The following is a 123360-nucleotide window of genomic DNA, read 5'->3' as shown; positions in this document are numbered from 1 at the left end:
AAAAACTAGTTTCTTCTTTTCTTATTTAAAACAATGCTCTAAGTATGGACTTAAACTTAATTTTCTTATTTAAAATAATGCTCTAAGTATGGACTTCAACAAGGTATTTTACCTAAAATATAAGGTTAAGTTAAATACCAATAAAAAGATAGACAAATAAGATCAATGTATAAGATCAATTTATCAAAATTAACCTTATTTTTAATGAAAAAATGATCTTTGTAACACAACTAGAAAAAAATAATGATAATTACACATAAAATTAATGTAAGACCAGAGCCAACTAGTTGATATTTAAACACTTAGCAATGCAATCTCTTAATAAACTCCCCAACAATAGTAAAGATTACGGATTCAATATCCATAAAAACTTACAACATAGTGTAAAATTAACAAATTTCTTAAATTAATAAAATCAACCAATCAAAATTTAATTAAAACTAAACAATTAACATAAACACTGAAGAAAAGTCAGACATGAAACAGTTATTAAAATTTATTTTTTACAAAAGGTTACCCGTTTACCCGTTTTGGCTCATTACAATTTAAAAAATGTGTAGCATCTATTTTTTGAAGTCTCAAAACTGTAACCAAACTGGACTATACCAGGAAAAATATCTTTGACTACTTCAGTAACAAAAACTCTCAAACAATTGTTGCGAATATCACTTAGAACTTTACTTGCTCTGATGATCAGAGCATATCCTACATAAAGACATCTATATGAGTTTTCTGAAGAATTGCAGACAACTGTTGAGCACACAAAAACTGCACAATATTTAATAACATTTTTCAATTGCACACACTATCAAAACTCAGACATTGTACAACATTTTAGAGTTATAAAATCAATTAAGAATAGTGAAATTTACAGCCTGGAATCAACAATAATTGAAGAACAAAGGCCTAAGTTAAATACTCAAATTACATCAAATGGTTATACAAGTATTTACTTATTAGCATATCTTTATTTAGGGATCAGGCCAAAATCTCAAAGAATAAATTTTGCTCAAAATGTTATTTTTGCACAAATCTTCTATTTTATACAGATGACACTTTTGGATGACAAAAAATTCCAATCCTGCAAAGCTAAATTTAAAAACAAGCTTTACCAAATCAATATTTTTATTATATGTTATGGTTTTAAGAGAACAAATAGAGAGATCTCAACTACTGGAGGAGAAATCTTGAATTTATTCTTTCAATATTTTATTTTACAAACTAAGTTTCGGTCAAAGACCTCGTCAGTGCTTAAATAAATCTAATAAATATATGTGACAGTCATGGAAAATACCTTTTAAACAATTAAATTAAAATAAAATCAAATTTTTACTCAAAATTTTTACTTAAGAAACTAAAGAAATCAAATATTTATATCAAGACTGAGTTTAAGGTAAATTTTAAATTTTAGTTAAGTTTTAAAACCAATATAACAACAACAATAATAATAATAATAATAATAGCTGTATTTAGCTTTCTTTTTCTTCTTTTTCACTGACGAGGTCTTTGACCGAAACTTAGTTTGTAAAATAAACTTTTAAAAGAATAAATTTATCAATATTAGTATCTAAATTCAGGTTCAATTGGAAACAAAAATGAACAACCAAAACTGGATTTTATATTTGGACTAATTTGTTTATAGCAAATACCTAAAGCAGTTTAAGCCAAGTCTTGTTCTACGTCAACCAGTTATAGAATTAAAATTATTTGAAAACCTTGTAGTGTGTGAATGAACAGAGCTAGAAAGTGTAAATCTATTGTGTACTACATCAAAATCTGTTAAAGTATTGTGCAAAAACTTTCAACTTTGTTATTTATAATATCATTTAATTTCAGCAGATCAGTTTTTTTAAACAGAAGGTTTGTTGTGGTCAGGACAGGCACATAACAAACAAAACTAATTATTCTTTTTTGCGTTCAAATATCTATTTTAAGCAACGGTCAGCAGCACCACCTTAAGCAGATATATAATACTGCATGTGTGGATAAAACTAACTATAATATATTTTAAGTGTAACTTTTTCAAAATAATACCTTAGTTTTGACAAATATACCAAATCCTAGACAATTTTGATTTGAAAGAACTCAAATGTTTCTCTAATTCAGCTTATCCACACCCAAGTATATCAAACAGAGTTGCCTAATGTTTTTGGCAAATTTTCTCCAGGTTTTCAAAATTTCTTCCAGGTTTTTTAAATTACACGTTTTAGAGTCTATTTTTAGTTTCAAATTAAGTTTAATGCAAAAAACGTATCAAATAGTATAACAACATTGAAAATATATCTGAAAGCTTCTTTAAATGTGTTTTTTATTAAAAAAAATTGATGATGACAATTTTTTTTTATCTATACCTTAGACTTTTTGTTTCAAATCAAAATACTTAACACTTAAAAGTTGTTTAAAATTTCAGATTTTTTCAGGTTAATTAGTTACTTTTGTTCAAAATTCCAGGTTTTTTTTTTTGCCTAAATTGTCAAATTCCAGGTCTCTCCAGCATTTCAGGTTTTTTGGCAACTCTGTTTATACTATAACTCTGCTCAATAAGAAAACAATTCACAACATTTGTAGTTTTATTAAAAACAAAATTTTGTTTTTGAATAGTTAATAAAAAGTTTGTTAGCATGCTAACGCTACCATTTATAAACTTTAACCAATTCCTTATTAATAACTTTATTCAAATAATCAGGTTATCAAGTTGTCATAATCAAAATGATCACTGTGTTGGTAGCCTAGGCAGGCATCATCAGCAAACAATCTCATATTAAACTCAGTAGAAGAAAAAATATCATTAACATAATACAAGAAATAACAAAGGACCCAAACAAGAAACTTTCAGTAATCCAAAATTCACAATTTCAATCTCAGACTTAACATTATTCATAACAGTTGATTGGCTTTAATCTTTCAAAAACTAGCTTATAAGTAAATCTAAGGTTAAGCCTTTTAAATTATAATATTTAAGTTTTGTTATAAAAATTTAATAATTAACCATTTAAAACTTTTGCTAAATCCAAAAATACAGAGCAATTTATCAACTTTTTCTCATTAGCCTCATTTAATTCAATAGCAACCTTATTTACAGCTATACAGATTCATTTGCACTATTTTCCCTAAACTCATACTGTTTCTCATGAAATTTTGTAAAAATAAGAAGCCACCAAAGCTTTTTTTTAAACAGTAAATAAAACTTTATATGATCTAACATATTTGCTTAACTTTAACAAAATTACTGGTGAAAAAAAAGGTAAATAGTCCTGTGTTCTTGGATTTTGCTACAGCTTTTAATACTGTTAATCATAAAATTTTAATATCAAAACTTAAATGTTATAATATAAAATGCTAAATGTTAAATTCTATTGAAAGTTATTTAAAAGATAGAAGTCAGTCTACTGTTATAAATAATGTTGTTTATTGTGTATATAAATGACATATTTTCAGTTACAAATATTAAATTCAGATTGTTTGCAGATGATGCTTGTCTGAGTTATCAACATTGTGATTATGACCATTTAATGCTGTTATAAATATGGAGCTGAGGAAAATTGATGAATGGCTTTGTAAAAACATATTGTTTATCAAATATTTAAAGACAAAGTTTTTGTTGTTTAATAGAACTGAAAAAAGAGTGAACTCAGTGTTAAGGTAAATGGTTTTGTGATTTAGCAGAAAGAAAATATTAAATACATAGGTGTGGCATTAGACGACAAGTTGAATTGGAAGGTACATTTAAAGTACTTTAAAACTTTTGAGAAGTTGTGTTATGATGTCAAAATTGAGATATTATTTGGATGTGAGTATTTTGAAAATAGTGTATTAGTTTGTTCTACCCGCATACCCAGTATTGTATATCTGCTTGGGGTAATGCTGCTGGTTCTCATTAAAAGCCAATTGTTAGTATGCAAAAAAGAATTGTAAGATATGTTTGTCACGTGCCTGCACTGACTCCAACAAATTCATTGTTTGTGAAAACTGGTATGCTGAAGTTAATTGAGATGTTTAATTTTGAAGTTTGTAAGTTGATGCTGAGTACTTTGAGAGGATTTGAGGTTGACCACAGTTAGACTCCAGTAAGTAAGGTTCATACACACAATACAAGATATTAAAAAAACAATAATTTTGAAGTTGAAAGACCTAGAACAGGGCTTGACCTAAACTCCTTTAGGTATTTGGGTCCTAAGTTGTGGTTTGGTCAGGGTTGCCAAATTTTCTTTAGGTTTTCAAAATTTCTTCCAGGTTTTTTAAATTACACACTTTAGGGTCTATTTTTAGTTTAGAATTATCTTTAAGGGTTGAATAGTATAACAATAATAAAAATATATCTTAAAGCTTCTTTAAATGTGTTTTTTGATAAAAAAATTTATGATGACAACATTTTATTATCAATACAACAGATTTTTTGTGTCAAGTCAAAATTTTACTACTTAACATGTAAAAGTTATTCAAAATTTCAAGTTTTTCCTGGCTTTTTAGTCTAAATTATCAAGTTCCAAGTTTTTCCGGGATTCCAGTTTTTTTTTGCAACCCTGTCTAGTGTTCCAGAATTTTTTAAAAACCTATAAAAAGATCAGTTTAATTAGAGTTACAAAAAACTTTTTGTTGAGCCAGTATACTGAGTAGGTTTGGAGTGCTTTGGCTGAGTAAGTTGTGTTCCATGCAGATGTTGCTTAATTGCTTTTGGTAGGTACTTGTTATCTGTTTATCTTAATATATGTATGTTCAGTATTGTGTATGTTTATTTTGATTTATAGTTGGCTGGTTTTGGTCTGTTGATGAGTGATGGGGAAAGATGTTTATATGGATGTGCATGATTGTTTGTTTGCTGTTTTCCAGTTTTGTTGTAATTTATTTGTTAGCTGTATATTAATTAAAATATAGTTTAATTCCCGCCCAACGTAATTGTGGAAGATGCCATACCTACCCATGATTTAAGTAATGTAGTATACATATTTAAATGTCAGTGCAGAAATGACTACGTAGGTCGTACATCTCAACGTTTCCACATTAGGGGAGAGCAGAATGTCACAAAAAGCTAAAAAGTTTTACTTTTTATGACAACTTTAAGCCAAAAGGTGAACAATCATCCCATCCATGAACACTTCCTCAATAACCCTAGTTGTGTAGAGAACTACCTATAAAGTAGATTCAAAGTTCAATCCGAAGCAAGAAACTCTTACCATCTCTTAGTTCTAGAATTGCTGTTTATAAGAACTTGCAAGCCAAAAATTTGTAGACAACAAGATTTCTACAATTTAAAACTTTATAAATAGCAGGTTTTTAGTATTATTATTGTAATTTTTTGTGGTTTTTTGTAATGTACTTTTTAATTTAGTTTCACGTAAATTTCGATTACCTTAAACATTTTTATTTTAACAATTTTGTCTTATAAATAACTTTAAATCTGTAAAGTATAACTTTACTCTAATTTAACCTTTTAACCAGACTTTTACACTTAACTCTTTATGACATAACTACTTCTAGCTAGACATTTCAAAATCTTCGTATATAACTAAATATACACTAAATTCTCATCAGTTTTTAGCAAGCTTATTCTGAAAATCCTCTAAATTAAATAAAATATTTTTTTTTTAAGAGTGACTTGTGTTTAAATTTTTTAGTTAAAACCAGTACCAAAACCAAACTGTACATTAATTACTACTGCATAACTTAATTATTTGTTCTTACTTTTATAAGACTAAAATTTATTCTACAAACACAAGTTTCAGAAACTACATTTTTTCTTTATAGTTTTTTTTTATTTTTGAGTATTATTTTGACAAAATTGTTACTTAATAGGTTTTAAAATAGTTATTTATGCTAATTTATTCATTATAATAAGAGTTTAAATTATTTTTTTAACAACTGATTTTGAGTTCACTCTGGTGGCAATGACATGGTTTCCACTGATCAAGCTGAAAAAATTTCCTGACTTTTCCTGACTTTTTACCAAAATTTTCCTGACTTTTCTAAATCAAACTCTTAAATTAAACTTATTATAAAATACATAATCTAACACATGAAGCTATATAAAATTTTCAATCTATTTTTAATACAGGTTAAAAACAACAGATTTTTGCTGAATTCTATCATCAAACTTCCAGTACATCACTTAAACCATCTCTGTATGATTGATGTTTGTAATGAACAGCTCTATCAGCAAAATTCTTGTATTAAAATCTTATAAACACAGATTGTCTGAAAAAAGACACAATCTTTTAGCATTTCCTAGCATAAATGTATCTAGATATACAAACAACATATAAGGAAATTTTACAATTAAAACCTTGAATTAATAACGAACTTTAATAACTAAAATCTTAAAACAATAACAAATTTTTACAGTTGAAACCTTAAAACAATAAAGAACACAATTTTTTAGAATTTCCTAGCATAAATCATAAATCATAAATAACTAAATAAACAAAGCGACATATAAGGAACTTTTACAACTTAAACCTTAAATCAATAAGGAACTTTCACAACTCAAACCTTAAAACAATAACAACAAGAAGAAAAACTAGTAGGAACCTTCTTTATCTTGCTAGAAGGTTTCAATAAGAAAAAGGTTGGAAATATGCATGGTCCTCAAGTGGCACAATTTTGTTAAGAAAAGATGAGAAGTCAAAAGTGAATGTTATCAACTCTGTTGAAGATATTTAAAAACTGCAGAACTAACAATAAGCTAATTGTTTATTATTTAAATATATTAAAAACTATTATATGTTTAAGCGACTTCTTTTAAACTTAAGTTAGATAGATTAGTTGATTTAGAATCTGTTTGTAGTGTATGTCAAAAAGATTTTGAACCTCCAAAAACTAATTCTATTTGTTGTGATAGTTGTGAAAAATGGTTCTATTTAAGTTGTTGTGGAATATCTAAACATGAGTTTAATTTTTAGGTTAAAAATGAAGATCCTTTTTATTGTATAGACTGTGTAAATAACCTAGGACTAATTAATGTTGGAATGATGATTTCTGCAAATCTTGTTTTAAAAAACTCTCTAATTTAGATGATTGTTTGTTTTGTGAAGGCTGCTTTAAATGGATACATCTTAAATGTTCAAAAGTATCAACTAAAAAGTTTGCAGAAATGTGCAAAAATGATTTACCCTTGTTTGTGAAACCTGTGAGCTAAAAATGTCTGTGTGTTTTAAATGTAAGTTGTTTTGTAAAAACTTTAAAAATTGTTTAACCTGTTTTATATGCTTCCAAAAATGTCATGTTGAGTGTGCTTCTGAAAATAAAATGAAACTAAGCCTATACAAACAAGGTGATTACAAATTTTATTGTGATATATGTAAGGAGTCTGTTTTTCCCTTTCAGAATGTTAACAACTTTGATTTTGATTGTTTTTATGAATCTGTTAAACCTAGTGTTTCTGAAATTAAGATTGAGAGTTACTTAGATCTGTATAGTGTGAAATTTAACAAGAAAAATTGTATTAGTATTGTCTTTATGAATATAAGAAGCTTGAATGCAAATCTATATAAAATTGAGGAATTTTTGAGTGTAACTGAGGGGTTGCCTGATGTGATTTGTGTGTGTGAAACATGGCTAACAAATCTGAGACCTTTTGTAAGTAAGTTGTATGGATATGATTTTGTAAATAAATTGTCTAATAGTAATTAATCTGGTGGTGTTGCATTTTTTATTAGAGCTTGCCACTCTTATGAGGTTGTAGAAGGTGTGTCTTTTGAGCAGTGTGATGTAGATGATTTGTGGATCTCTATTAAACTTGAAAACAATAAATCTTTTGTAGTTGGTAATGTATATAGACATCCAAGCACTGCATTTGATAATTTTAAAGAAAATTTCCCTAAAGTTTTAGACCTACTAAATGAAAAGAATAAATATTATATAATTGGTGGTGATATAAATATAAACTTGTTTAATAGAGATCAGTGTACTTTTGACTAATTGGATTGTATTTCTAGTGCTGGTGCTTTGCAATTTGTTGATTTGCAAACTAGGCATTCTGCTGATTATTTGTCTAGTTCTTTGATTGATCATGTTTATTCTAGTTTTGATTGTGAAAAGCTAAATGTCAATGTTGTGGATTATGATATATCTGATCATATGCCTGTTATCTGTGAAATTGAATGCAAAAAGTTTAAAAATGAGTATTGTGATCTGAGGTCCTTTCAGGACTTCAGTAAGTTTGAAGTTAGAGCTTTTCTGAATGATTTGAGTGCGAAATTGAGAGGCATGAACCTGTGTGCTGAAAATTGTGAAGATGTTAACAAATGTTGGAATGAGTTTGAGAGTATTTTTAGTGGGACAGTATTTGATCATGCTCCTGTCAAAATATTAAGTAAAAAAGAACAAAAACTAAAAGCTAAACCGTGGATAAAAAAAGGTATAATAATCTCAATTAACTTTAAAAACTTAATGTTTAAATTTGCCATTAAAGATAAAACAAAAAAAAATTCTGTTTGTTTTAAAAAATATCGAAATATATTAAACAGAGTAATAGAATGTTCCAAGAGACTTTATTATAAACAACTAGTTAAAAAGAATAAACAAAATAGTAAACAATTATGGAAAATTGTGAATAATATTGTTTCCACTAAATCTACATCTAGTTGTAAAATTAAAGGTGTGCTTGATGAGTGTGGTGAAATTGTGAATGACCCAAAATGTGTAGGCAATCTAATGAATAAAAATTTTGTAAATATTGCTGACAATTTGTTAAAAAAGAGAAAAGATGTTGTTGATGAAAAGAATGATGAGTATTTATCTGATTCAGTTAAAAATGATTTTGTCTTTAATAAAATTTCTGATAGTGAGATTCTGAATTATATTAAAACTTTAAATCCAAATAAAAGTGTGCGTTCTGATGTCCCTAATATTCGTTTTGTGAAGCTCAGTGCAAAAATAATTTCTCCTTATCTTTCTAAATTGTATAAAAAATGTGTTAAGTATGGTGTGTTTCCTGAATCGCTTAAATTTGCTGAGGTAATCCCTATTTATAAATCTGGTAAAAAAAATGACATTAATAACTACAGACCTATTTCTCTTTTATCCTCATTTTCGAAAAATTTTGAGTTTTTAGTGTGTGAGAGATTGAAAAAAATCTTTTTTTTTAATGAGGTGCTACATGAAAAACAGTTTGGGTTTAGAGAGAATAGTACGACTGAACTAGCTGTGAATCAGATTGTTGATGAGTTAATTGATTCTGGTGAGAGAAAATTAATAAATTGCTCTGTATTTTTGGATTTGGCTAAAGCATTTAACACGGTTAATCACAAAATTCTAATATCTAAACTTAAAAATTATTATATAAAAGGTTCAATGTTAAATTCACTTAAAGATTATTTAAAAGATAGAAGTCAATCAACGGTCATAAATAATGTTGTGTCTGAGCGTGAAATTGTGAATGTTGGAATACCACAAGGTTCTTGTTTGGGTCCTTTGTTGTTTGTTGTGTATATTAACGATATTTTACCTCTCTGAGATAAATATAAGATTGTTTGCTGATGATGCCTGCTAGAGCTACCAACATAGTGATCATGAGTATTTAAATGAAATTATTAATAAGGAGTTGGTTAAAGTTTATAAATGATTGCATGCTAATAAACTTTTTATTAATTATTCAAAAACTAAATTTTTGCTTTTCAATAAAACTTCAAAAAATTGTGAATTTAGTGTCAAGGTTAATGGTTTTCTTATTGTGCATAGTGATAGTATAAAATACTTAGGTGTGGTTTTGGATGATAAGCTGAATTGGAAGAAACATTTGAGTTCTCTGAAATCGAAATTGTCTAGGAGTTGTTATTTTTTGTCAAAATTGAGATATTATTTGGACACATTTACACTTAAAATGATATATTATAGTTTGTTTTATTTGCATATCCAATATTGTATATCTGTTTTGGGTAGTGCTGCTGACTATTACTTAAAACCAATTGTTTGTATGCAAAAAGAGTGATCGGTATGTTTGTCCAGAGCCTGCCTTGACCACAACAAACCCTTTGTTTAAAAAAACTGGTGTGCTAAAATTTAAGGATGTGTATAAATTGCAAATTTGTAAGTTGATGCGTAATACTATAACAGGGTTTGATGTAGAACACAATAGATTTACACTTGCTAGCTCTGTTCACACTCAATAAAAGATTTTCAAAGAAAATGAATTATATAACTGAAAGACCTAGAACGAGACTTAGCCTAAACTGCTTTAGGTATTTGGGTCCCAAGTTTTGGTTAAGTGTCCCTGAAACTTTTAAAAACTTAAAAAAAGAGCCTTTTAAATTTAGATATAAAAACTTTTTGTTGAATAACTACATGGAGTAGATCTAGAGTGCTTCTACATGTATGTTTTGTTTATGTTGAAATTTGATTTATGTTATTTGGGCATCAGATTGTAATGTGTGGGTCTTTATTTTATGAATGTCCTGGTAATGAAAGAGTGATTGTTATAAATTATTGTAATAAATTTTGTTTATTGCTGAGTTATTTTACTTGTTTTAATTTTGTTATTGCGTTAGATTTAAGATAGTTCACTTTATTTATGTTTTTTATTAGAAATTAGATGTAAAAGTATAAATTTGATACAAAATTTTTATTTATTTTTAATTAATTATTTTTAAAATTTTAGTTTTTTTTCTTTTAGTTTTTTTATTTGTTTATTATTTATTTTTATTTTATTTATTTATTTTTTTTTTTTTGAGTTTTGTACAAAGTTAATAATAACAAATTTTTAAAACTCTTATTATTTATTGACATTATTGTTGATATATATGTATAATCAAGAAACAAGAAATGCAAAAAACAAGAATGCCCGGTAAATGGAAGTTGCTTAATGGAAAATATTATATATAAAGCTACATTCATAACTGAAAACCAGACCAAGTTTTATGTTGGCTCGACTGGACTATTGTTCAAGAATCGCTACACAAAGCACAAGTACAGCTTCAAACACGAAAAACATAAAAACACACAACTTTATCGCAGTACATTTGGAAACTAAAAAATAACAAAGTTAATTTTGAAATTCAGTGGGAAATATTAAAAAGAACAAAAAATAAATATAGTTTAAAAAACGGATGTAAATTGTGTAATGCAGAAAAAATTGAAATTTTAAAAGTTAATAAATCAAAATCTCTAAACAAAAGAAACGAATTACAAACTGGCTGCATACATTATCGTAAACAATTTATCTAAAAACTATGTTAATAATTTTGTCTAAAATCAACTATCTATTATTACGTAATACCTAATTTTGTATAATTTTATTGCTGTACTTACAAGTATGCTTTTCATTGAATAAAACTTAGCTGAAGACGCGTATTAAACGCAGAAACAGCTGTCCCAAGCAAAAGTTTATTTTGTGTATTTTAATTTTATAATTTGCACCTACAAAAAGTGGAGAGCCTCTCTCACCATCAACAGACTTCAAAAAAAAGTAAGAAGTTTCTCGCTTTTTCAATTAAGCTGAGTCTCTAAAGTTTTAAAGATGATTAAAAGTATACACGACTTAAGACCTATAAACTTCAATTATTCATTAAAGAGCATACCAATAAGTAGTAGTAATAAAGAGTTCAAAATTTAAATGTACAAAAAAGTAGATAAACTGATAACTAAAATGAGATGGAAAGCATTCCATTTAAGGGATGAAAACACAGAAGCTAAAGTTTCAGATTATGACCGCTTATTTCCAACAAAAAAACGAGCTCCCGAGGATAAACTTCTAACAAATTTTGAAAACGACCTTTACGAGTTAATAAATAATTTAAAATTCCAAAAATACCAAAACTCTTTTACCCGCAAACTTAACAAAGACTTAAAGGAAATAAAGTTCACCAAAAAAGTTTTTGTTTTTGCAGATAAATCTCACAGCCTATACAAAATTAGTCGGGATAAGTATAAGAAATTAATTACAGAAAACATCACATCTACATACAAAAAATCGGAAAAAAGTCTCATCAAAAAAATTAATAATGAAGCAAAGGAAATAATTGTGAAAAACAAAATAAAAGGTAAAATTCCCAAACTTTCTCAACAACAATGTTACATTACTTTAAAAGATCATAAACCAAACTTCCCAACTAAACTAAGTTGTAGAATAATTAATCCGGCAAAAACTTTTATTTGCAAACCTGCAAAAACAAACTTAGATAAGATCAACAATTTTATAAGAACAAAAAGTAGTTTAATACAATGGAAAAATACTTATGAGGTATTGAACTGGTTTAATAACTTAAGCAATAAATCAACTTCAAGGTTTATCAAATTTGATATAGTGAGCTTTTATCCAGCAATCTCAGCAACAATTTTGGAAAACTCCTTCAAATTTGCTGCAGGCCTAACTAAAATCACGGAAAATGAAAAAGAGCTAATCAGACATTGCTGTAAATCAGTACTGTTCCACAAGGGTGGACCATGGTCGAAAAAGCATAACAAGAACAGCTTTGATGTACCAATGGGAAGCTTTCATGGAGCAGAAGTTTGCAAACTGGTTGGCCTATATATTTTAGATATATTGAAGAAGGAAAAGATTTTTAGAGATGGTAACTTTGGAATATACCGTGACGATGGTTTAGCAGTGGTGGACATTCTACCGGGACCAGATATGGAGAGAAAAGTCAAACATCTAAGAAAAGTCTTTAAAAACATTGGTTTTGATGTAACCATTGAAGCCAATCTGTTTGTAACAGACTTCTTAGATGTTACTTTAGATCTTCAAAATGAAAGTCATAAGCCGTATGGAAAACCAAATGCGCATACGGTTTATGTGAATAGCAAGTCAAACCATCCAGAGCATGTGCTAAAACACATACCAGTGGCAGTGAATAACCACCTCCAGAAGATTTCTAGCAGTCAAAGCATTTTTAAGGAAACAACCCAAAAATACCAGGAAGCTATAAGAGAAAGTGGGTACAATCACAAGTTAGCCTATAGCCACAAAAGCGAGAAGGGTAAGAACAAGAAAAGAAGGAGAAGAAATATTCTATATTTTAACGCTCCATTCTGCAAAAGTGTAGCAACACGGGTTGTGAAGCGCTTCCTAGAGATTGTGGACAATAACTTTACTGAAAACCATCCATATTGTAAAGTTTTTAACAGGAAGACACTAAAAGTGTCCTACTCATGCATGCCAAACATGAAACAACTTATAATGGCACACAATCAAAAGATGTTAGACACGCAGGACAAAGAAAGGCAAATGTGTGACTGCAAAAAACAAGAATGCCCGGTAAATGGAAGTTGCTTAATGGAAAATATTATATATAAAGCTACAGTCATAACTGAAAACCAGACCAAGTTTTATGTTGGCTCGACTGGACTATTGTTCAAGAATCGCTACACAAAGCACAAGTACAGCTTCAAACACAAAAAACATAAAAACACGACAACTTTATTGCAGTACATTTGGAAACTAAAAAATAAGAAAGTTTATTTTAAAATTCAGTGGGAAATATTAACAAGAACGAAAAATAAATATTGTTTAAAAAACAGATGTAAATTGTGTAATGCAGAAAAAATCAAAATATTAAAAGTTAATAAATCAGAATCTCTAAACAAAAGAAACGAATTACAAACTGGCTGCATACATTATCGTAAACAATTTATCTAAAAACTATGTTAATAATTTTGTCTAAAATCAACTATCTATTATTACGTAATACCTAATTTTGTATAATTTTATTGCTGTACTTACAAGTTTGCTTTTCATTGAATAAAACTTGACTGAAGACGCGTATTAAACGCAGAAACAGCTGTCCCAAGCAAAAGTTTATTTTGTGTATTTTAATTTTATGTTTTTATATATACATTATTTTCAATACAAATAATTTTTTTTCCTACTTACAGTATTTCTTTATTATAGTTGGTTTTTTATTATTTTTAGAACTAAATATTTTTAATTATGTATTTGTTTATTTGAGTTTGCAACAGCTGATTGTGAGTTCACACTGGTGGCAGTGATCACATGATTGGATTGTTGGTGTGTTTTTTGTTGTAGCGTTGGCAAATACTTACTTGGGGATTTGAGCTTCATGATTTTCCCACACTTTGTGGTTTTTAGTGTTGAGATTTTAACCTTGTGAGTGTTTGCTAAATGACGTGTCACCAAAGGTTTTTTTCAATAAAGGGTTAGGATTAGTTTTTATTTCAGTTAGTTAAATTTTTTTTTTATTACGTAGACATTTTTAGCTTTAATTTTATATAAAAGATTTTTTTTCTTAGTAAATTTAAAGATAGGGCAGGTGGAATAACATGTGATGAGCTCAAACTCACTTGCTTGACCTTCAGAAAACGTTTATCGTTGCAGAGGGGAGAGTGAGTATTTTCTGATGTTTATCTACCTTAAAAAAAAACACTTAATATTTTGTTAGCAAACAATTAAACCTATATTTTTGAACAGTTATCTATATGATAGATTTTTTGTGTGAATTACTATTGAAAATGTTAAAATTGTTGAAAATTCCAGGTTTTTCCAGGTTTTTTGTTCAAAATTTCTCAAATTCCAAGTTTTTCCAGGTTATTTTTGACTAAATTGTCAAATTCCAGGTTTTTCAAGGTTTCCAGGTAAAGTGGCAACCCTGTTACTATGTATTTATATAGCTTGTTTAAAACATAGTATTGGTTTTTTTTAGCCTAAAATCATGGTTAAATAAGACATCAAATGTATTTTAATTTCAGCTTGATATTGGTGCTCACCTAAAGTTAAGCATAACCTAAATTTTTTCTATTGTAGAAAAAAATTTAAAAGCTTAATTAGACAAAACTTTCTACAATAAGTAAACTTATTGTGGAGTAAATTATTATAGCTTATATGTTACACCTTGTGTAGTTTCTAAATACATATTAAAATAAAAATTCTTTTAAGGGGCATTACCAAAAAAAAAATTACTTAATAGTCTGCTGGTTGCAGTAGTACTGCTGAAGTCTAATTGACTTTAATTTTTATTAAACTTGTTTTTTAATTAAAAGAAGGTCTTGTAAATAATTTCATTAAAATTAAGATACTCAGATACATTTTTTTCGCGTCAGCTGCCTGTCTACGGCATTTCTGATTGACTAGTATTTTAGTTATTTCTATTTTAAGTTTAATTTTAAGCAATCAAATTTAAATTTTTGGTTTATATTTTAAACATTTGGGTAAGTTGAGTTAATAGTAAGAGTATATATTAAAAATTTTAGGTGAGATGGGTTAGGGATAAGGGTATAGATGTTCTTAATATACTTTTGTATTATTTATTTACCTCAATTGCATAATGTCATGAATAAAAAAATTTAAAACCTTACATCTGCAGCCGACCCTATTTTGCTAGTGTATGCTGGAGCGCTTTTTCGTCCGTTCGTTAACAATCATTATTCATGAGCAATTGATAACTTTTTTTTTTAATATCTTCGGCTTCTTTTTATTTTCTGAAATATTACAATTTCAACTATTTATTAGTTAACACCGGAATTGGCAGTTTTTTGTTAACGGTGGAACAATTTTCTTAAAAAAAGGTTGCTCGCGAGCTGACCGAGCTGGATAATAAAAAAGTCTCCCACGGGTTGCAGTTTGTTAAAATAAATGTAGTAATCAAAAAAATTAAGCAATAATAGAACTTTTTTGATTAGTAATCATTAGTACAAGAACCTAATTGTAAATTTTTACACACAAAACCATTGTTTTTGTTTTAAAATGTAAGTTTTAAGCTAAATTGTACATCATGGGTCGCAAGCTATTGCTTTGCGCACTGTAGTTTTCCAAACCCTGAGTTAACACATTCTTATGTTAAACAAACTTGCATATATTTAACACGCTAAATAAATTTTTTATAAAGTTTTATTAAATATTGTACATGGTAATAACTTAATCACTTTTAAAAATTTATAACTTACAAAAGGGGTTGGTAAACTGCAGCACGCAAAGCATAAATCTGCAGCCAGTGGTGTACTTACATATTTTTATTTATTCAAATAATATTGAATAAATATTTATATACGGTTAGGCTATATAGTTAATAATGACTTACTTTTGCTTATTTCATTAAATCTTATTTTGTAAACAGTACTTTACTATTTGTTATAAGTTATTAAATTTTTTCAACAAATGTTTGCTGACATTTTTTTAGCGAGCACCTTACCTTTTATAGAAAAGTTTAAGTTTGATTACGATTTATTTAAGTTTTATACTTTATGGTTACTGACCCTGGACTTATAACATAGTTTTGATTGACTTTGTTTTATATCCGATTGAATCAAAAACTTTCTTGTAAAAAAATACAAGAAAAATGCATTTTTACTCATTTATTTAAAGTTTTAAATGGTATTAAAACATAAAAAATATTTAAATAAACTTTTTTGTTAATATTATTGATGTTTTTTAATTTAGTGTCATTTAACTTTATTTAAAGATTTTATCACACGAAAATTTTAAAGATTTTTATTGTACATATTTTATTTATACTTTTTAAATTTCGGTTAATATTTTTAAAACGAAAATCGGAAAAAATATTTTCTAATTTAAACAACTTTTTATTCCAGAAATAGTATAATAAATAATAAGTTAAAATATTGTCGCATTATATTTTAATTTTACATTACCTTAAAAAAAAAACGTTAAGCTTTTAAGTAAAAGCAAATTTTAATTTATGCTAAGAATTTTGGACCCCTTATGGCGGTTACATGACTATTCAAATTCCGACGACTAAAATTCTTAAAAAATATTTAAAAGACTTTATCTCATACAAGAATGTATTTTTAAAACAATTAAAAGTACGTTTGTAGGTCTTATGAATACCTTCAGGAATTTTTTTATTTTTTGCAAAATTTTAAACATTTGTTAGGATATTTAAAAATTACTCGAAATAATTATATTTTTAAGCTTATTTTAGCGATATCTCTATAAATACTTAACGTTTTTCAATAACAAAAAAAAATGCCTGTAGATATTAAGTTAAACCTATATACAAATATTTTATTTCATAGGTATATACATGACTTTTTTAGTAAAGGTCTTTTAATTTTTTTGATGAATTTGAATTGTCGAAACTTGAATTGTCCGAATTTGAATTGTCGTGCACCCCCTTAAAGCTAGTTAATGACTTTGAAAAAATAAACTACTGAGGTATAAATTTTTTACAAAGATTTTCATATGCAAACATATAACTCATGTTAATAAAATAATCCCGTCAAGGAAACAAAAAAGTTGGAGATATTTAATAAACTAAAGATAATTCTTGCTAATTTTTAAAATTTAAAGTAAGGCAACCCTGTTATATAAATATTGGGTTTCAAAAGTAATCTTAATTGGTATGCAAATAAAGAACATTAATATTAATATTGTTTTTTTAAAGTTTACTAAAAAAGATCTTAACGAAACAAGTTTATAAGAATAATCAATAATAACAACAGTTTTGCACAGTATTTTTTTATCCAACTGACAGACGTCTCTTTGAGTTAAATAGATTATATAGGTCCACGGAGTTCTGAGAAGAAAAATGATATGAATATTTGTATATACTAAGTACAAGCTATTAATGATCTTCCGGATCCTATTATTTGATACTAACCTGGATTCAGCCGGATACTAATCTAGGGTGCACGACTGTTCAAATTCTAAAGAAAAATTGAAAGGGCCAGAAATAAAAAAGTAATGAATGTTTATCAAAAAAAATAAAATGTAAGTCATATTAATATCTACTGGAAATTTTTATCTTTTTGCAAAACATTAAAAAAAATTTTGAATTACGGCTAAATAAAGTAAAAAACTTACTTATTTTTAGTAATTTTGAAATATGTTGAAAAATAATTAATATTTTGCAAAAAGAAAAAAATGGCTTGTAGATATAAATAAGATCCACTTATTTTTTTTTTTCCAAATTTATATTACTTATTGAGATAGTCTTTTAAATATTTTTACAAGAACTTGAACTGTCGTGTAACCATTAACTTGGTAGAACACTAGTTCTGGCAAATTAACAAAAAGCACTTATGCATACAAGTGTTCATAACTTTAGGGTTCAGACTGTTATTTCTATTGATAATGAAACTGGCACTAGTTATTATGGAGTTTATGATAAAAAGCAATAAAACAGTTTTTCGGCATACTTGGGGAAAATTTTGAGCTTGTTGTACAAAAAATTGAGAGTTTAAAATAAATTTATTCGGATCCGTCCTGATCTTGATTTGAAAATATGATCCTGATCCGGTCAATTCAGATTAAATCCAATAAAAATATCCGATTGTAGTTAGGTCCTAATTTGTCAAATGTTTCTAAATTTTAAAATAAATCCGTGTCCTAACATCTGCTAGTGAAGCCATATTATGAATGGATTAATAACTAAAAGTAACTGAAATAAATGTTAATTATAAGTGTAAAACAGTTTAGTTTAGTTAAGTTGATAAGCATTAACTAATAAGTTTAAATTGTAGCATTACGGAAATATATATTATACTTGTTATTTAAACATACCAAAAAACATACTAATATATTTGAACCTATTAAGTTAGGAATAATATAAAGCAGTTTTAATATTAAGAAAAGTTAACATAAAACTACAATGAATGTTAAAAATAAAATCTACTGACGTTAAATGTTTCAAAAAGTAACTAAAGCAAAAAAAAAAGTAGTTTAGTAATATAATTTCTTGATAATACCTGCGTCATATTAAAATGACCGAAAATTTACAAAAAATTATGAATAAATATAAATAGTTTAAGTTTGTACAATTTGTTTTTAAAAAACGCATTTGAAAAGTTATAGATAAATAAAGATTTTACAATTAATCTGAGTATAAAATAGCAAAGTGAATAATATAAATAATAGTACATGAAACATTGATAAAAAAACTAAAATTATAGTAGCACAAAAAGTAATTGTAATCTTTGTAATTCTAACTTAAATAATAACAGCGATGGTAATGATAACACTAAAAATACAAATAATAATCATGGTTGCCACAGATCAAGCTGAGAAAAATTTCCTGACTTAAAACTAAAATTTTCTTGACTTTTATAAATCTAAACTCTTGTTAAACTTATTCTAAAATACATAATCAAACACTTCAAACCAGTGGCGTCGCGTGATATTTTTCTTCGGTGGTGCAGAAAAAAAAACTGAGTTTAAGGTGATCGATTTGCCCCTGCTCGAGTTGCTTCTGCTCGAGTTTCCTCTTCTCGAGTTGCTTCTGCTCCAGTTGCCTCTGCTCCAGTTGCTTCTTCTCGAGTTGCTTCTGCTCGAATTGCTTCTTCTCGAGTTGCTTCTTCTCGAGTTGCCTCTTCTCGAGTTGCTTCTTCTCGAGCTGCTTTTGCTCGAGTTGCCTCTGCTTGAATCGCCTGTTCTCTGCTTAGATTTGTTTTCATTTTTTGTTTACAATAACTTGTGGAATGATACTTAAACCTGTACTGTTTCAGGGAATTTTCAACTTAGCTTACTTACCGCAAGATACTGATTTTGCGGTAATTCTTGAATAAATTTTGCTGTTTTGAGTTCATTTGCGGCAGTCAGCTAAGAGCTTGCGGCAGTGAAGTGAGCAAAATGATCGTTTTCTAAATTGGAGTTTTATAAGAGATTATCTTCTAAAAAATAACGAAAACATTATAGATACTTAATTTTTTCTTACAAAACTTTAAGGTGGTGCAATTGCGGCAGTGCAACACCCCACGCGACGCCCCTGCTTCAAACTATACAAATCTTCCAATCTTATTATTATACAGGTTAAAACAACAGTTTTTTTGATGAATTCAATCATCTAACTTCCATTTCATCACTTGAACCATCTGTTTATTATTATTGTAAGTTTATTGTCGTACGAAGGACCCAGGCATCAAAACCTAGGCCACTTATACAGAAAGACATACAACAAAAATAAACCAAAATTGTACATTAAAAATGAAAAAAAAACTGAGTTTAAGTAATTAAATTTTAAAATTAACATAAAAACACAAGAATTATAACACAAAATTTATAATTCCGGTGCTTCAGAAAAGAGAACAACAATATCCCACTTCAACTTCACCCGAACAAATGGTTTCACTCCAAAAGTTTTGCTGTTTATGATTGATGTATTTGCAATAAACAGCAAAACACTTGTATTTTCTAACTTGATACACTTCTAGTTTGTATGCATACATATAATTTTTAACTCTTCTACTGGATGTAATAGTTTCTCATTTCATACTGTTTTCAAGCAGAGCTTTGTTAATACTTAATCTAGTTCGACCTCAGCCTGGCCATTGTGCAACAAAAAAAATGGTTGCAACAACTTTCCGAGAGAAGATTTGGCAGTAAACTTTAATATTTCAAAAAAAAAACTGGTCCAAACAATCTTCCTTTTGCTTGAAACTGTTGAACTTTAATGCATTCACTGGACAATTTATTAAACTTCTCAACTGTTCGATGCTAGTATTACCTTCAGAGTTGGAGCACATTTTTTTACTATGTTTAGGAGTGCACGATGTTTGCAAAACGTTTAACAAAAATTGTGACTCCTAATTTTTTTAAGGCAATGCGGATTTAGGCATGACATATTTTTTACAAGTGTACTTCCAGTAGCCATTCTGCTCCGGAGATTTTCAATCGCTTTTATAACAAATATAAAAAATATTTTTGCTTAATTTAAGACTTTTTGTTCCTAAAATAGGTCTTTTTTCCTCAAATTTGCAAGCAAATTGGTTGCAGCACAACCAAGATCAAGGGCAGGTTTTGGGAAGCTTGATCATGTAATTAAACCTTGAATAACTGGTTAAGCTGAGGTTCGTAACTATCACGTCTTTCATAATAATGTACAGCAATTTGATTACTAAGCACGAAATTTTCTCATGCATAAAGGCAACAACAGGCTGGGTACTCTAGTACAATGTCAAAAAAGGCTGCATAAGAGATATCACATTACTAAAGAAATGCAAGAAAATTTTTATGGAAGTGTTCTTGCCACAGACCATCAATACTAAACAGCATAAAAAACTGCTTGTTCATGTAGGATAGTTGTTCAATATGCTAATAGAAAAAATTTGCAGATTTATAAAGGATATTTTATTAATTTATACCAGATGAAGGCATTGGAAGTTAAATAATTTTGTAAATTTCTAGGAAAATTTTGCAATAGTAGTCTGGCTTTAAAGGCTTGGGAAAATAAGGAATTTTGTAAATTAATCTGACAAAATCTGACCTTCTTTCTTAATTTTGTCAAGTTTCCTGACTTTTTTTTTCAAAAACCTACATTTTTTCCTGACTTTTGTCGTTTTTATTAGTTTTTCCTGACTGTGTGGCACCCTGAATAATATGGGTGGGTGTCAGAATGACACCGCGACAAAATGACACGGTGCGTCACTTTGGCACGGTGCGTCACTTTGACACGGAGGGTCACTTTGACACGGCGAAAAAATGACACGGTGCGTCACTTTGGCACAGCGACAAAATGACACGGTGGGTCACTCTGGCACGGTGCGTCACTTTGGCACAGAGGGTCACTTTGACACGGCGACAAAATGACACGGTGCGTCACTTTGGCACAGCGACAAAATGACACGGTGCGTCACCTTGGCACGGTGCGTCACTTTGGCACGGAGGGTCACTTTGGCACGGCGACAAAATGACACGATGCGTCACTTTGGCACAGCGACTAAATGACACGGTGCGTCACTTTGGCACAGAGGGTCACTTTGACACAGCGACAAAACGACACGGTGCGTCACTTTGGCACGCAGGGTCACTTTGGCACAGCGACAAAACGACACGGTGCGTCACTTTGGCACGGAGGGTCACTTTGGCACAGCGGCAAAATGACACGGTTCGTCACTTTGGCACAGCGACAAAATGACACGATACGTCACTTTGACACAGCGACAAAATGACACGTTGCGTCACTATAGCATGGATAAACAAACTTATAAGCAAAACTAAACTTTTTCAGTAATATAACTTTCAATTGTAAAACTTTGATAGTAATTAGTTAAACAAAAGATTTATTATATTTTTTCCAAACTATAGTAGCTTGATACATTTGAAACTATATATGATACAATGCTTTAAAATTCAAGTCCAAGTATAAAAACAAAATTATTCTTAAGTTTTATTTTTTACGTTTCACAACTTTTCATATTTATGTAATGAATAAAATTTAGTATTTTTTGTTAAACGTTTAATTAATTATTACCAGGAATTGTTATAAATAATAACTAAGATTTAATTTTATGCAGTGTTATTTGGTTGTAAGAATAAGTCATGCGTGTTTTAACTCTAGTTTTTGAAAATACAGAGTTTAGCTGCTTTTGTAGTATCTAGCCAGTTATATTAAATATGTTTAATATTTTAACCTTGTAGTTTGTTTAAACATAAAAGTTTTATTATTACTATTTTTTAAACGACAAAAGGTTATCGCTCGAAAAGTTATACCAAAGAACATTTCAGTTATCAAGTCGTAAATCACATGCTTTAACAATCTATTACGTGCAGTTAAAAATAAATTTTTTTAAAGTTAAGTCCTAAATTTCCAAAAACATACAAAAAAATATTCAATAAAAGTTAATAACTTAGGATGTTTACTTAAAACTCTGTATTGAAAATGTATAACAAACTTGTCTAAAAGCATATAATTAAAATAAACGGTCCTGGAGCCTAAATTTTTGAAAAAGTTAAAAATAGTATTATGAATAGTTGAGAGAAAATTAAGAGTCTGATGCAACCATTCATGCGCATTTATAAATTTATCACTTTTAAGAAAATTAAGCACTAGAGGTTATACAACTTGAGTCCTAATAAATCAAAATTAGTTGTTCTTAAAAATAGTGTATTAAATGTTAAGTTTATCGTCAATTTAGTTAATTCTAATAAAGTTAATACTTCAAGTCTTTTTAATTTTTACAAAACTTTGTAGCCTAAAATATAAAAAATTAAACTTAGAGTATGACAGATATTATAGTATTTTTTTGCATTTAAGGAATTAAATAGCATTTATACTATTAGTTTTAGTATTATAATAGTAAGAAAAATTGTACTTTGTTAAAGCAAGTCTACAATAGTCTATTAAAGTGTGTAATAGTGGTTTATTGAGTTTTATTTAAAGAGATGCTTGATGTAGGGAATTTTTTTGCTAAAAAAAATAATTTATTTGCGGTTATTTGTACTTATACTTTTATCTATGCAGTTTTAGTGTTAGGTGCACAATTTTATTTGCGAAAGAGCATTATACTTCTACTTCTAAGTGCACGATATATGTTGCAACTAACAAAAGTCGCATAGAGGCGTAAAATTTCGATCTTTTAAGTCAAGTGCACAATGATTTTTTGAAGATGTTGCTACTAACGTAAATCGTCAGGAAACGCAGTATTTTAGTTCAAAATTGTCAGCTATTAAGTCGTCAAAAGAGCGCAAGTCAAAATCGAAAAATAAGAACCGCATTAGAATTTAGAAAATTACAACAGCAGAAAAGTTGTTTTCGATAACGTTTGAGTTTTAGTTTATAAAACAAATTATCCTCTGTGTTAACACCTACTAGTTTATTGTTTTGATATGCTGAATGATTGATCTAAAATATAGATTGTATTTTTTAAATCAGAATGTTGCTGAAGTTTAAAAAATAGGTTTATATGAGTTTTTATCTTTTTAGTCGTAAAATGGCAAGTCATTTTTTAATTTTTATTACTCGTATCAAGTTCTAGTACAAAACTGTGTTTAAGTTTTTCCATTCGAAAGAAATCAAAAATAAATTCCCTTTAACTTTGGCAGTCGTATTTTGTTAAAAAAGTTGCTGCTTTTGCATCTTTGTGAACTTTGTTTGATACAAATAATTATTTGTCGTTTATTAAGCTCAGCTTTCAAGCACACCTTACACCTTGCTACTGCTTAAAAATGAGTATGTTGTTTATAAGTACAACGGTGGACAATAGAAGGTATAAACATTACGTGTTTCACTTTATTTTATGAAGTCACAATCAAAAATTACTGCGGTCTTTGTTTTTAAAGTTAATCGATGTTATTGTTGCTGATTCTACAAAACCGGTTAGAAGACAGGAAACCGAAAAGTTTCCTAGAAAAACAAGATCGTTGTCCATACCAGTGAAGATTGAAGTTTCACAACAAATCGTTCCCTCCCTTATTAACCACCGTGTCACTTTGTCGCTGTGCTAAAGTGACCCTCCGTGCCAAAGTGACGCACCGTGTCGTTTTGTCGCTGTGCCAAAGTGACCCTCCGTGTCAAAGTGACGCACCGTGTCGTTTTGTAGCTGTGCCAAAGTGACGCACCGTGTCGTTTTGTCGCTGTGCCAAAGTGACCCTCCGTGTCAAAGTGACGCACCGTGTCGTTTTGTCGCTGTGCCAAAGTGACGCACCGTGTCATCTTGTCGCTGTGTCAAAGTGACCCTCTGTGCCAAAGTGACGCACCGTGTCATTTTGTCGCTGTGCCAAAGTGACGCACCGTGTCATTTTGTCGCCGTGTCAAAGTGACCCTCTGTGCCAAAGTGACGCACCGTGCCAGAGTGACCCACCGTGTCATTTTGTCGCTGTGCCAAAGTGACGCATCGTGTCATTTTGTCGCCGTGTCAAAGTGACCCTCCGTGCCAAACTGACGCACCGTGCCAAGGTGACGCACCGTGTCATTTTGTCACTGTGCCAAAGTGACGCACCGTGTCTATTTGACGACCGTGTCATTTTGTCGCTGTGTCATTCTGACCCGCTCCCGAATAATATAGACCTATAACTAAAAGTATTAGTTGAAGCACAAGTAAAAGTACAAACAAAACTGTGCCAAATAACTTATTTTCTAATAACAGTAGTAATAATAAGGAAGATAAGTCTGATTCTCAACTAAAACAATGAAATTATAAGTTGTAATTGTGGGAAATCAAAAAAAAAGTAAATTGCCTGTTAAAAAGGTTACTGCATGATAAAAATATTGTATATTAGGTGTACGTAAATTGTAATATTAATAATAAAACTTTTCAAATTATTGATTGAATTTGTATGGAATCGAGACAGGAAGCCATCTAAAAGACAGGTAAAAGTAGATAGAAATTCATTATGTCATGTTTTGGTGTATAAACTTGCAACTATAATTGAAAGCCTGTATTTACGTCACAAGTAAGCTGTCCTTTTCTTTGCGCATAAAAGGTGAAATAGATTATTGTTTACTGCAGGCTTAAATTGACACATAGTTGCTTGTGTTGTTACTTTGTTTATTATTATAACAGTTATATTATCATATTATTAAAATAAATTTTATTCGACGATTGTTACTTTAGCTAACACTGTTTCTCCAAAAAAATCTTTATCCCTAAATAATAAATACAAATAAAGAAAGTTTATATGCAGTTGTAAAAACATCTTATTTTATATTATGCATCTAAATTATGCAAAAAAATGTCATTAGGTTTAAACTTTAAACTATCAACATTAATCTAAGTAACACATTTTTATATGAAAAATAAAGCACTAAAAAAATCCATTAATTTCACAAATTTAAAAACAAGAAATAAAAACTTCAGAACACTTTTCTCAAAAGTATTAAATATTCTTGGTGTGTAACAAAAATATTTTTTTTTTATAAATCACACAGTGTTAATTATTGAGGTTTCAATTTTAGCATGAAATTTAATATAAAATGCAAAGGTAACATTAAATGTCAAAAACAATTTTAATTATTACAATCAAATTAAAGGCTGTTTAGAAAAGTAGTTCTTTAAAAGACTTCTAAAAAGTATTTCAAATGGGATCGCCACTTAAACTGTACAGTTTCTACTATAAATGATCATCAAAACTAAATTTTATATCATCCCATTAAGCTATCTTCATTTATACGCTGTTTTGATATAAAAATCTAAACAGTATATAGAAGAACTTAATTTCATTCATTTAGCATGTACTAATCGATTATTTTAAATACGTATATATCCTTTGTCCTTTTTATAAAGCTCATTCGTCTTTGAGATTAGCAGCATTTTTCAGTATGATGTCAATCACTCCCGGATGTGATTTTAGAACTTTCTGCAAATCTTGCATTTTTATAGTAAACACTTCCGCGTTTGTTTGAGCCTTCAATGAAGCAGGTCTTCGCATCTGAGTAATTTAAAACACTTATACTAAGCTATAACTTTTAATTTATTTTAGAAATAGTTCAATCCCATCTGTCCTAACAATAATGAAATACTAAAATTTTACTAAAAGAAAGAAGAATAAAACCAAAATTTTAAACGAAGATAAACTTCTGCTTCCATAGTAAAAAACTGAAATATAAAAAATTGCAATTCTAGTAAACCTTGTAGAGAACACTCAGCGGCATGTATGTGTCACCAGTAGTTAGCGACCTGACGACTGTCATGACTTTTCCTTGTTTTTCTACGACATCTACATATCCGCTTTTGATGACCAACATCTCAGATCTGCAATCCCCCTGTCAAAAATTAAAATCAAATAAGCGACTAATGTAAACTAAGCGGTGGTACAAAGAAACAAACATTAAAGTACCAGTCTTAGTGGAGCCATTATAGGTATAACTTAACAAGTGGACTTAATCATAGTGGAGGGGTTTTACGTAAAATTCTTACCTAACTTTCGTTACTTGAAAACTTAAATTTGAAGTGTAACTTTGGAATTTAAGTTGTCATGTAACTGGCGCATACATATTAAATAGTTTACTTTCAGAGTGCCTAGCTCAATCAATTTTCAATTTTTGAAATAACTTTAATTATAGCAACACTGATACACTCACTCTGTGTTACTTTAATTTTACAGATAAATATACTCATTTCTTTTCAAATAACCCCTGAATGCGTCAATCGAATAGTTTTAAATTTACAATATCTTTTTTTTGTATAAAAACCAGTGGCTTTTTTAGAAAAAAATTCAAAATTGAGTTGTTTATTCAAAAAAAATCGATTCCCAACCTTATTTTTAGACTTCAGGATATTTTTAAAGTATTTGTAGTGAAAAATGCTGCTATTTTGCAAACATTACCTCAATTAAAAATAATTAGGGGTATAAGGGGTAATCTTAATTTTACAAGTCGATCATATTTTGTAGAGTTTTATCAGACCTATCAGACACTTTTAACCGCTTAACAAAATTCAAAGTTACTTTTAAGATACAAGCAATCAAAGTTGGTGACCTCCATAGGTTCTTATAGAAGGTGCAAACCAAAAACGCGAAAAAAAAAACTATTTCACTATAAATTTATCTTCTCCTTAACTTTTAAACTAATCTTCTTCAAATGTTGACAGTAAGTCCATAACTAATATTTAAATCGATAGAATGCATTAAATTGTTTAATAATGAAAAATAAAAAGTTTATTAAATAAAAATTACCTATACTTTGTTTTTTCGTTTTTTTTATTTTGTATATTTTAAAAATCGCAACATTCAAAATCATTTAATCTACAAAACGAGTGTTTACTAAAAATTTGAGGTCTCTAGATTGAAAAATGAAGGAGAAAATAGATTTTTAGTAAAATTTTAAATTTACGAGAGAATTGACAGTGAAAAATTGCGGTCCATACGTTTGTTTTGGAAACTTAAAAAAAAACGTCGATATCTCAAATATTGATTTTAAAAAAATCTATAAAAACTGACGTGTAGTTTATACCTTAAATTTCATATAAGAGCCAATCTAAATGTTTAAAAAATAAATAAAAAATGTTGGACCCTCCGATGCCATAAACAGTGATCAAACTAAATACTTATTTCAAAAAAAATCACAATGTAAAAATCTACTAAAAACATTTTTAAAACTATTTCTAAACACTAAGCAAAAATACATGTTGCCAGTTTTTGGAAAAAGAAGAAGATTTAGTCTGATACGTAGAATACCTGTAGTGGTCATTAATTACTCAAACTATTCTTTTAAAGTTTGAAGCTTTTAGTTATACATTTTTATAAAAAAACAAAACTACTGGATAAACACTTTTTGCCAAATTATTATCATTTTAAAAGTATCGAGGGTGAGAGTAAGTTTGATAAGCTTTTTACTAAAACTTTTTGTAAAAATAAATAAATCTTAAGCCAAAACTTTTCAAATTCTTGTTTACAGTTAATTTAAAACCGAGATCTAATTATACTATCTCTACTTTTTTGAAAACTAGATAAGCTTATTGATACGAAAAACTCAAAACTGCTTTCGGTTATTATCGGGCGTAAAACAAAGTTGTTGATCTGTGTGTATATTTTACTAGTTAATTATTTTCAAATTAAACGAAATTTTTGCAAAATAAACTTGGATAACACACTTTGGAGCAGATGAGATCGTCGGGATTGTAGTTATTAGGTATCATTATCATGCACATGTGACGGAGGAAGTTATTTGGACATCCCTTGAATATGTCGATGTTGTCCACCAAATCTCCAACTACTTGCTCGTGAATATCCAACCGGAGACTGGTTAAATTCACGCTTGTTTATTAGCTGTTTTCTTTTTTAACTATTTATTATATAAATAACAACTGTGTAAATAAAGATCTTTGCTTGAGACTTTAGTTTTTAGCAGGTTTTAACAATTTTGAAATAAATTATTTATAATTTTATATATAAGATGTAACGTAAGGCGTTAAATCCTGGAGATCCTGATAAGCTAAGCTATTCGGAATATATACCACATGTGTTTTTGTGTTAAAACTGTATTCCGACTAACGGCATTTCACTGCTCTGTTCTTAAATTTATTTGAGAGCAGTGAAACGCCGTCAGTCGGAATAAAGTTTTAACACAAAAACATCTGTGGTAGTTTTCTATAGATAGTTTTCATACAAATTTAAAACGATAAAAAATCTTAATGATAAGCTTGAAACCATAAAAAATTCACTGTCTTTAACCATAGTCTAAGTACCCTCAGAAATCGTAGTTGACCTAAACTTTTAAGAATTTAAGAATTGACTAGATAAAAAATGTTTTTGACAAGTTTATCAAAAAACATGGTTTATTTGCAACTTAATTTATCTACAACCTCCTATATAAACATTAATAAGTATAACAAACCTGAAAGGCAGATCTGAGAACAAGTTCATGAGATCGATTCCTCTCTGGCGACTCCAAGTGAATTCGTAATACTTGACTACTGCGCGCCTCAGTTTTCCGCTGAAATTCAAACTCTTCATGCACTTCTTCACTGACTGTTAAAAGTAAAATAAACTTCTACTCCAAAAGGCATGCGTATATTTGTAGTAGAGTATTGACCTATTTTCAGCATAGTGTCGCTTTAAATGCTGCATTAAATTAACAGCAGTACCTAATAGTTTTTAAAATACCTATTATATATTATCAAAATATTTTGAACAATATATAATATTTAGCAGTATAAAATAAAACTGTAATATTTCTTTTGCTGGATTAATCTACCAATTAACTCAAATTACTTTTCTTAACTCTTTTAGTAGAAAATGACCTTCTATCCTAAAAAGTACAATTTTTAAATTTGTAAATTAAATATTCTTTCAAATGTCAAACTAATAATAAAAAAATATTTTAAATGTGCAACAAGCTTTATCTATCAGTAATACTGAGTTTTTAATAAATGCAAATGGAAGGCGTGTGCATAATAAATGCTCTAGAAGAAATTTTAAAAAATATTAGAAGACTTGAATAAGAAATTAGATACATACCTTTACTTTTTCTTTAAAGCCAACTCTGAGGTTTTCATCATTAGCAAGAGTAGCAGCTATCATACCTAACACATAACCAAGTGCTATCTTCCCAAGTAACATAACAAAACAAGATATCAACATTTCACCTGTGATAAAAAAAAATTGACATAAGCTTGTAATATACTTTCTGCTACTTAATAACAAAAAGTAACAGAAAGAAAATAGAGATTTTTCATTTATGTGTTTTAACTTTTTGTACAGAATACTGCTTTGTTGGAAAAACAAAAGCTTTAGTTACAGCTTAACAAATTTATAATAAATAAAATATTATTTACTTGTTAATTCATTGGGAAGGATAAAAAACATTGGTTAAAATTAAACAATATTAAAGAGATATAACGTACCGTACATAAACTGCTGGAGATCTAGACTAACAAGGACTATCAAAATACTAAAACAATTAAATTCAAAACGTAAATAAACTGTTTAAATACACATTATTTTAATGTAACTTTAATACATTTTTTTATATGTTGTTATATAGAAAGACTTTATAGACTGTTTAAGTTTGATATTCTTTTAATACAGGAGATTCGTTTTGTTAAAATAAAGTATTTACGGAGAAAATGTATATTTAAACATCACAAAACATTTTGACCAACTCTCTAATTGTCAAGAAGGTTTAAAATGTTTTTTTTTCTTTAATGAACCAAATACTTACTTCTATATGTATTTAAAAATACAACCTCTTTCAATAGGGTGTATGTCTCCATAACCAGTACTCGTAAGAGTGGCAGTAGCCCAGTAGATGCTGTCCATCCAAGACCTTAGTGAGTGGGAATATATCATATTGTTTGAATAATCTGTAATTTTGTTATAACTCATAACTTTTGAATGCTTAAAAATCTATGATTTGTTTAATTTTTAAGTAAAAAGGAGTTGAGTATAAAATACATTGACTTAAGTTATTATTATTGAAAATTATCAATATTAATTTATATGGTACAGTGCTTATTCACTTATACGGACACGTTGGGCAAGATTTTTCTGTAAACATGTCCGGATAACCAAAATTCCGGATAAGTACAAAAATCAATTTTTTCCTATAATACTATTACTGCTGCATATAATACAATGCATAGTAAAAGTGTTATGGTAAAAACAAATACATAATGGTTGTTAGTAATATTTAATAAAATGACAAATAATAAAGGCTAAATTTAAGGTTAATTAATTTATTTTCTCAAAGGTAGAAAAACATCAGTCTTACTAACCCTCTGCAACTATATACGTTTTTTGAGGGTCAAGCAAGTAAAATTTATCATTTGCAATTCCACCCGCCCTAACTTTTAATTAAAAAAAAATATTAATTTTTGTTTATGAGAAAATATAAATTAAATATATCTTTAAAAACAAAAAATAATGTAAAACTATCTCTTTAAATGTAAAAGAAAACTTAAAAAAAAAAAGAAAAAAAACAGACATAAAAAAAAACGATAAACTTTGACTAAGTTTAAAATCAATTTAACAGAAACTTATTACTACTAACAAACTATTTTTTATTGGAAGTTTTACTAAAATAAGAAAGAATTGACGTTTGTTTTTTAGTTTTTTCAGCAGAAAACTGATGGAATTTAAAAAATTTTGAAACTTTTTGAATGAATTTTTGTGTTTAATATTAAATTTTTTTTGAATTTTTTTCTGACCGAAACTGTCCGGATAAGTGAGCCTCCGGATAAGTGAAGTCCGGATAAGTGAATAAGCACTATATTATTATTCATATTTTGCCAGTATTATTATTTTTCAAACAAAAACCTTTAGTTATTGTAAAAAGTGTGACTTCACAACAGATAATGTTTACCTGTTACGTTAGAAATTGATGTCCATGACTGACTTTTGCACACATTCTGCTTGCAAGCGTTAAAATACCAAACACTAGCAGTTGTGTTGATTAGAAAGCTTAAATACACCGCAAATTTGAACATGCGAACCCAAATAACTCTGTAGCCATTAATATTATAATAAAACTTTGGTTTCAGATAAAAAAAATGTTAATCATTGTATAAGTTTCAAAAGCTAATGACCTTCATTTAACATTAAGTTATATTTATTATTTAGCACTCAAAATAATTAGTTTAAATTTATTTTAATAAAAAATAAATAATTGTATATATATTTTTTTTAAGTAAACAATTTACATTGGGAAACCATGAAAACTTTAAGGAGTTTCACCCACAGTAAATTAATAAATTTTAATACAAATATTTAGTAAGTAAGACAAACTTGTAATGAGTGTCTTCTTCCCATTTTCTGAACAAAGTAACAATCCTGATAAATCTCAAGACTCTGTTAAATCTGACTCCTGAAAAATAGTTGGTTATCTCAAAGCAAAAAAAAAAAACTAAGGAACCTTTATTTCTGTAAGTATTTTGTTGTTTGTAGATAATGAATTTAAGCAAGATAAACTATTAATTATAATAAAATTTACTTATGTAAATGTAGTAAAAAAAACTGTTACCAATTGTTATCTCTACGTATATACTTAATTTAATTAATATCAAAAGTACTTTATAAAAATCTACAGATATAAGTTATTTTTTACAGTTTATAAAAAAAGTCTATAAATTTTAGTAAGACATATTAAGTATTAGTTGTGAAATACAAAATAAATTCTTCAATTTTTCTTAAAACAACTGTTTTTATACGAAAATATCGTATTGACTGATGACGTTTCGCTGCTCATAAAATATGAACAACTAATATTCTCTGTGTAAAATTTCTAATGTCTGACTCTGCAGAGCTGTTCATATTACATGAGAAAGTCAATAAAGTATTTGCATACAAAGCAGTTTTTTTAGTTTTCTGGTTGTTTGGATTTCTAGAGTTTAACGTTATATCTTATTCTTTCAACTAACTTTCAAAAAATAAAAATCAAAAATATTAATATTTAAGTGCATGCAAATTCTACTTTTTAACTACGTTAAATTAGTTTAAAACTTTGCATTTCATTAATTGAAATAATTAAATTAAAATTTAAACAAAAAAAAAACAAACATTCATACAAAATCTGTCTCAAAAACAAAAGTAACAATGGTAAGCAAAATCTAATACAAACAAATAGAACACGCTGATATAATTTCAATGATTCAGTCTTGTGATGAAGTTGTTTGAATACAAGAATATAACAACTTAGCTTACAACTTGACACATTTATTAATGGCTTTTAACCGAATAACTCTTATAGAACCTTGCTCTCCAAATATATTTCAACCAAAACCTGCCAACAAGTTCCATTTCAGCGCAGTTCCGACGGAAGAAGGTAGAAATTGGATAACCATCCCCAAGGGAGCGGAAGAGCAGACGTCAAGGTAGAACAGCAAGTAGGAGGAGTAGTACCTCTTCCTGATTCTGTCCACGTTCCGCACCACTGCTTGCTGGTCGTCAAAATAACTCAAGTGGAACGTGACGAGCATATCGGAAAGAAACCTGTGTGGCGTCATTTACAACGGTTGTTGTAAATTTTCAAAACATGAGCGATAGAGGAAACTAAAAATAGTTAACTATAGGAAAATATGTTGAGCTTTTATTATTTTGAACAGTTCTTTTAAAAAATCTATAGTTCATAATAATTCAACAACTAAGTATTTTTTATACTATATGAAATGTGCAAAATAAAAGCCTGCAAAATAAAAAAAATATTTACAATAAATTTTATTTTTGTAAAAAAATCAAAAAACTATTAAGAAAAAACATGTTTTACTAAAATAACTAGCAAGATGCCATACTTATAAATTGTATCAATTAGTATAGACAATAATGAATTTAACAATAACTTACCAGAAGTCTATAATATAGCCCATAATGTACAAAACACGACTGTGACTTGAAAAACAAGCCTGGTACACGGCAAAATTTACGGAAAACAGAGCAAAAATGACTGTGATGTACTTGTACAGTTTCATGTACTTAGAGCTGTGATCCAAACCCTTGAAAATTTTAGAGCTTAGAACGAAATAATTGTTCAAAGATTTACAATTGAAATAAACTCTTTATTTTAATTGTTAATAAGTACTATATATATATATAAACGTATGTTCATTAAAAGTTTCCAAGGTTTAAATATGGTAGTACAGTCACCTCTCGCGAATCTACGCACATTGGGTCCACAGCAAAAGTACGTAACTAAACGAGAGGTAACAAATACACCTACTATACTAGCTGTTTTCTTATAATACATTAAAAAAAACATTTAAGGACTTCTATTTACAAAAAAAGTTTTCATTTACGTTGTAAATAATTTGATATTTTTCAATTGTTAAAGTGTATAAAAAGTATTTTTTCTACTTTGTTCTTTGTCCACCTAAGATTAATGTATTGAATGGTATTATAGAGATAGATTATATTCTAATACTATGCAGGATAAGTTCAATCTTAGGTGGACAAGGAACAAACTAGCAAAAGATAAGAGATTTATTGAGTTGAAATGAAACTTTATGCCATAAATATTGTGAGGAACTGAGCATTGTACCTTGTTTGATTTAAAGATAAAAAGGGCACAAAGACACCTAAAATATAAAAAGCAAAGCCATATAGTTCAATTGGTTCCTTATGGAAGTTACAATCTATAAATGCAAAATATTTATTTAAATTTTCATGAAATATTCCTATTATTATTGCTGCCAAAAAAAAATGAATTCTTTAAAAACCTAAAAAGATTTTTCAAATTATTATTTGTTGTATTTTTGAGTATTCTAAAATGCGTAACTAAACGATTGCGTACAGTGACAGAAAATGTAATTTAATTTTTTGAAAAAATCAGAACATGTAAATACTATTAATGTAGAAGCAAGATATATTTAAACTAAAAGTTAATTAATACAAAAATAATTATGACGTTTATGGAAATAATTTAGATAACAATTGCTCTTTAGAGAAATTAAGGCTGATCTTGTATATCAAAAAATAAATGTTTTATCAAATATATTATTTTTCTTTACTTACCTTGTCACGTGCACATGAAACAAAACAAAAAATCACAGCAAGTTTTTTTTTGTGATGTTTTATAACTATAAGCAATTTTTTTACTAATGTCGCAATAATTTGTTTCTCAAATTTTTGACTATCTCCATTTTAATTTTTATCTGCTAGATTGTCAAACTTCATCAATATACTTTCAGTTAAGTTAGTTGTTACAGAGTTTAATTTTATTACTTCAAAATTTCAACACAGCATAATGTAGCGGTAAATACTTGCTATATTAATAGTCTTTTAGCAAAACCTCTTATACATGAATGTTCTAATGAAATTAGAAAATTACAAAAACTAAACACATCTTTAATGAAAATGTTATTTTACAGTCACATCTCGCGAATCTACGCATTTGTATGGTTACGCATTTTAGAATTCTCAAAAACAAAATAATAATTTGAAATTTTTCTAATACTGTATGTTTATTGTACGTATTAAGTTAACAACATATTTAATTTTTTAACATAAGTAAAATTTTAGAAATCTTAATTTTTCAATTTTATTTCTTATTAATTGTCATTTAATGTTATTTTTCTGTTTGAACTATTCTTTTGTACTTCTTCACAGCAAACATTGAAATTTTTCGCACGTAGCCTTCAATTCTTCGTAGTGCTCTCCTGCACCAGCTACGGATTTGGATTTAACCTAATAGTCTTCCCAACTGTTTAATGATACTTTTAATGAACAGTTACGAAAACTGTTTAACGATAATTTTTCAATCATTCTAACAGCGTTGCCAAAGAATTGTGTGAAATTTTTTCAGGGTTTCTGAACTTCTACGAGGTTTAACAAACAAAAAAGTTGTAGGTCAATTTTTAGTACAAATTTGCTTTAAATTAAAAAAAAACGGTTTTATGTAGTATAAAAACATTGGAAAACTACTGTAAAGCTAATTTGAATGTGTTCTTTATGAGATTTTTTTAATTGTGCAATTTTTTTAATTTTTTTATCTTTATAATAGATTTTTCGTAGCTATCATGAACTTTGTTATTTTATATGTACAAATAGTTTGAAATTCCGTGTATTTTAGGCTTTTTATAGATTTTGGTTCGAAATTCCAGGTTTCTTTTCAAAACTTCTCAAATTCGAGGTTTTTCCACCTTTTTTTTTACCTCAATTGTCAAGTTTTAGGTTTTTCCGGAATTCAAGATTTTATTTTCAACCCTTTTCTAAGATTTAGTTTTATTATTGTCGGTGGGTGATCGGAATAAACGTCTACATAATTAATTTAACTGTTTGGTATCTTGTTTGGGTAAAATGTTATTTTTGTCATCAGTTTAGACCAAGGGTCGACAAACTGCGGCCTGCGCGGTACTTTTTAGCTAAAAATAGAACTAAAAAAAAACTAGTTTATGTGATAAACAAAACTACAATTAGGATCTTAGTTAACTAATTACTCATTATTAGTTTTCTGCTATTGCATATTTTATCAAAGTTAACGTTGAAAATAGTTATTATATAATTTTACTACAATAAATTTTAAATAACTGTGACGTGCGGAAGACTTTTTCTTATACAGTGAGGTCAACAAGCAACTTTCTTAAGTAAAACTGGCCCGCTACTTATAAAAGGTTGCTGACCCCTGTTTAAGACCAAAGACATATATTTCAAAAGCTACGTTTTTATTTTATTTCCAATATTTTTTGTACATTGGTTATTTTTTCATAAGTACCACAACTTCTTAATAACCTACTACTTTATCAGAATAATTTATTTTTCATTTCAATAAAATCATATAAACATACTAACATGTCAATTATGTCCAGATCTAACAATTCTAGTGAAAAAAATGAAACTTTTCAAATAAACGAACGTAAGTTTTGGGAGTTTATAAACATCCGACTAAATACCTTTGTACAAAACTTGAAAAAAAAGATAAAAACTAAGACTTTCTAATTTCAATTTATTAAAATAATTTGATATTTTTTATAACAAATCTTTTATTTATGTCTCTATTTTATTCTTTTTTTATTGTAAAGTAACTTCGTTTAACAAGTTTACATATACTTTTTAAATAAATATATAACAAATAATAAAGAAATATAAAGAAAAGAAAGGCAGCAACCCTGCCTTTATAATCAAAACATGTATTTTAAAAGAACAAAAACCGCTAAATAATAACAAAAAAAATAACAACAAAATAAATCCAAAAACAAGAACAAACAAAGCAAAAATAAGTTAATTTGTACATAAGTTGTTTTTAAAATAGGCTAACTAAAATTATTCAATTTTAGTTGAAACGTCACAATGTGTTTTTTATGTGATTCTTTAAAAATCTTACTTTGTTCTTTATTTCTTTCTGAGGAGATGCACAAAGCATTGAAACTAAGTAAACGATTTGAAAATTAGTTGTTTTTTTATATTATAAATATAACAAATATATATATATATATCAAGCTTTAAGCTAGAAGTAACAACATTGATTAATTAAAATTTATCTTTAACTACCTACGACATACAATTTTACTCTTGACTTGTTTTATGTTTTATTTATTTGTCATAAAAGTAACTTTTTCCCTTTGTATTACTGGACAGAAAAAAAAGACTGGTTTGGAACTTAAAAAGTACAAAAATAGCATTTGTTAAAACTGTTTGGTAGATTTTTTTTAACTTTATAATAAATAGAGCAAAGTACCATAGTCAAAAAAGCAAGTATAAAGTAAACTAGAATTTAATTATAATCAAAAATTCGGATTAAGATTAAGGTAAAAATAAAATTAAAAAATGCTGATAAAATGAATAAAAAAGGATAATATAAACAGAACACAAACCGTTTCATAATCGAAGCAGCTATAGCCGGTGTCATAATCACTATCGTCTAAATTTTCCTCATTTTTATTCAATTCTTCTATCTTGGTTCTTTTCTCCTCTTTTTCTTTTTGTAAATCTGCTCTTATCTGTAAAATTAAAAGTGTTAAAATATGTTTACAAGTTACACTGAAATTATCTTATATAAGTTTTTTAAGCTGAAACTAGGTTATAACTTGTGAGCCTCATTTATTGAAATTTAAATTATTGAAAATATAAAAAATCAAAACAGAATGTATATACTAACTGTAGCATGGGCCAACAGTCTGTTGTGAAACTTGGGAAACTTTTCTAAAATTTTTAATAAATCATCCTTGTGAATAAAGTAAAGCTCCGAAATGGTTTGTGAGACAACAGTACGATTTCTAGGCTTCTTCAGCAAAATAGCGTCCTTTTATTGAATAATAAACTTTTAAAGATTACTCGGTTAGTCAGGTTATTCAAATTAAATTATAGGAAAAAAATGAAATGTTATGTGATAAAAACAACCATAAACTGAGCAACATGTGTTAGTTAGAGTTAAAGAAAAAGTATCTTTAAATATTGTTTCTTAATATATTAGTTTAGAAAGCTAAGAGCGAGCTTTCAAACATTTGTAGACAAGTGAAAAGATGCAATAAATTCAAATCAAACTGACTTCACCGAAGTAATCACCAGCTTGAAGAATATTGATTGGAGTTTCCTCATTAACATCGAGCACCGCAACCTTCCCTCTCTGTATGAAGTACATCTCCTCACCAACGTCGCCCGCTCTGATTCGTATCGTACCCAATTAAAATTACTTTAAAGTACAAGTTTTTGCTTTGGAAGATATTTATTTGTTTAAAACTTTATCTTTTTCATTCATCTGACAATAAAAAACAACTAAAACTTATTTCAGGGTTCGTACGCGAAATTTTTTTCATTTAGCCTGACTGGGACCAATTTAGCCTGAAATTTTTTCAAAGTAAGAAAAATACCCTTTAAAAGTTATTTTAGATATTGAGGGGTCTTAATTAGTACTATTGTAGTTTCGGACTTCAACTAGTTTTATCTCAGAAACATTTTGAGCTTTAAAAATCTGCAAAAAGCAACTCATAGCTTAGTTACAACTAGTGATGTACCGGACTCTTTATCCGGGTCCGGCCGGATATTGCCATTTTTGTCTGATATCCGGATCCGGCCGGATTCTAATTTGAAAATAAAGTCCGGATCCGGTTCCGGCCGGATTCTAATTTGAAAAAAAAGTCCGGATCCGGGTCCGGCCGGATCCTAACAGAGATCCGGCCGGACCCGGATCTAGTTAGTAAAAAAGAGCATACTGAAAAGTTTTTTTTTTAATTAAACCCTGTGTAAATTAATAAGAGTCATTTTCGTCACTTAAAATTAAACACCTACCCCGATTGGCTCATTTTGTACACGTGACTAATTTACACTTGTTTACATTTAAACTATGAAATAAACATTTCAGAAATGCAACTTTTTACATATGTTGTAAAATTGAAAACTTTGGAATGAATACTTGCATTATTTGTTGTTTAAAGTTGAGCTCAGAGAATATTTAGAGTAATACGGTTGAATGTACGAGCCAATGAGAATCATATAACGAAATGTTTCAAACTAAATACTGATGCAACAAAACATCAGAACATGACAGGCAGTTTATATGTAAGCAGTTAGTTAGTTTGGTGTGCAGCTTGAAGCAACAAAATATCTTGAACTTTTTGTGAATGCTTATTGTAAAAAGTGTTTTGTTTTAAAACTGAATATTTCAACTGGTGTTTAATTGTTTAAATATTTAAGACAGGTTTATAGTTTAATAGTTTATGAAAAATTTTACAGTTTCTTGTTTACTAAAAGTTTTATTTGATTTTTAGTATATTGTTTTAAGTCTTTTTATATAGATTTAAATAGCTCCCAGTTTTTAAAGTTTTACCAAAGTAATTAATAATTTTGTATATGCTAGTATTTCTTGTTGTGTTTTATATAAAAGATTCATCACTCAAAACTGTCGTGTCTGATTATAGAAAGTAGTCTCAGTTTGAATTTAGTATTTGTTAGATATTAATTAAATAAGGTAGGATTTAATTATGATGGGTAGTACTAATAAGTTAAGTGTACCACAATCAGTCCACAACTTTACTACCAAATTGTCAACCTTTGCTAGCTGTTATCTGATTATTAGATTAAAGTAATCTTTTCAGTTTTTAAAAACCTCATTCTGACTCAGGCTTGTTTATACTTACTCTAGCTAGTTTTATTGACTTAAACAGCGGCAACCCTGCTAGTTTGAAAATTTTTAGGAATTTTAGAAAATCTTGGACTGCCTCAAGCTAGTTTAGTTTTTTATAAAAACTCAGGCTAGTTTTCTTTTAGATTTTGAATGAGTTTGAGCTGATCCAGTTTTCAATATTTTGTAATTTTCTAGTGTATTTTGTTCAAGAACTTGATTTCAGATTTTTAATTGTAAATAACACCTAAATTTGTAAACCTTGTGGCTAGCTGTTCTACTTATTATTAGATTAAAGTTCTTTTTTTTTAGTTTTTAAAAACCTCATTCTGACTCAGGCTAGTTTATACTAATGATGTACCGGACTCACTATCCGGGTCCGGCCGGATATTACCATTTTTGTCTGATATCCGGATCCGGCCGGACTCTAATTTAAAAAAAAAGTCCGGAACCGGTTCCGGCCGGGTTCTAATTTGAAAACAAAAAGTCCGGATCCAGTTCCGGCAGGATTCTAATTTGAAAAAAAAGTCCGGATCCGGTTCCGGCCGGATTCTGATTTGAAAAAAAAGTCCAGATCCGGCCGGACCCAAAATTTTGGGTCCGGTACATCACTAGTTACAACTCAATAAAATAAGACGATATTGTGAAAATGGTGATTTACCCCCCTATGCCCTTAACATAACAAATTCAGTGATAAGTTTTAAAATAAGTGTTATATCTAATACTAGTGTAAAAGTTTAATATATATTACTAAACGCAATTGTTCAATTTAATTAAGCACTAAGTAAAAAACATTATAACCAGAATATTTTTAACAAAACGACGTGCATTGTCGTGTTTTATTAAAACTTAAATGAAACGCTTACACGAGTATTGAAATTCAAACAAACAGCTAAGTTGTTGAACTAAACTCTAATTTTTTTATACTGTATTTTCTTTATGAATTTTCATAATTATGACGTATATAATCTACTCAAAACAAAATAATGAAGATTCTTAAATTTTTTTAAGAGATTCAACAAAAGGATTTAAGCATTTATTTTTACAAATTCTGACTGATTTTGTCTTTAATAACTAAATCATTATTTAGAAATAAATTCACATCTTAATTTAATCTTAAAAATATTTCTCAATTCTTTTTAATCAAAAATTTTGAAGCATTTGAACTGAGAAAAACTGAGATTCTCAAATTTTTAAATAAAAAAACTGATTTAGCCTGACGTTTTTCAACTTTTTTCAAAAAAACTGATTTAGCCTGACTTAGCCTGACGTGCACGAACCCTGTTATTTGCTTAAAAAGTGATAACGAAGTATATTTATGAAACATTTCAAATTTATTATAAGTATCAATAAACCAAACATTTATTTATAACCGCTACATACCAGTATTTTAGTTGTGTTACCAGTGAGCTCCTACAATTTATCAAAATATTCTGCGAAGTCGAAACGAACCTGCAAATGACGTTTCCAGTCATGCAAATGATGGGCTTAATGTAGGAAGACAGAAGCCTGTAGAAACCCTGCTTGTCTCTTTCCTCAACGACGAACCGCTTGTTGTAGTTGAGCGCCTTCAAACACGTGCTGATGTTCGCCGAGTACATGTACTGACACACGGTGGTGCGCAGCGAAGGGGGGAGGTTCTGCAGGAGCAGGTCAGGGGAAACACCTCTTGTGCGCTGCCACAAGTAGTGGTAGTATTCTAATACCTGTTATAAAAAATAGATATTTATAATATTTTTATGGTTAAACTTTAGATTTTTATTCAAAAGGTTGAAATTGATTTTATAAAGTATTGGAAAAATCACAAAATATTTTAAAGAATACACAGAGGCAATAAGTTCATAATTTAATAATGAAAAAGACACGTGTAACACTAACGCTTAATACTCATACAAGTAACAAACTATTTTAAACTTTTTTTCATTATTTGAGTGTGAGAATAAGTATTTAAAACTTATTAAGATGATAGACAAAATAAGACAACTTATAATATAACAAAAATAAAAGTAATGCTTACCTTTCTTGAAATAGCGTGCTTAACTTTGTAAACTTTGAAGAAGCGCTGTATATGAATTAGCTTGCTGGTGTATTCCGCCCTTCTAATGTCATCTGATTGCAAATTTGCTGATATCTGACCCAATGTGTACGAGTAAAAGGTCAGTCCTGCCAACATGACAAACATTGCAAGAAATCTTTCTACCTGTTTATCGTTGTATCCAGGTATATGAAAAATAAGTGAAGCATTTTTAGATGAAAATTCTACTTCAACATTAGAAAAAAATATTAGCAAAATTGAAATAAATAAAAAATAATATATATTTTTCTGTTTTATATCAACTTAAATTATATTCTTGTATTAAGTATAAAAAATAAATTCGATAGATTTAAAGCTCTAAATATTTATAAAACATATTTACCAATTATCAATAAGTCCAAAAGGAAGTATCAATTTAAAAAATGAGAAAAGATGTCAGTACGTAGAATTCAGCTACAATTTTATCTAATAATTTAAAGCTGCATAAATTATGAGACTATTTTTGTTCATAAAATACTACTTTTTTATGCTACAAAAACCAAAAATTAACCTTAACTTTGTTACATATTCTATATGTTGAAACTCACGTTACTTTGCGGCCAAATTTCTCCATAACCGACACCGACTAGCGTGACCGTCGAGTAGTACAAGCTAACAATGTACTGGTCAACCACTGAATTGTACAGATCCAAGCTGGGTTTGTTCTTGGCAGCCAGACTGAGCCACGAGTCAGTGTCGCAGAACATGTAGTCAGGTGCACTCGTGTTTGCCATGCTCGTGTTCATCGAGTCGTAAGTCTCTTTCTGTTTATGCAATATTTTCTGATTCAATTTGTCGTATTTTTCAGTATATACCACAGAAATTATTCAATTCAACTATAGCAACAGGAAAACTAATGATTGAATTTGAAAACTGAACATTTAAACAAATATAAAGTACTTTTTAAAATGGATTTTTTTCAATAACAGATTTGTAAACTTCTTTGAATCTTTAATTTATAAAAAGATTGTTCACAAACCTTGTATGAAAACTGATAATCATTTTAAACAATTTCAAGGATGCAATTTTTTAAACTAAAAACACTTGTCTAAATTTAGGTTTTTAAACGGAATAATTTGTTTGCGCCTCTGCCATTACCATCTATTACCTTGATCAATTAACGAAAATATTGGCGACAGTCTACAGAGCCGAAGCCTTGACTTTCATGTGCCGTAAGACAAGCTCAAGTTAACATAAGGTTTAATCATACCAATTCGATTTTAGACCACAAACTTTCGGTAGACTGAGACCGGTTTTGTCCTGATTAGGACTCATCAGTTACCTTTACTGATAATTAAGCATCAGAGATTAGGAGTGTTTGTTAGAATCATGTTGAACAAAAGATAAGGTTTATATCATTAAAAAGTTTTTAAAACAGTTATCTGAATAGATATAAAGTTCAAAATAGTTTTGGAAAAAAAAAAAAAAAGATTTTGGTTTTAATAGTTAAAATGTAATTAAGTTTCGTTATTGTGCGTTTAAGCTGTTTTAATTAGAGTATTACAACAACGTATAAACTGGGAACGGGTCAAAATTGCACGAAGGGTCATTTTTGCACGAAAACAAGTTTGCACGAAGACAATTTTGCATCAAGGGTCAATTTTGCACCAATGGTCATTTTTGCACGAGAGTAAAATAAAAACAGAAACAATTATAAATAAAAAAAACAAAATGAAAATTGTAAATTAATAAAAAAACAAAAAAAAAGTTACTGACCAAGGGTAAGGGTTAGGGGTAACAGTGATAGTAAAAATAAAAATAAGAAAATAACTAATAAAAGTTATTATTTAAAAAAATAAAAATGAATGAATAAATATAAGTAAACTAATTAAAAAAATAAGCTACCACTGAGGGTAAGGGGTAACAGTGAAAGTAAAAAAAAACATAATACTAAGTTACCGACCGAGGGTAAGGGGTAAAAGTGATAGTAATAAAAAGAAAATTATAAAATTAATAAAAAAAATAAAAATTTCAACCCGTGCAAAAATGTCTCCGTACAAAATTTTCTGCTCGTGCAAAAGTTTCTTCGTTCAAGTTAGTCCCCTCGTGCAAATTTTACACCTATCCGTATAAACTATACAACATAGGTTTGTAATAAGAGAAATTTTAGTTATAGTCGTGAACATTGCAGATTTACGCTTTAAATACCAAACTTAAACGGCTTTTTATTATTTCATAGAAATAATTAAATTTTATTTGATCAAAAATGTTCTATATTTACTTCGCATTTCAATAAGATAGAACTCGAAAATATTTCATACTTAACTTAATATGTTTTACTTAGTAGTTTCAAAAATTTATACTTATAATAATAATTTGCAGAATTATTTGCAGAATAATAATGATAAAATTGCTGTTTACTAAAGTCTGATAACTTTAGTTCTAGGGGTGGCCAAAGGTTCTTTGAACTTTTTTTGATGATTTTTGTATTTTTTCGGGGATTTATGAAAGTAAAAGATTTTTGTCCATTTCTAGTTTAACTTTAAATTTATGGTAAAAAACTGTCATAAACATTACAAGGATATTGAAAACTTACTGCAATGCTGTTTGAAAAATTTTTAATAATGACTAAAATTTTTAATGATACCAAAAAATATTTTATATGATAGATTTTTTTTTTCATCATTTAACATGTAAAAACTCTTTAAAATTATAGGTATTTAATTAATGATTCTTGTTCAAGATTCGAGGTTACTTGGAACTTTGGAGAAGGTATTATTTTATTTAGTTTGTAGAATTTTCGATAAACCTAGGGCTATTTGACAATTTATTTTTGAAAGTGTTAAATGTTGATATGTTTCTTATTTTAAGTTCCCAGTTCACTGTGTGAAGTTTAAAAAAATATTCATATTATTTAAGTAAGCATTCTATTCGTACCCTTTATATAAAAGCGAACCCTTACAAACTACGTAATTAAATAAATTAATCGATACCATTTGTGGTAACTGAAACTAAATATTAAGCTCAAACTTTTAGTTTATAACAATTTCTTTTGTCTAAGTTGACAAACTTATCAAAAAATATATTAACCACTTAAGTAACTGGTAGCTGCCAGGTAGAAAATTTAACTGACAAAAGAGCTTTAATACTTTTTACTCATTGTTTTAAGTTAGAAACTAAGAAAAACCCTGAGCTTAAAAAATCATTAACCTAAGCTTAATAAAAAAAATTAAAGATACTAAAATTAAAGTATGACAACCATACTAGTACAGTCATATCCGCGAATCTATGCACTCTCGGCTAGTTACACATTTTAGAATTCTCAAAAATTACAAAATTAATAACTTAAAAAGCATTCAGTATTTTAAATTTGGTGCAAAACCAGTAAACTTTATTTGAAAACTAAAAGATATGATTTTTAATTAAGGCATGCACTTTTTGAGGAAAATTTCAGCTTATTTATAAAGCTATATAGCTTAAGTATTTACTAAAGTGAGTTTTAATCAACGCATTAAATAATAAAACTAGTCCTTTGTTAACTAGTTCAATTTTGTAATTTTATATTTATTTTGTATTTCTAAGCGCAAGAATATTTACGATGTATTAATTAACATAAAATAAAAGCTCTCATCTTAATTTAAGAACGTAAATGCTATGTTACACTGCGTTATTATTTTATAGTAAGCATGTACTCTTAGAAAAAAAGTTTTAGAAGTCTAAAAAAACTTTTATTTCACTGTTTTTGAATAACAAACACATTCGATATAACGACTTTAAATTAGAGTAAGTCGTGACCTCACACTGCAAACAACAAGCAAAACAGAAAAAATAAAGTCAAAAGCAAATTACAATTAAACAAAGTTTATTTGTTAATGAAATATAAGAAAACAGCCAATACAGTAGGTATATTCGCTACCTCTCTTTTAGTTACGCACTTTTGCTGTGGACACACAGTGCGTAGACTCGCGAAAGGTGACTGTACTAAAAGATTAGTTATTAATTACACAAATAGATTACAAACAGCATAGAAAACGCTTGAAAATTGTACAACCAGTAATTAAAAAAAATCAAATAATACAACGCAACAAACGAGATGGATATACTGTGGGCATCCGACAACAAACAAAATGCAGGCCACCCAATGATGAAGTACCGTGCCATACACGATGTAAGTGACGTTTTTCAGCAGGTGACGTCTGTGACGAATGTCGTTGAGAAAAAACTTGAAGAACGACACAACCTGTTCATACAAATATCTATTATAAACTCATGATGATATTTCATATAGTTTATCTATTTATTAGCTTAATACTATAAAACAAAAAACCAAGTTACATGAATTATCATAGCGGAGGTGTTGTTAAACGAGAAACTTGGTCTACTAATTTGTTTTTGACTTTTTATTGGTATAGAAATATTACTCTTGTGTCGAAATTAACTTTAGACGCTATTTAATAACTTTTGAAATCTAACTTAATCACCTTTATTAAACTTTTTTTTCAGAGTAGATAAATAAAACAAAAAACTTTTGATCAAAATGATCACAAATGTTTTCGTTGATTTATTTCACAAACAATTTATGTATGAAGAGGAATCTTTAAAAAAGATATACCTTTTTATCATATAATAAAAATGAAAACTTCTAATTGCTAAAAAGGTGACAGCAGCTATTTTAGTTTAACCCTTGTACAGGAACTTATCTATTAAGTTCACGACCTTAAAAACTTTAACCCTAGTCGAAACACAGGTTTTATACAAAGCACCATGCATAAAAACAACTAACCTTGACTAGTCCAAATATTCTTGTAATTCTGACAATTGCGATCAGTCTGATGTTCCGTTGACTTAACTTCAATTCAGAATGTGTCAGAAGCGCAATTATCAACTCAAACGGGAACCACGCTAACAAATCGATATAAAATCCCCAGCTGAAAAAGTTTTTTTTTTTTTTTTTAAGTGGTATATTTAGATAATAACGACTAGTAATAAAATTCACCTAGAAAATTATATAAGTTAAGTTCACAAAGAAAAAAACTGCATATTTAATTGTATAAACTTATTTACAACATGTATGCTTAAGTTGGTGATGTCTATGTTCAAAAAAAGTAAGTTAGTTATAGTTTTAAAATCAGTAAAATAATTAAAAAAGCTTATTAAAAATATACAAAACCTTTAAAAAAAAGTTTTATATAACTTTATTAGATGACAAAGTAAGAACCTAAAGCTTAACTAAACTCTTACATAAAAAAACTATTTTTTCTATTTTTAATGAAAAATAATTAATATTTTAAAAATATAAGATGTAACGTTAAAAGGCGTTAAATCCTGGAGATCCTGATAAGCTAAGCTTATCGGAATAAATACCACAGATGTTCTTGTGCTAAAACTTTATTTCAACTAACGGCGTTTCACTGCTCTCAAATAAATTTAAGAACAGATCTACGGAGTCTATAAAATATTAACACACATTAGAAAAAAAGCAGAAAAAGCATGTAAAATTATGTATAGTGTTTATGTAGGTAGTAACTATAAATGAACTTTATGGTTTAAAAACAAAGTTTGGGATAAAAACATAAAATTATAAAATTGTCTACAAAAAATTCAAATTTAATAAAAGTAGGCACTAACCTCAAAACGCTCTAAGAATAGGCAAGTTTTTAAAATGAAAATTAAATTGAGTTGTGCAGAAATATTACGTCATAATAAATTTAACAAATTGGTCAATAGTTTATACAGCTTAAAAACATGAAGTTTTAAGCTTGCAAGTGTATGTAATTGTAATGTGAGTATTGTGAAATAAATTAGTACATAAGTAGACAGAGTTATTTAAAGTAGAATCGTCGGTTGTGGGGACAAATATTTGATAAATCTTGCCGCTTATTCAGAAGTAGGTTTTTATCTTCTGCTGCAATTACTGACTTTGTTTTTAAACCATAAAGTTCATTTATAGTTACTACCTACATAAACACTATACATAATTTTACATGCTTTTTCTGTTTTTTTTTTTCTAATGTGTGTTAATATTTTATAGACTCCGTAGATCTGTTCTTAAATTTATTTGAGAGCAGTGAAACGCCGTTAGTTGAAATAAAGTTTTAGCACAAGAACATCTGTGGTATTTAAAAAATATGTTTTTAATTTATTAAGCATATACATTTTAGGAGACAAATTTTAAAAATTTTGGATAACAAAATTCTGAGAAATTTCTTAAAAAGATTTTACACTCGTGAATATGTTATTCGATTGAGCAAATATAAGCTATTTCAAAAGAGTATAGTTTCTATTATCTCAATATATGTAAAGGCTTTTTTTTTATAAAATAAATTGATAAAATAAATTTCAATTAAAGGTGAAGCCAATTGATTGTTTCAAACTTACTTAAAAGAAATAGGCTACTTAACCATTAAATCATTTAAGCCTCACTCAATAACATAAATAAGTTTAACTTTTATAAACAATATGATAACGAAACCTCGCTAAATATTTTTTAGCAGTTTTGATTGGATGCAACACAGGTAAACCATGATTGTCATAATACAACGTGTGAGCTCGGATTATCTGATGCAGCAAGCCAATTATATCCAATGAGTACTGGAGCATTATTAGTGTCACATTGTATGGTATGAATGCAAACTGTTGCAAAAAATTAAAATAAGTTTGTTTCATTTTTTTACAAACTAATTGCGCTAAAAAAACTAAATAAATAATCTATACTTTAGATTACGATTAGCAAAATTATTTAATGTTACGACTAGCAAAAAATATGGTATTTAAATTTTAAATTTTTTACATATTTTACATGGCAAAACTTATATGATAAAAAACCATTTGAAACTCTATATAATTATTATAATAAGTCATAATCTATATTTTACTTAAAGAGTTTTAAAAAACTAGAAATGATCAGTATCTTGAGACTTTTTCTAAATAAAAAAAACTACAAATATATCTTAGATACCATTTTGTTGTAAGACTTAAAAATTTTTGACTAAAAAATTTATATTCAATTTAAGCGCTTTCGAAACTCACAAATTCCCTTGTCAAAAAGTTAAACACTCACAAATTAATTAAAAACAATATACATAAAGTGAAACTAGATACTTAATAAAAAACACAGTTAATAAAAACGACAAGTATTTAACAAAAATGAACTTTTTTAACAAAAAATCAATTAAAACAAAATGGACTATTTAAATATGTTAATAGTTACTCTTGATCCTTTATCAGGACCAAGCTGATTATTCAAATTTGATTGAAGTTTTTTAATTAGTGAAGCTTCTGAAGATAATAGATTAGTATAAGAACTGCACGTTTTAATAACTTCAAAACAATCATAAATGTTGTTATAACTTGTAAAATATGCACAACTCTCGATATGATTAAATACTGCACTATTAGTTGGAATCACATGCTCTTCGATTTTTACAAAAAGTTGTCTTTCAGTTTCACCAGCATATTGGTTGTTCAGATCACCTGGACACGTAAACTTGTAAGCTAAGCCACTTTGATACATACGAGTTCTTTAGGGAGAAATATTTCCCCACCTTTTGTGTTTAATATGCAATATGTATTTTTACTCTGATTTCTTCGAACATAGCTTTGATGTTCTTGGAGAATTTCTCGGATATCTTTCTGACGTATGGTATTGTAATGTAGTGTTTATTTTCAACTATAACTTCAATTAGTTCTGATTCGAAGTTGTTTTGCTTTGTATCTACTCATTGACAAACTTGGTCGAGAAAGAGTTTTTTATCAAAAGTTCCTTAACCTTTTGCCATTCGATATGTTGTAGATCTTCTGAGACGAAATTTTGGTTTCTGTAATTTAGGTTATTGCATAACTTCTCTTCCAAGACTGCAGTACACACAAGTTTAAGTTCATAAGCACGCCCGTGCTTGTTGGTTTTCTGTAGATTAGATAGATGTGATGATCTTGTTGTCTTTTACTGGTACTTGTATATTAAGATATGGTAGTTTACCTTAATGACAAATTTCATATCTCTGTGCATTTTTTTCGCCAAACTGATGTATTTGGTCTTTGTTTTCAAAAATGCAGAATATGTCGTCAACATATCTTCAATACATTTTAGGTTTTGTACTTTAGTTAAGAAACCAGTTGGCCAGTAAAGGGGCAAGAGGTGAGCCCATTGATAACCCGTTCGTTTGTTGACATACTGCGCCATTGAAAAGAAAGATGCTTTGTGAGCATACCCTTAGAAGATTTATAAATACTGTTTGAGTCATTTTTGATCGAGCAAATATTGAAATTAGATTATCCATGTATACTACTTTCGTAACTTTATTGATAGTTTCTTCCAATGGTACATAGGTATACAAACTCTTGATATCAAACGTAACACAAATGTCTGTGTTTAACGGTTGGAATGTTTTCAGTTTTTCGACAAAGTCAAAACTGGAGCTAATAATCCAATCACCTTTTAAGTATGGTTTAAGTTCTATATCTAGCCATTTACATAAGGCGTATTCTGGTGTTTTTATTGCCGATAGAACTGGTCTAAAAATTTGGTCTTCTATCAAAAAAATCTCGTCTCAGAAGATCTTCAACATATCGAATGGCGTAAAGTTAAAGAAATTTTAATGAAAAACCCTTTCCCGACCGAGTTTGTCGATGAACAGATACAAAAGCAAAACAACTTTGAATCAGAACTAATTGAAATTATAGTTGAAAATAAACACTACATTACAATACCATACGTCAGAAAAATATCCGAGAAATTCTCCTAGAACATCAAAGCTATGTTCGAAGAAATCAGAGTAAAAATACATATTGCATACTAAACACAAAAGGTGGGGAAATATTTCTCCCTAAAAAACTCGTATGTATGAAAGTGGCTTAGCTTACAAGTTTACGTGTCCAGATGATCTGAACAACCAATATGCTGGTGAAACTGAAAGACAACTTTTCGTAAAAATCGAAGAGCATGTGATTCCAACTAATAGTGCAGTATTTAATCATATCGAGAGTTGTGCATATTTTACAAGTTATAACAACATTTATGATTGTTTTGAAGTTATTAAAACGTGCAGTTCTTATAATAATCTATTATCTTCAGAAGCTTCACTAATTAAAAAACTTCAACCAAATTTGAATAATCAGTTTGGTCCTGATAAAGGATCAAGAGTAACTATTAACATACTTAAATATTCCATTTTATTTTAATTGGTTTTTTGTTTCAAAATCAAATTTTGTTAAATACTTGTCTTTTTTATTTACTGTGTTTTTTATTAAGTATCTAGTTTCACTTCATGTATATTATTTTTAGTTAATTTGTGAGTGTTTAGTATCTTTGACAAGGGAATTCGTGAGTTTCGAAAGCGCTTAAATTGCAAATAAATGTTACCATGAAAAAAAAATTGTGTCTAGCAATAAAATTGTATTTAAATACATTCGAAGGTCTATCTATATGTGAAATATATCTTAGTTTATGGATTTTAGTAATTATAAATTTTGTATAACTATTTCTTACACGTTTGTAAATAATAAAAAGGCATTTAACAAGTTTACTAACAATTGTTCAAAAAATAAAGTAAAAGTATGTGACTTATATAGTTTAATGAACTTTTAAAGGCTTGATTTTAAAAAGTAAGATCATTATTAACTTATAATTACTTTTAAAAAAGTGATAATGGTGTAAGTAGTTAAAAGATTTAAAGAATGCAGTATTTCGCTAAAAAACTTGAAACTAAGTGAGAGCTAAAACCTTGACTTTAATTTGGGGTGGGCTATATACGACCCAAATCCAGCCCCGACACATTTTTAATCTTCAAAACAGCTTGTGCAGTACAGATGGATTGATCATTTTTATAAGATACATTCATAAGCGTATTCTTAATTAGATATTTTGAGTCATATAGGGTGCTTATTGAAAGGTAATTTTATAAAAACTTGGATTTTTTTAGTTACGCCGCCAGAAAACATTTTATTTAAAGTCCAGTCTTCTAAAGGCTTTTTTTGCTAAGTCTGGCCCGCTGATAGTAAAGTTAATACGAACCCATAGTTTAGAGTACCCATTTAAGTTAATTAATAGTTTATACAAAGGTAAAAACGGCACTATAAACTTGAAGAGGAACAATAATCAGGTTGAGTATAGTGAGAATGGTAGAAAATTTTTCATAAGTTTGATATCCTTTTTTCTGTGGATTGAAGACAACTGGCAAAAGTAGGCAGGAATACCACATTGAATAATTTGTTAGCTCAACCTGTAAATTAATTGTAAAATCCTATATGTAATCACCTTACTTTCAAGTAAACGAAAACAAAATAACTTTGTTTATATAAAAAAAAAAAAGTTTTATAACAGTATTTATAATATTTATTTTATATCGTTATTTTAAACAAAAAAGCCCGTTCCTATTTTCAGACAACTATTTATACTATTTAAACCTGTTTTTATTTTATAAAAACCACAATTTAAATTGGTATCTGCAATTGAGACTAAGTATTTTTTTTAAATAAACTGTTCTATTTATAAAAATCTACAAATTTTCCAATATATTTGAATTGCTGATAGTTTATAAAATATCAAACTTGTGTTTTCTTGCTGATTCGCTGTATGAAGGGAGCTCTCTTGACTCGATGAGTGAAATAAGTTGCCTGGTTATCTGACTCCTTACTCGTTGCAAACTTGTTTTTGTATACTTTTCTGAACAATGTAATGTGTCAAATAAACTAAGAAACTCTTTTTAATGCAAACTTTTTCGAAAGCTCGAACGCTAAAAACAGGTGCGTTAAGATATATTTTTAACTTCTTGTATTTTAGTCTTTGAATTCTTGTTAATAAACAAGCTTAATAAATATAAAACGGTATTTCATAAAAATACATATGCTTGCTACACAGCTTACTCCTTATGTTAAAAACCTACTGTTATATAGTTGTTTTATTATAATAAAAAAATATGTAATAAACTACTTGAATGAAAGAAACGTGTTTAAAAACTATACATCAAGTTAAAATCATCAAACTTTTCCTGCAAAAGCTGTTCGAAGGCGTGGTAGTTGAGTTTTTTTGTCACTTCGCTGAAGTGATGGTGGTGAAGCTCCATCCCAGTTATTATTTCTCTGAAAAAAGGGAATTCCTGCAAAACTTTGTCGATGTCGTCGCGGGAAACCACTAAAAGCTCGCAAGTTGTATCAGCTACTATGGTGCTAGGTGCAGGGTAATTGAAGAAGACCTGACGGAATTTTTTTTTTTTAATTTTAAGATTAATATGTATTTAGATTATCTGTTTTTTAGTAGTACAAACACCGAATCATTTCCACTCATAGGTTTCAGGTAAATTTATTTGGATAATGGTATGATAATGGATTAAGAGTTAACAAAGTTAGTTACATATAACTCGATTTTTGTTTATAAAAGTAAAAAATCGGCGAAAGTCCAAAAGGGCCTAAGCCTGGACTTAAATATGCAATGAGACAAGCTCAAGTTAACACATGTCTTGCCAATTGGATAATGTATTGTATCAATGCACCGCAATTAGATAAAGCTGACGTCACTAATCATACAAGCAAACAGGGGTAGTTTTATGGGTAGTTTTTTTTTTGAGCAATATTGGGTACTTTTCAGCATATAATTGCAGTAATTTTGCAAAAAAAAAGCTCCAATATTTTGATGACGTCGTACCATACTTTGGGTCATGTTTTCAGAGTTTCTTCTAAGTTTTTAAGGCAACAAGTATATTGATCTATTTATAGCATAAACTAATAAATTTAAGGTAAATAACTATCTTAAATAGTATAACAACACTAAAAAGATACTGTTAAAAGACTTAAAATCTGTTTATAGTTAAATTAACTTATTGATAGAAATAAAAGCTCATATATATTATAGACTTATCATATCTAATCAAAACTTTATTATTTTACATGCTGAAATAGTTTAAAAATCACATATTTTTGGTGATTTTTGTTTGAAATACCATATTTTTCCTTTTTTTTTTAAATTTCACAGACTCAAGGTTTTCCAGTTTTTGTTTAAACTGTCAGGTTCCTGGATTCCAGATGTTTTGGCAACCCTGTAAAATTTTAAGGAAATATATCTTTGAATATTTATTAAAACAAAAAAAAACAAAATAAAAGATGACAATAAAAACTTACTGTACTCACTAATATAATTTTATATCTCAAAAATTTGTCTTAATATTAAAAATCTGTATAAGGCTACTTGTGGTTTACTTAAAAATCTGTAAAATGACATCAAGTTGTAATAAAAGTGATCTACACCCTTCCTGTAACTACACTATGTTTTTTTTTTTTAATTTCGTTCAATTTTTTCTAAATTTAACATACTTTTTTAATTACAAGTCTTATTTATTTTTCTAGAAAAAAAAAGTGATCAGAAATTAAAGTTATTCTAGGATTTTATACAACATTCCAAGATTCCAATAAACATCTAGGTTTGATGACCATCATTTTAGCTTTATTTCAAACTAAAAAAATGCTAGGTTTTATTGAATTACAAAACTTATGTATAACTAGTTTAAATTTTTTCTATGACTAAAAGTCATCAATAATAAACTATTAAGGAAAAATTGAAAAAATAATAGCTTAATTTGATTTTGAGTTTGAAATTGTAACTTACACAAAAAATATCAGAGTTAAACATTATATTTCTATAACTTTAATAACAAAGGGAAATGTTTTGTACATTTCATTGTATTTATTCAGATTTAATCATTTTCATATTTAAAAAATAAATAATGTGAATATATCATCATAGGCCTAGACAGCAATTTTGCTTTGTTTACAAAGTTTAAGCTTCAAAACTATCCAAAGTAAAGTTCATGACGTCATCAAAATATTGGGTACTTTTTTTGCAAAATTGCTGCAATCAAAAGTACCCAATATTTAAAACTACCCATAAAAAGTCCTACCGAGCAAACAGTAGCTTTATGGTTAAAATCTATAAACCACTTGTAGATGGGAGACTACAAGCCTATCGGTTGCGACTCACTGACGAATTTCAAGAGAAAAACTGAACTGAATAGGTATTGTAGTTTTATAGCTTTAAACATTAAACTTTATTTGAATGCAATAGATACTGTGGAATAATAACTTTAAAAATATTTTAAAATTTCGTATAAAATGTTATTATTAATCACTTATATATTATTTAGTTCTAAATAAACATTAAATGATCTTTTTTGGTAAAAAACAGAACCAGACAGAAAGAAAACACCTAATAGATGCAATTAACTTTTCCAACTCCTATTCAAAGTTCACAGAATTTGAGATAGAGACAATTATGCACACATGCAAATCAGTAATGTTTTACGATAATAATATGTGGAAAAAACCAACACCAATGACAACTTCGATGTATCTATGGACTCATTTCACGGCGCTGAAATATGTGATCTTGTAGGTTTATACCTATTACACTATTTGTCTACGATTATAAACACTGAGTCAATTGGACTCTACAGAGATGATGGACTTGCCGTTATCAATCAAACAAATAAGAGTAATATTTACAAAATAAAAAACAAAATAACAAGAAAACTAGCAGACATAGGATTCGATATTACAATTAGCGCAGGTGAAACCTCCACCAACTTCTTGGACATACATTTAAACCTCCTAACTGATGACTATTGCCCATATGTAAAGCCAAACGCAAAGACCATTTATATTGACAAAGATTTTAACCATCCTAGAACAATTATGAAAAATATCCCAAAAGTGATCAAAAATAGAATTTCAAAACTAACAAAAAGCAAAGTATCATTTGATAACGCGAAACAAATCTACCAAAACGCTTTAAGCAAAAGCAACTTCCATCATAAGCTCGAATATAATCCAACAATTGATATCAACAAAGCAAAAAACAGAAAAAGAAAATGTATTTTTTACAACCCACCTTTCTGCGAATCAGTAAAAACCAAATTCGGAAACCTCTTTTTAAAACTGCTTGACAGGAACTAAATCAACAGAACTACACAAAATCTTCAATAGAAGTTCAACCAAGATATCATACTGTTGTTCCCCAAACATAAAAGCATTAATTAGTGGACATAATAAGAAGCTGCTAGAAAAACCACCTATAGAACCGAAGCTATGCAACTGCAAAAACAGAGTGCAATGTCCAGTAATGAATAAATGTAAATTAGAAATTTTAATCTACGAAGCAATTGTCTCGTCTGAGAAAAATGAGAGAATGTCATATATTGGATCCACCCGAAGAGCATTCAAAAATAGATTGTACGAGCATAGAGTATCATTTCCAAAACCCAACAAGAAGAAGCCCGCCAACTGTACACAACTACATTTGGAAATTATATGAAAAAGGCGAAAAATTCACTACTGAATGGAAAATTCTCAGACAGACAAAAAGCAGATTCAAACTAAACTTCATGTGCTCACTATGTAACCTTGAAAAACTGTTTATAGCAAACGCTAACCAAAGAAAAATCCTTAATAAGAGAAATGAACTAGTCACGCAATGCCCTCATTACCCTAAGGAATACTTTTAGTTTATTTTTTATCGCATTAACTTAGTTTATTTTATTCTATTTAATTTGATTGTTACATTGTATTTATGTTTGTATTGTGTAAAGATTTTGTTTTAAAGTTAAAACCTTCCCGTAAAAAGACCATTTCTGTTTTCTAAAAATCCCCTATAAATCTTAGTATTTACATTTTTTCCAAAAATATATTAAATACTTAGTAAATAGATTACCAAAATATATAAAATCTATAGTTAATAAATTATTTAAACTAAACTTACCTATATTTCATTTTAAACTAATTTAACTTTATAATTTAACTTTTGTAAACTACATACTAATTAAAACTCATATTTTAAATGTAAATTTTATTTTTCTTTTATGTGTGTATTTGTATTTTTATTCCCCAATTCATCGCCTTGTATACTTTTGTTTTCAGCTTTTTTTAGCGTCTGATGAACTGCTCTGCAGGGAAACGGCGTAACGCAATAAAAGTTTAACAATAAATTTATATTAAATGATCTTGTTTTGATTTGAGTGTTAACAAAAAATATATCCTTGGATCATAATATTTTTTCAACATAAAAAAAATAATTTCATAACAGTTTATTAGTGAAGTAGCTTTATTCTTAAAAACTTTAAATTGTTGTTAAAAAACTAAAGTAAAACTAGAAAAATAAATAAAAAACTAAAAAGTCAAACAATTGGAAATTAAACTAATTAGCTTTAAACATTAACTTTTTTCGCTCAAATTAAAAAAAAAATCTTTTGATACAATAAACAAAGTACTAAATTTGATAGTTGCTATACTTATTTTATTATCAGGAGGAATTCAAAAGCTTAATTAATTTTACACAAAAGAAATACTAGGAAATAATGAGTTTGTAATTTCATCTAAATCCTCGTCTATTGACGAACTAGTGCCTTTTTCAGCTGACATGTTACAGTCTTTGACAAAAAAATTCAAAAAACTTTTAATCAGATAATTTTCATCAAAATGTTCAAACTTAAAAACCTCAATACCAAATCGAGGGTCAATGACAGACATATGAACAACATAAGACAAATCTTTGTAGTAGAACCTTGATTGAAAATCCTCTATTCTTTCATCATTTGCTTTTATTTTCCAAACAACAAATCGTTTTGCAAGTTTTCCACAAAACTTAGTGTTACTCCACAAAACTTCGTCTAAATATGTGTTTGAAACGTTGACGATGAGCAACTTTTGAAGTTCGAAAGCCTTTTGTAAAACTTCTTCAAAATTATAATCTTGAAGAAACAGTTTATTTTGACAGTCATCCTTTTTATAAGCTCTTAAACTAGTTTCCATGGTTTTCTTTTAGGTACAAAAAGACATAAAAATAATAAATTTTTGTATAAGATGCTATAATTTAAAATGTTAACACTTGTATGCTTTCTTTTAAATTTTGTTAATATTATAATCTTTAAAGAAACTTTAAAATAAAAAAACTAAAATAAAATTTTTCTATGACGTAAAAAACCTATATTTTTTATTTAAAAACAAAAAAATATGTACTTGAAACTTGAAGATTTTTTATGAACTACTTTTTTTAATTAAATAGTTGTTACATCAAAAGTAAGTAGAATTGAATTGTTCATAGGCTATCTAAATTTTTTTAATCACAGTAGTTATTCAACATTAAAATTTTAATAAAAAAGCGTTAAGTTAAGTTTATTTTTATCTAAAATTTAATTAAAGTTAGATGACGATAAAATAAAACGTTATACATTTACTAGTTAAGTATTCTAAATAGTAACACAAATTATACACTTTTAAAAGGAAGTTTTAGCTCATATATATGGGAGCCGATCATTTCTAACCCGCTATCATTTCTAACCCGATCACTTCTAACCCGATCACTTCTAACCCGATCACTTCTAAGCCGATCATTTCTAACCCGATCATTTCTAACCCGATCAATTCTAACCCAATTACTTCTAACCCGATCACTTCTAACCCGATCACTTCTAACCCGACACTTCTAACCCGACACTTCTAACCCGATCACTTCTAACCCGATTACTTCTAACCCGATCACTTCTAACCTGATCACTTCTAACACGATCATTTCTAACCCGATCAATTCTAACACAATCATTTCTAACCCGATCATTTCTAACCCGATCACTTCTAACCCGATCACTTCTAACAAGATCACTTCTAACCCGATCATTTCTAACCGAGCTTAGCCCGATGACTTCTAACCCGATCACTTCTAACTTGATCACTTCTAGCCTGATCACTTCTAGCCTGATCGTTTCTAGCCCGATCGTTTCTAACCTATTTTACTTGTTTACTTACGTTTATTTTTTTAAGGATTTTATGCAAAAACCAAACAATCGTAATAAAGTAAATAAAATAATAAGAAAAATTTCAATTTTTAATTTTTTTAAAACATAATGAGTTACGTAAAAAATATTTTTTGTATGATTTTTTATTTTAGTATCAACTTAACATGATATTATTTTTCTATTTTTACCTAATTTTTTGAGTTGTAAAAACTAATGTAGTAACTTATATTTATAATTCATTTATAATGATCGCTAAATAATCTAAAGTTTTTGTGTTCTTAGAAATCTGTAAAATAATAACTTTTAAAAAATACCAAGAAAAATATTAAAAAAGTTTTTACTATTTATCGTGTAAAATTATTTTTGCAATTTTTAATTTTTTTAACTTTTAAATTTTTATTAAAAATGTAAATTTATTTTGCTCTATATACAACCTATTTTAAAAGAAATATTAAAAAATCAAAATAGTAAGTTTTCGACACTTAACTTTTATATTTAAGTTTAATTTATAATATTTCTTATTTAATCTTATTGTAATGAAACTAACATTTCATTTTAATATTTTAAAGCTCGTGAATAAATATGGAATTTTTTGTAATAATAAAAACAATTTTCATTATTCTCAAAACAAGCTTTTCCAAAACAATTTTTATAACTCTCAAAACAAGCTTTTCCAAAACAATTTTTATAACTCTCAAAACAATTTTCTTAAAACAATATTGTTCACTTAAAGGAGTTAATTTCATTCCGACGAGTATATATCGGCGTTTTGTCTTTCAAATACGCGTTAAAGTTAGTTGCAAAGTTATTACGCGGTACGATCAAGTAACGTTTTACTTCAATTATTGAGAATCAAGAAAACGTCTACATAGCGGAGTTGATGTTAGTATTTATGTAACTTTACGATTGTTGATACTTTTTATAGATTTTATTTGTGTCGTGATTTAATAGTTTCTTTCTTCAGAACTAAGAATTATTATTGAAAATAAATTAAATTGCATTTATTCAAAGTGTGTTTTATTCATAACTTAGGAATAAGTTTGTAACTATATTAAACTAGCTCGAAAGTAAAACCCAAGTTGGTTAAAGTGGAAACCACGCAGTGTCTATTAAGAACCTTGAATCTTCTGGTTACAAATCTTTAAGCAGTCAACAGAATAAATGCACACAAACAACAATGACGATATCAATCTTAATAATTCTCATCAAGCAGAGATGATGAATGATAATGCTGAATTTTATCCGTCAAACAGCATTCAACAACAACTTAGAAAATCAAGCGAAGTTAAGCAGCTAACAAATGAAGAAGAGTTAAGAATTTTGCAAAAGCAAATGAAAAAGTTAAATAATAGATTAAAGCAGTCTAGATCACCACATTTCGAACGTGCGATGCTAGAAAAACGCGAACCTTTTTACAATGATTACGAAAATAGTAATCGAAATAATTTTAATAACTTTAGCGACACATTTAAGGCGCAAAGACTAAGTAAAAAGTTTAAAAGGTTAGACTTTGTAAGAAACCCTCGTGATATTATTAGTTTTTTCGAAGAGGAAATGTTAAATGAAAATAATTCTAGTAATACAGAAAAGTATAAATTCTTGACTGGGTTTTGGCCGAGAGAAGAGTTTTCAGACTATTATAAAATGACAGAACGAGGTGAAAGAAATTACAGTTCTTTAAGAAACTTTTTTATTAATAGGGACAATCAGTTAGCTGAAATTTTAGATAAAATTCCAATTTGGAATGAGTGTACAAACTTTAATAAAATATTTGCTACAGCCGTAAGTTGGGCCAAATGTCGAGAACAGGACAGAATTAAGTTTTTTCTTGCATATTTAATGCCCTTTTCGATCAAAGATAAGATTAGGGAACATTTTGATGAAAGCTTAGAACTTTTTAAAAGAAAAGGACAAGCCATATGGAATGCTTATAAAGAAAACGCATTAGTACCTAAGCAAGTTAATTACAATAGACTACAGCAGTATGAGCAAAGTCAGCATAGGTCTAAAATAAATTACCATAAGCGAGTTCGTCCTAATTATCAACAAAATTTTCATTTTAGAGATAATGGTATTAATCATAATTACAATTATCGTCAACATAACCAAGATAGAGATAGTTTTAAACCAAGAAAATCATACAATGGGAATAGTAGTAATAATGTTAACATAGCACAGTGTTTGTCATGTCATCAACACTTACCTACAAAAACATCTAATACAAGCAAAGAGTTTCAAACAACCAAAGAAAAAGCTCAGGTAACCAAAAACACTATAGCAGTTGGAGTAACTGGTCAAGTAGTATGGTTTAATGTTCGCAAAGGTTACGGTTTTATTCAACGTGATGATCGGAACAGCGATATTTTTGTTCATTATACAGCTATCATCAAAAACAACCCTAACAAATTATTAAGGTCTCTTGCACAAGGAGAAAAAGTCCAGTTTGATATTGTTGTAGGTAAAAATAACATGTCAGAAGCCGCAAACGTGACAGGTCCTAATGGTAAAACAGTTCAAGGGTCTAAGTATGCTGTAGATAAAAATTCAAACTACAATCAAAAACTTCAACAAAATATATTTAACGCAAACCATCATTCTCGTAACCTCCAACAGCAGAAAATAAAAGCTAGTAGAGCTTATAAGCAAGCTGTTGCTTTTACAGCAAAACAAGGTAACCTTAGCAAAGAAAAACATCAGAAACAACATCAGAAAAATAGCAGTTACAATAAAAAATATGATAGCGAGCCAAAATATCAAGTGACAACAGTGCAGCTTAAAAGTTATAAACAAGACTCAGGCTATTACAATTTTTCAAAAACAAAATCACAAACTAGCGTATCAAGCAACATATTAGCTAAAGAGAAAAACAATTTGACGGTACTTAATTCCTTTGACAAAAAAGAAATTATAACACAGAATAAAAAAGAGTCAGAATTACTAATAGCAGGTCTAAAACTTTTACCATTTATCATAAAGTCCTTTTGAAGATAAAATATAAACATTTTTACAAAACTAACGAGACATACTTTAATAAAGGTAAAAAGTTGTAACTTTTTATTAACATGAAAATCTATTTAAATATTTTCTAAACTCAGGTAATTTTTTTAAGAAGTTAAAATGAAAGAAACTATTACGTGTATTTATTTTGTATTCTTTTCTGATAAAATTTCTGAATTGTAAAGTTTATAGCTTTTTTACTTTTAATGATGTGTTATGAAGTTTTTTATATTATAAATTACAGCTTGGTACTAATTAATTAAAAGCTAAGACATAACAATTATATTATAAAAAAGTTTTATAAGCCTATTTTTATATTAAAAATTTAGTAACTACATTTTTTTCTAATTTTAAAACAAAACTAAATTACCAGATTTTTTTAGCTCGTAAAATAATCAAGTTCAAGTTTAAAGCTTTCAAATTCGACTCGTGATAAATAAACTTTTCCTATAAATTTTGAATTTAAAAGTACTTTCAACTCCCATTTAGTTTTGACTGTTAACGATCGAAAAAAAGCACTCGCTAAATTTTTCTCTTTAAAATTTCTATAATGCTCAGAAATTGCTCGTGTTGCTTTTTGAGATATTTTATACTTGAATTCTTTAAAAGTTTGTGCATGAAAATACTACTTATTGTTTTGTAAAATATTTTAAAGAAAATGTTTTCTGTTTTGTTTATTAAAGTTTGCGAGTTGAATATTAAGAACATATGTTTTTTTAAGTTAAAAACAAAATTAAAGTTTTTCATGTTTTTTTAAACTATTAATTTTCTTTTAATGCATCTTTAAATGCTTAATTTTTGTTTTGTTTTGTATAAAAAAATGGGTTTGAAAGTAAATACTGACAGTTTCGTTATTGTCTTTTGGCATAATAACATAGTAGTTTTTACTAAACTTTCTTGAAAGAATATCTCAACTTTTTTTTTTGAGCCGCGTATTTTTTGGAATGAATTCTTTCAAATGAATACTACAATGATGGAAAATGAAAAGATGAATATTTTCTATGTCAACAAGTGAATTCGATGAATTTTTGAATTTGAAGTTTAGAGAAGAACAAGCGAATTAAAAAAATTCGTTCCTGCTAAATAAACCACCGTAGAAGAGAACGTAAGAGAAATGCCGGAATACAACAAGCCCAAGGACACAACCCCGAGGACTACAAGCCCAAGGACGACAAGCCCGAGGACAACAAGCCCAAGAACAAGAACTTCGAGGACAACAAGCCAGAAGCCAACTAAATGACTATCATTGTTACCTTGTTGTGTTTTATCAAAGTTTTTGTAAATTATGTAATTTTTGTAATAAGAAATACAGTTTCTTTTTCTTCCTTTTTTTTTTAACCGGACTTTTGATACTGTTAAAAAAGTTTAAAGTTAAGTAGAATTTTAAGGATTTAAATTATTTAAAACCAGGCTTTTAATACTAGTTTAAAAAATAATAAACAAGTAATGTAATGAAACTAACATTTCATTTTAATATTTTAAAGCTCGTGAATAAATATGGAATTTTTTGTAATAATAAAAACAATTTTCATTATTCTCAAAACAAGCTTTTCCAAAACAATTTTTATAACTCTCAAAACAATTTTCTTAAAACAATATTGTTCACTTAAAGGAGTTAATTTCATTCCGACGAGTATATATCGGCGTTTTGTCTTTCAAATACGCGTTAAAGTTAGTTGCAAAGTTATTACGCGGTACGATCAAGTAACGTTTTACTTCAATTATTGAGAATCAAGAAAACGTCTACATAGCGGAGTTGATGTTAGTATTTATGTAACTTTACGATTGTTGATACTTTTTATAGATTTTATTTGTGTCGTGATTTAATAGTTTCTTTCTTCAGAACTAAGAATTATTATTGAAAATAAATTAAATTGCATTTATTCAAAGTGTGTTTTATTCATAACTTAGGAAATAGTTTTGTAACTTATACTGTTTGTATATTATTTACTTCTCGTAAGTATAGCAGTCAGTAAGTTACTGGAGACCACGTAGTTAAGACAAAAACATAAAAACCAATAAAATAACCCAATTGGTTAAATTATTTAATAATAATTAAGAAAATCTAATTCAAGTTCTAGTAAATGACAGGGTCTATTTATAAAAAAAAATAAACGTTTTCCTCTACTTTTTACTTTTTGTTAAACAGTATAAACTTTCGTTTTAAGAACTTATAATTTAATGATTATAATTTCAAATGAAATAACCATACTAATTAAGATTACTAAATTTTATTAACTGTATTACTTTAAATTTTATATATACTCATACTAATACTCTTGAAAAATGGTATTTCATATAGATTTGCCCTAAATTTGAATGTACTTGCCAATCTGGTCTCCAAACTTAAAATTTATACTAACCATATAGAATCTCTTTAAAGAAAAGTAAAGAATAGTCTTTAACCGCGGCAATGCTCATTAAATTTCTTACATTGACGACTATCAAAACTTAATACTTAATCTTTAGAATACAGAAGACTTATACTTTTCCTAATGCTTTTAAAATTTAAAACTACAGTTAATTTCTAATCAATTTTTGAACCCTATTAAAATAATTAATTATCACGAAAATAAATCGAAAAATGAATGCAGTCATAAATATCTTTCAGTTTAAATGTGGAGTTAGCTTTTAAATAAAACTAATATTTGCATAAAATTGAACAAGTTCGATTAAAGCTTACTTGATTAAAATAAGATACTTTATAATAGAAACTATCAGTAATTTAACAAATTTTACACTTATGAACCATTGATTTGTAATGTAGGATGTTGTAAATTCTATAATTTGATTTTATTAGAATTGCCTTTCTTATGTAAATAATAAACCAATTTTAAATGTTTCCGATAAATGTTTATTTGACCTGTATTATTAATAAGCTTTGGACTTAAGGTTTCAAACTTAGTGGTCAGACAATGTATTTAAATTTTTGATTTTTTTTTTCAGCTGTATGTACTTTAATTTTAATAATGTTTATTTTAATTTTTCGATTATGCTTTGGCAAAGCTACAAAAGAAATTATAAAAAAAATATGAAATACCAAACGGTTGCACAAATGTGCGGAACCTAACTCTAAAAGTTAGGATGTGTAAACCTGGTAGATGTATAAACAAGAAGAAGTTTTATTCATAAATTTTTATAGTTTGTTTGAATCCTGACACTGTGGTATATTCTAAATGAATTTTATAAAATAATACTGAACCTTATTTTAATGTAGAAGTATGTGATTCAGACTATTTTGCTGATTTCTGAACTAAAATCATAGAAAAAATTTACTAAGTTGTCTCAATATGTATTGCTTAATTTTGCAGAGAAGGTTGTTTACTGAAAAGAAATTTGAAGTTATTTCTAAAATGAAAGATTGTGCAGCTGTGTTTTGTTTTATTGGAACAAACTGATCGTTGAAAGAGTTGATATTTGAGTTGCTTATTATTAAATTAAATTGTTTGTTAAACCAAGTTTGTTTAAAATTTTCTCCTTCGAATCATAAATAAGTTAATTATTCTTATAATAAGTGTTGATTTTATTTGCTGTTAATCTAAAAATAAGATAAAACAGTAGTTTTTGATTTTAAGATATATAAATTTTTGTCTCTTCGTTATGTGCTATTTAGTTTAAGCGGCCCAGATTTTTATGTGTAGGTCTAGCGTAGGAATAAAAACAACTCCCAATAAAAATAAGCATCAAAAATTGAATTTTATTAAAGCTATCTAAACATTAAGTTTTACTTTAAACAAAATAAACTAAATTTCGATAAAAAACAACTTTGTTGACATCATTTTGTTTTTAAAACAAATTTTTACATTAGAAAAATAGTACATTAAAATATTAATACAGACCGAATTAATAATAGTCGGGTTAGAAACGATCGAGTTAGAAATGATCGGGTTAGAAATGATAGGGTTAAATTGAGTTAAAACTGATCGGGTTAGAAGTGATCGGGTTGGAAATAATCGGGTTAGAAGTGATCGGGTTAGAAATGATCGGGTTAGAAGTGATCGGGTTAGAAGTGATCGGGTTAGAAGTTATCGGGTTAGAAGTGATCGGGTTAGAAATGATAGGGATAGAAGTGATCAGGTTAGAAGTGATCGGGTTAGAAATGATCGGGTTAGAAGTGATCAGGTTAGAAATGATGGTTTAGAAGTGATCGGGTTAGAAGTGATCGGGTTAGAAATGATCGGGTTAGAAATGATAGCGAGTTAGAAATGATAGTAAACCCATATATATATATAGTTTTACTTTAAATCAATTATACTAAAAGTAAAGTGCTTAATATTACTTTATAAGTATCACTACTTTTAATAATACTTTATTAAATTAATTTAGCCACTTTCAGCGCAGCTCCGATTCAATCGATTGGCGCGCCGTTACGGAGAAACGCGGAGGTTGTGGGTACGAGGCTCACCAGGAGCACTTTCTAAGGTTAATATATAAGGTAATTTTCAATACATATTCTAGCCACTAACAAATCAAAGTTGATATATTTTAATAAATTCTAATTTAAAATCAAAAATTTGCTTTGCATTAATAAAAATACTTATATTAAAGACTTAACATAGAAACATAAAAAAGAAATATTAAAAAACTAACTTCAATTTCACCGAAGTAGTCCGCAGGTTTGTATTGATTTATGACATTCACAAGTTTTTCATCCATGGCATTACAATGACCTCTCCTAACTATGTACAAGTTTCTTGATAAATCTTTCTGGGCAGTAAATTTAAAAAATTATTTACTCACATTATATTTTTCAAACTTAAAATTCTTTAGTTAAGTTGTTTAGTTCAGTGCTTCTGAACCTTTTTCAAGTGACGGAACCCTTTTTCAAAGTTCAACTTTTCCGCGGAACCCCTAATTTAGTTTTACATAAAATATTTAATATAATATTTCCTTCAAAAAACAAAAGAACTTTAGTGAAAAACGAATTTTTTAGCAAAATTATATCATTGTTAAAAATCATTCCGATTGTAATAGTATTAAGTCGAGTTAAACTAAAAGTGCGCCAGAGGCAATAGGTATTTTATGATTCTATAATGAATAAACGAAAACAAACATGATTAATCGCAACGTCATAATAATCTTTCCTTGCATAATAAAAACAAAATGAGAGCTACAAACAATAACGAAATAAACATGAACCTAATCGAATTCACAGATTACTGTAATAAACGGGTAAGATGCTTAACGAAAAATAAATAAAAAACATTTAGTGCGAAACTTGAACTTGTCTCTTAGCAACAAGCATGTAAATGCGCGGCTGGATTTTGGATAGACTGAGACGGAGACAGGCAGATAAGATTGAAGTCAGCATACAGTTCCTTTGTTTTGTTTTAATGTTTGTTACATGCGAAAAGCAGGACTCGCAAAGATAAGTGGTGGTGAATGGTAAAATAAATTTTACTGCACGCTTTGCTAAGACGGGGTACTCTAAAATTGCACATATCCAAAAATCTAAAAGCTTCTTCCCTTTGAAACTCAATTTTAAATTGCTATCTTCAGATAATTGCAGCAAATCGTTTTCTGTATCTGTAGGAAGATTCACTTCTTCTAAAGCAATAACATACATAAAAGGATTCAAAATCCCTAAATTTCCGATGCGAACATCTTCAGGTAAATAATGTTGAAACTATAAAGACCAAAGGTGGTTGTATATTTCGTCAAAAAAGTTGAATTCTATACATTTTTCCTACCGCTAGATACACACTAAGCAGATCAATGAATGCTATAATTATATATGTTTTCCATTTTATGTGTTCCATATTTTTTGAAGTTTTATGATTTATGTTTTTTCTTTCTTTCAAATTTCTTTTTTAAATTTCGAAAGGCTTCGCGGAACCCCTGAGAGTAGTCACGGAACCCTAGGGTTCCGCGGAACCCCATTTCAGAAGCACTGGTTTAGTTAAGATAAGACACAGTAAACATATGATATTTTTCTTTCAAAGTGTTCGCTAAAGTCTTCCTATTTTGGACTAATAATATCAAAGCTTATATCGACAAAACAGGGTTAAAATAAATTATATAATTATTTTTTTAAATTTAAAAAGTAAAGTTTAAGTTACAGTTCCATTTAGTTGTAAATTTTACTTTGTATGTTATTGGCTTCTAATTTTATATACAACTTTTGCTTTAGTTTTGTTTTACTATATAATTACATGTAATGAATTTTGAACTTAACTTAAACTTAAAACAAAATCGACAAAAAACATCTGTATAATGTTAAACAAGCTTTGAAACTTTTTTTAGATCTATTATTAAGTTGAATTACAAAAAATCGCAGTTAAATTCATACAATATAATTTTGCCAAGATTCATTGATCATTTTTTTACTTCCATATCTACTTTTTAATTTTGAAATTTTTCATCTTAATTTTATTATATTATTTTTAGAACCAGTAAACTAATTATGAATAAAATAAGTACTACACCTACACAACGCGTTAACTTTAACTACCGAAAAAGACCCAATAAATCAAAAGGGGTTAAATATATATAAAAATTCTAAAGTGTATAAAAAATTTGTCGAACTGAAAACATATTTTCAAAGGTTTGTAATTCATTCTAAATTTGCTTAAAATGCAATTTTATTAAACTTAAATATATATTGTATGTTTTATATTTGTATAAACCAAAAATTGATACTAAAATATTTGTTGTTAAAATAAAATTATACTTAATAGTATTAATTTATACACTTTAATTTTTTTAGTTTTGGAAACACTGATTTAACAGAAAGTCTTAAAATGATTAAGTAGTATCAGTTTATGTTTTTTTTTAGAAACTTGAACATTTCCAATAATGTGTATTGAACGCTAGTTTGATCAAGCTTAGTTTAAAACAAATACTTTTGTTGCGCTTTAACATTTTTACATTTAATTTAGTATTTAAAATGAATTTGTTATTTCTTTTTGTTTTTCTTTCCGTTAGATCAAAAAGTTCAGTGTATATAAACAAATCATATAAAGATTAAAACAGGTTTTTAAAATTTAAATTTACTCTTTTAAATCTTTAATTTTAGTATATTTAAAAAAAAACTTAAAGTATCAAAAAAATTATCTAGATGATCTATTTGAAAATAAAAAAAGTTTGTTAAGTTAGTATAACATAAAATTTAAAATAGTATACAAGGTTAAAATTTTAAATTTCTGACAAATCAATAAAAAAAACATTCAATTAATTTTTAACTCTATTTTAAAATATCACTACGATTTTGAACCATGGTCAAATGTGCAAAGAACCGAAGCAGGTTAAACTTTAAACTGGTGTTTACTTTCCTTTACTGTATATGATTAAAAATATAAATTAACTAACTAACTATTGACAAAGCATAAACAAATACTTATAAACATTTTTACACAAAGGTAAGTACTACAAAAAAATTGAAAGTCAAAAAAATAATTTAATTCATTTTTTTTTATTTACTTAAGTTTAGAAAGAATCTAACATACAAAAATTAAAAAGCTCAATAAAAGTCGAACATTCCAAGTAAATTTTGGAAAGTTTTAAAGTGACGCGACTGATGCGAGAATGTAATTGAGAATTTTTGACGAGCATTTTGTTGAAAAGTTTAAAATGTGTTAATAAACTAGTATAAACAATTAGTGTGTATTATACAAAAAGGTTCCAGCGGGGCTCGAACCCGCGACCTTCTGCGTGTAAAGCAGACGTGATAACCGCTACACTATGGAACCGTACGCTAAATTATATTATTGTGCGTTTATATATTAATACGGATAAGCATCGTTGTAAGATAGCAAACAGCGGTATTGTCAAACTTGTGTAATGAGCATAGAAATTACATTAAGAATTAAGGGGCAATATCAACTACCAGGTTTTTGATAAAAAATCATTATAATGAACAAATTGTTACCCTTTGGGAAACTATGTTTAATCTTTTTTTTTTCTAATACTTCTTATTATTTTTAGCATGTTATATATTTACCGAGGCAGTAAAGTCAAAACAAAACAGTAGTTTTGTTGAAATTAATACGTACTTCATGGTTTATCATCATTACCATTTTTTACTCCTTAAATGCAAAATCTTTAAAGAAATTTCATTTTTAACTTAAATAAGAAATAAATTTCCAAGTTTTACTAAGAAAAATAAAAAGAATAATGGTATATCTGACTATAACAGTAATGTTTTGTCTAATGCAACAATTTTTCAATATTTATAGAAACAACCTTTGATCCGTATAATAGAAATAAATTCGAAGAAAAACTAGTCATCTTTTTATGGAATATAAAGACAGCAAAGTTTTAAAACAACATTTTATTTTATTTATAGCAACTTTACAATGATATATATATATATACTATTTACAAATTTCATAATGATATACTGTCATATAAAACTAGATTAGTTTGAAAACCCTTAATAATGTTTACAAACCTTAAACTATACATAGTTTATGCTTAAATATACTAGAATAAAAACTTAACAATTAAAATGTGAGCGATTTTTTTATCATGTACTACCCTTTAGACCAGTGGTTACCAATATGTGTACCTGTGGACAGTATTTTGCATTGAAAAATAAAAAAATAAAATTAATCTAGAAAATGTTTTAAATATATATACTTACTTCATTGTAATTATCTTAAATGTTCTTTTTTCAATTAACTTTAAAAACTTGTAATATATTTGATGTATACTATCAAATAGAAGTGGATCATAGTGATTAAAAAAATATAAGGTTATTAAGTATTCACCTTTGTTTTAAAGACTTTTTAGAGTCTTGTTTTACACAGCTTTTAAAAAGTTTAAAACTTCTGGCCAATACTGTATGATACTGAAATTACATACACTAAACTGTTTAATTAAATAAAAAAGTTAGAAGTTACAGGGTCTCAAAAGGTTAAAAAATATAAATAAGATAAAACACACCATGAATCAAAAAACATTAGTTACTTTTGGAACCACCTTGTTAGTTAATTGTAGTCAGCTTGAAATTTAGAACATTTTTAATTTGTAGTTTTTAAAGGTTAAAACAATTTTATTTCTGAAGTCATCTGTTAATTACATGTTTTTATTTTACTACTATTATCATTTGAATATAAATTATTATTAGTTATAGTTTCGGTTTGTTAATAAAGTCAATGAGCTTTAGAGTTTTCAAAAAATACGTAAATTAGTTTAACACTTAACAATCTAATACAAAGACATCACGTCAATCATTAAGAAGCAGGGTTGCCACAGATCAAGCTGAGAAAAATTCCCTGATTTTTTATTAAAATTTTCCTGACTTTTATACACAAATTCTTAATTTAAAAATATTCTAAAATACATAATCAAACACTTTAAACTATATAAAGCTTTCAACCTTATATTTCCTCTCATCATTTAGTATAAAATTTTTAACAACTAAATCTACTCTTTTTTTAAATTTCAGTTAACTTACAAAAAAATATAAATAAGTAACTTAACCATGGCATATACCTTTCTTATAACTTATTTATCAAATTAAAACAACTTTGCAAAAATTATAAAGAGGTAAAGTGTACACATAAAATTGTTACATAAAATACTAAACTTAGTGCTTAGTTATAAAGAACTTAATTATTTACTTAAACTAAAAACACTTAGATTCTAAAATTCTGCAAGATAAACTTATGTGTATACATCACAATTTCACTATGGAAGTGTCCTTGCCACAGATCATCAAAACTATAAACCTTACAAAAAATGCTTGTTTAATTAGGGTATCTGTTCAATATATAAATAGAAAAACTTTGCGGTTTTATAAAGGATAATTTACTAACTTTTACCAGATGAAGGCTATGGAAAATAACGAATTTTGTAAATTTAAAAAGAAAAAATCTGACGTTTTTTCAAATTTTGTCAAATTTCCTGACTTTTTTTCAAAAACCCTTATTTTTCCAGACTTTTGTCATTTTTTTTAGTTTTTCATGACTTTTCCTGACATTGTTGCAAACATGAAAAAGACAAGTCGTTAAACTAAAAATTTAGATTAAGTACTAATACTATTAATTGAACAAATAAAGCATTTCTAAAAGAAACTTAGTAAAATAATTTAAATATGCATAGCTAGTTTAAAAGTTAGTGTTTAGTATAAATGGACAATAATCAAGAAACTTATTAAGCAAAAATAAACGTAAAAGAAACGTTAATACTTGATTTGAAATAAAAGTTGATATATTTTGATTGACATTTGATCCTTATAATTAAGGTACAACTTTTATACAATGAACAACAAGTAAGCAAACCTCGTACACAACGATATCGCCAGGGTTGAACAGGTATGTTCTCACATAGTGGCACAAGCTCAACACAAATGAGTCGCTGGTATTATCAAAAAATGGGATTTCCTTCAGGTACTTTCCCACGCTTTCGTAAAGCAGCATGTCTCGTAGCTCGGTAGGAAGTCCTGATAATTTGTTATTAGTAAAACTAATGCTAACTTTAAAAGAATAGTTGTGTGGTTTAAAATTAAGCTAGATGAAAGTTATTTTCTACAAAACTCCTACAGAACTTATAAGGAACGACTGTTTAAACATTCTTATAATATGGAATAAAAATATTTATATATGGAATGAAAAAAAATATTTTGTCTTTTTTACTATCGTTAAAAATTATTATTTTTTCATTATCTTTATGTTCACTATTACAGAGCTATTTACTTAAAAAGTCCAACAGGACGAAATATAATTGTAATAAACTCTTGTGAATATTTGTACATTCATATAATTACATAATAAGTTGCTGAATTCCATACAGATTCATAAAACAATTACTGAAAACCGCATGATTTAAACAGATTAAAGTTTTAATGTGTCACTGCACTTAAATTTTAAGGAATTTTTCAATATCGATGTTTTAATAAGCTTGCTCCTGTTTTCACGTATTTGAAAAAAAAACTATTAATACTTTTTTATTATAATCTCTAAACCGATGTTTACTTTACACCGTTGGTCTACTAGAAATAATAAAAAATAATTGTTGAACTTTTCAGTTAAAGCTAATGGTTTGAAAATCACAATTCTAAATTAAATCTAAAAATATGTCTACAACTGGAGTTATGCTAGTTAGCGCGAGGCCGCTTTGGTTTAATTTAAATTTGAATTCGTAAAAATTTGAAAAATCTAGCTTAAAAAAAAACAAAAAAAAATTATATTTACATAAAAGTATTTCATTTCTTTTTCATAATTTTAACTTGAATTCATTCAACTTTTAAAAATGCCGTGAAAGAAGAAAAAACAATAAAAATTATATTAACGTAAAATTAATTTATTTCTTTTTTATAACTTTAAAAGTATATTTCAAAATTTGTTAACTAGTTTTAGTTAGGTATTTAATCAAAACTTAAACTTCAATTTTAGCATAAATCCAAAAATAAAAAGAACTATTATATGTTTTTGCATTTTTTAAGCTTTTAACTAGGTAAACTTTTAAAAATTGAGAAAATTGGCCTACATGAACGATACAAACATACATATTAATAAAATCCTGTAATTTCAAATATTCTAGTTTTGATTAGCTTTTATTTTTTTCAAATATAGTTCTGCTTAAAAATATACTGTATAATTAATCTATTTATTGTATTTAGAAAGTTAGGTAGAACGTTTTAAATTATCTTATTTATATTAGGGTTACCAAGGGTTTTTTTCACAGGTTTTCTAAACTTATTTTAGGCTTTTGAAAATACGAGTTTTTTATTCCATTTTAGGATTAAATTAAATTTAAGGTAAAAAAATATCAAAAAGTTACTGTAATGCTACTTAAAAAAATTAATGTAACATTCTTAATGATACATAATTATTTTTTTTTTGATCTAAATTTAATATCTTTACATGTGAAAATTGATTGAAACTCTATGTTTTTCCAGTTTTTTTGTCTTAATTGTCAAACAGGTAATTCCAGGTTTTATGGCAACCCTGTTTTATATACAAATGCATAAAGAAAATACTTTAGAAAGCTACTTTTTTAAGCCTGACAACTTTAAATTCAAAATAATTTAGTTTGAAAAATATCATTTGTATATGAGGTGAATCTATCTAAACATTAAACTAAAACACTTGTGTGGTTCAACATACTACTAGCAACTTCCAGGTAAATATCGAAAGCTTTTTACTGACCGACTTCAGAACCGATAATTGGACCACCGGGTGTCGCCTCCCCCTTGTACCTCACCCACTCGAGCATTCTGACGTTCATCACTCGCTTGATTAGTTCTGTCGGCACCTGTTGCGGAGTGCACAAAGACGCTTTGTATATTTGACAGTTGAATGAAAATAAAAGTGCAATAAGAAGAGTTACTGTTTTATTACCTTTAAATGCTATAATTGAAAACCAACTGATGTACACAGTTCAATATTTATTTTAATTGGTGCCATGCATTTCTACTTACATTTGTAATTAATAAAATTGAAATTATTACAAATTGATACTTTTGTTAAAAACGTTTTCGTTTAGTGATGAAAATTTAAAAAACTTATTTTAATTTATGGCCATAACACACAACTCTGTTTTTCAGGATACATACACTATCCTAAAAACGATGATTTAATTTAAATCTTTATTGCATTGTCTGCAAACTCATCATTAAAACATAACCAAAACCTTCTGCGCTTGCAAGTAGAACTTTGTTGCGCTCATGTACTGCTGAAACACGGAATATTCTCTCAGTTGGTTGCTGATAATGCACGATATGAGAGCGACGAGCCACCCGTACATGGTACTACCGATCAACATGGTCAGTATTATCAGGACGTGCTCCAGTAGTGTCCTTGGAAGTATGTCGCCGTAACTGTAACGTTTTACTGTTATGATTTTTAATTTAAACGTTAATACAATTGGTTTTCTAAGCAAACTTCTGACAAGATTAACAATATTTTCAAAACGATGTAATGAAATCGACATTACATTTTATAATTTTAAAGCGTGTGAATAAATATGGATTTTTTTGTAACATAAAAAACAGTAATAAGTTTCTCAAAACAATTTTCCCAATTCCCAAACCAAAATTGTTTATTCGAAAGATTTAATTTCATTCCGATGCGTATATATCGGCGTTTGTCTTTCAAATACGCGTTAGTTGCTATATGTGCTGCAAGCCGTATGTCGCTAAGCTACAATAAAATAACGTTTGCATGATCAACAAGTTAAGCTCAAGCCTATAAAGCATAACCTACATTGAAGAAAATATACGTTGTCTAGCGAAGAATAAATGATATTTTGTCAAGCGACCAAATCACTAGTTAACGTCTAAAAACACTGATCTAAGCGAGTTTCGTAGTAGAAAAATTATTTTGTCAAGTTCGTAAGTATTTGTTGCATGCATTGTATTATAATAGATTATTTGTTTATTAACTAATACAGTTTCTTTCTTGAGTTTTAATAAACTACTTGACAAAAATTCAAAGTGTATCTTATTCAAAACTTAATAAGTTACTTTAAGTTTTGTAACATAAGTACTGTAAACTACTAGTAAGTAAAGCAGTCAGTTTAGTAAGTACTTGGAGACCACATATTTAAGACCATAAACATAACCAGTATAAAAATATATCACTGTGGTTAAAACGATATACAATTATATGTCAAAACAAAACAAATAGAATAAACAAAGCTTTGGGCTTTAAGACATATAAAGTTTACTTTAATCAGTTATGTTAAAATTGAAAAACAAATACAACTAACCCGGTGCCAGTTTGCGTAGTGATGACCCAGTAGAGCGTTTTCAAGTAGTCGCTATGCACGGAAGTACTGTGGGTTATGCCGTACTGCCGACCCCATGTTGAGTTGGCACACTTCGAAGTTACTACTTCAGTGTCACTGCAATGTTTTAAAATCGACAAAAAAAACTTTTAATATCTTTAAAGTGTTCGTTAATATAAAGCCAGATAAAATATACTAACGTCATTAAAGTCTTTTATATTGACCTCTTTAAAGTATATAAAACCAGTATTTTTATATAAGTATAACTAGTGGTTAAATAAGCAGGTTAGCAGCTGGAACTCATTAGAGAATAAGATAAGAATAAGACAAAAATAAAACAATTTTCCACCAAAAAATATATTTATTTTAAAAACGATTTTACAACTAACTCAAAACTTCGTTGAGGTTTTTAATATTTATATCATTAAACGATTTAGTTTTGTGGAATTTTGCACATTTTCTTAAACATTTTTATACTATGTGCTTGTTTTTAGAAAACAATTAAAGTATCTATTTTTTAGAAGATGAACAAATAAATTTTTATATTTTCTCAAAAGTTTATATACCAAACTATATTTCGCTCAAAGAGCTCGTCAGTGCTTCAAATAAAAAATTGTAAAAAAATATGTAAAGTCATTGAATGCAAATTGTTAATTGAGCAATTAGTTAAAAAATCATTAAAAATTAAAAATAAATAGTTTAAAGCAAAAATGTTATCATGAGACAAAAGCAAAATAACTAATTGAGTAAGTAATAAAGTAAATGATAATTTTTAAAACAAGAATTATAAGGTAGGATCTATTACTTTATTTCATTATAAGTGTTAATCCTCATACTTAAGCTGACAAGGTGTAATATTCAGTGTTTAAATCAAGCTTGTTGCAGTTATCAGTTGTACACTGAATTTCTAAAGGACATCTACTAAACATTCTAATGGTAATTTGCAGTCAACTACTTTTCAGAGCTACTACTTTAGTTTTTGGAAAATTATTAATTTTAAACTAGAAACTGGTTGTACATATTAGATATTCGCCAATTCGGTAAACCCAGTGTAATGTCTTAACTTAACACAGTATATTTTTATAACAGGGGAAAGTAAAAAGTCAAATACACATAATATTGTATTAAAACAAAATGTATAATATTTAAATAATTTACCTTATTTAATAAAGTTTGCAGCGTACTTTATAAATAACCTTTGCATTATAACCATGAAACAAAAATATAAACTACTGTAGCTAATGAACTTAAACACTAAGAGATATTGTAAACTTAATAATGTAATTTATAAATGAAGTAAATCTGTTATCCTTATTTGATACCTAGAACATTTTCAATAAATACATATAAGTTTTATACAACAAATGAACTACTTAACAAAAAGTATACAAAACAACCATAAATTTCCTAATCTAAGAACTAGAAAACTTTACAAGCTGCATATTATTTACACAAAAGAAACTAACTCTACACTCCTGTAACCGCAGGACCACCAGTAGAGGAAGCAGGCGCAGATGTGGGTCATGGAGTAGGCGTATATGGCGTACTTGACGAGCTTGACCAGCGTTTGGCGACTGGTGTGGCGCCTGGTGTATAGATTGAAGACAACCGGCAAGTTCCTCACCGAGCTGATCACCCTGTTCATTCTGAAGTAGGCTCTGGTGACCGCCTTGTCGTACATGTAGCAGGAAAACTGTTAGGTTGCACTTTAAAATTAAGTGGTAAAAACAAAAAAATATTTTCGAGTCTGTTACTTATAGTTACTAAATATTTTGTTTGTATGAATAAATAACAGTTGTTAATCATGTTATTAAAATTAAATCTTAGGTTCAGTCGTACTTGTTTCTTTAATTTTTTTTAGAAAAACTCTTTTAACTTAGATTTGAAATTCTAATAATAAAAATTAGTTTTAATTGCTTTTAAGTCATATATATATATAATGTTTGACTAAATAAAATTTTTGTTACGAAAAGGTCCTAATATAATTATCTAAAAATAAACTTTTTTTTGCTAACTCTGTAAAGTAGCCATAAAACTATTTTTTATTCAAACTGATCTTTAACTATCAGTTTTTCCAAAGTTTAAAATACAATAAAGTTTAATAAATAAAGTAGTTATAGATTTAAAACATTTACACAGACATTTATATAAATCTTTCAACTAATTTAAATAGAAACATAAATAAGTAAAAAAATGTTTAGAATATTAGTTATTGATGATATTTTCAAATAAAAATCTGAAAAAAATTTTTTTGTTAGAATATAATAACAACTATTTTAAAGTACTCAGCTTAATAAAACCATTGAAGTTTTTTTAGCTAAATTAATAAAGCCGTCGACATAGTCCAAAAGATATAATGAATTTAACGAGTAGCTCATATTATGAATAAAGTTTGTTTATGTGTTTTCTAATCATAAATATAACATGGTTGCCAAAGGTTTTTGGTAAATTTGTCAAGGTTTTTTTAATTTTTTCCAGGTTTTTGAATGTACAAGTTTTTTTGTCCATTTTTAGTATAAAATTAATTTTAAGGTCAAAAATTGTCAAAAACAGTTTAAAATAATTGAAAAGATACTGTAATGCTACTTTAAAAGCTGTTTAAAATAAACAACATTTTAAATGATAAAAAAAATGTTTTGTGTATGATAGATTTTTTATACCTAATCAAACTTTCGTCATTTTTTATGAAAAAAAATGTTTAAAATTTAGGATTTTCCAGTTTTTTAGTGATTTTTTTTCAAAATTCCAGAATTTTTTTGCCTGAATTGTATAATTCCAGGTTTTTCTAGGATTCAAGGTTTTTGGCAACCCTATATTTATATGCTTTTCATACTTTATCAAATTGTTTTATAAATTATAAATTGGAAGCGTCGTTCGCATTAACAAAATAAAAAACTTAATGTAATTTAAATATTAAACTCTGCTTTAAAATAAGTTAAAAATAATATATTTAAGTTGATACCAGTTTCAAAAAAAAAACCTGTGGAGCAAATATTTCAAAAGGAAAAACAGCCGCTATATCGCGCCAGAAACCTCCACCGGTTGCAAAGTAAACTTTGAAAATTGAACCAAATCCAATATATGTTTCTGCAGTGAATATTTGTAAGATTCAAACTAAAATTTAAAAATAATTCCTAAAACTTAAATTCTTAATAATGTTTTTCGTATTAATTTTCTTTGTAAGAAAAAAAACTATGTGTAAACTAAGAATTAAACTGCTTACCATACTATTTTAAACAATACCATATAAAGAATAGTAGAATTAATATTTGTAATAAACCAATTAAGCTTGTAACTAATTTTTGCTTACTAATAGGTGTGACAATAGAAATACGAAGATGGACAAAAATATTCAGAAACAAAATGAAATCAATAACAACTGCCAAAATTGTGTTCAATATTCCTTTGGTAGTTTCAACTGTCAATCCAGCAATAGATAAGTCGTAATTAGTTGGAATTTGCAAACTGTTAAAACACCGACTGATTAAAAATACAAATACTTTATTTAAAATTAAGTGTCTATAAACATTTGTCAAATAACAAAAAACTACGTTTTAGGGTTGTAAACAGGAAATAAATAATAATTTAATGGATCAAATAAAACACAAACCTTCTAGTCATGCTAAACTATAATAAATCTAAAATGAAATAAAATACCTGTAGTTTCCAGCTTCATTTCTAACCAACAGTTCAGACATGTGTTTTGAAAGGGACATGAGGCAAGATGCGTAATCATCAAAATTTGCCAATCTATCGCGTGGACAATTCATTTCGTAATAATCAACTGTAGTTTTGTTGCAAGTCGTGTCTCTTGCAAACTCGTACAAATTTGTCGTTCTTACTTCACTATCTTCCAAAGTTTTGCCTTGAAAAATTAGGTTTATTTATAAATTCCTATTAAATGAAGCATATTGCTTTAAAGTATGTACAAAAAGTTTTTATTGAACTTCTTTTTTCTACAATAAATAGCTTAAAAATTAAGCCATTATTAAAAATTTTCCAAACAAACTTATACAAAGGCTAAAATTGAAACAGAACAAAAAACACATTGATGTTTGTTTATGTAAGAAACATGAAAAAAAAAAAAAAAATTAATCTATAAACAAGTATTTCTATCTAACTTTTATTTTTCTAATACTACCAAAAAACAAAAAAAAAATATTAAGTCTTTAAGCGTATAATGATTGACAGGATAAGTTATATTTATTATACAAAAACTGGACTGAAAACTGGACTAAAATATTTTTAAATAGATAGCTTATGGTTAATCATTAAGCATAACCAAAAAGACAAAATTTGATAAAACAATTCAAACATGTTACCTGGCGCGGGGCTACTCATGAAAAAAGCCATGAAAGTTGTTTGGAAAAGGGCGATGGTTGAAACAATAGCCATGATGTGCTTCCAAACCACCAGGAACATTCCGTCCGGATCGACAGCCGTCACTATTAAAAACTGCTTGTAGAAGCTGTTGCTTATTTTAGCCTGAAAAAAAAACCTTTTCGTCACAAAAGCTACATATTTAATAAAAAAAATTTGTGGTGGTTTACATTTAATGGTACTTCGAGAAAGTAACTGAAATTTGCGTCGTGAGACGGCAAAGAATCAAAATAGAGTGTCTTGTTTTTCAACTTAAAGTATGTTTAAGAGTAGGTATGGCTTTGTCGGTAACAAGATTTAGAAAAATAATAGATAAATACATAATTATTCTTCAAGACTTATGGAAAGTTATTGCATTCCTATTTACGTGAATAAAGCATGTGGTAATTATTAATGAAGCTATGTAAAGTTTAAGAAGGTAAAATTCCAAAAATAAAATATTACGCTATGTTTGAAAAATATATAAGTCAAAGACATTTAAACTTAATCTAGGCGTAAATAAAGTAAATATTGATGGCCTAAATGAAACTACAGGAAGTTTGGATATGCAAAAAACGTGATAATATTTGGTATCATTTCAGCTACACTAATACTATGATAAAACATTCGTTTTAATATTTCTTTCTTGCCAATTAAAACGTCAAAGTTCTCACTTTTGTATCTTTACCATACTAAAAACCTATTTAAATATCTTCACCATAATTAAAAAATAGTGAAATTTTTATTCAAACTTACTTATCTCTATAAGTAATTTTACATAGAACTTGATGATTTATTGGATATGGATATTTAAAAATTCAAAACAAGTTTATATAAAGGTTGGATTTTTTCACAACATAACATTCAGTTTTAAGTATAAAAAACAATCATTTTGTTTATATTTTTGGTATAATAAAAAAACATTTGATTTAAACATATGGATTAAATATAAATAAAGTTTTCGTAATTTGTAAAACAAATAATTCTTAATATTATTAAATGATTTAAATAAAAAAGCGAAGTTATCAGAACGTAAACTTGATTATTTATTAAATACTTTAAAATGTTTATTAGTACTAATCTATTTTTTGTCTTATAACACGATTATTTTAATTACATTTAACAAAATAAAACTGAATCACTTTATTAGTTTAAGATAATCTAGCAATAAAACTTAAAGTTATTTAAGATTTTTACATGCTTTAAGTAAAAAACAAATATATAAAGACCCAACTTATGAAACAAAACTCAATAATGTTTTTAGATATTTTATTTTAAAACTTGATATCAAGTTATTTTTTATGAAAACCTCAAACAAATTTAAGCATTTTTCAAGTAGAGATTTTAAGTGTAATCATGTGGAGATTAAAATAAACTGTTCTTTATAACTGTATACGTTAAAAAATCAGCAGTAAACTCTATAAATTGTAATAAATAACATGAATTTTAATAAATATATACTTTTTTTAATTATACTTTGACTTTTTTTTGCAAAAAATTAAACACAAACAATCTTTTCAGTTTAAAAACTTTAAGATTTGTTTTTTTTTGACGTTTAAAATTTAAAAATTAATAATTTTAATGTTTTTTCGATACACTTTTTCCTTTAAATAAAACAAAATGTGGAGACGCCGGGAATTGAACCCGGGGCCTATCGCATGCGAAGCGATCGCTCTACCCCTGAGCTACGTCCCCACTTATTCGTTGCATAAAATTATAATTAATAAATCAGTTTAAATAAGTTTATACTTTTTTAAATTTTATTTTGACTTTATTTTTGCAAAAAAATTAAACACAAATAATCTTTTTAATTTAAAAAATTTCAGATTTGTTTGTTTTGACGTTTAAGATTAAAAAATTGATAATTTTATTGTTTTTTCGATAAACTTTTACACTTAACAAAATGTGGAGACGCCGGGAATTGAACCCGGGGCCTATCGCATGCGAAGCGATCGCTCTACCCCTGAGCTACGTCCCCACTTATTAGTGCACAAGTTTGGTAGTATATAAACATAACAATCTTATACAAATTTTATTTAAATAACAATTTTATATATAAATGTATATTACAATGTAATGGATAGTGCATCTAATCATGCTATATCGTAACTATAAATAATGAAATTATTGTATAACTGAACTAAAAATAGTTAAATAAAAAAACACTAGTATAATAAAAATATTGCAAAAACTATTCTTTATAAGGTATAAGTAATAAACCTATTTCAAAAACAGCAACAAAAAAATTATATAAATTTTATAAACTTATAAATGCTTCAAATAAAACTACAACTTATTTGTTTAAAAATAGATTAGTTAGATATTGGTGAAAGTCATATATGCAACTTGTAATTCGAAAATTAAATAAAATCACTATATTAAACTATTATCATCGAAATATTATAAACTTAGAAAATTTAAAACAAAGTACAACTACAGTTATTAATACTTTTAAGTAAACTTTCTTTAGTAACATAAACATCACGATTCAAATAAATTACAGCTTTTTAAAGGAATTGGGCTGGAAATTAAACGAATAAAAAGTATTAATAGGCAGTCAAACGTTCAAAACATCAACACTATAAATAAAATATTGAACTTTAAGATGCTGCACATACTTTTTTCTTTATTTATAGATTAAGTGATATTTACTATTTCATTAATAAATTATTTAAAATACATATACTAAGCAAACCAATTCATTACTAAATACAAAAAGTTACTAATGAGTTTAACAGGGTTTTTAAAAGTGATACCCCTTCTTTAATTGGGTTCTGTAAAAAAATGACTGTAATGAAAGAATAGAAGCATAGAATAAAGTAGGTGTAAACATGTTTTCACAAAACATGTATACATGTATACACTTACTTTATTCTATGCTTCAATTCTTTCATTACAGTAATTATTTTTTTAAAGAACGTAGTTGAAGTGTGTTGATTCGTTAACACACAGAAACATATGTTGGTAGAATAAAGGAAGATTACTGTACAATTTATTTTTATTTATATTCCAGTGAAGTTACTTTACTAGGATCTTTTGTTAGCAAACGATTTAACCTATATTTTTAAACAGTTACTCCTTTAGCGATTTTCATTGATCAGTTCGCAATTATTTCTTTGCCTTAGTTTTATCAAAAATTTTAAGCATAAGGTTCTATAATTTCACTGAATTAAAAATTAAAAAACTTGCAAAATTAGTATTTTTAAGTTTCTTAATTCATTTCAAAAATTAGCTCGTGCTTTAGCTGAAAAAACTAGCCTAAGCTGCATATTCAAAGCAAACAGTTATTTTTTAATTTGTAGAAGTTGAACCAAATATTCAGTAATACGTTATCAACATTCAAAACAAAGTATAAGTTTTGTAATTTTAGGTTGTTTAAAGTAGTTGGTTGGGTTCAAAATTAGTAGTGCTGTATCAACTCTCATCTACATCAAAAATAGAAAAGTCCTGATAACTACTTAAAGTGGAAAAAATAATTGTTTTCAAAAACTTAAAACTTTTTTACATTGGCCTCTGTGTTAAAACTTAAGATTTAAATGTAATACAGCTATAAAGTCTTAATAAAACAACTCTATAAGATGAAAGCATTTGAAATATTTCACCTAAAGTAACTCCGTTAGGAGGAAATTTTAAACCCGAAGCTTTGGCGAGTTAATAAACTAGTTTGGGAAACTCTGATTTACAGACTAAAAAGAGAGTAATTTAAAGTAGCATTTAAGCATTTATTACAGGGTTAAAATAATGAACCAATTAAAATTAAAAATCATTTAAAATAATTAAGTTGTTGAACTTTTTAAATTGCGCACACTTGGTCATATAGAAGTAAAGGACTGCACATAACATTTACAAAATTACAACTAAGGTATAATGTTTTTTTGTTTATTATTGCTACTCATACATTTTCTCTCGTCTATAACAATGAACAAACATTTTATTTTTATATTTTAGATAAAATAATTCTACATTTAGAAAACTATTGTCCAGAAAAAAATTAAATGAGTAACTATTCTATTATGTGCAAACTTTTTATAACACTTTGCATTTATAATAACTAATTTTTAATTTCAAAAATATATTAATGTAATTCATAAACTATTTCTTCAGTGATAAATTAAATACTAGACAGCTACTTTACTGCTAATAAACTAACAATTTAAAGACAATGCTGATATTAACTTATTTTACCTTCTAAGTTTAATATAGCTTAAAGTCGTAAAATTTTATAGAGCTACTTTTTCTTAATACAAAAAAATATTTTTTAAGATGCATAAGTTTAAAAGAATTAGTAATTTTTTAGGGAATTTCTTTTACAAAACTGTTTGACTTATGATATAGATAGACTTTTGAATATGGAAAAATATTAAAATGGCTAATAAAACAGCCTACATTTTTAAACTCCTTATAGCACTACAAACAAACCTGATCTGTTTGGAGCTTGTTAAAAACCTCAATGTGTTCGTCAATCATAACAGAAGTTCTTTTTGTCGTGTAATAAGTTTGGTTACGCAAGTTAGATATTATGCCTTTATTTTTCACCTCTTCCTTTTTATCCGAAAGCAGGTTCAAGTAAGAATTTGCCGAATTCGACTTTTCTGATTGTTATAAATTGCTTATATTTACAAATTAATTACTACGAATGCAGAAAAACCTAGTACAAACTAGCTTAGTGAATTATTTCATGGACAACAAGTTGAAAAAATTAACACTTAATACCTATTAAGCTAATTAAAAGCTTACTTGGAACTAAACAACTCTGAAACTTTCTAGGAACAATAAATTAGAATGATTATACATACTCTAAAACTTTACCGTGTTTTTAAAACTTATGTTAATGTAAAAAAAAAGTTTAATAAATTAGATTACAAACATCAAGGTGTTTAAAAATTTTTGCTATAAAAAAGAAAAAAAAAATCAAATAAAATTCCGCATTGAGTTTAAATTAGATAGTTGAATTAATGGTATAAGTATTTCAAAATATGTCAAAAAATAAAACAAAGTTTAGTAAGGGCAAAAAAAATTAATATATAAATTTTAATTAGTTGTTATTTAAACTTTATAACATTAAATGCAAAGAAAATAAACATACTTACTTTATTTATACAAAACAAATGAGTTGCTTTTATAGTATACTATTAAAATGTAATTGTAATAATTATAAGGAAACATAAATCATACTTAACTTAATAATCACAAACAAACTCTGTCACGTTTTCAATACTTTTTTTAATTTTGTAATTGCACAACAAAGCTTTACAAAAATGCGTCATAAAAACACGATAAGTCGCCTATTTAGCTTGTCAAGGGATTTATAAAAATTCAACAACTAATTTCCTATTTTGACAAGTGAAAAATAACTACTATAATGTATCTTTTTCAAAGTAAAAAACAATAAAACTTAAGTAGGTTATATAATTACTTTTCATTACCAATAAGTGAGGTTTTCATGTTTTTCTTAAGTTTTTACGGAAATACTTTGGCATTTATTTAAATTAAAATTTTTCTGCTTTCATCAAAACAATCTTTAAAACATTTCTTTAAAAGCTTTAAGTTTCTTTAATATATTAATTGTTTCAACTAAATTTTAACAACAACTTTTAACTTAAACAAACTTTTAAAATTTAAAAATAATTTAGAAAAATAAAAATATTAATCTCAGAAAGAAATAAAAAGGTTAATATATTAGCTGTCAAAGAATGTAAATTTTATAATAGTATCTAATTAGACATTTCAAAGTTATACTAACGAGGCAGCTGTTTATTTATATCGATTCTTATCAAGTTTGCTCCGCCATAGTTATTTGTAGAAATTGTTTGCAACCTACAAGCATAATTAATAATTAAAACATTTTTATACTCAGTTTCTTTCAATTTCAAAAGTTCAAGTGAAACAAAAATTAAAATTCAAGTTTTATTTTTGATACAATTTATCTTCCCTATAAGAAAAAACTATTATAAAGAATTTACTGTAAACATTATTTCATAATTTTAAATACTATTAAGGAAAATTTTTGATCGTTAACTTTAAATCATAATAAAATTTCAAATAATTATTTTTTTGGAAAGTTTAAAACTTTGCTTAAAATTAACTCCAATCAATCGGAATTCTTTACTTTTAGTCCGAATTAATCTACACGTCCAACTTTGTCATTAATTGAAATAAAAACAAAAAGTTAAAAGCTTACAAAAGTAAAATCACAATAATAAAAACTAAACTACTTAAAATAAACCAACATAAAAACATATCAACCTTCTAAATTGAGAAGCCTCCGGATCTTCCTGATTCTCCTGAAAATTGCCAGGAATGACGATTTTCTCCGCCGCTTCGCCCAAGTCTTCTTGCTTCGTCTCATCTTCTGACTTGAATATTCGGGAGATGCTCGCCTGCAGGTTCTTCGCCTTGCTCTTCTGCGGCTTCTTCCGCTGGCTGGTGATGTTCTTTATCTGTTCTCGCACCTCGGATCTCTGCGAGTTCGGCCCGCTTGGTATTATGGACGACCTCCTTCTCTTCTGGTCTATGTTGCTGTTGTGACGTCATAGAGTTTTTTAAATTAAAATGTTATGTTTTTTAAATGTACACACCAATCTAACAAAAACATAACTTGAAAGTTTTTTTTTATTTGTTGTCTGTCTAACATTTGTTTAAAATATTTTTTTAATACACAAATTCATTTCTATCGCCTTTGTCACTTCTAAGTTCGTTTTACAATACATTTTAAAAAATACTAAGAAAAATTTATAGATTGTTTAAGTTTTTAATATAACTTTTTTTCATGATAAGTTGTAAATAAATAACTAAACAAAATTATTTTGTAAAACTTTTAAGAGTTTACATAAATTCTAATTATCGATACATCAAGACTTGTTCAATTTGTTTGACTGTTTTCTGTCTAAACAATAAAACTTCTCATCTCACAAGTTTAATTTGTGTATAAATATCACAATAAACACCTTGAAAATATATATTTACTTTTGTCACAAACAAATAAACATTTTTATTGGCGCATCGAGCGAGAATTTACTCGAATTAAAGTTTAAACGAGCTCAAGTTTTTGCAGGAAAAAAATTATATAAACAACAGCTTTTTTAAAAACTAAACTTGTTTTATCTTTAAAGTATAAAAATATAGTGAATTAAATACAGTTTAATTTCTAAAAAAATAATTTAGTAAACCGTCTTACAAGTTTAGAATAGCTTATGTTTAAAATGTGAAAAACAAGAAGCTTTTCGAATAAAAACTGTTTTTTAAATGTATTTAAAACCAAAAAAAAAATTTACATTTTTATTTATTATATTTCACTTGTTTTCAAAAGGGATAAAATATTTAACGAAAATAAATCAAAAAACTGAAAGTATTCACTTAAAATGTTATACTTTAGTTGTAACTGTAAATATGTATTAATTAAACTCAAATGTTTTTGTAGTTTATACCCTTAATTCCCTTTTTCAATTTGTTTATAATTAGAATTAAAGTCAATAGATTATAAAATTGTTCTACAACAAAGGTAATATTTTCACACGCTTATATGTGAAAATACGTTCAAATTAAGTCTAAAAGGGAATGTATTGCTACGAATATTTTATCATGTTCTACATACTTTTAAATATAGGATATAAAAACTAGATTGAAAACTGTATCAAGATAAGAACAAAATAAATGAAACATATTTCTAACTTAGTTTTAATACTTTTTAACACTTAAGTACAAAGATTTATTTTTAAAATACTTTAAGTCATACTTCTTTTTTAACTTTTATTAATTAATTACTTTTTTTTATAACTAATATTTTTAGATAATTTTAAATTAAGTAAATATATAAAATTAAACTTAAATTTATGCAAACATAATTAATTTGTTTTCTTTTTTTTTTCAATGTAAAAACTAATTTGTAAATGAAGAAAACCTATTAAGTTTTCATACTAGATAATTATTTGGAAAACTAACTATTTAAATATTACCATTTATTGCAATGTTTTTTAAGAAAGTGACTAAGTAAAGTAAGTGAAGAGAAATAAAAAAATAAGCAACATTAAATTAACTAGTGGTAAAAACAACTTGAATTACATAGCATTTATGATACATAACTTAAGCTAATTTTTAAAAAACTACTAATTAATACAAATTAAAGAAATAAATCAAACAATTTTTTTATATATCGAGTGCAACAAACTGGAATTGTTTAAACTAAGCAAACAATTAAAGTAAAAGACAGTGACTTTTATAGCAAATTATAAAAACAGCTTTTATTTCTATTTTAAGTAAAATTAATTTTTTTCTTAAAATTTATATATAAATTATTTAATAATAACTAGTTTTCTCATAGCTTAATATATACTAACTTGAGTGCAGTGCTCAAATGTTTGGTTTCTATAGGTTTGAGCGGCCATTTAGCACTCTCGCCAAAACATTTTAAATTGGCAGTTTCCATAAAAGTTTCAGCATCTGTTTAAATAGCGGTTTAAAATCATCAATTTTAAGAAAATTGTAATTAAAATTCAAAAACTCCAAAAATTAATATTCGGGAAATTCCAATAATTTAAAACTACAAATATAAAAATACACTATACACAAAAACTTGGATATAGATAAAGTATTTTAATTTATTTTAATATGACTATGAATTTCTATTTTTCTAAACCATGACCTTTTGGATAGTCGCTGAGCAGATCATGGAAATCGTCCTTGTTAATAACAAACACGGTACAATTTGCCTTGCACCTGACAGAGTATGTCCTGGGTAGATTGTAGACCATGTGCACTTGTCCAAACGACTTGCCCTGGTGCAACAACGCCACAGTCTTGTCCTCATCTCTTTCTAAAACCTAAAAAACTGAAGCAATATGAAAAACATATTAAAAAAAATATGTAAGTAAAGATGCTGGATGGTAAAATGGCTAGTTAATAATGTGTCAAGGATTAAGGAGAGGTTGACCTTATTATTTTACAAGTGAATCTTATACTGTAGTAGTTTATCTTAGCTATAAGAAACTTCTTACTACTTAAAAACATTCAAAGTAAGTTTTTAAATATAAGCGAAAAAAATCGATTAGATTAATACGTTCCATAAGGAAGACACAAACCAAAAAAAAACACTTAAACAAAACCATCTGCTTAATTTTTTTATCTTCTTCAAAACATTAAAGTTATTCCGTTTCTAACATTAAAATATTTCACTTTAAGAGTTTTTTTTTGTATTAAAAATATAAGTTTTTTTCGTGTTATTGACTTAATTACTTTCTTTTTAAATGTTTTAATTTATCTTTCTGAACAAGTAAATCTAGTTTTAGTGAAAGTATAAATTTTGAAGAAAGTAATAATGAAAAAAATTTACTCTATTCTTTTGTATAAGAAGCTTTTTCCAAAATTACTATATCTCAAAAGTCAGTCAAAACATTTATATTCCATAAAAACTAAGTTATTGTTTATACTTTTTATAATCATATAAGAACTAATGTTAATGTTTGTAAAAAAAAGCCCTTAACTTAAATTATATGTATATACATACATGTTTTGAATATATAAAAATTGTTCTTTATAAAAAAAAACTATTGAGGGCAACAGTTTAAAAAATAAAATTTTTAGTTGATATATATTATAGTCGTCATAAGTATAAAAGTTTTACAAATAAATAAAACCTTTGAAAAAATATTAATCCCTACTAAACATTTTCTAATTATAAAACTTGTAACACAACTAGAGCATTCAAAAATGCTATCATTCTAAAAAAAGATAGTTTGTAATTTATACTTTAAAATGGCACTTTTATGTGGTTAGTCGTATGCTGCTATTAAATAACTTTTTTTTTTTAAATGCTATCTGAAAGAATCGAACTTAGTCATCAACTATTGTAGCAAAATGTTTAACTTCTAAAATACTTCTCACATTCCATTAGCTATTACTTTTTTTTTGTTATTTTGAAATGTACCAGGGAAAATAAATAATACATAAAACATATATAATTAATAAAAGTTTATACATTTTTTTATTTGTGTTTTGTTTTTAGAATTAGATTTGGCGAAAATTTTATATTTTAAATTAAACTAGTATTAAAGTAGCTTTTATTATAATTTATTTACTTGCTTACTAGTGTAACAACCTTATTTTTTTGCCTCATGTTTATTAAAAAAATAGTTAATATAAATGTGTATTTCTGAATATCTTACAAAAGGTAAACTACAAATGACTAATAATTTCACGACTTTGTAATTATGGTAACCAAAGTCAAACTATTTCAAAATTATTATACTAGTATATAAAAAAATAAACTATAATTTAAATATAGTTATGTTTATTTTAGTAACTTGTATTAATTTTCAAATAAGTTAATTGGGAGTTTTAGAACGCGCATAAAAAAAAAGTCGTCTTCAAGTTCTTTTTGAACTTATAATTTATACATAAAACTAACCTATATCATAAGGAAATAAACTTATACTACAATAAGCTATTGTTAACGCAGTATTAAAAAATTGAATAATTTTTTATAGATATGTTTTCGATTGAATGCAGTTAAGTTCTTAAATAAATCTAATTAAATATTTATTTGATAGATAACCCTCGGTAAAGCAAATACGAAGAGTATAATTGAACTTAATTCTTAACTCCTACAAGCGAAACTTTTTGAGACACAAGAAACTTGCCCACCTATAATGCATCAAACAAACTTACCGTCTAAAAATTTTAATTTTTTATCAGAAGTGGTATCTTAAACGTGTACTACTTTATAACTTGAAATGCCGTCTTATCTTTAAATTATACCTTTTTGTTGGCGTTGATACAGATTAAACTTAATCTTTTACATAAAAGGTTTAATATGTATATCAAATGTTTGATAAATATGATACACTGTTTCTCAAAGTTTTAATTTATTCTTTTCGGGAATTTAAATTCGTCGCAATCTACAGTGATATATACTTATGCTGAGTCTAAATTAAAATTATTTCAGTTTTATATTTATAATACTAATTTATGCAAGCTATACCTACTTTTCCGAATTCAGTTTATTATCAGAACTTAAATTAAAATTAAAGCACTTAAATATTTGCCCTTTTAAAGTTAGAATAAAACTAATGATGCTTAGAAAATAGAACACTAAAAATGTGTTGATCACAATATTATTGTATTAACAATAACTTAAATTACAACTAATTATTTCATAATATTAAAAAGTAAAAACGAATTTATTGGTGTAAAACTTAAGTCATATACTGATGACTTTGAAACATTTAAAAAAACTGAAATTTAAATACTTTGATATGATAAAATGGTTAGATTAAAAGCTAAGAATCACGTGATTTTTAGTTTTGTGACGACATTACCAAAAAAAAATAAAAAATACTATGAATAAAATACATTTTCCTACATATTTTATACTAAATTCATATAAAATATCGAACTATTATTTTAAAACTAGCTTGCTTCTAAACTTGCACTTTACAGGTTAAAGTTATTTTGAGAAGTTTTTAACTTAAGTGTTTAACATAAATTTAAAGCGATTATCACTTAAAAATCGAGCAACTAAAAACAGCAATAATTCATAAATGCGCTTGTCTTAAAGATTTTAGATAGTTTCTTTACAGCAATATTCTAACATAAAACAATATCATTGATTCATTTTCGCACAATGTATGAATTAACTTAATAAATTACATTTTGTTTTCAATACACAATAAATGTTTAAAAAAATATTTCTTTAAATTTTAACTCAATTTTTTGACGCCTTAAAAATAAGGAGGTAAAAATATTTAACATGTTTGGTGTACAAATAAAATCATCTTGCTGTGCAAGTCATTTACTGACGTATATAAGAGTTGTCTGAAGTAATAAACAAAGGTTTTAGTGACAGGTACGTTGTGTACTCATTTGAATGGAAGGTGTAAATTACAACAACAGAAAATAACTTATTAATTGTCAGCAGTCAACATTGTGCGATAGAGTAAAAACAAAACTTCATTTTGCAAAATCATTGTACAGCAAACTATTATACTGCGTAGATATTTCTTTTTATTTATTTATAAACCTTTAATTTTAAAGTTTTCATTTTTGAATAAAATTAAAAAATAATCTTATTTTTGGTAAATTTAAGCAATTTATCGAGTTTCGCTGACGTGTTAGAATATTTCTACAAAAACTAAAAAGGTTGTTCAATTTTTTAGTTACATTATATACATGGGTGTGTACTTTTTTTTCTTGTGCTAAATTGGTATATATTTTAAATCCAAAAAACTTTTTTATAAAGTTATAAACATTAGCATTTCTTATAGTATATCGCTTTTGTAGATAATTTTAAAACAAATTGAGTTATATTAATTTTTAATTGTACAAAACAATCAAAAATATGCTTCTAAACATACTTTATATACTATGTTATTGAAAAGATTTAGAATAAGGACTTACTACATATATATACTACTTTAAAAGTAGTTCAAAACGTTATTCTAACAAAACCAAATTAGTAAGTTCAGGCTAAAAAAACAAATATAACTGTGATATTTTTCGATATTAAAATTTACTTGTTAAAATTAAATCGCTATATATAATTTAAATTATACAAATTTGTATCAATAATAGCCACGAAAAATAATGTAAGTAATTTAGTTTATCCTATATTTTGCACATTTTAAAGTACATAATTTTTAGCATACGTAAGTGAGTTTTTGAAAGCTCAGACTTGGTTAGTATTTCTATTTTCGAAACTAATACTATGTAAACTCAATGTGTACACAACTTTAAATCACTCTTACTGACTTGAATAATTTATAAAACATTTTAATAACTATAATATGTTTAAAAAAATTTACATAATTGATATAACAAAAAATTTTTGGAAAGTTTGTAAGTAGGTATGATTACAAAAAACTGAGAGAGATAAGCATAACCACCAATGTTTTATAAATAAATTTAATAACAACTAGCTACAGGAAATTGAACACATGCAGCATTAAGCTTGATTATATTTAAACCTCTTATATTTTGTCAGACAGCAAAATCTTTTTTAATTTTATTATTTCAAATCTTTAAAAAAATTAAAATGTAAGTTCTAGTAAAAACTAAATTACTCTTATTAGCATAAAAACATAATAGTCTCATTATAAATGATACCCGAATTAAATGATAAAACAAAGAGTATAAAAAACCAAACATTTTAAGTATTCCTTTTTTAGATTTAGTGACAAATATAATTTGGTAAGGTGTTCCGTTAAACTAAATTAGAATAAATACTTAGTTAATTAAACTTTATTTTATTAAATGTCTAAATTCATATCTAAGTGTTATCAAATTTTAGTTTATAAAACTGTCAAAAAATTAACACCCACCAGTAAATAACAATAAAATTTTTAAAAAATAAACGGTTAATATATATTTTTTATAACTATTTTAGTACCTAACGCAAATTTACTAAAATAAAAACCCAATTGTTTAAAATAAACAACACAATTATATTAAAATATCTTCATAATTTATCATTTTAAACTTAAATTACCATAATCATAAACTTATAAATCTATCGTAGGTCTTTTACCATAACTTTCTCACTATAACATATTTAATATATCAACTATTTTTCACATAACTAAAAAGTAGTTAATTAAAATTTAAACATCAATAACAAATAATCAAATAAATAATTATACAATTAATTATTCGTAAGAGTTTTAAATGCTATTTACCGAAACGCTAGAAGATAATTTGAACGTAAAATCTATTTCTCTTTTTTTAAATAATCGAGTTTAAATATTAAATTTGAGTATTGTATGATAAACAACCTTTACCTTACAAAAAATTAGTATTCAGATATTTGAGTAAAAGCATAAATCTATTACAAAACAATTACCTTTCATTAATTTTATCTATCTTAAGACTAGCCTCATATTGATTACTTATTGTGACACACCTTTAAATAATTTTACAATGAACTAAAACTTAAAACCATTTTAACAGTTGAAACAAGTTTACTGTATATATAAATACAGATATAAATGTAAAAAAACATTTTAGAATAAATCATTCTTTAAAATATTTATCCGAACTATGAAGGATAAAAGAATTTATAAACATCTTAACTTTTTCAAACGTATCCTAAGCTGTGTACTTCAACTTAACTAGCCTCTACAACACCCTGATGAATGTAACACAAAGTGTCACCTATCTCACCGCTTCTCTGAATAAATTGCCCTGCTAAGTATATCTTAGGCCTGATTATAAGAGTCAAATTTCTTCGAAAAGCTTCGCCCATTCCTTCAAAAAGCTCTACCTAAAATTGAATTTGATTAATTTTAAGAAGTTAATTCAAGCTTCACTTTGTATTTATGAATTTTCTAAATGAATCATTTTCTGCTTTCATTCTTATATTATTACAAATGTACACATTTTTATTTTAAAAAACATGGTGACTCTGAAAAATTTAAAAGTTTTCTACGAAAACTTCATTATAAGTTTGTACACTGGTATAGACTAACATAACTTATACATCAATTCAAAAGCTAAACAAAAATCTAGAAACAACAAAAAAAGACTCAATACTGACTTTATTAATAAAGTTCTTGTAAGTTGCCTCACAAAATTTAACTTTTAGAGCTTCAGGTAAAGCCATAAGTGTACCATCAACCAATACAGAGGGGCCTTCGTATTTGTCCCATATGAAGTCCAAGTATTTGAGACACAAGTCTCTAGCAGTGTCGCTGACTTCCATCCGACTCTAGAAATTTTAATCACCTTTTTAATATACTTCATTGTACCAAATAAAAGTTACTGAAATATTTAACCGGTTATTCTATTTTAAATCAGAGTTGCTAAAGGTTTTTTGAAAAAACTTTCCAGGTTTTTGAAAGTACAAGTTTTTGTGCCAAATTTTAGTATAAAATTAACTTTAAGGTATAAAGCTGTTTTTAATAGTACAAAAGTATTACAAATGTACAGTAAATGTGTTTTATAACAAATAAATTCAAAATATAATTAAAAAAATTGTATATGATACACAGTGAGCCCAAATCACGTTTAGTTGGAAACAGGGAATGTATTTTCTTATAAAATCAATATTTTTGAACCTCTACAAATATTTATTTTTAAAGTAGTCTAAGGTTGTATCTATTGAAAACTAAATGAAAAAAATTCTAATAAAACAAAAGTTATCGGACTTTAAGTAAAATATTTTTGCTCTATACATTTATTATATCACAAATATTTTTTTTAATCATAAAAATAAGACAAATTTAAATCCTATTTTATTTTATTTCGTTATTAACAGCTTGTAGATATTTAGTAGATTTTAAATATTTGAATATTCTATTTGAATAAGATTTATTTAAGCACTGAAGAGGTCTTTGACCGAAACTTAGTTTGTAAAATAAATTTTTGAAAGAATAAATATATTACTTCTCCTCCAGCAGTTGAGATCTCTCTATTTGTTTTCTTAAAACCAAAACATATTATATGTAGATTTTAAATACAAAGTTTTAACAATAAAAAATAGTTTTTTCTACTAAAAAAGTAATAAAAAAATTATAAATAGGTTCTACGGGGCGTTTTTGAAAAATACGTTAGCTAATTCTTTCTAGAATGCTTCCAATCCTTTTTATTAAAAAATGCATACTCAAAATAAGATTTGTTAGTTTTATTTCAATCTACTAAATCTGATGATTTTAACAGTCAAAAATGTTACATTACAAATTCTCAAAACCTTCTATCGTATGTTAAGCTCAAATTGAGACTTCTTATTTTCTAAGTACACTTAATATGAATTACTTGCAATTACTAACCACTTCAGAAAGAAAAGTTTTGTATTGATGTGAAAATACTGATCTTTTTGTGTCGTAATTACTAATCATTGAGGACATTCCACTCAGAACTGTTCCAAACACCAGTGTCATACCTGAAAATGTTTACAAATATTATAGAATTCAATTTAATTTCTTAACATTTTTGTAAATTTTATTACTGTTAATTTTTCAATTCAAAGTTTTTTTTTACATGTCAAAACTTTTACTGGATAATTTGTTTGTTAAAGATCTAAGCGTGATTTCAAAATAGCAATTCCATTATTTAAAAAACTTTTTTAAGCAACATGAGATAGTAAATAAACTTCCAAAAGTACTAAAACAAAAATATATGCTTCGTCTAACAACAAGTAATAGTTTTTTTTTTAATAGTTAAATAATTAAAGAAGTTAGCAATAAGCAACTTATTTCTAAACTCACTAGTTAATTTATTTTTTGTGTACTAGCTAACAGTAAATTTATAAATATACAGCAAAAACTGACTTGAAAGCATTACTACGACACTAAAGAACTTTTCAAATAAACTACTAGGTCTCACATCTCCATACCCTGTGAAAGTCAAAGTGGCAGTGGCCCAATACAGGCTGGCTGTGTATTTTGTCAAAATACTTATGCTAAACTTGTTTTTAGCAAAGCTTGTTAACTGCACTGATATTCTGTTGAACAGAAACATCTTTTCTGTAGGTAGAAATATTTTTATTAAATAGATAAGTTTAATAGATTTAAAAGCATAACACTAACTTTGGTTTACTTTTCTTTATTGTAAAAACATACCTTAAAGTAGATAAACTATCATGTGAAACTTGGAAGTCATTTAAAAGCTAATTGCAAACAAGTAAATATTTCATTAAAATGCAAGTAACTTTAATTAAAGGTATGCTTCAGAAAATTAAGTATATAGTTTAAATTAGTTCTTAAGTACAATTTGCAACTTAATATAAAAATCATAAATTAATCATAACCTTTATATTTTTATTTTATACAAACTTTTTCAACAATTACTTTCTGTCATTAACAAGTAAAGATATGTATTCAAATTTACACACTAAGTTAGGGACTTATTATTAAGTTTAAGATACTATGATGTTTACAAATTAGATTTAAGTTAATAAAAATGTTTTATTTATTTTATCACTTAAAAAGGACATAAACTTTAAGTTAAAAACGTCTGTATACTATGAAAATTGAAAATGAAGTAAAATGAGTAGTTTTTGCTTATTTATACAAAGTTTTAAATGGTATCTGAAATCTAATACAAACCTTCTTATAATAGTATACATAAAATTATTTCTTTATGACAATTAGTTTTAGAAAAATTAAAAGAAACTTGCTTTATAAATTATAAACTTTCTTTATATTTAATAATTTGCTTGAAATAACATTCAAATATATGAAATGCAAATAAAAACAAAGACTGAACTAACCAAATTTAAAGTTCTGATACCAGGAATTAGGGACACATAACTCAATTAAATCTCCATTAACATTAGTAGGATAGCATGCTATATTAAAAAACCAACAAGCGCAAAAATGAAGAAGTAAGAAGATACATATCAAATATTTGATTGTTCTAAACAGGTAGGTGTTAGAACCAGGCTTTTTTTCAACAAATCCTTAACAAAAACTTAACTTGTAATTATAATTAACTTTGAATTACTTGATTAGCTTAAACATCAAAATATTAAATTTATATTTTGATTTTTTTTTTTGCATCAAACCATAATTTCTATTTTTAATCTGTAAAATTATTACTAAGAAGTATTTTTACAAACTTATATAACTATCATACTACATATAATGTAGTTAAACAAGTAATTTTAAGACTCAAAAAATAAATAAAAGTAATAAAACATATATAGGCACAAGATAATTGTTGTTTTAATAAAAATTATCTAGTTTTGGACAAAAATTATTGATAAAATGAAAATGCTATAAAAAAGGCATATGTAAGTTTAAATTATTTAACTAAGTTTTTTACAACTGTTTTAACATAATTTTTAAAAATCTAAAACTTTTAATTTAACTTTTACTGAAACTCACCTAAATAAGCAAATATGAAATGAAGTCTTATATAAATGATAACTGTGTGACTTTTTAAATACCAAGATTCATAGGATGACCCTGGTGTTAACACCCAGCGAAAAAAATCTATTGGTAAGTATGGTATAATGTCTAACCAAACATATACTTGTTTTTGACACCTTGAAATCATAGTAATTAAACATTTACTATGTGTTTTTTTTTTTGCACATAAAACTAATTAAAGTAAAAATATATACTAACTTTAAGATAAGTAGTTTTTAAATATGGTTTTAAGCAACATAAAAATTTTCAAATACAATTTTTGCTTATATAAAAAAAATAACTAATCATATAACAGGGTGGCCACTAGTTCTTTAGAAATTTCTTTCAGGTTTTTGCAAGTACACATTTTTGGGTCTATTTTTAGTTTAAAATTAAGCTTTAAGATAAGAAACTGTGTTAAATAGTATAAAAACATTAAAAAGATACTGTAAAGCTACTTTAAATGTGTTTTTTAATAATTTTTAAATTTTGATGCTGACAAAAAAATGTTATTTATAAATATATGACAGATTTTTTCTGTCAAATCAAATTCTACTACTAAACATGTTAAAATTCCAGATTATTTAGTGATTTTTGTTCAAAATTCCAGGTTTTTCCAGGTTTTTTGGCAACCATGTGTGTTAAAAAGTATAACAATATTGAAAAGATACTGTGAGTGTAAAGCTACTTTGAATGTGTTTTCTTAATAGAAAAAAAGTTTTGATGATAAAAAAAACTTGGGTTTATGATAGATTTTTTGTGTCAAATCTAAATTTCACTACTTATTTTTTAAATTTTTTTTTTAATTCCAGGTTTTTTTAGCCTAAATAAAAAAACTCTACGTTTTTCCAGAGTTCCAGGTTTAGTGGCCTTACTGAAATAAATAAGAAAGAAACTGATAAAAATAATAACAAATAGCAAACCTTTTCCATATCTTTCGTTGATCAAAAACTTCAAGACCATTTTTAGTAAAAGAAGTGCGTAAACGTAAAAAAACAACAAATCCATAGAAAAAATCAGATATTCTATAAAATACTGGTAACAGATAATGATCTCTTCTATAATAAAACATGTATGAATGTAAAATGGTAGTAGCAGCAATTATTAAGCAAGAAACATTATAAAACATAAGCAAATAACGATTGTATGATGAAATTGTTGTATTAAAGCAACTTAATTTTGTTGCTTTAACTTGTGTTTTACTATCATTATTAGTAGAGTTTTCACTTTCATTTTGAATAGATATAGAAACTTGGCTTCCAGTTTGAGTTGGTATTGATGTTTTTGACAAGACTGGCTGCACATGGTTTGATTTCGAGCTGATACTGTTTTCTTTTGACTGTTGAATTGAAAACATGTTAATATCGAATAAAACAACCAGTAAGCTGTGAACTGAGTATTTTTAAAATTAGAATGTGATCAAACAAAGATTTTAAAATGTTGTTTTGAAAAGTATGATTTTAGTTTGACTAAAAGTTTTTCTTTAACTAGTTTTAAAAAACAAATTGTAAATCAAAGTTCTGTTTTACTTGATAAAAGTTTAACTGTTTATATTAAATAATATATGTAAAAACTATTATATATTCAAAAGTACAGCTTTAATGTTTAGAGTGGTAAAAAATTAACTTTTTTTTCACATTTTTCTAATAAATAGAACATTTATCTTTAGAAAAGTTTTCTTTGTTGTTTTTCTTCATTATAAAATGTTATCTACTTACAAACTGCATTTTAAAAAGCTGAACTTAATTTAATACTTTAAATGTTGGTGATTATAAAATTTTAAAGAGGCTTCTACTTGAATACTACTTAATTGATACCTTCTTAAAATTTTAATCTTACTTCTTTTTAACTGTTGAAATAGCATTATTTATTATAATTAAATAAAGTTTAACATTTTGTAAAAACTGTTACAAGATTTTTGTTGTAATCTTCTTTACAGAAACTTTTATTTTTTATGTTAACTAATTAATTCTTACAAAACTCTTTAAATAAAGAAAGTTTAAACTAATATATCACATTTTTTTATCACAAAATAAAATATTTTTTATTTCAAAACAAAGAACATATGTTTTAAAAATTCAGTTATTAAACTTTAAGTATTGTATAATTAAAGAAAATCAGAGAATATCAACTAATTATACATAATAAAAAGAGATTATTTATATATACAACATATATCAAAACATTTTATTAAACTTTTACATCTAATATTTTTAAATATTTGTAAAAACTGTTAAACTTAAATTATTTTATTGTATACTTAATAAGAAAAAAATTGTAATAAAACTTAAACTTATAGATTAATTTGGTTTCAATTATCAAAATAAAAAGTCTAGTTAATTTAGTTAAAAACTAATATTTTATTCCTGTTTACATAATTGATGCCAATGCACCACAATTGATTAATCTTAAATGCGAAGACAAAAAAATAAAGTTTAAAACACCAATGCGGTATTTTTTAGACCAATAATTTTGAGTGGAAAATGATTTTGACATATGTACAAAAACTTTAGGGTCTTGTTGTAATAACAAATTTTAAATAAATTTTAAGAATGTATATACATACTTATTGTAACTAGCAAACAATAAATTGTTATGTCAACAAGTATTGATAACAAAAAATATTTATCAGTGAAAGTTGTATGCACATAAATTTTAACATATTCAAACAAAAATATCAATTAGAAACAAATTCCTTTTGTATGTAAACACTTTAACTACTTTATTTGTAAAAGATAAACAACGAGTTGATTTTTTAAGCTTAATACATTGTAAACATAAAAACATTTTATCTACAAAGGGTAAAGGTGTAAACTTTTTTTCAATTTTATTTTAAGTTATGTAAAATTTTATTTTGTCTTATAGTCAAATTTATCTTTTATATAAAAATTCTGAATCATATTTAGAAGGATTTACAAATTTAGTAACTTTAGAATAAGTGATTTAATTGTAATATTTTTATACAAAGAAATTATATATTTATAAAAATTTATAAAATTAGTAGCACCTTAATTTATAGACCTTTAATAGAAAGAATTTAAGAACTGTTCTGCAAAAATTTTAAACTAAAAAAATAGTTGAGTAGATCACACTTATCTACACTTTTGAAGTTTAGAAAATATTAACAACTTCTATACTTGTAAACTTTTATTGACTAACAAAGGATTTTTTGACTTGAAGTTATAGTTATTATATAACTAATCTTAATTAAATTACTATTGAATAAAACAAATACTTTGATCTATCAAATTATTTTCGATTTTATTAACTCACAAAAATATAGTTGAGCGTATACATTACAAGTATAATGACAACTTAAATTTTTCACTATTAGATATCTGTTACTTGCTAAAACTATATTTTCAAACAATAATTATTAATTTAATATAAAATTAAATCAAACCAATAATAAAAATTAAAACTCCAAAAATAACAAATCCAAGTTGTAGAAGTAAAACATAAGTTAACTATAAAACATCCAAATTTTTAAAACTGAACCAACTAAAACTTATTTGAAGTTTCACCAGCCTAATGTAAAACATTTTTTAAGTTAATTCCTAATTTTTTCAACCAAAAATTATAACTAGTCATAGTTTTTCAAAAAATTAAACTTTTTAAAGTTAGCATGAATTTTTTTAATTATCAAACCAGCCTTAACCTAAGTTAGCTTTCTTAGTTGTATGCCCTATTGCAATGGTCTTCAAGCTAACCCTAAATCACAAAATAAAATTATGTACACCCCAATGTGCTCTTCATCACAAACTCCAGAATGTCTAGAATAAGTTTCAAATTTTCCTGTAATATCTAGTGAAAGTTTTTTTTAATTTTATCTTAATATCTAGTGGAAGTTTCAAAATTAGCCTTAATTACACATGAGACTTATTTTTGCTCTTCATCACAAACTCCAGTATATCTAGTGTAAGTTTCAAAATTTAGGATAATTTTTGAAATTAGGATTCATGCACCAAAAAATAAATTTTGAGCACACTTTGAAGTACCACTGCTTTATTGTATCAACCAGCAGAGTTTAAAAATTCACCAACTTTTGAAGCAAATTAGTACACTTGAAAATAAATTTATTAAAAAGTATTTTTATCTAAACTGTATTTAGAGATACTTATTATGTAAAAGTTGTTCCTTAAATTAAATATTTATCTTTTTACATGGAAAATCAATTTCTTAAACTTCATAAAAACTTGTCTAAAATACTCAAATAATAGCAACAAGTAAAAAGCAAATTTTCAAACTCATTTTAAAATACCATGTTTTTTTGAATGTTTTTCATTTAGTTTGGGTAGTATTTAATTTGTTTTTGATGTATAGTCATCATTTAAAAATTGATTTAAACATAAATATTTTTTTTAATATATATTTGTTATATATTATATAAGTATGCATATAAGTATTCATAAGTTTTCAGCATTAAATTGTTTTTTTTTACCTGACAAAATTAAACTGGACAAATAGAGGTGAATTTTAGATTTAGATGGTCATGAAATTTATACTACTTTAGTTAGAACAAATGTATACTATGTAAAACATTTGAAAACAATCCTGCAGAATTTGAACTGTTTCTCTAAAGAACTGTTTGTTTTAGAGTGTTTTGGGTAATGGCTTATACTTTGAGGAAACAAACATAGATATTTTATTTACGGTACAGCTCTGACATTTGTGACATTTTTAATACATGTACTAAATTGTACATTTAACTGATTTTTTTGTAATTCTGGTAAATTAAAGTACTCTAATTCTGGTTTGAAATATATATTAATGTAGGAGGCTCTTAAAATGTTTACTTTTTCAAGTTTTACAAATTTTCACATTTAAAAGTTGAAGTAAAATAAAAAATCTTATAAAACAACTTTTAAAATCTATGTACTTTGTATGAAAAATAATAATAGTTCAGTCCTGTGATCTTCATATTGTGCACCCATGCACACTAATATCAAAACAATTATTAAATTTACACTAAACATTCTAGAGTTTAGGATGAAAGAAAAAATAAAAACAATGATAGTAATAAAACTTGTGGGGAAATTTGAGCTTTAGGTTCACAAATTTTTTTATTCCAATTTATTGAGCACATATTTCAATAAGCTAAAAGACCATTGCTTAAGTCAATGAGTAAACTACCTATTTTTAGCACATCATTTTGATTTCAACTAACTGAAATCTTATTTAGTAATAAAATTATCAAGTTTTATAAAGATAAGCAAATAATAGTTCAACTTACTTTAAATAGTCTTTTCATAACTTTTAAAAATATTGCTTTAATTTAAAATTTTATGTAAGTTCTAGAGGAAAACTTGAGTTCATTGCATATTTTCAATTAACTTATCTTATTTTCTAATCAAGTCATTAATTTACAATATTTACTATTGTAAACAAACCAAAAAACAAAGTTTTATAGCAATTCGACATTTAAAACATAAAATGAGCCAGAAATCTAAAACAGACTTGTATAATGTATGGTAGTTGTATGGTAGTTGTCAGAAATCAAGAAATAAATAAACCCGGAAAATTATTGTTTTTTGTTTGTTCAACTTAATTTGTCGTGGTTGAATATTAGTCGGCAACTTTTTTTGAAAATATTGTTTTAATTTTCAAAAAATAGCAACTTTAGTACTATTATACGGCTAGTATACGTAAAGATTAGTCTGATTTGACTTTTCACACCATATTAAAAACTAGTTATAAGTTAATTTTTAGTAATTAGAATTTAAAATAATAAGAAAAAAAATTATTGCGACTCATCAGGTATGCAAATCAGACAGACTTTAAGTATACTGGCAGTGTAATAGTACTAAAGTTGCTATTTTTCGAAACATATAACAATACTTTCAAAACAAATTACCTATAAATATTCGTGCATGATTTTTTACGTAAAATTTAAAAAAATGTTAATTTTCTAGGTTTATTTATTTCTTGATTACTGGAAACTCTGCATGCATGTACAAGTAAAAACACGATAATCAAATATTTAAACACTAAATTCATGAACTTTTCTATAACAACCTTAGTTTTAGGATTGGCTTTCTAAAAAAAATGCGAAAAAATCCTTACCTTAGTGTCTTGTAAATCTTACATAAAAAAAAAGCTACAATTTGTGACCTTGGAAAACTTTTATCTTAACTGTCTACGTTAAGAGTAAATTAAGAAAGTTGTAGGTAAGCTATTTTTTTAACTAAAAATTTAAACATAAGTCACTCATTAAAAAAAGATTTCTTAATTAATTTCGTTTAGCACATCCTCAGAACAATCTTCCTAAAAACTGGTAATATTGTTTGTAAACTTAATTATAAACAACAATTTTGAAATTTCTAGCAAAAAATAGTTACGTCATAAAGTATAAAAGTCTGTTTGAAGGTTTATATTAGAATTGAGTTATACTTAGCTAATTTGAAGTAATTTATAAGACAAGTTTGCTAAAAAGAAAACATTTAAGATAGTATAAATATTTACCTGAAACTAAATTAGAATCGAAACTAAATAAAAAGCACATTAGAAAATACGACAAAAAAACGACAACAATAATACTAAAAACACACTATTTATAAAGTTTTAGATTGTAAAAATCTCTTTGTTTGCAAATTTTCGGCTTGCAAGTTTTAATAAACTAAGATTCTAGAACTGAGAGATGGTAGGTGTTTCTCGCTCTGTATAGAATTTTGAACCTACTATCCAGGTAGTTCTCAGCACAAACAGGGTCGTTGAGGAGTTGATCATGAATAGATGACTGTTTACCTTCAGGCTCTACGTCTTCATTAAAAATAAACCTTTTTAGCTTTTTCATGCTGCTCTCGCCTGACGTGGAAACGTTGAGATGTTCGACCTACGTAGTCATTTCCGTAGCTATATTTTTACAACTAACTAAAGAAAAATAAAGCAATTTACTAAAAACAAAGAGAAAATGGGATTACAAAAATATTTGCTGCTAATACGAACTATTCAAAAGTGAAAAGAATATGTTTTATCCAAAATTAAAAATTTTATTTATTCGTACATGTATGTTTACGTATAGTTATTATTAAAACTGAATAAAACGCTAACTTTTTATGTGTAACAATAGTAAAGTATTAGACATGTAAAAAGTATAAATTTTTAATAAGTTTTACGGGAACCGTTTTGGACCAATGTGTCCAAAAATTAGTTTTATTTTAATATCTGTGGCAAAATATTTTATACGGAATTTGCTCAAAACGTTGTTCACCCTTAGTTTAACGCTAACCAAAAAATATTTTAAATATTTAAACGCAAAAGTTTTGATTAAAACTTTTAAAATATAACTAAATTTTAATTGAACATGATTGAAAAAAGAAGAAAATTAAATAAAAGGTAATATTGTATTAAAAATATACGATCATCGAACTACACACTACTTATTAATTAAATTAATTTAAACATTTAAAAAATATTTATTACATTAAAAAAATATTAATAGAATTTAAAGAGAATAACAAAAAGAACCTAAAATAAAAAATAAAAACAAAGTATGACACATCTTAGATTAAACATAGATTTAACTTGAAATATAACAAAAAAAAAGTTTGAATAATTTAGAAAACAATTCTTAAAATATCAAGTATAACAGTACGAAAAATAAAACAAAGCCGTAAAATTTAAAATTAATAAGCCTGCACAAAACAATTTTTTTTGAGCTTACTAGTTTTAATTTTGTAAATTTATATATCTTAACTATAAAATAGTTATAATGATGTTAAGTAATTTATTTTATTTTACTGAATTAAACTAAATTTTTAACTCGTCTCAGCTTTTTTTACTGTAACAAACAATTATTAAATTGTATAATAATACCAAACGCAGCAATCATTTACTCATAGTCAATAAATGACATTTGACAAGTATTGTTAACTAAAATATTTACCATTTTTTTTTTTTTACATTGAAAATATTACACAATAAATTTCTCTTAGTATGAAATTTTAAAAGAGTAATTTATTAAATATAACATTAAACAAAAACTTAACACCTAATCTCAAACAGCTTTTAGTAAAGTAAGGCAAAAACAAGAAAAACAAAGTTGCGTTTAATGATAAAGTTTTAAACATAGATTATTTTAAAAGTATCTTATAATTACTAGAGCTTTTTAGTTCCCTTAAATAAAAAAACATTTAGCATATCTTTTAAGTATAAAAAGTTGAAAAGCTTTTTTGTAGAATTATTTAACATAAAAGGATCTACATTTTTACGACAGAAAACATATAAGCTAAATAGTAAACAAATCAATCATTAATAGATCTTTTAATTCAAAAATTGTTTGACTATAATGAATTAAAATTACGAAAATGTATAATTTACTGATTAATTTTTTTATAAAATAAAGGTCTGTTTTTTAATAAAAGTAGGATATTTAAAGTTATTTAAATGTAGTCGAACTAAATTGTTTTCTACTTAAAATATACCCTTTTCAAATTTATTTCCAGAATAAGTTGTTGAATAATTTGGGTCAATTCTTTTAATCTTTTTAAATTGAATTTTCATTACTTTAAAGTAACTTAAGCTGTTATTTCAATTAGTTATAGAAGATGATCAGAATATTTTATATAAGAGTATAGTTTTAATATACAAATTGTATATTTTAAAAGTATTCTTTAAAAGGTTATATAACAGTTATCTCTTTTGTACTTAGAAATATAAATTTTTCAAATTTTACTTTCTAAGCATATTTTAAATAAACGTTAAATAGACATTCAAAATTTTAGAAAATTAAGTTTTTTTTTAGTAAATTTGTTTAAAATATTGCAGATAAATCTAGTTAACTTGTTTTTAGAAATTAGCTAAAACAGATTCAAAAACTCAGTAACTTTTATTTACTTTAATTGTCATTTCTAAACCATAGATTTTTTGTTTTTTTTTTGACTTTAATTCTTCGTAATGGTATAATAAAGTATACTTCTTGTAGTAGGTTTCATACAATTTTGTACAAATGATTTTATTTTATTAAAAAAATACAACTGATAAAAAATATATAATAGAATGTAAAGCAATAATTTACGACAATAAGAAAAACCATGAAATTAATAATCAAAGAATGTTTATTATCTTACCACTAAACAAGCTTTTAAGGTAATATACAGATGACATGGTGAAAATCTACTAGCAGAAAATTTTTGTTGTAAGTAAGTTTATTTCGGCCTTTTACATAAAGTTTAGCTTGTTTTACTTAAGTGTGTTTACTTTACCGCTGAAAACATTTAAACAGCCTATTGCAAATGTATTTCTTAATTAGAATAAACAAAAAGCACTTTGAGCAATACTAGCTTGCTTGTAATTACATCAAAAAAATTTCAAATTTTGTAACTGATTGTCATTATTAAGCAGAACACAATGTAAATTTTTGTTATAGTTTTTATTTGTAATTCTTTAAAATAATATTAGCAATACGACGTTTTATACTTAATTTACTCATACTTAACTAACTAAATAAATTTAAACTTTTAATAGGTTTTAAATAGTTATAAAACTTTGTGGCCATTTAGGATTTCTTGTAAACAGCTTTATTATTTGTAACAATAAACTTTTTCTGACTCTTATGTATTTTTCTGTATTTTAAAATCATTAACAAAACCTTTTTGAATAAGTTGAAAATGAACAAATAATTAGTTTCAAGAAATTTAAACGTGAATTTTTTTTGTAAAATTTGAACAGACAGCGTAAAATTAACTAATCATAGTTTTATTTTTAAGCATAGTTATAAGAAAACTTTAGCTTAATCAGCATACCTTTAAAGCAAAATTAAACACTACACAGAATTTCAGATTGACTTTTAACAGTTTTAAGATTTTAAAGTTATTGAAAACAAAACTATTTATTATTTAAATGCACATAATAGTTTCACATAACTCGGATTGACTTTTTAAGCCACAATCGTAAAACATCGTAAATCACACTGAAAACACATTAGAGTACTTAGGAAGGTGGTAAGGAAGTGTCAAACCTTTCTGAAACTAATTTATTACACTTCAGTATAATCTGTTACATTTCGGACGTGTATTTATTGTGCGGTTGAACACCCTTTTCATAAAATAAATTGTAATTTCGAAGTTTGTTTGCTCTTTTGAATAAATCTTTCAAGTTAAGAAGTTTATTTAGAACAAGTAAAATGAAAATATAATAAAAAAACCTTATTATTTAAAATGTTTTTAAAGTGATATAATAGTTGTAATAATAAGTATTCTAATTGTTTTTATTGCTGTGTAACTTATTTAATCTACCTTAAAACTTTAATAGTTAAATAATTCAAAAACTAAACCGTTGTTCCAATCACAACGGAACCTGTGTATAACTGCTTAAACTTATAGAAATAAAACAAAAAGCTTTAAGTCTTGTGTCCGATATGTAAATTAGTTTTTGACTACAAAGTTCTAAAGTAAAAGCTGTTAACTTTATTTTTTATAGTATTCAAGTTTACAATAAATGATAAAATTGAAAATACTTTGTTTTTAAACGTAAAGCTCATTTGATACCTAAATGCTAAACGATAACAAAAAACTGATACCTAATAAATTGAATAAGTATTATAATCACTCTCAAAGGTTATGACAACATACAAATTTTTTTTTAATTTGTTTTAAATTTATTTGCTAACCCTTAAAAGCTATACAAAAGCTATTATAACTAGTAGCAAAGTAACTCTAAAGTTCTATAAAAAGTAGTGATTTTTTTTATAAAAGTTTTTAAGCTTTACTGTTATTATTTTATCTTTCTATATCACTACAACTTTGAAATATAGTAAAATTGTTTTATTGAAATATGTGAATTTAATTATTGTTTAAAAAAAACAAGTAAAAAACGGTTGAATTGTACAATTTTATTTACGGTGGTTACTAATCCTATTTGGAAGAGAAAATTGTCAATGAAGCTAATTTAATTAGGAGGATAAAATTAAACTTTTAAAGCGCTTTCGGCACCTGGTTTTAAAAGCAAAAATTACTATAAATCCAATACAAAATATTTCTATGGTTTTAAAGTGTACAAACTTCTAAAGGTTAAAATTTTTTTTTGCTCGTGTTTTGTGTATGAATTTATTCTTATATTTATTTCTACCAATTTAAAGCAATAGAGTTTAACTATAATTAAAATAACATGTTTATTGGTTTTTTAAGTATTATTACCCGTAAAGTTTGATCAAGATTAAGAAATACAAGCTAAAGATTGGAATTGATTTTTTTACTAATTACCTTGTTTAATGAGAATTTAAATAATTTGATGTAGTTGTAATTATCAGAACTGATTTAATCTTTTATTAATCGACACAAATTAAGCTAATGGGACTTTCACAACTAAATAAATTAAATTCCAGTTATGTAACACGCACACGTTGAGTTTTACTGATATTTGATTTTTAGCAAAAAGAAAAAGCTTAAAGTACTTTGAAAAAGTATATGTATAACTGACAACTTTTCTACAATACTAGAACAACTTAGCTTATGCAGTAAAGTGAACCCATTTTGTCTAAAAAAAAAAGTTTTGTATAAATGTTTTTTTATTCTTGATCATTAATTTTAAACTTTGAAACTAAAGCTTTTGTTTGCTCGACACACCTTTTATTGATTTTTACTCAAGCGGTTGCAAATAAAACTTAATTGTTTCAATTAACACCTTAAACCAATTATAATGAGCCTAATAAAGCGTGTAGGTTATTATAAAGTTTACATAGTTTATTTTTTAAAAGGATGCCTCGTAATAAATGTAAATAATTGTTTAAAGCAATTAAATACATAACATAAAGCGGCCAATAAAAATGTCAAAATCGGATTAAGAGCTTATTTTTGTCGTTTTCTTGTTTACTAAGTTTTAAAAGGTTTTTGTTTAGCTTATACGTTTTAAAGCAGCAGTAAACAAAATGTTAATTATTTAGTTTGTATACACTTCAAAGGTTCAATAAACATATGTTTAAAATGTAACTATGCTTTAATGAATTGTAATTTGAATACTAAAAAAAATATTTAAAAGATATAAGTTACTAAAGAACTAGAGCTCAAAATTCAAATTAGTATTTTTTTAGTTTTAGCAAATAAAATTCAAATAAAAGTTGTATTCGTCTGAAAGAGAGTATTGATTATAAAAATATTGTTTAATAACTATGTAATATGTAATAAAAACTCTATTCAGTGCAAACCTTAATGCTTTCCATAAATATTTACTACTATACTGAATATAAGCACCGTGATTTTTGCGATATTTAATGAAATTCCATGAACTTTTGAACAATTACGTTATTGTACCCCAAAATTATTCTCCAAGAAATAATTACTTTCAAGCTCACTGTAGCTTCAAACCGACAAAGTCTACGGTGAAGTTTGATTGAAAGCTCTAAACTTTTCGATTTAACACCTTTCCAGCGTAGATCCCGAAAAGGAGATTATGCTAATTCTTGTAATCACTGCACCGAGCCAAGTTTTTACAATGATTAAGCCCGGGAAGGATTAAACACGAGCATGTTTTACCGTTGGCGTCTCGTGTGTTTTGAAATAAAAAACAGCAAAGTTTCTCCTACAACGATGTTGAACATGTGGTTTTAGCAAAAGTTTTCAAAATAGTTTTAGTGCATACAGTACAGAGTAATTACAAGATAAAAGTGAAGATAATCTAAAAAAATTAGTCTAAATTTACTTTTATAAAAACGAAAAACATGAAGAAAAATTTTGTTTTTTTATTTGATTAAAGGATTTCGGCACAAGCATTTAAGATGTTAATCAACGGTTGGAAAGCAAGCGTCGTCAGAAAGTAATTATACCTTTGAAACAAGACCGCTTTAGCATAAATAATTAATTATATATAATTAATTTTGTGTGTCTTGTGATGAAACGAATGCAACGCGTGAGATTATGCTTAACAAAATCTCAAGTGCATCACAAAAAATTTTCAACATAAACAAAGCTCTTAATTTTTGCGACATAAGATTGCATACCGAGCTTTCGCTTTCTGCCTCAAAAGCACGTACGAGTTTGCAGAAACACTGAATATACGAGCATGCGCACCTGCGAGCCAAATTACGAGGAAATTCTGCATCCGCGTGAAAATATTTAAATTACATTTGCTTCATGTTTATTTGACCGTGACGAAATTGCGATCAGTAACCATGACAACGGCGTCGCTTGCATGCATGCGATGTGAGAAACTCGAATTTTTTCTTTGAATCTGCGCCTTTGCTGTTGTTAAGCAAAGCTTGGTTTTAACTGTTTTTGTCATTTAAAAAAATAAATAGTGAGTATGGTTTAGAACGACTTTTTTAGTTTATAAAGTGGATATACACTAAAAACTTAACAATCACAATATTACAGAGCGTTTTAATAAACAAAAAGTAAACACTTTTAAAAAGCAAGCAAAAAAAATTTAAAATAAACATTTTAAGCTTGCCTTTTTAAGGCAAATTTTTAAGCTTAAAGTATTGCAAAAGAAATACGTACTCTGGCTATAAAAATTACACGTACTAAAATAAAACTTTACTACAGAAGTTTATCTTTTAACTTTAGCCAAAATTTGTTGTTATGCATTAAGTAAAAACTATTTTATACTATCTTTAGTGAGAAGAGTAAATTTTGAAAACTGTGAACTACGAGTTTATTTTGGGAGGAGCAGTTAAAAAGTATAAAAGTTTTCTAACGCAATATTTAGTACTTTAAACTAAATTCAACGTTAGTACTTTAAAGTTTTTTCTATTTAACATATTTAAGAATAAAATTTAGTTACAAACAATTTAAAAAATTATTTTAGCAAAAACTTATCATAAGATTTCTTACAACAGTTTTTATATATATTTATATAAAAAATGGCACTAATAAAAAAAACACAGTATGATATACTTTAATCGCCCTGCGAACATAAATTTTTTAAAGAGCTTGTACAAAATTAAATGCTTTTAGCCAATTGTGCATTTTTTAGAATTTCCTTAAATATGTACAAAATTTACCATAAAAACTTCTAATGAAATATATTTAAAACTAATATTTTAAAGGGTTTTTACAAAAAAAAACATTTTTAACTTTAGAAATATAATAAATTTTAGCTGTTGATATTTAAACTACTTCCTAATCATCAGGAGTTTATTAAACCCAAATGTAAAATATTTTTCCCACATTTTCTACTTCTAAAGGTCGAACACGCCTTTATTTACTACTAAATCGAAAAATCGATGAGGGCAAATCATCTTCTCTTGTTGAGCAACCTCATATCTCGCACGCTGTTCGTAATTATCTGGTGGTCGCTTTCCCCCGAAGATGACGTCATGAGAAGAGCGTCTCTCTTCCGGTACGACGACTTGCTTCCGTAGAGAACGTCGTTCGGGTGCGGACTTACGGGAAAGGAGATCGCGTTGCGGCGACCGAGCGACTTGATGTGCTGATGGTGCTTCGAAGAAACTCTCTCATTGTTACACGGGGATTCGATGTTATTTGAGGGAAGCACCGGAATCTTTTCTCCCTTCATGCACGAGCGCGACTTGAGGACAGCGATGTTGTTGTAGATTTTCCCGCTGAGCTTGCGGCTGAGGGAGCGTGGGCTGCTGCAGCTGCCGTAGACGTTCCTCGACTGTCGCCACAAGTCGGCAAACAGCTGCCTGGAGTCCTGAATTGTTTCTTTGACGGAAATCTCACGGAAGATGTGGCATCGGAGCTGGTCGGAGAGCTTGCGGCCCTCATCGGTGGTCACCATGCGCTCGTTCAGGGCCAAGTCGGTCTTGTTGCCGATCAGGGCGCACACCGGACTGCGGCCCTGGTCAGTTTTCATGTTGGCGTGCGTGTACGAAGCGACAAATTTCAGTCTGGTCAGCTCGTCGAAGCTGTACTTGTCTGTGACGTCATAAACGAAAATGAAAGCCTCTCCCCATTTGCACTTGTCTTCGAGCATCAACGGGGAAGTATTCTGTCATACAAAGTTTTTATTCATTTTTAATAAAGTCAATAAGTACTTGTTTTGTTTAATTAAGGTTGCACTTTTTTTAATTATTTAGTTTTTATAAAGTATCGCAGATTATATTATATTGCTTTTTAAATTAAAAACCTAACATAAATAAAAAATGCAAGCTTGTTTTTTTTTTATAGTTTTGAATGTAAGTAAAAAATATAAACCAATTAACGACTATCTTAAAAGTTTAATACTTTAAAAACCTAAAGAACTATATACATTTTATATAAAAAGTAGTTTTTAAATAGTTTTTTAATAACTCAAACCAAGTATAATGAAACTTTGTGAAAAAGTTTTTACATATTGTAATTTTAGCAAGTATTTAATATAAAAACTTAATTAAAGCTTTTTAAAGATATCATAACAATTCTAAAATAAAAACTCCTTACAATTTATTTAAGTTTTAGCCAGTAACTGAGTTTGAAGAGTACATGTAAATATTCACTAATTTGAAACTAAGTTTTAAAATTAATATGATAAATATGTTTTTTACAGTTATTGAGTTAATAAAAAAGCAAGACAGTATGCTTATTGATTATTAATCTAGACTAAACTTATAAAAGTCAATGATACTTTAAAGTTTAAATAAATCATCACACCTCATTTAACAAGAATTTTAAGGGCTTAAATATGTAAACTAATGAGTGTTTCGGTTAATAAAATATCTACTTACATGTCAAAAGTTAACGTTGAGATATTATCTCACTATTCTGTGTATTTAATTTAATTTTTCAATAAGTTGTCGTAAGAAAATTATTACAACCTTTATTATGAACTATTTATCAAACAATTGCTAAAGTGCAAGAAATAAACTAATTCGACCTTTCTAGCAAACAAAAGCTTGTATAGACTTAAAAACATTAGTTGTTAGTTTGATTTATAGGTAAAAAGATAAGTTTTAAAACAAATATTTTGAAAACTACTTTCTTAAATTAAACATTTTTACTTTTGTATTATCTATTAATTAGTATACAAAAAATAAGTAATGAATAGTGTTTAAGTATTTGTAACAATGTTTTAAGTTTTTAAATACTTACATAAGCTATTGACAAAAAAACTGAAAGGTTTTTAACAAAACTAAACAGCCATTCGGCAAATATCATGTAATATTTTGACATTATATTACGAATACTGACTAAACATAACCTTTTCCACTACATTTTTATGCTCATAGTTTCGTTTTTTAAGGTTTAAGCTTTTTGTATCTATGTATAACAGCTTAACGCTACTACCAACTTTCAACACATTTAAATAAAACAGCTTTTAACTTGATGAGAAATATCAAATTGTTTGTCACTATAATATAGTAGTAAACAATACCATAAGTTTAACTACCTGATTATGAAAAAAGTAACTTGCAACATGTGTTTAATATTGGCTTGTTTTACTTATACTAACAGTTCAAAATTATTATTTGAACTAAATTTTCAAGAACAGTTTTTATAAAAAAAAGGTAAAAATGCCAAAGTTTAAGTTCTTTTTATATATTAATGTTTTTTCTATTTAAGCAAATATAATGTATTAAATAAAACTTATAAACTTCATTATACACTTTTTAACAGTTTATTTTCAAACATCTTATCTTTAACAACTGTTTTAGGTTTATAGTTAAGTATGATTTAAAAGTAGCGGTAAACCTAATGTTTTACATATTATAAGCATTATAAAAAACACAATCTATTACAAGTTTTAGTATTAAGTAAGTTGATAATTGGTAAGTTGCAATGAATTAACATATAATAGCATTTTTTGTCATCAAATTTTACTGGTTATAAAAGTATTAGTCTTCCTTTATTTAGCCTCTTTATACATATTCATTAAAAAAACAACATAAAAACTTCAAATTATATTTTAAGATGCATCAAAACTCTTACGAATGTTTTTTTTTGCCGGTTTCGCTTTTATTTGTTTGTTTGTTTTTGCCGGTTTCGCTTTTAACACTGGTTTCGTTTAACTTATCTTGAAAGTAATGGTAAACTGTAAAGCATGTAAACTAAGTTTGAAAATTAAATTAATGCTTTTTTATTACATAGTTGCTTGTAGTGTTTTATAAATAAAAGTTTTACGTTAAAACAAACTTACTTGCAAATATTTTGTAGAAACTAATTATACATCCAGTTTATACTTACCTGGCCTGAAGCAGTATCCAGTACTTGAAACTCCACTAAGCAGTCGTCCACAAAACAAGTGTGGTAATATATTGATTCTGAAATTGCATTTTTTAACGGAGGTTGCATAAGGGTGTTATTAAAACAGATGCATATAATTTTTAAACATGTAAAGTGATACGATACATGTCCTTAGTTTCTAATATTAGTTTCACGATGAACTTAAATTTTTTTTATTTTTAGCCAAGCTCACTTCCTTAGTACACGTGATAAAATCGTAATTTTACTCATGCTTCAAAATACTAAAATAAAATATTATAAACAAGTTTAAAGAAGTAAAAATGCTTAAAAACTATTTCATGCTTAAATTTAGTTTAGAAACTGCTGAGTAAAAACTCACCAAGATTTGGATCGTAGTCACCAATAAAACGGTTAGTCATGAATCGCACTGTCAATGCTGAAAAAGTATACTTGGTTCTATCAAGAATTATTTTGCTTTATCAATAGTTGTTAGAAATAAATATTTTTAAGCCACTAAATTTAGGTATTTTTGACGGCAAAACATTTGCAAAAAAATGTTTTTGTTTACACGCGTTCAACATTAACTCTATGTTTGAACTGATTAACCTTTTTCTTAACCTCTTTTTTTCATGTTTTACCCTTTTTGAAAGATTTTTACCAATTTACCCCTTTTTGAAAGGTAGTTACCAAATTTACTCCAAATATACGAAATAGTGTTTATCTTTAAGGAAAAAAACTAAACATTAATTTACATAACTTGTAATAAAGAAAACTTACCCCCTAAAACAAGGGAATTTACCCGAGGTAAAGAATCGCTTGATTAAACTAAATACATACAAAAACTCATAAACTTTTCAAAACAACACTACTTACTTTTTTTTTTACTTACAAAGAGCTAACATTTTAAATAAACTAAATCTGTGTAATATTTTAGTTAAAATAACTGTCTTAAAAAAGTTTAGTAATATTTTACGACGCATACGTTTTTCAAACAGAAAAGTATATAAAAAAAGTAGTATTTTTCCTGTTAGTTTTTACACGTTAAAAGATCCATTTATACGTACTTTTTAAAACTATAATCCTTTCTGAAAAAAAGATAACGAAGAGTATAAACAATAGAAATTTTTGTCTTAAATATCTCATAATGAAAAGAGCTTCAAAAAAAAGTTTTACGTTTGTGAAATAGAATATTTAGTTACGAAATGTATCTTATTATGTCAGTAACATGATCTGTTTATCCCGTAATGACAGCGTCTTGTCTCATGAAAAAGACCAACACTACGCTTTTGTATTAAAAATCATATCCAATCAAAAATTTGTTCTATTAAAAGACTACAAAAAGACCATACTTTTTCTTCAGAAAACTTGTGTATTAAATTGGATGATTAAGTTAGGAAAATATTTTAACCAATAAAATCAAATTTCTACATACGAATTTTAAGTTTTAGTAAACAAAAATGGTTATAATACTAAATCAATGAAATCAAATTTCTGGATATAAATTTTAAGTTTTAGTAAATAAAAATGATTACAATTTTAAAACTAGAGTTTAAGAACAACAATATATTTATGTTTAATTTTTCATGCAGCAAATTATACTAGAAGTATAAGTTCAAAGTAAAATGAATAAAAATAAAACATATACTTTTTGTTTAAACATAAACAAATATGTATAACATCATATCTAAATTAGTTATTAGTTTGAAATAATCTAAAAAGCTATATTAGTAATTACATTAATTATAAATTGGTAATACTTTTGTAAGTTTTATTTTCACATAGTGTTTATTTGAATTAATTTTAAATGCAATTAGTGTAAAACAGTTAGATTTATACTAACTAATAAGACAATTTTCATAAGAATACATAAAAAAAGACTAACTAGCTATATGTTTTTAACACGACAAGATTTTTATTAAAATAGCTAAAAATATTAAAAAAAATTTTAAAACTTTAACTTTCATTTACGATGCATTAAAAAAAATCTACAATTTCATTTTGTCGGATAATTGCAGGTTCTGTATAACTTTGCCGAAGCATCAAAGCCAGATGTAGTGTGTTTATTGGATAAATGTCAACTGAAAGTACTAGGTTTTATGTTAAAATCACACAGGTTTGTCCTTTTACGTTTAATCTACCAGATTTCGTTTGTACAAGTAAAACATAACTTAAAATGTTGTACTAGTTTTCATTTAAATTAAACTTCTTATCATTTGATAAGAACAACATTTTAATATAATTGGAGAACTGTATTGATATAAAGTTTAGCATAACTACAAAAATTTAACTGGAAATTTGAATGAAAAATATCTTTGTATGTTTTTTTACTTTTATGTATACATACACAAAAGTACTTGAACTCTTGATGACTCAGGTTGTTGACAAGTTGATAAACATTTGGTAAACAAACTTATAATTTTAACTATTATTTCAATTATTTTGATTAAATTTAAAGTTAATTATTGTTTGTTTAATTAAAGGCTTCTAAACGGTAAGAAAAATATTTGCTTTCATTTCTGAGTTGTGAAAAACTTGCTAAGTATTGCGTTTATACAAAGAGCTAAAATAGTGACGCGTAATCTAAACACCGAAACTTTTTATTATAACAACTAGTTCACAGCTGTATATATTTAGATTTGATTACTACTGATAGGCTTGAGAAAACAAACTGCACTTCAAGCTATCTTCTCCTTGTGTTATCAATACACAGTATACAAAACACACATCATTCCTATTCGTATTGTTTCGACAAATTTAAAACAACTAATACGGTTTAGTTTTCATCAATTGCTAAACTTATACATATTTACATACATAAGGATCCTTTTTATTTATTAAAATAAATTTCGAGGTTTAAACTTCTATCGTAACTTTTATTACATTTTGTAAAACCATATTAAATGTTTTAAACACTAGTAAAAACAATCAGTATCAATAATTAACATTTTAAATATTTCAATCAACATTACTTTTCACACATGTTAAAAATCACATAATAAATATAATTTTCTGAGCATGAGGTAGTTAACGCTAGAAATATTTTAATACATATATATATATATATATATATATACATACATATATGTACTACAAGTTTATTACAAACCTGTTTTTCCCACTCCACCAACTCCTAGTATAACAACTCTGAATGATTTTAATGGTGTCACACCTGAAGTTACCTGAATGCTACTGGGAGTACTGTGACCCCTTTTTATACCGTAATGTGGCTTCAGTGGTAAGTTCAGCAAGTTTGTAGACAGTGATTTAGCAACACTCGGAGTTTTCGTTTTTATAAGAGCCATTACAGTTATATTCAGATTTTTTAAACACAATACCGTCACTTTTTTTTTTAGTTTTATATTAGAAGCATAAAACCTTTAAAAATAAATTATACTTTAAACACCATTTTACTGCTTTTAGAAAATTAAGAAATTAATTGTATTTAGATTGTTAAAAATAAAAACTTTAAATTATTATTTTATTTTAAATTCAATAACTTTTTATTTTATTTTAGTAATTATTTTTTAAATGCTAAAAAACGTTTTTATTGCCAGCTTTCATTAATTAAAAACTCTATGGTATACAGTTAAATATTTAGGTCTGATGTTAAATAGTAATCAAATAACCTATGTTTTTATTAATGCTATACTTAAAAAAAATAAACTGAACGACCTGTTTTTTACTATTATATAAATTATAAATTTAGTTTATAAATATAACTTTATGAAATTTAACTTTTTACAAAAGGTTTTCCTAATGTAAACGATATTGCCCTCTTTTAGTCGACTTTAAGATTTCAATTGGCAACAGGCAGTAACAAGGTAAATAAGAACTGATATTAAATTTTAATTTATGTTATGAAATCTTTTTCCTATTTTTTTTCTTACATAAAAACTAAAAACATAGAAATACATATTTTTATGTACGTAAAGAAAATTGAAAAATTGTATTGGTTCAACAAGTAGTTGTTTTTTAGTGTCTCAACATTTATAGAGTCTTTTGAAAGCAAATGTTTCTTGATACTTGTGCATATACGAGTTTTTGTACTTTATTAGAATTATATCATCTAAACCTAATTTAAAATAGGTTGTAATAATATATATTATTACATATCATAACTTCTTTAACATAAATTAAACTTACAGCTGTGTTAAGTTTTTATAGTTGTATTGGTATGTTTATAGTAGCTAAAAGTAAATACTTCGAAACTTAAATTTTACTTGTTATACTGCTTAAAAATAAACTCTTTCTGCCTGTTTTTGCTAATCAAAAAACATAATATTAAAACTAATGTGCATAAACGATATTCTCCTGTACTCATACAATAAATGCTAAAAAATAATGATACTTATCTGATTTTGCATTTGATATTTTTTTAAAAGGTTTGCCCTATGCATTACAGTTTTGTGCATCAATATGAAATTATTTTAAACTTATGATCGAAAAACGATACAGTTGTAACTGAATTATTTATCTAAAACTTCTTTTGGTCAAAGATGCGATTTTTGTTTCTAGCGTTAATAGTGGGCGATTTACTTTATGAGTTTGGAAAACTCTGATTAAAAATTATAAATTCTTTCAAAGTCATAACGTTAATACATATCATTTTAACTACATGTATTAGTGCTTAATGCCAAAATTGAGTAGCATTTTGTTCTTAAAAATTAGTGATTTAATGTCAAAAAATGAAATTGGGATTTAATTGGCATAAAATTTAAGTCCTGTAGCAGTTTTAAGGAATATCATAACTACTTAAATGTCTTTGATAAACACGAATAATACAAATTTTTTACTTGGAAAATTTAAAGTCTGCCAACAAAAAACTTATTTGTATATATTATTTAGGCATTAAAAGATATATAGTATTTTACATTTAATTGCTAAAAAAGATTTTATATATCTTACTATAAACGTTAAAACACAATACGAAAAAAAGGTTTCTATACTTTAAACGACAACCATTTTATGATTTTTTTTAATAGCTTGCTTAAACATCTTTTTAAAGAGAAATACATTTCTAAAGCGTCTTATACTGTAAATAAAAGATACTGAAGAAATTAGTTTTTAAGTATCTTCCACAAACACTAAAAATCTTTACTTTATAAGCAATTATTGAGCTAAATAAACTATTTAAAAATAATGAAATCGATTTTATACATCGGCGCGATAAAAATCAATCAAACCTAGATTTATTTGGCTTAGCAAGATAAATAAATAACTTACTTTCATAAATTTGTATTTACAAATAAAAAATTGGTAGTAAGTAGCTTAAATTTGTAAACATGAGCTGTTATCAATATCAACTAAGCTATTTTAGTACTACTTTTAAACGAAAATGTTAAAAACTACGAAAATCATTATTTGTTGTGAAATTAAACCGTAATTTTTTTTATATAACAATAATTACAATAAGTATTAATTTTATTGTTCAATGCTATTATTATACTTTGTGTAAAACAAATTTTTGGTCATATTGTTTTCTTAAAACGTGTTTCCTTTAAGATTCAAAAAAAAATTCAAACTATGACAGCTGTGGACGTTTTTCTTCACACCCTTTAATTACTTTGCTACGGTCTGTCATTAGCATAGCGACTAGAAAGGCGTAAAAAAACTTTAATTTTTGTGGTACCATGTAACAGACCAGGGAGCTACATGGAAAGATTAAAATTTGCTAAGGCGACCAGGTCTTTGTGACGCAATAACAGACTTGTACGTCACGCGCCAACAGTTAACCTTGTGGTAATGACAACTTTTGTCGTCTTCCGCTTAAAAAAAAGGTTGTTTTGCATTTGGAATTTAACTAGCAAAAGTTAAGTCGGTGGTCGAGCGCAGAAAAACGTCGTTGACGCAATAACGATTTAATTGGTAGTATTTGTGATATTTTAGTACAATTTTTTACAAATAAACTATTTAACTAAGTTTTTTAATGATAAAGCAGATGCCGATATAATTAAGATTTTTTTACTTATGTGAAGATTAAAGTTCGAAAATCTGCATTTGAAAAAATATCAATAAAGTTATGTAAAAAGTTCTATTAAACGTACGCAGCTATCAAAACTTTATTTTGTTGTTGTAAATAATGTTTTGATAAATTTGTAAACGATGCTTACATTTTTTAAGTTTTAGGCTAATTAATAAAAAACACAATTAACGGTTTTTTGTTTTGCTAACGTTTTTAATAGTATAAAAATACAGTCAAAATGTTACACATAAACCAAAAACAAGTTCGGTAAAAGATGTATAAATTTAATATTAAACTTGTTGTTTATGTAAGAGTTAGCAAATGTTGTTTCAATTTCATGTTTTCATATTTTGCTAGTATTGTCATACTTTCTTGTAGTATGCTTATAAAACTTTATGTTTCTTGGTGTAAACAAAATTCTCTAATACTATTCTATACTCTTTTAGAATCTATTAAAAAAGAACAACGTTTTTGTTAAAAATTTCTTACGTATTTCGACAAAATAATTTACAATTTATTATGAACTTTAACACTATTTTATATAACATTACATATCTGACGGTTTTATCTGTTTAGTAAAGTTTTAAAACTTAGTTGATATTTTTTGTTTTTCAATATTTTAAGCATTTCTTATAAACTAATACTCAAAAATTGCATGCTGAGCTTTTTTTTACTAAAATCTTATTTTTTACTGACTCTTTTTGTAAAATAAAATGTTTTTAGAACTAAGCAACAAAACGCATATACCTTAACTCAATTTAAAACTGTTTTTAAAACTATACTTGTTGTTATTAAAACTAAAAATGTTGAAAGCTAGATTGCATATTTTTGATAAAAATAAACGAACAGAGTATAAGAATAAATTAATATTGTATAAATTACAAAAGACTTTTAAAAACGAAAATATCTTAGAGAGTTTTTATCTTCGAGTAACAAACAATAATTCACAGTACGATTTTTAATGTTTTACTGTATTTTTTCTTTTGTCTCTCTCGAAGTGTTGACTTTTTTTGTTTTACAATGAAAAATACGAAAACAACCAACACTTTTAATAAACAAAACAAGTTTTTAGCCTTACAAAAATGAAATTATGTTTGGAAGATTTATAAAAACAGAATATACATTGATTTAAAACAAAATTTAAAACTGAACTATTATACTATATTCGTACTTCTTAAAATTATTTTTTTTTCTTTTGTACAACTGTAGTGTTCGGGTTTACAAAAATCTTATTAGCTGTTAATGTTAATTTTTGAAGTTAACTAAAGATCTAGCTACTTACTTGTACAAACTATAAACTTATACAATTTTCGATATTTCTATAAAAATTAAATGTTTTTTTTTAATATGGTTAGTTTATTTATAGTATTTCTATTGTGGATTAAAACATACTTTAAATTGTGATAAAGTTTTGTAAACTGTTTCTCCATTTCAACTTAAGACAAGCACACTCATCAAAACTAATTTCACTACATTTATGTCTAAAAACTTAAATATGTTTTTATGTGTTTACAGCTACTTCAAATACTTTAGAGCACAAAAGAACTAATTGACACCAAAGATTATCATTGTAATACTAATTTCAAAATTACTGCTTAACAACTAAGAGCTTCAATTAAAACTTCATAGCCTTAGTTATAACTGCAAAGCTCAACTAAAAGCATTAAGTTTTTCAAACTAGATAGAGCAAACTACTAAAATATTACAACAATTAAATTTGTAAACAGTTTCTTTTGAAAACAGCAATATTAATAAGCTTTAAATAATATATATATATAGTAAAGAAATTTATCTTAATTTTCAATATTTTAAACTTAAAGCAATGTTATAAATTATGAGAAGACGATAAACATTACTCATCGATAATTATACAGACTAATTGTAAATTTAATTAATTTTTGTTGTGTTTTCTTTGTTTTAGTTAAATGTTAGTTTATTTATTAATACTTTGCTCGTTATAAATGCTGGTAGAAATATATCATTATACTTTTAATAATTTAATAATTCATTTTTTTATTTTTTTGGTCTATTTATAAAGCTTTTGTTATAAAAACTTTATTTAGAAGCACAAAGTAGAGCAACTTATTACTTTTTTTAAACGTAAAAAAAAACTTTTTTAGTCATTCAAAAACCGAACATAGTTTAGGTACTTTAAACCAATATTTTTAGTTCAAAAATAAAGAAAGCAGTGATGAATTGTTAAGATTAGTTGTTAGGAAGTATTAGTTTACACAATCTTTCCTTATTCAAAAACAACTTATTTAGCATTTTTAGCAAACTAAATTTCGTTAACTTAAATTTCTTCAAATCGTTGACCTTTTCAATAATAGATTGCGTTGAAGGTCTAAAAGTTTATCGTCAGTATTAATATCTATTTACTCTTTTCAGTAATTTTATATAAATTAAAAAGTGCAACATAAGTTCAATTTAATTATTGTTTGAGATTATCTGAGTGTTAAAAAATTTTAAATTTATTTTTAATACTTGATTGTATAGTTTTTAATTAAAACTTTAAACTATGACCTTAGTATATGTTTTAAAAAACTTGTTAGTCTAGTTTGAAACAGAGCAAGTATAAAATAATTAATATTTTTAAACATATTCAAATTATAAAAATTTAAATTAACCATATTATAGTTTTTATTACTTAATTGTACACACGTCAATGTTTTTTTTTAAACTTTTAGTTTTGTTATATTGATTTTTTAATAATAACTTGTTATATCTTTAATAAATATTATATATTTTTTTTAGTAGTATTTTTTATAAACATTTTTTTTGAATATTAGATTAGTCAATACACACAAAGGAAAAATTCATTGTTTATTGAAAATACTTTAACTATAAAGTTTCAATATTTCTAAGAAAATTTTCGATTAAAAATATTAAAATTGAAAAGAATATAAAAAGTTGTTATCATCTATATGTTTATTATTAATTAATATCAGTTACTTTCATAAAAATTAATGAAGTATTGCTTTGCAGTTTTAAACTTTGTTGATTAACGTATAATATGCTTATTAAACATTGTTGGTATGAATCAATAAGTATTAAAATTTAAACAGATATTTATGAACGTGAGCGTACGAAAAGTTCTAAATTAAAAAAACATTGTAGTAATATTGCTTTTATCTAAAAAAAGGAGTTAA

At 26.5% G+C, this 123360-nt stretch overlaps 2 protein-coding genes and 3 non-coding genes across 5 annotated transcripts; all 5 read right to left on the bottom strand.

The window, feature by feature from the left end:
- Positions 1-25843: 25843 nt before the first annotated feature.
- Positions 25844-110407, bottom strand: LOC145836580 (uncharacterized). Its single transcript, XM_082944374.1, has 44 exons — positions 110297-110407; positions 103871-104024; positions 97169-97249; positions 96553-96741; positions 95612-95716; positions 95111-95223; positions 93880-94050; positions 93460-93606; positions 87994-88177; positions 87695-87797; positions 85605-85877; positions 85102-85175; positions 83778-83950; positions 79322-79484; positions 78683-78864; positions 76466-76692; positions 74982-75116; positions 73905-74091; positions 73421-73526; positions 71552-71712; positions 65919-66035; positions 57034-57258; positions 52540-52748; positions 52105-52219; positions 51636-51776; positions 48029-48189; positions 46340-46484; positions 45647-45796; positions 42165-42380; positions 41560-41742; positions 40995-41248; positions 37971-38085; positions 37581-37724; positions 37297-37422; positions 33335-33483; positions 32775-32983; positions 31781-31859; positions 31359-31498; positions 30244-30360; positions 29516-29643; positions 28893-29026; positions 28150-28297; positions 26187-26321; positions 25844-25987 (listed from the first exon to the last, which is right to left on the bottom strand). Exons 1-44 carry the CDS (start codon positions 110405-110407, stop codon positions 25844-25846), a joined length of 6723 nt encoding a protein of 2240 aa, XP_082800500.1.
- Positions 68944-69016, bottom strand: Trnav-uac (transfer RNA valine (anticodon UAC)). Its single transcript has one exon. It is a non-coding gene; the product is annotated as a tRNA-Val (tRNA).
- On the bottom strand, positions 80982-81053 carry Trnaa-cgc (transfer RNA alanine (anticodon CGC)). Its single transcript has one exon. It is a non-coding gene; the product is annotated as a tRNA-Ala (tRNA).
- On the bottom strand, positions 81265-81336 carry Trnaa-cgc (transfer RNA alanine (anticodon CGC)). Its single transcript has one exon. It is a non-coding gene; the product is annotated as a tRNA-Ala (tRNA).
- Positions 110408-110627: 220 nt separating the features above from the next.
- LOC145835841 (ras-like protein rasD) lies at positions 110628-117621 on the bottom strand. Its single transcript, XM_082943576.1, has 4 exons — positions 117356-117621; positions 114629-114685; positions 114250-114326; positions 110628-112078 (listed from the first exon to the last, which is right to left on the bottom strand). The coding sequence occupies exons 1-4, from the start codon at positions 117549-117551 to the stop codon at positions 111362-111364; spliced, it is 1047 nt and encodes a 348-aa protein (XP_082799702.1). The 5' UTR covers positions 117552-117621; the 3' UTR covers positions 110628-111361.
- Positions 117622-123360: the final 5739 nt, after the last annotated feature.

The sequence above is a fragment of the Thalia democratica genome, chromosome 5 (genome assembly GCF_965202585.1).
Source record: "Thalia democratica chromosome 5, ktThaDemo2.hap1.1, whole genome shotgun sequence".
In the NCBI taxonomy this organism is placed as follows: domain Eukaryota; kingdom Metazoa; phylum Chordata; class Thaliacea; order Salpida; family Salpidae; genus Thalia; species Thalia democratica.
Note: the sequence above shows the minus strand (reverse complement) of the source record. Positions and strands in the feature narration are given on the sequence as shown.

Bases quoted from the DNA above. Each gene is read 5' to 3' on its own strand.
- LOC145836580 (XM_082944374.1), bottom strand. From the start codon at position 110,407: ATGACAAAAACAGTTAAAACCAAGCTTTGCTTAACAACAGCAAAGGCG. The intron at 85,176-85,604 runs GTTGATATGTTT...TTATGCTTGTAG, and splicing joins GAGGCTTCTCAATTTAGAAG to GTTGCAAACAATTTCTACAA. The intron at 33,484-37,296 runs GTTTGTGTTCTG...AAAATTTTCAAG, and splicing joins GCTGCTTCGATTATGAAACG to GGTTTGGATCACAGCTCTAA.
- LOC145835841 (XM_082943576.1), bottom strand. From the start codon at position 117,551: ATGGCTCTTATAAAAACGAAAACTCCGAGTGTTGCTAAATCACTGTCT. The intron at 114,327-114,628 runs GTGAGTTTTTAC...ATGCAATTTCAG, and splicing joins TGACTACGATCCAAATCTTG to AATCAATATATTACCACACT. The intron at 112,079-114,249 runs GTAAGTATAAAC...TTTGTATGACAG, and splicing joins TGGATACTGCTTCAGGCCAG to AATACTTCCCCGTTGATGCT.